Source organism: Trifolium pratense, linkage group LG4 (genome assembly GCF_020283565.1).
Source record: "Trifolium pratense cultivar HEN17-A07 linkage group LG4, ARS_RC_1.1, whole genome shotgun sequence".
NCBI lineage: Eukaryota > Viridiplantae > Streptophyta > Magnoliopsida > Fabales > Fabaceae > Trifolium > Trifolium pratense.
Window position 1 is genome coordinate 36,705,938 of NC_060062.1, and position 130,312 is coordinate 36,836,249.

At 33.3% G+C, this 130,312-nt stretch overlaps 13 protein-coding genes and 1 non-coding gene across 26 annotated transcripts; 9 read left to right on the plus strand and 5 right to left on the minus strand.

Moving 5' to 3' along the window:
• Window positions 1–9,908: 9,908 nt before the first annotated feature.
• LOC123922596 (collagen alpha-2(IX) chain-like) lies at window positions 9,909–12,416 on the minus strand. The gene is made up of 3 exons (XM_045975294.1): window positions 12,332–12,416; window positions 10,076–10,264; window positions 9,909–9,982 (listed from the first exon to the last, which is right to left on the minus strand). The coding sequence occupies exons 1-3, from the start codon at window positions 12,414–12,416 to the stop codon at window positions 9,909–9,911; spliced, it is 348 nt and encodes a 115-aa protein (XP_045831250.1).
• Window positions 12,417–17,192: 4,776 nt separating this feature from the next.
• On the plus strand, window positions 17,193–18,260 carry LOC123922598 (cuticle collagen 34-like). The gene is made up of 2 exons (XM_045975296.1): window positions 17,193–17,306; window positions 17,704–18,260. Exons 1-2 carry the CDS (start codon window positions 17,222–17,224, stop codon window positions 18,258–18,260), a joined length of 642 nt encoding a protein of 213 aa, XP_045831252.1. The 5' UTR covers window positions 17,193–17,221.
• A 17,755-nt stretch (window positions 18,261–36,015) lies between these two features.
• On the plus strand, window positions 36,016–37,083 carry LOC123922599 (cuticle collagen 34-like). Its single transcript, XM_045975297.1, has 2 exons — window positions 36,016–36,129; window positions 36,527–37,083. The coding sequence occupies exons 1-2, from the start codon at window positions 36,045–36,047 to the stop codon at window positions 37,081–37,083; spliced, it is 642 nt and encodes a 213-aa protein (XP_045831253.1). The 5' UTR covers window positions 36,016–36,044.
• A 19,717-nt stretch (window positions 37,084–56,800) lies between these two features.
• LOC123924759 (anther-specific proline-rich protein APG-like) lies at window positions 56,801–57,615 on the plus strand. The gene is made up of 2 exons (XM_045977728.1): window positions 56,801–56,938; window positions 57,213–57,615. The coding sequence occupies exons 1-2, from the start codon at window positions 56,854–56,856 to the stop codon at window positions 57,491–57,493; spliced, it is 366 nt and encodes a 121-aa protein (XP_045833684.1). The 5' UTR covers window positions 56,801–56,853; the 3' UTR covers window positions 57,494–57,615.
• Window positions 57,616–65,345: 7,730 nt separating this feature from the next.
• LOC123881719 lies at window positions 65,346–68,544 on the plus strand. The gene is made up of 3 exons (XM_045930449.1): window positions 65,346–65,695; window positions 66,689–66,926; window positions 68,035–68,544. The coding sequence occupies exons 1-3, from the start codon at window positions 65,459–65,461 to the stop codon at window positions 68,181–68,183; spliced, it is 624 nt and encodes a 207-aa protein (XP_045786405.1). The 5' UTR covers window positions 65,346–65,458; the 3' UTR covers window positions 68,184–68,544.
• A 4,549-nt stretch (window positions 68,545–73,093) lies between these two features.
• Window positions 73,094–74,151, minus strand: LOC123881973 (protein OPI10 homolog). Its single transcript, XM_045930746.1, has 2 exons — window positions 73,881–74,151; window positions 73,094–73,792 (listed from the first exon to the last, which is right to left on the minus strand). Exons 1-2 carry the CDS (start codon window positions 73,981–73,983, stop codon window positions 73,323–73,325), a joined length of 573 nt encoding a protein of 190 aa, XP_045786702.1. The 5' UTR covers window positions 73,984–74,151; the 3' UTR covers window positions 73,094–73,322.
• A 2,137-nt stretch (window positions 74,152–76,288) lies between these two features.
• On the plus strand, window positions 76,289–82,717 carry LOC123923196 (pentatricopeptide repeat-containing protein At1g73710). Of its 5 annotated transcripts, none has more exons than XM_045975866.1 (3): window positions 76,289–76,812; window positions 77,009–79,804; window positions 81,930–82,602. In XM_045975866.1, exon 2 carries the CDS (start codon window positions 77,293–77,295, stop codon window positions 79,774–79,776), a length of 2,484 nt encoding a protein of 827 aa, XP_045831822.1. In that variant the 5' UTR covers window positions 76,289–76,812; window positions 77,009–77,292; the 3' UTR covers window positions 79,777–79,804; window positions 81,930–82,602. The 5 variants fall into 5 exon arrangements, 3 of the variants coding, with proteins under 3 accessions (XP_045831822.1, XP_045831820.1, XP_045831821.1); XR_006814326.1 differs by having other exon boundaries at window positions 76,628–79,678; window positions 79,709–80,122; window positions 81,930–82,592; XM_045975865.1 differs by having other exon boundaries at window positions 76,628–79,678; window positions 79,709–79,804; window positions 81,930–82,591.
• A 1,146-nt stretch (window positions 82,718–83,863) lies between these two features.
• On the plus strand, window positions 83,864–89,126 carry LOC123881709 (pre-mRNA splicing factor SR-like 1). Of its 4 annotated transcripts, XM_045930440.1 has the most exons (6): window positions 83,864–84,006; window positions 84,581–84,963; window positions 86,125–86,205; window positions 86,677–86,748; window positions 86,968–87,055; window positions 88,079–88,213. In XM_045930440.1, the coding sequence occupies exons 2-5, from the start codon at window positions 84,676–84,678 to the stop codon at window positions 87,052–87,054; spliced, it is 528 nt and encodes a 175-aa protein (XP_045786396.1). In that variant the 5' UTR covers window positions 83,864–84,006; window positions 84,581–84,675; the 3' UTR covers window position 87,055; window positions 88,079–88,213. The 4 variants fall into 4 exon arrangements, 2 of the variants coding, with proteins under 2 accessions (XP_045786396.1, XP_045786395.1); XR_006799569.1 differs by lacking the exon at window positions 86,968–87,055 and having other exon boundaries at window positions 84,581–84,973; window positions 88,079–88,148; XR_006799570.1 differs by lacking the exon at window positions 88,079–88,213 and having other exon boundaries at window positions 84,581–84,973; window positions 86,968–87,024.
• Window positions 89,127–89,614: 488 nt separating this feature from the next.
• LOC123881707 (transmembrane 9 superfamily member 4-like) lies at window positions 89,615–101,638 on the minus strand. 2 transcript variants are annotated; one of them, XM_045930438.1, is made up of 8 exons: window positions 101,494–101,638; window positions 93,310–93,332; window positions 92,720–92,760; window positions 92,029–92,614; window positions 91,639–91,776; window positions 91,364–91,520; window positions 90,540–91,024; window positions 89,615–90,059 (listed from the first exon to the last, which is right to left on the minus strand). In XM_045930438.1, exons 4-8 carry the CDS (start codon window positions 92,430–92,432, stop codon window positions 89,840–89,842), a joined length of 1,404 nt encoding a protein of 467 aa, XP_045786394.1. In that variant the 5' UTR covers window positions 92,433–92,614; window positions 92,720–92,760; window positions 93,310–93,332; window positions 101,494–101,638; the 3' UTR covers window positions 89,615–89,839. The 2 variants fall into 2 exon arrangements, with proteins under 2 accessions (XP_045786394.1, XP_045786393.1); XM_045930437.1 differs by lacking the exon at window positions 101,494–101,638 and having other exon boundaries at window positions 93,310–93,736.
• Window positions 95,201–98,722, minus strand: LOC123922600. Its single transcript, XM_045975298.1, has 3 exons — window positions 98,027–98,722; window positions 97,661–97,774; window positions 95,201–95,377 (listed from the first exon to the last, which is right to left on the minus strand). Exons 1-3 carry the CDS (start codon window positions 98,720–98,722, stop codon window positions 95,201–95,203), a joined length of 987 nt encoding a protein of 328 aa, XP_045831254.1.
• Window positions 96,102–118,637, plus strand: LOC123881706. 5 transcript variants are annotated; one of them, XM_045930434.1, is made up of 15 exons: window positions 96,102–96,246; window positions 109,921–110,115; window positions 110,207–110,291; window positions 111,685–111,787; window positions 111,996–112,080; window positions 112,286–112,372; window positions 113,465–113,916; window positions 114,174–114,255; window positions 114,344–114,520; window positions 114,607–114,660; window positions 115,252–115,344; window positions 115,445–115,513; window positions 116,271–116,317; window positions 116,503–117,219; window positions 118,134–118,637. In XM_045930434.1, exons 2-15 carry the CDS (start codon window positions 109,993–109,995, stop codon window positions 118,513–118,515), a joined length of 2,556 nt encoding a protein of 851 aa, XP_045786390.1. In that variant the 5' UTR covers window positions 96,102–96,246; window positions 109,921–109,992; the 3' UTR covers window positions 118,516–118,637. The 5 variants fall into 5 exon arrangements, with proteins under 5 accessions (XP_045786390.1, XP_045786391.1, XP_045786392.1 ...); XM_045930435.1 differs by lacking the exon at window positions 96,102–96,246 and adding an exon at window positions 109,207–109,550 and having other exon boundaries at window positions 118,137–118,637; XM_045930436.1 differs by lacking the exon at window positions 96,102–96,246 and adding an exon at window positions 109,207–109,386 and having other exon boundaries at window positions 118,137–118,637.
• On the plus strand, window positions 98,904–100,121 carry LOC123922601. Its single transcript, XM_045975299.1, has one exon. The coding sequence runs from the start codon at window positions 98,904–98,906 to the stop codon at window positions 100,119–100,121; it is 1,218 nt and encodes a 405-aa protein (XP_045831255.1).
• On the minus strand, window positions 109,647–109,720 carry TRNAR-UCG. The gene has a single exon. It is a non-coding gene; the product is annotated as a tRNA-Arg (tRNA).
• A 1,370-nt stretch (window positions 118,638–120,007) lies between the features above and the next one.
• LOC123881710 (universal stress protein PHOS32) lies at window positions 120,008–121,651 on the plus strand. Its single transcript, XM_045930442.1, has 4 exons — window positions 120,008–120,285; window positions 120,746–120,855; window positions 120,982–121,100; window positions 121,399–121,651. Exons 1-4 carry the CDS (start codon window positions 120,111–120,113, stop codon window positions 121,493–121,495), a joined length of 501 nt encoding a protein of 166 aa, XP_045786398.1. The 5' UTR covers window positions 120,008–120,110; the 3' UTR covers window positions 121,496–121,651.
• The last annotated feature ends 8,661 nt before the right edge of the window (window positions 121,652–130,312 follow it).

Consider the following 130,312-nt stretch of genomic DNA (forward strand, 5'->3'; position numbering starts at 1 on the left):
CTCTGAATAAAAAATTTTTTTGGCAATTAAAGTGTAAGAGGTTATGTATATCAGAACTTATGATTCAGAACATCTGAAACACAAGCTCTGAAGTACTTGACTCTGATAGAGAATTTTAAATAACTCAGAGGCTCTGAACTATTTAAGTGGGAAACGTTTAGTATTCACTGCTGAACAGTTGTCCATTAAAAATAGCAGTTACCGAGTAAATTTCTGCACGTGGTCTACGTGTGTCAGGTAGTGGGTGGTTAATGATGATTTTTGGTATTCAACTTTCTGTCAATTAGCGTAACTTCCCAAATTTGCTATTTTCATGTTAACTGTACTCATTTAAATAAACTTACACAATACACTTGCACACTATTCACTTTCACAACCTACACTTTCATATTCTCTCTAAACCTCCAACAAACTTTCTTTCTCTCTCGTTAGTTTTCAAACCCTACCCTAATCTCCAACAATGGCCGGACCGTCATCATCTTCTTCAACAAAGATTCCTCCGTTCATGTTCAAGAATCTTCAGATCGTTGGGAACGAAATGGAGTTTCCTGAATCTGAACTTTGTTTTCTGTCTGAGAAGATTGTGGATTTTGATAGTCTCTCTGCAAATGGTTTTGAAGTTAAGCAGTACTTTACATCACAAAGATGGGATAAGTACTTCGACATGCTAAATGGTCCTATCTACCCAGACTTGCTTAAGAAATTTTGGATGAAAGCAAGAGTGTTTGATAAACATGAAGCAAAGAAGGAAGAGATTGCTGCTATTGAGAGGAATCCTAGTCTGAAGGGTAAAACTAGGAAGGAAATGGGCTTGCTGGAATATACAGGTGTTCAGATTAGGTCTAACATCTGTGGGATGAATATGGCTTTCTCACCAATTCATTTCAATGCTCTTCTTGGTCTACCTAACTCTGGGATAGAGTTAGATGTTTTTGAAAAGGATACCAGATATAGAGATGATCTTCTGCATCTCATCTGCACTGACTTCAAGCTGAAAGGGAAAGTCAAAGGATTGACTGATGAGTGCAGAGTTTTGTTCAAGATAATCCTTGCTTCTATCAGTCCAAGAGTTGGAGGGACTGATACAATCTCCTGGACGCATCGTCATTTGTTATATTTCCTTCTGACAAGGAAGAGAGTTAATCTTGGAGATTACTTTTTTGAACGTATTTGTGAAGCAATTTTTGCAAGTAAGTCTCAGAGGAAAACTACTATAGTTTATCCCAGGTTGTTGTCAGATCTTCTATATCAAGGTCACGTGATTCAGAACCTGCAGAAGTTCCACCCAGAACTAGTTCAGAAGAAGTTTTATCCAGAGATTCTGAATGCTAGTTTTCTATCCAAGATGCGTTTGATTGCATCTAAGCCTGTTGCTCCTCCTAAAGAATTGTCTGTTAGGCTTGAAAATCGTCTGTACGTTGAAGGCTACCCTGTTATTTCTGAAGCTGATGCTGAGCATGTAATCCAAGACTATTTGGAAGTGCTCAGACAAGAAGGATTTGTTGTTGATAGAAGTATGGTTCCTCCAGCCCCTGTAAACTTGTATAATCCTAAGAGGAAACCAAAGAGAAAGGCTGAAGCTCAAGATGATCTACCTAAGCCAGATCTTTTGGCTCAGAAGAAAGTTAAAGTTGAACAATCTATGGCTGAGCAAAGGACTAAGAGGAAGCATGAAGAAACTGCAAACAAGGCTGCTGAAGGAGCTTCCAAAAAGCCTATTGTTGTTGAGGAAGACAGTTCATCTGAAGGATCTACGTCAGAAGATGAGACTGAGTCTGATGAAGAGACACTTGCTGAAAGACTTCGTAAAAGACCTGCTCCTACTCCTAAAGATAAAGGTAAGTCTACTAAGTTCATCTTTAATGAAAATGAGATTGGAATAGGTTACACTAAACCTCTCAGAACTATTTTACCAACCCCTGATATTCCAGCTTCTGATAACCCCCTATCTGAACTCGAAAAACATCTGAGCCCTGACCCTCTCAATAATCACCCTCCTTCCCATGAAACTCATCACAAATCTAGCTCACCTCCTAAACCTAAATCACCTAAACCTCAACCTGACATTCTACCATCTGAACCTCAACCAGATATTCCAAATGCTGAACCAAACTCACCTATTCCTGTCACTGAACCAACCTCTCCCACAAAACAATCCTCTCCACATCCTGAACCAACCCCTGAACATAAATCTCCTGAACCAACAGCTGAACACAAATCTCCTGAACCATCTCCTGAACATATTTACCCTGAATCAACTTCTGACATATCATCATCTGAACCAACCCCTGAACCTCAACCTCAACCAAGTGCTGAATATGCTTCTCCTGAGCGTATTCATACTTGTGCCCCCAAGCCTTCAGAGGCCGAAGTTGTGATTATTGACAACCCTGCTACTGAATCACCTACTCTCTCTTCTATTCCCAATCCTTCACCCTCATCATCTAACCCTTTTAGTAATCTATCCACTCAGTTTCATGAAGATTTGCTTAGATTATCTAAAATAAAGGACAGGTTCTTAGTTTGTCCTTCTGATGTGGACCTAGAAGTTTCAAGCATTAAGGCAAGGATTTGCAATGCTTTGGATGTTGCTGCTGAAGAGATTAAGGCCGTTGTTAGTAGAAGGGATCTGGATGGTATAAGCTTCATGAGGAACAGTTTGGCTAGGGCTGAGTTGAAAAGGTTAACGCCATTCAATCATGAAGAGCATGAGCGTGCTAAGCTTGCTGCTATCGCTGGTGCTGTGAGGCGTCTGTCTGCATTCAAGGATTGCTGGGTTGATTCTTCTCTTTTGCAAAGACTTGAGGACCAACGGATTGAGAATGAACGACTAGCTGAAGCTGCTGCCAGGCTTGCTGAAGAAACTTCTGAGTTAAACCAAGAGGATGCTACAGATGATGTGCTTGCTTCTCAGAATCAAGAGGATGTGCTGATGATAGACTATCCAGAGGAAGGTGAACCCTCTGATAAAGGAAAGGCACCTTTGGTTGAAGAGCAAGCGCCTGTGATTGAAGATCAAACTCCTGTGATGGCTAATCAGTTGCAGATTTTTCAAGAGGCCCTGAGGGAACAACAAGAAGGTTTAGAACGTCAAAGAGCTGCTCAAGAGACATTGGAAACCAAGGTGGATGGTTTAGTTTCCAATGTGGGATCCTTGAATGATAAATTCGACCAACTCTTAGCCTATCTTAAGAAACCCTAGGATTCTATGCACTTGTTTTAAGTTTTCTTTATTTTTCTGTTTATCTTCTGAACACTTTTTCTGGTTTATCTATTTCAAGTTGTTTTGTTTATGTTTTACTTGCTTACCTCTTTCATGTTCACTTGATATTTATATTTTCTTGATACATAAGAACATAAGAACACAAGATGCTTTTTAAAACGAAAATTTTTATTAATGCTCTAACCATGTTGAGTACATTGGTAAAAAGAAAAAGAAAAAGACAACCTAATCCTAATCAGATGGATAATACTCAGAAGAAATCTCAGATTTCTCCTCAGCATCCTCTGATGAAATCTCTATGGGATCTGGGTTTTGTGCTTCTTCTTCTTCTTCTTGTTCCTCTTCTGGAACATAGCTAGCCAAGAACTCAACATAGTCAGCATCATCTTCATTCTCCTCAGCCTCAGAATCTGATGAGATGATTATTATTTCAGCATCTTGTGGTATCTTGTTGTCTTCTTTATCTTTTTCATCGTTTTCGCGTTTCTCTTCGTCTTCTTTCTTTCTCTTAAACTCTGCGATGCGTAAACTAAATCTTTTCATTCTTCCCAATCTCTCTTGCTTCACTTGTTTATTCGTGTTTTTATGTGAAGCAGGCATGTTAACTCGTTCACCTTTTTTTATAAACCTTTGAGCGCGTTGGTTTTCGTTTTTGAAATTAATTCACCTTTGTAACAACCACTCTTTTTCTTTGACTGTCTTGGTTTTATAACTTTGTTTTACTTTTTGATAATGACAAAAGGGGGAGTAGTTACGCATTAATTGATAAGTTCCAAAACTGAAACCACGCCTTTTATCTCGCTTTTATCTGTTAAGATAAAAGTTGTTACTTTTAAGTTGTCTTACGTATTTCAAGGTGGAGACTAAGTTAGTTGAAACTAAAATAAATTTCATAAGTAAGGATAAGTTAAGAGTGCAATTTTAACTTAGCCTTATGAGACTTAGGGGGAGAGCTTGCAAACCTCTCACTCTGAAGAAAGATATGAAATTTGTTTTATTTCAAACCATCTTAATCTTATACTAAATTAAAATATCATGGATAAAACATAAAGCTCAGACTTTATGGAGTATCAATCTTAGGGGGAGCTTGCAAAACTCATAAACCTAAGAGAAACATGATAAGTTAATTTAACAACAATTGTCAATTAATACTGATGTTTGTCATCATCAAAAAGGGGGAGATTGTTGGAACAAAATTGATTTAAAAATGTTTGCCCCTAAATCTATAAAGGTTTTGATGATAACAAAGTATTAATTAACAATTGGAAGGACTAAAAATTTATTTTAAGTGCGCAGATATAAGCATCATATAAGCTCTGAGTGAAGTTCAGAGGATGTGAATTCAGAAGTTCACAAGCGCTCAGAAGATGTTGGACTTCAGAGGTTACAACGTTCAGAGGATGAAGACCTCAGAACTTCATGTCTGTCTACAAGCTTCATCAAACTCTGAAGATCTCGTTGAAAGCTGTGAAGATTCCCTTTTCTAGTCAACTCTTCTACCAATGAAGAAAAGGACCTTTCAAGCCTGATCAGTTCAGCTACCTCTGTTTTGTCTGTCCTAACTTGAGAACGTGGGTCTTCAGTTTTGTTAGCTGAATAAGGAAAGTCTTCTCTGCAGTAGTCAAAGTACCTGAAACTCTTTCTTAGTTTTGGATACAACCAAACTGCATCAAGACAGATTGCTTGAAGACAAAAGGTTATCAACTCCAACGGCTCCTTTTGCAACGACTCTTTTCTAGTGGTATATATACTAGAAGATTCAGCTACAACAAAAACAATCATTTAAGAATTGAACGTGCGCTGAACAAACTCTGAACTCTGTGATATACAAGCTCTGAACCTCTGAAGTGTTTTTGCACTTTAGTCAAATACTCTGTACTATTTGTATTTGCTCTCTTTAGGTTCATCTAAGAGCACTTGTATATTTTTATATACTTTACTATTACTTGAGGATACTTAAGCTTGTGTGCTTAAGTGTGAAACTTAAGCTTGTGTGCTTAAGTGTGAAGTCTTAAGCTTGTGTGCTTGAGCATTGTTGAGAAGTCTCTTGCTTGTGTGCTTGAGCAAGTGTAATCTTGTGTGATTATAGTGAACTCCCTTGGAAGTGCAAGGGGACTGGACTACTCTCGTTTTGTGAGAGGAACCAGTATAAACTGCTTGTGTGATCTCTCTCTCTCTCTTGTTATTATTTGTGTTATTTATCCGCTGCTAACGTAGTTGAGTTAAGAACTTGAAAAAGTTTTAACTTAGCTAAAACACAATTCAACCCCCCCCCCCTTCTTGTGTTTTCACACCTTCAACAACCACTCCACGCCCTCATCAGACCTGGGCATTACATTATTGTTCCACACAGGGATTGTTCCAAAATTACTAGTTTCGCTTAGGAATTTAGAAAACAAACGCTTTGCATTCTCTTTGTTGGTTTGAGGGAGTGTGACTATTAAAAGTAAATAACAAGTAAAGTAAATAACAATAAAATAAAAGACAATTAAAATAAAGGGTGTGCGAGTAGACACACAGGGTGGTTAAGTGTTTTGAATACCTCCCTTACTCCTACTTGGTAACCAGCGTTATACTTTTCTTCACTATTAGTTATAGTCCGTCAGATTAATTTCTATTAAAATAAATTTAGAATTACCCTCCCTTATTTCTAATGCAATTTGAAAAGAGGTAAGTCACCCGTTTGGTAAGTTTCACCCATATTTTTATAATATTCTCACCTCCGATGGTTCAGCCTAACAAAAGGCGTCCTTACCCTCGGCCAGTTCAATGTTTGACAGGTTGTCACATATTCTTGGCCTACCTTGTTTGATTATCCCTAAATATGCAGTATTTAGCTACGTGTAGTTCCTAATCCTACCCCCTTCCGCATATACTGAATTTAATGGTTTCATATAGGTCGGTTGAATTGTCTTTATTTTCGGGCTTATTAGTCTGTGATTAGCTACCTATGGGTTCATTCTAATTTCGGTCAAGATTAAGAACGAAGAATTAAAACAAGACAATTATGGAAATAACTGAATAACAATTGAGCATAAACTTTTTCGAACCGTAATACATGTTTCAACATTCATAAGGGAGTTCACATACTCGACCTAACTTAGGAAAATAAAATTACAAAGACAATAAATGAAAGGAACCGTGTTGCCTCGGAGTTCCTTGGCCCTCCTTGCCTCCTCCTTAGAGTTCTCCTAACTCTCTCTTGAGTATCACTATTGTTGAGTGATTTCTGAATGAATAATTGTGAAGGAGGAGGGCTTTATTTATTATTTTTAAGCTAGATTTGGGCTTTTTTCTGCGCACCTGATGACAACCAATTATATGACATTTTTAGTAGTAGATTAGTATAGTTTTTATAGTAAATAAAGACCAAAAGCAAGGAAATATCAGGAAAAGTGAAGACACAAGGACTGAAAGCAAGAAAAATGAAAAAAGCAGCAAAAATGGGCAAAAATGGAATAAAGAAAGCGCACCATCGTACCCACGATGAACCTGGGCGTGGCGCGATGAGAAGAAGGATAAAATTGAAGAAAATCTGTTGAAAATCTTTATTATCGTGACACGATGGCTTGTCATCGTGACATGATGATGACTTGAAAAATAAGCAGAAAATCTCGAGTAAATCTTCCATCATGGCCACGATGAGGCAAAAATACACGCCATTGTGGCCACGATGGGTGCGATGCAGCGCAGAAAAAAAGCTCAAATCCAGCTGTAAAACTATAAAGAGTCTTCCTCATTCACTATTATTCATTCCACTCCATTCCAAAATATTCCAACTTAGTTAAGAGTTAGGAGAACTCTAAGAAGGAGGCAAGGAGGCCAAGGAACTTCAAGGCCATTAAGGTTCTTTTTCTTTCTGTCTCTGTAATTTATTTTTTCTAGGTTAGGTGGAGTCGAGAAACTCCCTTATGAATGCTTGGTTGTAATATTTATATTAGTTATTTATATAAATTCAGTTATTTCTATTTTTTAAAACTCTTTTGATTGTCTGGTTTTAGTTATTTTAATATTGATCACATTAGAATAAAATCTAAGGACCTAGTGGATATCGCATAGGAAACGAAGCTAGTAATCCCGACTGAAGGACAGCTTGTTAAGGCCTACATGAGAGCATTAAATTCAGTATCTGCGGTCTTAGTATAAGATTGGAATAGAACGTTAATTTCTACCTTAAAGAGTATGCCTATGAGTAGGTGACAGTTTTAGGCAAATGTGACAACTTATAATTTAGGGGTCCCTAGGGAGATGAGACCAAAGTTTTAACGAAAAAGTGGAGTTCTGGATCAGGGTGTCTAAATAAAGTAAGGGTAACCTTTAACTAGGCTATGTAAAAGCTTGTAATAGAAATAGGCACAAATACGGCATCGCACCTATTTTCAACAGTCTAAATCCTAGGAGAGAGAGAAATAATTGAGCAACCAAGCAGGAGTAAGGGAGGGATCCGACCACACTTAACCACCCCGTGTGGTCACACACACAACATTTATTTTCCGGTCATTTAATTTCCGCATTTACTTTCCGCATTTACTAAAGTACCCGCAAAGATACCTTCTTAAATACACAAAGTGAAGGCAACTATCTATATTCCTAAGCGAAACTAGTAACCTTGGCACAATCCATGTGGAGAACAATAAACTTACTACTTTATTACTTGCTAGCGATTTTGTGCACTTGCAGAACCACCGTCAGCACCCATCGTATCCATGATGGCCACGATGACGTTCAAAATTGTCCCATCGTGGCTACGATGGATCGTATCGTTGCTACGATGGTGCGCGTCCTTTTGGATGTTTTTTTCACTTTTCTTGCTTTTTTGTCAAGTAACTTCATTTTTCTAGGTTTTTGCTTGCTTTTGATCTTCAATTGTCACTAAAACTACCATAAAATAATACTAAAAATAGCATATAATTAACTATCATCAACATGCATGTTGAGTATGCAATTTACTTATTTTTTTTAACCAAAAAAAAACAGATTAATAAAAAAAAATACAAAGAGCTGGGGGATATAAATCTGACCCCAGCAACCATGTGACATTATTATAATAAGAGAAAAAAAAACATTTTTTAGTATTTTTTTTTTATTTATTTTCACATTCAATATATAGATTATTTAGTAATAAAGGCCCGATTGATTTGACTTATTTTTTTAGCTTAGCTTATGTAAATAAATAATTTTTTATGTTAATTTATAAGTTTTTTTTTTTTGACATAATGTTAACTTATATGTTTTCACTAAAAAAAATTGTATTTTTATAAGTTGATTTGACATAAACTATCTTGAAAAATTTATAACAAAACATAAAACCTTATTGATTTGTATAAGATGTTTTGCATAAGATCAAAAATAAGTCAATCCAAACAGGTCCTAAGTATCACACCTAAAATGATATATTTATATGATCATATTTAAAGTATAAAATATTTTTTTGAAACATTGATTTGAATAAATATTATTATTGTTTGAATAATAAATATTACTTTTTTTTTTATTTTTTGGTAAATAATAAATATTACTCCTCTATAAAAAAATAATAAAATATTACTTTCTTTGGTTTGTGCTATAAAAAAATTAAATTTTAGATTTATTTAATAACTAATGTATCTGGTCTATAATATAGACTAAATATGCATTTGGTTTATATACTAGATCAAATACATTCAATTATTTAACGAACTTAAATATATATTTTTTCTTCTTATAATAGGAATAAGAGATAGTATTACCTTAAAAATGTATTTTAATATTTAAATAATATCATAAAATATTATACTCTCATGAATAAATATATATATTTTTTAATTAGGAAAACAAATTAAAACTTTATTGACTAGAAACAATTTAGAATTATTAGATAAGACCAAAAAAATTACCGGTAATCTTAATTAGCCCGTTCACTATCCATCTAGCTCTCTTATATATAGAGTACATTTTGACAATTATTTTCACATCTTTCATCAGAAAAATTTCAATTGGCTCTAATTTACTCAAAAAAATGGCCTCTAAAGTAGCCTTGCTCATTCAAGGCCTCTTGGTCATGATTGTTTTAGTCTCTTCCATGGGAGAAGCTAGGCACTTGGGTAAGATTTCCTTAATCTCTAGAAAGATTGAGTTTTCAATTTTCTTTTGATTTTTGTAAGTCATGATTATTTAATAAAATAAAAAGTTGTTTGCCCCCAATTATATTAAAGATCCAAAACCGTGAAAGTATAATTTGAGTAATAAGGCATCTTTACCTTTTTCACTCTAATTGATTTATTTTAATTGGACACTTTCATTGTCTTGTTTTTTGTTTTTGGGTACATATTGTCTTTATCCATAGTAAAATTCATTTGATCATTTCATGTATGCACCTACATATTTGTCGATGAATAATGTTATGTTACCAACCATGAATAACAAAATTTGTGAAGTTTTTGTTCGTTATTCATAAATTACGGTTTTGATAAAATTTTGACGGAAAATATGTGTAATTTGACTTAATCATGGCTCATATTTTTGCAGTTGAGGTTGCTACAAAGCAAAATAATGTGGACAGTGTCAAATATTGCGCCAAATTAAGTGGTAAAACCGATGGTGATGCAAGTTCTGATTGTTTCATGATTCCAGGCCTACCGAGTATTCCAGGCCTTCCGACATGGCCTAGTATTCCGAGCTTACCTTTATGGCCCGGTGCAACAAATCAACCTGTAACTCCGTTAATACCAACACCTCCTGCAACTACATTAATATCAAGCCCACCTAAAGTTGAGGTTGCTACAAAAAAGAAAGACGTGGATAGTGTCAAATATTGCACGAAAACAAATAGTGTTAAAGGCAGTGATGATGCAAGTTCTGATTGCTTCATACCTGGTGCTCCAGGACAACCTTGGTGGCCATGGCCCTTACCAGGTTCTCCTGCAACTCCAGGAACACCTAAAACTCCATCAACACCGGGTGTTCCGGGACTACCTTGGTGGCTATGGCCCTTTATACCACAGCCTCCTACAACTCCAGTAACACCAAGTCCACCTAAGTCTCCTGCAACACCTGGTTCACCTACATCTAGCCCATTGCGTTAAACTACTACTAGATGTAGTTCAAGCAAAAAAAATAATGTTGATTGTATCATTATGTGATATTTTAGTTAAAACATAATAAATATATTTGGTTTAATTATGAGAACATATTTCTAGTATTTTTACTCTGTGCTTGCAAGTAAAATATCTCCTTTTATCATAAGCCTAGTAAGTTACATACATTTTTAATTAACATAAATTTTAATCGATATACAGAAATCCATACGTTTGAAAATTAAAGGATATATGAGAAAACTTCAAGGAAAAATTAAAGACTTAAATACAATTTTAGCACCGCAAGTTTTATAATTGCTTGATTTTAACGCTACAAGTTTCAATTGTTTGATTTTAACCCCTTAAGTTTAACAATTGCTCGATTTTGATCCCCTAAATTTCAATTGCTCGATTTTGAAAAACTTTCATAAAACAGATTAACGTATCCGAACCAAACTGATGAATTTGGTTCGGATTCATTTTTGAAAAACACTAAAAATCGAATCAAACTGAACAAATGAAGAACTCATTGGTTAAGACATTGGATTCACTCAAAACCGATCCAAACTAGTCCAATTACACCCCTAGTCCTCTTTATGGAGATCAAAATTATATTCAACTCTAAATAAAAAATGACATACAAGAAAAGTAATTTTTTTTTACGTAACTCATTTGTCAAGACAAGTAAATCACAGAACATGGTATATGAGTGTATAATAGTGTATCCATGTCAGAGACAAAATCATTGGGATGATTATGTTTAGTTATATAAATTTCATAGCAACAATCAATATCAATATAAGAAAGTTGATGTCCCAGGAAAAATAAAAAAATGCCCTTACCTAGGAATCTGTCACATATCCAAATGAAGGGTATTTGTTACAACAAAATTTCATCCTCATCAGATATGACATTGAAACTTTGAAGGAGTTTATTTTGATAAAGATTTGGCTTTGAAGTTTGAATTGAGTTTTCTGCATTAATTATATTGTTATATTTTTGTATATTAAGACATATATGAGTATTAAAATTGGGTATTGTTCTGCCCAAACAGGATTAAGTGATTCCGATGGTGAGATCTGAGCTAGTTACGGTAGCAATAGAGTTCAGGTACGGTGGATGATGGTGGGAAAGTTCATGCAAAACACGTTAGTTCTCCGACGCTCACGTTTGTTATTTTAAGTTTTGTGTTTTTATTATAATTTAAATATATGTAATTAGTGACATGAAAAGGTTTAGTGTGAGTGGACTTTGGCACGTCAGTAGTGTCTTTGCCATGTCATTAAAAATGTGACATGTAAGATTAGTATTGGGTGAGCAGGATTAAAACTGGGTGAAATTAAAATAGATGGATCATTTTCATGAGTTGAGTAAAATAGAGAGACGAAAATTATAATTAAGCCAAAATTTTAAAAACTATTTTTAGGATATCTTGATCGGTAGTTTTTTCTTTTTTGAAGAACTTAATTGGTAGTTGTTAGTATTAAGTTTAACACTCCTTTTTTTATAAATTAAGCATCGCATTTTTTTGTCAAGTAGTTTATTAATGGCTAAAAATTACACTCTTAAGATGGATAACAAGTAAAAAAAAAAATATGGATAAATGAATAACCGGAGTTCGAACTTTGGTCTCCTGCATGCATATATATAATATAATGTTCTGCCAACTAAGTTAAGCTCACAGACGTATCGCATCCTTTTCTTTGACTCAATAAGTATCATAATTTTTGTTTTGAGGCATTAAGTAAGGCAAATGAAAATAAATTTAATAATAAGTATCACAATGTATAAATTTATTTTTTTTATCATGATATTGGCATGAAGATGCCGCCTCTATTAGCGATGGTTAATCTCTGTCGGAGAACCTGTGGAGAACACAAACTGAATTGTCTCATTTCAACCGAATTTTCTTCATATGTAAGAGCCAAAAACCGAACCCCTAATCACAGGCTTAATGGCCCAAGACCTAGGGGCGGACCCATGTTGGGCCTAGGATGTGCAGCTGACCACACTCAAATTTTAACAAATAATCCTTATTTATTTAAATTTGCACCCCCTGAAAAGTTGGCTTTGCACCCTGCACCAAGCTCAGCTTCTGTCCAATCCCTCTGCACCATGCAGGGCTGCAGTGTTTTCATTTTGTTACGGTAGCTTTTTCACTTATAGTCATTCTTATTCAAATCAAAACAATTCAGCCATGTGGACTCACTGCTGTCTACATAGCATTCTATGACTGTATTTGTGTGCAAATTTTATTATTTAATAAGTTAAATTATATTTTTCATACATTAAGTTAATTTTATATTTTACTTTGGTTCTATAAATTTTCTTTGTTTCATTTTAATCTTTTAAAATACAGACATTAGATAATTTGGTCCATTAAATTTTTTCATTTCATTTTTATTCTTTAAATTATAAATGTGAAACACTTTAACCTTTTAAATTATTATAAATATCAAGATATTTTGATTTCTAACGGAATGACTAAATTATCTAAAGTTTGTAACTCAAAAGATCAAAGTATTTGATATTCATAACTTAAGCGACCAAAATATAATAAAAAAATGAAAAAAATAAATTTATGGGACAAATGAAACGAAACAAACTTAAGAGACAAGTTTTGTGTTGAAAATATACATTTTTAAGCGTTTAATACAGTGAATGCAATATTTTAAAAAAAAAAAAAACTATATTTAACTTTTTAACTTGTATCTTAAGGTTGAATAAAAAAACACTTGTATCTTAATGCAATTTTTTGAAATTATATATATAATTATTATTATTTTTAATTGAAGTGAAAAAGTTTCCACCCACTGAGCCAAGGTCATGGATCCGCCATTGCCAAGACCCTTACCACTTGTACGAAATACCAATTCAATGTTGGTCAAATGTATAAAATTCTTTATCATTAAATAAGGCAAATGAGTATATTAAAAACAAATTGTGCATAATATGTGCCTAACAAAACCAATATTACCTTAAAAAACTATTTATTATTAAAATATCGATATCGATTTGATTTGAATAAATATAATTATCGTTTTAGTAATAAAAAATAGTATTACCTAATTTTTAGTCAAAAAAAAAAATTTACCTAATGAATTTTAATATATAATATAAAATATTATACATATTCATATATGAAAGTAAAAAACAATTTAAAAATATAACATAAGATATTTAACCTAAAATAAAATGATACTCCCTTGGGTTCTATATATAAAAGAAAAAAAAAATTACGTTTTAGATTTATTATAAAGTTGGTGTATCTAAACAATATTATAGTCTAAATACATCAACTTTACGATAAATTTAAAAGGTAAATTTTTTCATATAGAAGCTGACGGAGTAAAAGACATGAAAACTAATCATAAAATATTTGAATAGGTAAAATAAAAATAAGGACAAAACTTAGATACAATATGTTGGTGTTGTTCTCCCAATAAAAAAACAACACGTCATCATTTAATCCATGTCACTAACTGATAGTGATCTTTTCGTTACATGTGAGAATCACCATCCCGTTACAAAAAAACAATTTTGTGACAATAAAAAGTAAAAAGAATAAATTATTGAACCAATGAAATTTTGACTATTCATATCTCAGATCTCACAAAGTCATTATCTTCTTCAATCTCACAAACACCCACCCACAAACATCGCTACACCCATATGTACAACGATCCACAAAAAATTGGTCTCTTCATTAAAATAGAAGAAGCCATGACTTTGCAAAGGCTCTCTTGAAGTGGTTCCTCTGCTAGAAGGAAGGTTTAATTAATGGTGCTTATAGATGGATGAACAAAATTTGGGGATGAATCGATGACGAATAAAAACGCACCTGAAGAAAATAATTTGTTATTATTTAATTTAAAGAAACGCTAAAAAAATATTGAAAATAGATTACATATATAATAGCATCAGCATAAAAAGACTAAGTTACCCGATAGCATTCTCCAGTATAGGGTCGTTTTCATGGACCATCTGGTATGTCTTTGTTAACATGGAGTTTGAAAAAAACAGATTTTCATCAAAGAAAAATTCGAGTTTGAACCTTTTTGGGTAGCTATATCCTGGTATACTTGATATATTTGAGAAATTTCAGAGCTTCTTCGTCACGCTTGGTAATCTAATTCATAAACCAGGGAAAAATTTCACAGCTTTATGAATTAGATTACCAAGCGTGACGAGGAAGCTCTGAAGTTTCTCAAAGATATCAAGTATACCAGGATAACTACTCCAAAAGGGTTCAAACTCGAATTTTTCATCGATGAAAATCCATTTTTTTCAAACTCTGTGTTAACAAAGACATACCAGGTGGTCGACGAAGACGACCCTATACTAGAAAATGCTATTGGGTAAGTTAGCATATGTTTGGATTCACGTTGGTTTTTACAAAAGTGCGGTGAATTCTGATTGTATTCCTAAAGCTACAAATTACAGCTTCATAAATATCATGTTTAGCTTGCATCGGGATGCGAAATTTGGCATGCAAACGCTGAACCAAACATGCTATAAGTCATTTAACCTAATGCCATTATATAATCAATTTTCAATAGTTTATGATCGCGAATAAAAGTCATAAATGCAAGTTTGAATGGTCTTTTTAGTCAAAAGAAAAAAAGTTTGAATCGCTTTTGTTAAAAAAATATTTACTATTATTTAATTTAAGGCTTGTAATTTACTTTATTAAAAACCTAGTCAAACAAATAATTTTTTTTAAATGGCAAACAAACTATGTTTTGAAATATATTTTAGTATTGATTATTCAATTTAAGAATTAATAATGAATCTTCTTAAATGTTTATTATTAATTTTTTTTGGTACATAAATGTTTATTATTTTTTATAATCTTAAAATGTATTTTTTTAAATGGTATAATCTTTTAAAAAATTGAACAATAATCTTAAAATGTTATTAATAAGCAAAGGGAAATAGATTAATAAAAAAGAAAATAGATTTATAAAAATAGATCAATAATTTTAAAAAAATAACTCACTGGACATGCATGTTGAGGGGAGTGGTTATGGTGCATACTACATAAGCTTTTTCCTTATGCACCATGCATAAATAATGAAATTTGTTTACCAGACCCCCTAGATTACTTAGCGCGCCCCCCTTTTTTGTCCCCCATTTTTTTCCTGGCATGCCCCCCATATTTTCTCGTGTGCCCCCCAAATTTTTTTTTCCTCACCCAGATTTCTAACAACCCCCCAGTTTTTTTTCCTCCCCCAGATTTCTAGCGCGCCCCTCAGTTTTTTTTCCTCCCCCAGATTTCTAGTGCGCTCCTCATTTCAAATGAAATAGTTACTTTTGTCCCTTTGAAGTACATACTATAAGAACTCATTTTAAATTAATTGTGTTGGATAATTATATAGCCATATTTTAATTTAAAATTACATACTAAAACATGTACTGTAATTATGGTTTAATCTATCACAATTAACATAAAAACTATTAAGTACATCTAATGGTTTTGGAGTACAACCCTCTGAAACTATTCCACAACAAAATGGTTTTGACATGATTAAGTACATCTAATGGTTTTGGAGTACAAATCTCTAAAACCATTCCACAGCAAATGATTTTGGCATGATTTTAGTTTAAAACAAGCTACTAAAACATTTAATCATACATAATACTCTGAAAATTATCCCTAATGAATAAACTAAAATTCAATTATTCAAAATTAATCAAAAATTTTAAAAATAAAAAAACCTGGGGGGCACAGGAAATCTAGGGGGCGCAAAGCAATCTGGGGGTGCTAGAAATCTAGGGGGGGCGCTAAGCATCTAGGGGGCACTAAGCAATTTGGAGGCACGCTAAACAATATTGAGGGCGCACTAAGCAATCTGATATATTTATGCAAGGTTTATGCACGATAACTTTTTCCCATGTTGACTATGCAATTTACTTTTTTTTAACCAACAGAAAATAGATTAATAAAAAATAAAATATAAAGAGCTGGGGGACATAAATCTGACCCCAGCAACCATGTGTATTAGTAAATATTATTATAATAAGAGGAAAAAAACCATTTTTCAGTATATATATAGATTATTTAGTATTAAAGTCCCGATTGATTTGACTTATTTTTTAGCTTAGCTTAAGTAAATAAATAATTTTTAATGTTAATTAATAAGTTTTTTTTTTTTGACAGAATGTCAATTTATAAGTTTTCACTAACAAAAATTTTATTTTTATAAGTTGTTTAGACATAAACTACCTTGAAAAGTTTATAATAATACATAAAACCTTATTTGTTTGTATAAGATTTTAGCATAATATTAAAAATAAGTCAATCCAAACAGGTCCTAAGTATCACACCTAAAATGATATATTTATATGATCATATTTAAAGCATAAAATATTTTTTTTGAAACATTGATTTGAATAAATATTATTATTGTTTGAATAATAAATATTACTTTTTTGTTTTTTGGTAAATAGTAAATATTACTCCTCCATCAAAAAAATATAATAAAATATTACTTTCTTTGGTCTGTGCTATAAAAAAAATTAAATTTTAGATTTATTTAATAACTAATGTATCTGGTCTATAATATAGACTAAATATGCATTTGGCTTATATACTAGAACAAATACATTCAATTATTTAACGAACTTAAATATATATTATTTCTTTTTATAATAGGAATAAGAGAGAGTATTACCTTAAAAATATATTTTAATACTTAAATAATAACATAAAATATTATGCTCTCATGAATAAATATATATATTTTTTAATTAGGAAAACAAATTAAAGCTTTATTGACTAGAAACAATATAGAATTATTAGATAAGACAAAAAAAATTACTGTTAACCTTAATTAGCCCATCCACTATCCATCTAGCTCTCATATATATAGACTACATTTCGACATTTATTTTCACATCTTTCATCAGAAAAATTTCAATTGGCTCTAATTTACTAAAAAAAATGGCCTCTAAAGTAGCCTTGCTCATTCAAGGCCTCTTGGTCATGGTTGTTTTAGTCTCTTCCATGGGAGAAGCTAGGCACTTGGGTAAGATTTCCTTAATCTCTAGAAAGATTGAGTTTTCAATTTTCTTTTGATTTTTGTAAGTCATGATTATTTAATAAAATAAAAAGTTGTTTGCCCCCAATTATATTAAAGATCCAAAACCGTGAAAGTATAATTTGAGTAATAAGGCATCTTTACCTTTTTTCACTCTAATTGATTTATTTTAATTGGACACTCTCATTGTCTTGTTTTATCCATAGTAAAATTCATTTGATCATTTCATGTATGCACCTACATATTTGTCGATGAATAATGTTACCAACCATGAATAACAAAATTTGTGAAGTTTTTGTTCATCGTTATTCATAAATTACGGTTTTGTGACATTTTGACGGAAAATATGTGTAATTTGACTTAATCATGGCTCATATTTTTGCAGTTGAGGTTGCTACAAAGCAAAATAATGTGGACAGTGTCAAATATTGCGCCAAATTAAGTGGTAAAACCGATGGTGATGCAAGTTCTGATTGTTTTATGATTCCAGGCCTACCGAGTATTCCAGGCCTTCCGACATGGCCTAGTATTCCGGGCTTACCTGGATGGCCCGGTGCAACAAATCAACCTGCCACTCCGTTAATACCAACACCTCCGACAACTCCATTAATATCAAGCCCACCTAAAGTTGAGGTTGCTACAAAAAAGAATGATGTGGATAGTGTCAAATATTGCGCGAAAACAAATAGTGTTAAAGGCAGTGATGATGCAAGTTCTGATTGCTTCATACCCGGTGCTCCAGGACAACCTTGGTGGCCATGGCCCTTACCAGGTTCTCCTGCAACTCCAGGAACACCTAAAACTCCATCAACACCGGGTGTTCCGGGACTACCTTGGTGGCTATGGCCCTTTATACCACATCCTCCTACCACTCCGGTAACACCAAGTCCACCTGAGTCTCCTGCAACACCTGGCTCACCTACATCTAGCCCATTGCGTTAAACTACTACTAGATGTAGTTCAAGCAAAAAAAATAATGTTGATTGTATCATTATGTGATATTTTAGTTAAAACATAATAAATATATTTGGTTTAATTATGAGAACATATTTCTAGTATTTTTACTCTGTGCTTGCAAGTAAAATATCTCCTTTTATCATAAGCCTAGTAAGTTACATACATTTTTACTTAACATAAATTTTAATCGATATACAGAAATCCATACATTTGAAAATTAAAGGATATATGAGAAAACTTCAAGGAAAAATTAAAGACTTAAATACAATTTTAGCACCGCAAGTTTTACAATTGCTTGATTTTAATGCTACAAGTTTCAATTGTTTGATCCCCTAAATTTCAATTGCTCGATTTTTGAAAAACTTTCATAAAACAGATTAAAGTATCCGAACCAAACCGATGAATTTGGTTCGGATTCATTTTTGAAAAACACTAAAAATCGAATCAAACTGAACAAATGAGGAACTCATTGGTTAAGACATTGGATTCACTCAAAACCGATCCAAACTGGTCCAATTACACCCCTAGTCCTCTTTATGGAGATCAAAATTATATTCAACTCTAAATAAAAAATGACATACAAGAAAAGTAATTATTTTTTTTTACGTAACTCATTTGTCAAGACAAGTAAATCACAGAAGATGATATATTAGTGTATAATAGTGTATCCAAGCCAGGACTAGCTAGTTAGTTTTTGAAGAAAGAGACAAATCATTGGGATGATTATGTTTAGTTATATAAATTTCATAGCAACAATCAATATCAATATAAGAAAATTGATGTCCCCGGAAAAATAAAAAAATGCTCATACCTAAGAATCTGCCACATATTCAAATGAAGGATATTTGTTGTCCAAAAAATTTCTAACTAAACCATATTGATGTATAACTGAGCCATATGATTCACTAACCGAGCCAGTTACTAATTTTGTGAGAAAAATAAGGCTTTTAGTTGAGCCACAGTTGAAAATCAACCAAACCAGTTACTTTTATATTAATAAATGTTAAGAATATAGATCCTTAGTTAATCAATAAGAGTTAGTTGATAGGTTACTAAGTTGGTTAGGTGGTTAGAAAGTTAGTTAGGGAGTTAGTTACTCCAAATAGTCCTATAAATAAGCTACTCCATTGTACATCTTACTCATTCTTTTATCAAACTATATTCATTCAATATGAATTTCTATGAGTATCTTCCTCATGAATACTCTTATGCACTCTATCTTACCGACATCTATGATCTTTATCCCTTCGATTCCATGATTCATAACATGGTATCAGAGCGATACCCGAGGGATGAAGACGAAGATTGCGCTTCCGCTTACGATTCTGAAAGTCTTGAAGAAGATGAATCCGTCGATGCTGAAATTCTCAACACTTCTACTCAAAATTTGGAGTCTTCAACTTCACAAAATTCAATTCTTTTTGGCAGCTTCGCAAGTCCAATTATTCCGGTTTCTATTCCTTCAATTACACCAGATTCTGATGGATGCTCCATCAAGATTGGGGAGATACGTTGTTTTCTTGGTGATTCTTGCTGCGATGTCAATCTCTTGATCACTGTTTTGGAAGAAGACAAGCATTCGAAGGATTTCGAAACTGAGTTGGTACTTTCTGCAGTCGGCCAGAAATTGCAGAATCAATCCGGTGTACAAGCGTTCTCTTCTCCGATCAAGGTCGAGCGTCAACACGACGAAAACGTCCAATTCTCGCAAGATCACGATCCGAACAGCAAAAAAGGTGAGACGCTTTCTGATTTGCTACTGCCTTCGTCGGCGAGCATCGTTTTCTTTTCTCATCATCTTGGTCTATGCATCATAGTTTTTGATCCCGGTGGAACAAATTCGTTTCGATTTTCTCTGTTTAAATCGAATGTATTTTTCGTTGCAATGATGTTATCGCTGCGCTATCATTCTTTCAAATCATCGCACTTTGTTTTTGATCCTGGAGGCAACGTTCTTTCAGTTTTTCGGATGGTATCATTTTGCTTCTTGTTTCAGTTGCTTTGTTCTTAGAGTTTTTAGAAGATTGCACTTGGAGATTGGAATGGTAACTTGTCCTTTGCATCTTGGCTTTGATTCTGACCGTTCACAATTTTGAATTGAATTATGTGAACTACACTCATCTCATTGTGCTTTGGTATTTGGAAGTTGCTTGGATTTGAAGAAATATTTGAGGCACTATTTAGCAATGAATCCAAGTTTCATCTTAGAGGAGCTCATTGTTTCTGTTTGGTGTGGTTCCTTTTTGGGTTTCCTGCATTACTATTATGCTCTATGGAAACTCATATGTTGGAGTTCTTTGGATTCTTGGTCCATTGCAACAGTTGCTTAATAGTTGGCTGCATTATCTCTCAACAGTTGCTTTCAATAGTATTTGATTCATCTTTTGGTGGACACCAAAATTTGGTGATTTTGTAATTCAAACTCAAATTGGTAAATTTTCCAATGTTGAGTTTGAAGGAGGGAGTTCAGTTCAATGGAGTTGCTTGGATTATCAATTGTAATAGTTCAAACTTCAGTGTGCAATTATCATTGGATCTTTGGCTTTTGTTTCTAAGTTCACTTGTTGCAAAATTTGGAAGGTCACTTGCTGCAGAATCTAGAACATGATGTGTGGCTAGTTGTGAAGGTTTGATTTTTGAGGCTTATGGTTTCTTGGTATGTTCCTATCATACTTTGTGAAGGTTTGGTGCAAATTCAAACAAAGCACCTTCATTGGAGATCAGCTTTATGAGGAAGCACTTGCTGAATTATCAGAACATAATGTTGTGATCATGAAGCTTGTTTGTGGGAATATATGTTTGCAGCATTGGTGGTAATACACTAATGACAGAGATTCTTACAAAACCTTGTCTTGCTGAAGTGGATTCAAACAAACATTTGTGATATAGCCATTTTGTTGAAGCCTTGTGTGAGTTTTGTTAAAGGACCTGCGTTTTGGATTTGAAGTTTGTTGAACTAGTTGGTGGCTTATGATCTTAAGGACTTGGACATTTTCATGATGTTTGCAGCAATGCAATTTTAGATCTTATTTTTCACACAACAAACTTTGAGAATAATTGTAATTCAAACTCAAATTGGCAAATTTTCCAATGTTGAGTTTGAGGGAGGCTGTTAAGAATATAGATCCTTAGTTAATCAATAAGAGTTAGTTGATAGGTTACTAAGTTGGTTAGGTGGTTAGAAAGTTAGTTAGGGAGTTAGTTACTCCAAATAGTCCTATAAATAAGCTACTCCATTGTACATTTTACTCATTCTTTTATCAATCTATATTCATTCAATATGAATTTCTATGAGTATCTTCCTCATGAATACTCTTATGCACTCTATCTTGCCGACATCTATGATCTTTATCCCTTCGATTCCATGATTCATAACAATAAAAAAATAGTGTCACATGCTGTAATTGTTTTAAGTCACATCAGTCTGTCATACAAACTTTGTTGTCTTGTATCTTTGAATTCAAATTCAAATCCACAACATTTCCCACTCTTTATAACTTACATTTCATTATATACTTACTCATTTGAAAATTATATCACTTTCTCTCATCTTCTTCTTTGTTTTTATTCTTTCTTTTTCCTCATTTTTATCTACATTTTTTCTAATTTGATTATCTTGTATTTTGCAGAAATGATATATTTCCAATCTAACAAACAAGAAGATGAAAAACTTCATCCTACACAAGTTACATCAAGATCAAGGTATGAAAAAAAATCCACAATTAGCTTTTATACAATTTCTTCAAAAATAATATTATGTCACTTTTCATCATGTAACCTTTTTTGTTTCTCAGTTTTCTTTATCTTCATCTTTTATCTCTTCGGCAACTACAAAAAAGAAGAACATGGGAAGTTAATAATGATGAATTTTATTCATATGTATCACTTCTACTAATTATAAAACTTACTATTATTTTCTTCTTACTATTTCTCACTTTTAACAAAATTGATGAAGAAAATTAGATAAAATAACAAATCTGAAACTGTAAATTATTAGAAGATAAAACATAGAACAATTTGATTATTTTAAAAGTTTTGATTATATGCAACATAAGAAAAGAACAAGAGTTTAAGAGTGAAGTTAAACTAATAAAGAGATGGTATAACGCAAGATTTTTCATTTTTTTTCTATGTTTTGAGATATGGAAAAACGCAATATCGTACTAACAATCTTATGTGTTTCTTGTCAGAATGCATATCAAAAAAGAAGGACACGGGAAACAAAACACTACCAAGAAATAAAACGGGAAAACAAAGCACATACCAAGAAATTGGAAGAAAACAATATAAATCTCTCACACAATGATTGTCGAATCTCTCATATCAATACCTTTGTATGGTTCTTTTAAGTCATTAAGGACAAAAGCACTATGGTTTCTTAGTACCAACAATTAGGCCTTGTCATCAAAGACGGAAAAACAACAGGAAATTCGAACATCAAGGGTGTGTTGGATTTCGATATTCTTGGAAGATGCGGAGTCAGAGTTGTTGCGGCCATGAAACTTTTAAAACAAAATTTCATACTCATCAGATATGACATTGAAACTTTGAAGGAGTTTATTTTGATAAAGATTTGGCTTTGAAGTTTGAATTGAGTTTTCTGCATTAATAATATTGTTATATTTTTGTATATGAGTATGAAAATTGGGTATTGTTCTGCCCAAACAGGATTAGGTGATTCCGATGGTGAGATCTGAGCTAGTTACGGTGGCAATAGAGTTCAGGTACGGTAGATGATGGTGGGAAAGTACACGCAAAACACGTTAGTTCTCCGACGCTCACGTTTGTTATTTTAAATTTTGTGTTTTTATTATAATTTAAATATATGTAATTAGTGACATGGAAAGGTTTAGTGTATGTGGACTTTGGCACATCAGTATTGTCTTTGCCACGTCATTAAAAATGTGACATGTAAGATCAAAATTGGGTGAGCAGGACTAAAACTGGTTGAAATTAAAATAGATGGATCATTTTCATGAGTTGAGTAAAATAGAGAGACGAAAATTATAATTAAGCCAAAATTTTAAAAATTATTAATTTTTACGATATCTTGATCGGTAGTTTTTTCTTTTTTGAAGAACTTAATCGGTAGTTGTTAGTATTAAGTTTAACACTCCTTTTTTTACAAATTAAGCATCACATTTTTTTGTCAAGTAGTTTATTAATGGCTAAAAATTACACTCTTAAGATGGATAATAAGTCAAAAAAAAAAGTTGGATAAATGGAATAACCGGAGTTCAAACTTTGGTCTCCTGCATGCATATATATATAATACAATGTTCTGTCAACTAAGCTAAGCTCAAAGACGTATCACATCCTTTTCTTTGACTCAATAAGTATCATAATTTTTGTTTTGAAGCATTAAGTAAGGCAAATGAAAATAAATTTAATAATAAGTATCACAATGTATAAATTTATTTTTTTATCATGATATTGGTATGAAGATTTCGTCGCTATTAGCGATGACTAATCTCTGTCGAAGAACCTGTGGGGCACACAAAATGGATTGTCTCATTTCAACCGAATTTTCTCCATATGTAAAAGCCAAAAACCGAACCCCTGAACAAAGGCTTAAGGGGACCCAAGACCCTTACCACTTGTACCAAATACCAATTCAATGTTGGTCAAATGTATAAAATTCTTTATCATTAAATAAGGCAAATGAGTATATTAAAAACAAATTGTGCATAATATGTGCCTAACAAAATCAATATTACCTTAAAAAACTATTTATTATTAAAATATCGATATTGATTTGATTTGAATAAATATAATTATCGTTTTAGTAATAAAAAATAGTATTACCTAATTTTTAGTCAAAAAAAAAACATTACCTAATGAATTTTAATATATAATATAAAATATTATACATATTCATATATGAAAGTAAAAAACAATTTAAAAATATAACATAAGATATTTAACCTAAAATAAAATGATACTCCATTGGTCCTATATTAAAAAAAAATTATGTTTTAGGTTCATTATAAAGTTGATGTATCTAAATAACATTATAGTCTAAATGCATCAACTTTACGATATATTTAAAAGGTTAATTTTTTCATATAGAAGCTGAGGGAGTATAAGACATGAAAACTAATCATAAAATATTTGAATAGGTGAAATTAAAATAAGGACAAAACTTAGATACAATATGTTGTTGATGTTGTTCTCCAATTAAAAAGCAACACGTCATCATTTAATCCATGTCACTAACTGATAGTGATCTTTTCGTTACATGTGAGAATCACCATCACATTACAAAAAAAAACAATTTTGTGACAATAAAAAGTAAAAAGAATAAATTGTTGAACCAATGAAATTTTCACTATTCATATCTCAATTCTCACAAAGTCATTATCTTCTTCAACCTCACAAACACCGTTACACCCATATGTACAACGATCCACAAAAAATTGGTCTCTCCATTAAAATAGAAGAAGCCATGAATTTGCAAAGGCTCTCTTGAAGTGGTTCCTCTGCTAGAAGGAAGGTTTAATTAATGGTGCTTATAGATGGATGAACAAAATTTGGGGATGAATCGATGATGAATAAAGACGCACCTGAAAAAATAATTTGTTATTATTTAATTTAAAGAAACGTTAAAAAAATATTGAAAATAGATTACATATATAAAAGCATCAGGTTAAAAAGACTAACTTACCCGATAGCATTCTCTAGTATAGGGTCGTCTTCATGGACCATCTGGTATGTCCTTGTTAACACAGAGTTTGAAAAAAAACAGATTTTCATCAAAGAAAAAATTGAGTTTGAACCTTTTTGGATAGCTATATCCTGATATACTTGATATATTTGAGAAACTTCAGAGCTTCCTCGTCACGCTTGATAATCTAATTGATAAAGGAGTGAAAAGTTCCACTGCTTTATGAATTAGATTACCAAGCGTGACGAGGAAGCTCTGAAATTTCTCAAAGATATCATGGATAACAACTCCAAAATGGTTCAAACTCGAATTTTTCTTCGATGAAAATCCATTTTTTTCAAACTCGGTGTTAACAAAGACATACCAGGTGGTCGACGAAGACGACCCTATACTAGAAAATGCTATTGGGTAAGTTAGCATATGTTTGGATTCACGTTGGTTTTTACGAAAGTGCAGTGAATTCTGATTGTATTCCTAAAGCTGCAAATTGCAGCTTCATAAATATCATGTTCAGCTTGCATCGGGATGCGAAATTTGGCATGCAAACGCTGAACCAAACATGTGCTATAAGTCATTTTAACCTAATGCTATTATATAATCAATTTTCAATAGTTTATGATCGCGAATAAAAGTCATTTGTCATAAATGCAAGTTTGAATGGTCTTTTTAGTCAAAAGAAAAAAAGTTTGAATCGCCTTTGTTAAAAAAATATTTAGTATTATTTAATTTAAGGCTTGTAATTTACTTTATTAAAAACCTAGTCAAACAAATAATTTTTTTTAAATGGAAAACAACTATGATTTGAAATATATTTTAGTGTTGATTATTCAATTTAAGAATTAATAATGAATCTTCTTAAATGTTTATTATTTTTTATAATCTTAAAATGTATTTTTTTTAAATGGTATAATCTTTTAAAAAATTGAACAATAATCTTAAAATGTTATTAATAAGCAAAGGGAAATAGATTAATAAAAAAGAAAATAGATTTATAAAAATAGATCAATAATTTAAAAAAAATAACTCACGGGACATGCATGTTGAGGGGAGTGGTTATGGTGCATACTGCATAAGCTTTTTCCTTATGCATCATGCATAAATAATGAAAATTGTTTACCAAACATCGTAGATTACTTAGCGCGCTCCCTTTTTTTCGTCCCCCATTTTTTTCCTTGCATGCCCTCCACATTTTCTCGCGTGCCCCCCAATTTTTTTTCCTCACCCAGATTTCTAACGACCCCCCAGTTTTTTTTTCCTCCCCCAGATTTCTAGCGCGCCCCTCAGTTTTTTTTCCCTCCCCTAGATTTCTAGCGCGCTCCTCATTTCAAATTAAATGATTACTTTTGTTCCTTTGAAGTACATATTATAAGAACCCATTTTAAATTAATTGTGTTGGATAATTATATAGCCATATTTTAATTTAAAATTACATATTAAAACATGTACTGTAATTATGATTTAATTTATTACAATTAACATAAAAACTATTAAGTACATCTAATGGTTTTGGAGTACAACCATCTGAAATCATTCCACAACAAAATGGTTTTGGCATGATTAAGTACATCTAATGGTTTTGGAGTACAGATCTCTAAAATCATTCCACAGCAAAATGGTTTTGGCATGATTTTAGTTTAAAACTAGCTACTAAAACATTTAATCATACATAATACTCTGAAAATTATCCCTGGTCAATAAACTAAAATTCAATTATTCAAAATTAATCAAAAATTTTAAAAATAAAAAAATCTGGGGGGCGCGAGAAATCTGGGGGGGCGCAAAGCAATCTGGGGGTGCTAGAAATCTTGGGGGCGCGCTAAGCAATCTGGAGGGCGTGCTAAGCAATTTGGGGGGCGCTAAGCATCTGGGGGGCACTAAGCAATCTGGGGGCACGCTAAGCAATCTCGGGGACGCACTAAGCAATCTGGGATATTTATGCAAGGCTTATGCACCATAACTTTTGCCCATGTTGAGTATGCAAATTTTTTTTTTAACCAAAAGAAAATAGATTAATAAAAAATAAAATATAAACAGCTAGGGGACATAAATCTGACCCCAACAACCATGTGTATTAGTAAACATTATTATTATAATAAGAGGAAAATAACCATTTTTCGTATATGTTTTTTTATTTATTTTCACATTCAATATATATATATATATATATATATATATATATATATATATATATATATATATATATATATATATATAGATTATTTAGTATTAAAGTCCCGATCGATTTGACTTATTTTTTAGCTTAGTTTATGTAAATAAATAATTTTTTATGTTAATTCATAAGTTTTTTTTTTGACAGAATGTTAATTTATAAGTTTTCACTAACAAAAATTATATTTTTATAAGTTATTTTTGACATAAATTACCTTGAAAAGTTTATAATAATACATAAAATCTTATTTGTTTGTATAAGATGTTTTGCATAATATTAAAAATAAGTCAATCCAAACAGGTCCTAAGTATCACACCTAAAATGATATATTTATATGATCATATTTAAAGTATAAAATAGTTTTTTGAAACATTGATTTGAATAAATATTATTATTGTTTGAATAATAAGTATTACTTTTTTTGTTTTTTGGTAAATAGTAAATATTACTCCTCCATCAAAAAAATATAATAAAATATTACTTTCTTTGGTTTGTGCTATAAAAAAATTATATTTTAGATTTATTTAATAACTAAAGTATCTGGTCTATAATATAGACTAAATATGCATTTGGCTTATATACTAGAACAAATACATTCAATTATTTAACGAACTTAAATATATATTTTTTCTTCTTACAATAGGAATAAGAGATAGTATTACCTTAAAAATGTATTTTAATATTTAAATAATATCATAAAATATTATACTCTCATGAATAAATATATATATTTTTTAATTAGGAAAACAAATTAAAACTTTATTGACTAGAAACAATTTAGAATTATTAGATAAGACCAAAAAAATTACCGGTAATCTTAATTAGCCCGTTCACTATCCATCTAGCTCTCTTATATATAGAGTACATTTTGACAATTATTTTCACATCTTTCATCAGAAAAATTTCAATTGGCTCTAATTTACTCAAAAAAATGGCCTCTAAAGTAGCCTTGCTCATTCAAGGCCTCTTGGTCATGATTGTTTTAGTCTCTTCCATGGGAGAAGCTAGGCACTTGGGTAAGATTTCCTTAATCTCTAGAAAGATTGAGTTTTCAATTTTCTTTTGATTTTTGTAAGTCATGATTATTTAATAAAATAAAAAGTTGTTTGCCCCCAATTATATTAAAGATCCAAAACCGTGAAAGTATAATTTGAGTAATAAGGCATCTTTACCTTTTTCACTCTAATTGATTTATTTTAATTGGACACTTTCATTGTCTTGTTTTTTGTTTTTGGGTACATATTGTCTTTATCCATAGTAAAATTCATTTGATCATTTCATGTATGCACCTACATATTTGTCGATGAATAATGTTATGTTACCAACCATGAATAACAAAATTTGTGAAGTTTTTGTTCGTTATTCATAAATTACGGTTTTGATAAAATTTTGACGGAAAATATGTGTAATTTGACTTAATCATGGCTCATATTTTTGCAGTTGAGGTTGCTACAAAGCAAAATAATGTGGACAGTGTCAAATATTGCGCCAAATTAAGTGGTAAAACCGATGGTGATGCAAGTTCTGATTGTTTCATGATTCCAGGCCTACCGAGTATTCCAGGCCTTCCGACATGGCCTAGTATTCCGAGCTTACCTTTATGGCCCGGTGCAACAAATCAACCTGTAACTCCGTTAATACCAACACCTCCTGCAACTACATTAATATCAAGCCCACCTAAAGTTGAGGTTGCTACAAAAAAGAAAGACGTGGATAGTGTCAAATATTGCACGAAAACAAATAGTGTTAAAGGCAGTGATGATGCAAGTTCTGATTGCTTTATACCCGGTGCTCCAGGACAACCTTGGTGGCCATGGCCCTTACCAGGTTCTCCTGCAACTCCAGGAACACCTAAAACTCCATCAACACCGGGTGTTCCGGGACTACCTTGGTGGCTATGGCCCTTTATACCACAGCCTCCTACAACTCCAGTAACACCAAGTCCACCTAAGTCTCCTGCAACACCTGGTTCACCTACATCTAGCCCATTGCGTTAAACTACTACTAGATGTAGTTCAAGCAAAAAAAATAATGTTGATTGTATCATTATGTGATATTTTAGTTAAAACATAATAAATATATTTGGTTTAATTATGAGAACATATTTCTAGTATTTTTACTCTGTGCTTGCAAGTAAAATATCTCCTTTTATCATAAGCCTAGTAAGTTACATACATTTTTAATTAACATAAATTTTAATCGATATACAGAAATCCATACGTTTGAAAATTAAAGGATATATGAGAAAACTTCAAGGAAAAATTAAAGACTTAAATACAATTTTAGCACCGCAAGTTTTATAATTGCTTGATTTTAACGCTACAAGTTTCAATTGTTTGATTTTAACCCCTTAAGTTTAACAATTGCTCGATTTTGATCCCCTAAATTTCAATTGCTCGATTTTGAAAAACTTTCATAAAACAGATTAACGTATCCGAACCAAACTGATGAATTTGGTTCGGATTCATTTTTGAAAAACACTAAAAATCGAATCAAACTGAACAAATGAAGAACTCATTGGTTAAGACATTGGATTCACTCAAAACCGATCCAAACTAGTCCAATTACACCCCTAGTCCTCTTTATGGAGATCAAAATTATATTCAACTCTAAATAAAAAATGACATACAAGAAAAGTAATTTTTTTTTACGTAACTCATTTGTCAAGACAAGTAAATCACAGAACATGGTATATGAGTGTATAATAGTGTATCCATGTCAGAGACAAAATCATTGGGATGATTATGTTTAGTTATATAAATTTCATAGCAACAATCAATATCAATATAAGAAAGTTGATGTCCCAGGAAAAATAAAAAAATGCCCTTACCTAGGAATCTGTCACATATCCAAATGAAGGGTATTTGTTACAACAAAATTTCATCCTCATCAGATATGACATTGAAACTTTGAAGGAGTTTATTTTGATAAAGATTTGGCTTTGAAGTTTGAATTGAGTTTTCTGCATTAATTATATTGTTATATTTTTGTATATTAAGACATATATGAGTATTAAAATTGGGTATTGTTCTGCCCAAACAGGATTAAGTGATTCCGATGGTGAGATCTGAGCTAGTTACGGTAGCAATAGAGTTCAGGTACGGTGGATGATGGTGGGAAAGTTCATGCAAAACACGTTAGTTCTCCGACGCTCACGTTTGTTATTTTAAGTTTTGTGTTTTTATTATAATTTAAATATATGTAATTAGTGACATGAAAAGGTTTAGTGTGAGTGGACTTTGGCACGTCAGTAGTGTCTTTGCCATGTCATTAAAAATGTGACATGTAAGATTAGTATTGGGTGAGCAGGATTAAAACTGGGTGAAATTAAAATAGATGGATCATTTTCATGAGTTGAGTAAAATAGAGAGACGAAAATTATAATTAAGCCAAAATTTTAAAAACTATTTTTAGGATATCTTGATCGGTAGTTTTTTCTTTTTTGAAGAACTTAATTGGTAGTTGTTAGTATTAAGTTTAACACTCCTTTTTTTATAAATTAAGCATCGCATTTTTTTGTCAAGTAGTTTATTAATGGCTAAAAATTACACTCTTAAGATGGATAACAAGTAAAAAAAAAAATATGGATAAATGAATAACCGGAGTTCGAACTTTGGTCTCCTGCATGCATATATATAATATAATGTTCTGCCAACTAAGTTAAGCTCACAGACGTATCGCATCCTTTTCTTTGACTCAATAAGTATCATAATTTTTGTTTTGAGGCATTAAGTAAGGCAAATGAAAATAAATTTAATAATAAGTATCACAATGTATAAATTTATTTTTTTTATCATGATATTGGCATGAAGATGCCGCCTCTATTAGCGATGGTTAATCTCTGTCGGAGAACCTGTGGAGAACACAAACTGAATTGTCTCATTTCAACCGAATTTTCTTCATATGTAAGAGCCAAAAACCGAACCCCTAATCACAGGCTTAATGGCCCAAGACCTAGGGGCGGACCCATGTTGGGCCTAGGATGTGCAGCTGACCACACTCAAATTTTAACAAATAATCCTTATTTATTTAAATTTGCACCCCCTGAAAAGTTGGCTTTGCACCCTGCACCAAGCTCAGCTTCTGTCCAATCCCTCTGCACCATGCAGGGCTGCAGTGTTTTCATTTTGTTACGGTAGCTTTTTCACTTATAGTCATTCTTATTCAAATCAAAACAATTCAGCCATGTGGACTCACTGCTGTCTACATAGCATTCTATGACTGTATTTGTGTGCAAATTTTATTATTTAATAAGTTAAATTATATTTTTCATACATTAAGTTAATTTTATATTTTACTTTGGTTCTATAAATTTTCTTTGTTTCATTTTAATCTTTTAAAATACAGACATTAGATAATTTGGTCCATTAAATTTTTTCATTTCATTTTTATTCTTTAAATTATAAATGTGAAACACTTTAACCTTTTAAATTATTATAAATATCAAGATATTTTGATTTCTAACGGAATGACTAAATTATCTAAAGTTTGTAACTCAAAAGATCAAAGTATTTGATATTCATAACTTAAGCGACCAAAATATAATAAAAAAATGAAAAAAATAAATTTATGGGACAAATGAAACGAAACAAACTTAAGAGACAAGTTTTGTGTTGAAAATATACATTTTTAAGCGTTTAATACAGTGAATGCAATATTTTAAAAAAAAAAAAAACTATATTTAACTTTTTAACTTGTATCTTAAGGTTGAATAAAAAAACACTTGTATCTTAATGCAATTTTTTGAAATTATATATATAATTATTATTATTTTTAATTGAAGTGAAAAAGTTTCCACCCACTGAGCCAAGGTCATGGATCCGCCATTGCCAAGACCCTTACCACTTGTACGAAATACCAATTCAATGTTGGTCAAATGTATAAAATTCTTTATCATTAAATAAGGCAAATGAGTATATTAAAAACAAATTGTGCATAATATGTGCCTAACAAAACCAATATTACCTTAAAAAACTATTTATTATTAAAATATCGATATCGATTTGATTTGAATAAATATAATTATCGTTTTAGTAATAAAAAATAGTATTACCTAATTTTTAGTCAAAAAAAAAAATTTACCTAATGAATTTTAATATATAATATAAAATATTATACATATTCATATATGAAAGTAAAAAACAATTTAAAAATATAACATAAGATATTTAACCTAAAATAAAATGATACTCCCTTGGGTTCTATATATAAAAGAAAAAAAAATTACGTTTTAGATTTATTATAAAGTTGGTGTATCTAAACAATATTATAGTCTAAATACATCAACTTTACGATAAATTTAAAAGGTAAATTTTTTCATATAGAAGCTGACGGAGTAAAAGACATGAAAACTAATCATAAAATATTTGAATAGGTAAAATAAAAATAAGGACAAAACTTAGATACAATATGTTGGTGTTGTTCTCCCAATAAAAAAACAACACGTCATCATTTAATCCATGTCACTAACTGATAGTGATCTTTTCGTTACATGTGAGAATCACCATCCCGTTACAAAAAAACAATTTTGTGACAATAAAAAGTAAAAAGAATAAATTATTGAACCAATGAAATTTTGACTATTCATATCTCAGATCTCACAAAGTCATTATCTTCTTCAATCTCACAAACACCCACCCACAAACATCGCTACACCCATATGTACAACGATCCACAAAAAATTGGTCTCTTCATTAAAATAGAAGAAGCCATGACTTTGCAAAGGCTCTCTTGAAGTGGTTCCTCTGCTAGAAGGAAGGTTTAATTAATGGTGCTTATAGATGGATGAACAAAATTTGGGGATGAATCGATGACGAATAAAAACGCACCTGAAGAAAATAATTTGTTATTATTTAATTTAAAGAAACGCTAAAAAAATATTGAAAATAGATTACATATATAATAGCATCAGCATAAAAAGACTAAGTTACCCGATAGCATTCTCCAGTATAGGGTCGTTTTCATGGACCATCTGGTATGTCTTTGTTAACATGGAGTTTGAAAAAAACAGATTTTCATCAAAGAAAAATTCGAGTTTGAACCTTTTAATTTTGGGTAGCTATATCCTGGTATACTTGATATATTTGAGAAATTTCAGAGCTTCTTCGTCACGCTTGGTAATCTAATTCATAAACCAGGGAAAAATTTCACAGCTTTATGAATTAGATTACCAAGCGTGACGAGGAAGCTCTGAAGTTTCTCAAAGATATCAAGTATACCAGGATAACTACTCCAAAAGGGTTCAAACTCGAATTTTTCTTCGATGAAAATCCATTTTTTTCAAACTCTGTGTTAACAAAGACATACCAGGTGGTCGACGAAGACGACCCTATACTAGAAAATGCTATTGGGTAAGTTAGCATATGTTTGGATTCACGTTGGTTTTTACAAAAGTGCGGTGAATTCTGATTGTATTCCTAAAGCTACAAATTACAGCTTCATAAATATCATGTTTAGCTTGCATCGGGATGCGAAATTTGGCATGCAAACGCTGAACCAAACATGCTATAAGTCATTTAACCTAATGCCATTATATAATCAATTTTCAATAGTTTATGATCGCGAATAAAAGTCATAAATGCAAGTTTGAATGGTCTTTTTAGTCAAAAGAAAAAAAGTTTGAATCGCTTTTGTTAAAAAAATATTTACTATTATTTAATTTAAGGCTTGTAATTTACTTTATTAAAAACCTAGTCAAACAAATAATTTTTTTTAAATGGCAAACAAACTATGTTTTGAAATATATTTTAGTATTGATTATTCAATTTAAGAATTAATAATGAATCTTCTTAAATGTTTATTATTAATTTTTTTTGGTACATAAATGTTTATTATTTTTTATAATCTTAAAATGTATTTTTTTAAATGGTATAATCTTTTAAAAAATTGAACAATAATCTTAAAATGTTATTAATAAGCAAAGGGAAATAGATTAATAAAAAAGAAAATAGATTTATAAAAATTGATCAATAATTTTAAAAAAATAACTCACTGGACATGCATGTTGAGGGGAGTGGTTATGGTGCATACTACATAAGCTTTTTCCTTATGCACCATGCATAAATAATGAAATTTGTTTACCAGACCCCCTAGATTACTTAGCGCGCCCCCCTTTTTTGTCCCCCATTTTTTTCCTGGCATGCCCCCCATATTTTCTCGTGTGCCCCCCAAATTTTTTTTTCCTCACCCAGATTTCTAACAACCCCCCAGTTTTTTTTCCTCCCCCAGATTTCTAGCGCGCCCCTCAGTTTTTTTTCCTCCCCCAGATTTCTAGTGCGCTCCTCATTTCAAATGAAATAGTTACTTTTGTCCCTTTGAAGTACATACTATAAGAACTCATTTTAAATTAATTGTGTTGGATAATTATATAGCCATATTTTAATTTAAAATTACATACTAAAACATGTACTGTAATTATGGTTTAATCTATCACAATTAACATAAAAACTATTAAGTACATCTAATGGTTTTGGAGTACAACCCTCTGAAACTATTCCACAACAAAAAGGTTTTGACATGATTAAGTACATCTAATGGTTTTGGAGTACAAATCTCTAAAACCATTCCACAGCAAATGATTTTGGCATGATTTTAGTTTAAAACAAGCTACTAAAACATTTAATCATACATAATACTCTGAAAATTATCCCTAATGAATAAACTAAAATTCAATTATTCAAAATTAATCAAAAATTTTAAAAATAAAAAAACCTGGGGGGCACAGGAAATCTAGGGGGCGCAAAGCAATCTGGGGGTGCTAGAAATCTAGGGGGGGCGCTAAGCATCTAGGGGGCACTAAGCAATTTGGAGGCACGCTAAACAATATTGAGGGCGCACTAAGCAATCTGATATATTTATGCAAGGTTTATGCACGATAACTTTTTCCCATGTTGACTATGCAATTTACTTTTTTTTAACCAACAGAAAATAGATTAATAAAAAATAAAATATAAAGAGCTGGGGGACATAAATCTGACCCCAGCAACCATGTGTATTAGTAAATATTATTATAATAAGAGGAAAAAAACCATTTTTCAGTATATATATAGATTATTTAGTATTAAAGTCCCGATTGATTTGACTTATTTTTTAGCTTAGCTTAAGTAAATAAATAATTTTTAATGTTAATTAATAAGTTTTTTTTTTTTGACAGAATGTCAATTTATAAGTTTTCACTAACAAAAATTTTATTTTTATAAGTTGTTTAGACATAAACTACCTTGAAAAGTTTATAATAATACATAAAACCTTATTTGTTTGTATAAGATTTTAGCATAATATTAAAAATAAGTCAATCCAAACAGGTCCTAAGTATCACACCTAAAATGATATATTTATATGATCATATTTAAAGCATAAAATATTTTTTTTGAAACATTGATTTGAATAAATATTATTATTGTTTGAATAATAAATATTACTTTTTTGTTTTTTGGTAAATAGTAAATATTACTCCTCCATCAAAAAAATATAATAAAATATTACTTTCTTTGGTCTGTGCTATAAAAAAAATTAAATTTTAGATTTATTTAATAACTAATGTATCTGGTCTATAATATAGACTAAATATGCATTTGGCTTATATACTAGAACAAATACATTCAATTATTTAACGAACTTAAATATATATTATTTCTTTTTATAATAGGAATAAGAGAGAGTATTACCTTAAAAATATATTTTAATACTTAAATAATAACATAAAATATTATGCTCTCATGAATAAATATATATATTTTTTAATTAGGAAAACAAATTAAAGCTTTATTGACTAGAAACAATATAGAATTATTAGATAAGACAAAAAAAATTACTGTTAACCTTAATTAGCCCATCCACTATCCATCTAGCTCTCATATATATAGACTACATTTCGACATTTATTTTCACATCTTTCATCAGAAAAATTTCAATTGGCTCTAATTTACTAAAAAAAATGGCCTCTAAAGTAGCCTTGCTCATTCAAGGCCTCTTGGTCATGGTTGTTTTAGTCTCTTCCATGGGAGAAGCTAGGCACTTGGGTAAGATTTCCTTAATCTCTAGAAAGATTGAGTTTTCAATTTTCTTTTGATTTTTGTAAGTCATGATTATTTAATAAAATAAAAAGTTGTTTGCCCCCAATTATATTAAAGATCCAAAACCGTGAAAGTATAATTTGAGTAATAAGGCATCTTTACCTTTTTTCACTCTAATTGATTTATTTTAATTGGACACTCTCATTGTCTTGTTTTATCCATAGTAAAATTCATTTGATCATTTCATGTATGCACCTACATATTTGTCGATGAATAATGTTACCAACCATGAATAACAAAATTTGTGAAGTTTTTGTTCATCGTTATTCATAAATTACGGTTTTGTGACATTTTGACGGAAAATATGTGTAATTTGACTTAATCATGGCTCATATTTTTGCAGTTGAGGTTGCTACAAAGCAAAATAATGTGGACAGTGTCAAATATTGCGCCAAATTAAGTGGTAAAACCGATGGTGATGCAAGTTCTGATTGTTTTATGATTCCAGGCCTACCGAGTATTCCAGGCCTTCCGACATGGCCTAGTATTCCGGGCTTACCTGGATGGCCCGGTGCAACAAATCAACCTGCCACTCCGTTAATACCAACACCTCCGACAACTCCATTAATATCAAGCCCACCTAAAGTTGAGGTTGCTACAAAAAAGAATGATGTGGATAGTGTCAAATATTGCGCGAAAACAAATAGTGTTAAAGGCAGTGATGATGCAAGTTCTGATTGCTTCATACCCGGTGCTCCAGGACAACCTTGGTGGCCATGGCCCTTACCAGGTTCTCCTGCAACTCCAGGAACACCTAAAACTCCATCAACACCGGGTGTTCCGGGACTACCTTGGTGGCTATGGCCCTTTATACCACATCCTCCTACCACTCCGGTAACACCAAGTCCACCTGAGTCTCCTGCAACACCTGGCTCACCTACATCTAGCCCATTGCGTTAAACTACTACTAGATGTAGTTCAAGCAAAAAAAATAATGTTGATTGTATCATTATGTGATATTTTAGTTAAAACATAATAAATATATTTGGTTTAATTATGAGAACATATTTCTAGTATTTTTACTCTGTGCTTGCAAGTAAAATATCTCCTTTTATCATAAGCCTAGTAAGTTACATACATTTTTACTTAACATAAATTTTAATCGATATACAGAAATCCATACATTTGAAAATTAAAGGATATATGAGAAAACTTCAAGGAAAAATTAAAGACTTAAATACAATTTTAGCACCGCAAGTTTTACAATTGCTTGATTTTAATGCTACAAGTTTCAATTGTTTGATCCCCTAAATTTCAATTGCTCGATTTTTGAAAAACTTTCATAAAACAGATTAAAGTATCCGAACCAAACCGATGAATTTGGTTCGGATTCATTTTTGAAAAACACTAAAAATCGAATCAAACTGAACAAATGAGGAACTCATTGGTTAAGACATTGGATTCACTCAAAACCGATCCAAACTGGTCCAATTACACCCCTAGTCCTCTTTATGGAGATCAAAATTATATTCAACTCTAAATAAAAAATGACATACAAGAAAAGTAATTATTTTTTTTTACGTAACTCATTTGTCAAGACAAGTAAATCACAGAAGATGATATATTAGTGTATAATAGTGTATCCAAGCCAGGACTAGCTAGTTAGTTTTTGAAGAAAGAGACAAATCATTGGGATGATTATGTTTAGTTATATAAATTTCATAGCAACAATCAATATCAATATAAGAAAATTGATGTCCCCGGAAAAATAAAAAAATGCTCATACCTAAGAATCTGCCACATATTCAAATGAAGGATATTTGTTGTCCAAAAAATTTCTAACTAAACCATATTGATGTATAACTGAGCCATATGATTCACTAACCGAGCCAGTTACTAATTTTGTGAGAAAAATAAGGCTTTTAGTTGAGCCACAGTTGAAAATCAACCAAACCAGTTACTTTTATATTAATAAATGTTAAGAATATAGATCCTTAGTTAATCAATAAGAGTTAGTTGATAGGTTACTAAGTTGGTTAGGTGGTTAGAAAGTTAGTTAGGGAGTTAGTTACTCCAAATAGTCCTATAAATAAGCTACTCCATTGTACATCTTACTCATTCTTTTATCAAACTATATTCATTCAATATGAATTTCTATGAGTATCTTCCTCATGAATACTCTTATGCACTCTATCTTACCGACATCTATGATCTTTATCCCTTCGATTCCATGATTCATAACATGGTATCAGAGCGATACCCGAGGGATGAAGACGAAGATTGCGCTTCCGCTTACGATTCTGAAAGTCTTGAAGAAGATGAATCCGTCGATGCTGAAATTCTCAACACTTCTACTCAAAATTTGGAGTCTTCAACTTCACAAAATTCAATTCTTTTTGGCAGCTTCGCAAGTCCAATTATTCCGGTTTCTATTCCTTCAATTACACCAGATTCTGATGGATGCTCCATCAAGATTGGGGAGATACGTTGTTTTCTTGGTGATTCTTGCTGCGATGTCGATCTCTTGATCACTGTTTTGGAAGAAGACAAGCATTCGAAGGATTTCGAAACTGAGTTGGTACTTTCTGCAGTCGGCCAGAAATTGCAGAATCAATCCGGTGTACAAGCGTTCTCTTCTCCGATCAAGGTCGAGCGTCAACACGACGAAAACGTCCAATTCTCGCAAGATCACGATCCGAACAGCAAAAAAGGTGAGACGCTTTCTGATTTGCTACTGCCTTCGTCGGCGAGCATCGTTTTCTTTTCTCATCATCTTGGTCTATGCATCATAGTTTTTGATCCCGGTGGAACAAATTCGTTTCGATTTTCTCTGTTTAAATCGAATGTATTTTTCGTTGCAATGATGTTATCGCTGCGCTATCATTCTTTCAAATCATCGCACTTTGTTTTTGATCCTGGAGGCAACGTTCTTTCAGTTTTTCGGATGGTATCATTTTGCTTCTTGTTTCAGTTGCTTTGTTCTTAGAGTTTTTAGAAGATTGCACTTGGAGATTGGAATGGTAACTTGTCCTTTGCATCTTGGCTTTGATTCTGACCGTTCACAATTTTGAATTGAATTATGTGAACTACACTCATCTCATTGTGCTTTGGTATTTGGAAGTTGCTTGGATTTGAAGAAATATTTGAGGCACTATTTAGCAATGAATCCAAGTTTCATCTTAGAGGAGCTCATTGTTTCTGTTTGGTGTGGTTCCTTTTTGGGTTTCCTGCATTACTATTATGCTCTATGGAAACTCATATGTTGGAGTTCTTTGGATTCTTGGTCCATTGCAACAGTTGCTTAATAGTTGGCTGCATTATCTCTCAACAGTTGCTTTCAATAGTATTTGATTCATCTTTTGGTGGACACCAAAATTTGGTGATTTTGTAATTCAAACTCAAATTGGTAAATTTTCCAATGTTGAGTTTGAAGGAGGGAGTTCAGTTCAATGGAGTTGCTTGGATTATCAATTGTAATAGTTCAAACTTCAGTGTGCAATTATCATTGGATCTTTGGCTTTTGTTTCTAAGTTCACTTGTTGCAAAATTTGGAAGGTCACTTGCTGCAGAATCTAGAACATGATGTGTGGCTAGTTGTGAAGGTTTGATTTTTGAGGCTTATGGTTTCTTGGTATGTTCCTATCATACTTTGTGAAGGTTTGGTGCAAATTCAAACAAAGCACCTTCATTGGAGATCAGCTTTATGAGGAAGCACTTGCTGAATTATCAGAACATAATGTTGTGATCATGAAGCTTGTTTGTGGGAATATATGTTTGCAGCATTGGTGGTAATACACTAATGACAGAGATTCTTACAAAACCTTGTCTTGCTGAAGTGGATTCAAACAAACATTTGTGATATAGCCATTTTGTTGAAGCCTTGTGTGAGTTTTGTTAAAGGACCTGCGTTTTGGATTTGAAGTTTGTTGAACTAGTTGGTGGCTTATGATCTTAAGGACTTGGACATTTTCATGATGTTTGCAGCAATGCAATTTTAGATCTTATTTTTCACACAACAAACTTTGAGAATAATTGTAATTCAAACTCAAATTGGCAAATTTTCCAATGTTGAGTTTGAGGGAGGCTGTTAAGAATATAGATCCTTAGTTAATCAATAAGAGTTAGTTGATAGGTTACTAAGTTGGTTAGGTGGTTAGAAAGTTAGTTAGGGAGTTAGTTACTCCAAATAGTCCTATAAATAAGCTACTCCATTGTACATTTTACTCATTCTTTTATCAATCTATATTCATTCAATATGAATTTCTATGAGTATCTTCCTCATGAATACTCTTATGCACTCTATCTTGCCGACATCTATGATCTTTATCCCTTCGATTCCATGATTCATAACAATAAAAAAATAGTGTCACATGCTGTAATTGTTTTAAGTCACATCAGTCTGTCATACAAACTTTGTTGTCTTGTATCTTTGAATTCAAATTCAAATCCACAACATTTCCCACTCTTTATAACTTACATTTCATTATATACTTACTCATTTGAAAATTATATCACTTTCTCTCATCTTCTTCTTTGTTTTTATTCTTTCTTTTTCCTCATTTTTATCTACATTTTTTCTAATTTGATTATCTTGTATTTTGCAGAAATGATATATTTCCAATCTAACAAACAAGAAGATGAAAAACTTCATCCTACACAAGTTACATCAAGATCAAGGTATGAAAAAAAATCCACAATTAGCTTTTATACAATTTCTTCAAAAATAATATTATGTCACTTTTCATCATGTAACCTTTTTTGTTTCTCAGTTTTCTTTATCTTCATCTTTTATCTCTTCGGCAACTACAAAAAAGAAGAACATGGGAAGTTAATAATGATGAATTTTATTCATATGTATCACTTCTACTAATTATAAAACTTACTATTATTTTCTTCTTACTATTTCTCACTTTTAACAAAATTGATGAAGAAAATTAGATAAAATAACAAATCTGAAACTGTAAATTATTAGAAGATAAAACATAGAACAATTTGATTATTTTAAAAGTTTTGATTATATGCAACATAAGAAAAGAACAAGAGTTTAAGAGTGAAGTTAAACTAATAAAGAGATGGTATAACGCAAGATTTTTCATTTTTTTTCTATGTTTTGAGATATGGAAAAACGCAATATCGTACTAACAATCTTATGTGTTTCTTGTCAGAATGCATATCAAAAAAGAAGGACACGGGAAACAAAACACTACCAAGAAATAAAACGGGAAAACAAAGCACATACCAAGAAATTGGAAGAAAACAATATAAATCTCTCACACAATGATTGTCGAATCTCTCATATCAATACCTTTGTATGGTTCTTTTAAGTCATTAAGGACAAAAGCACTATGGTTTCTTAGTACCAACAATTAGGCCTTGTCATCAAAGACGGAAAAACAACAGGAAATTCGAACATCAAGGGTGTGTTGGATTTCGATATTCTTGGAAGATGCGGAGTCAGAGTTGTTGCGGCCATGAAACTTTTAAAACAAAATTTCATACTCATCAGATATGACATTGAAACTTTGAAGGAGTTTATTTTGATAAAGATTTGGCTTTGAAGTTTGAATTGAGTTTTCTGCATTAATAATATTGTTATATTTTTGTATATGAGTATGAAAATTGGGTATTGTTCTGCCCAAACAGGATTAGGTGATTCCGATGGTGAGATCTGAGCTAGTTACGGTGGCAATAGAGTTCAGGTACGGTAGATGATGGTGGGAAAGTACACGCAAAACACGTTAGTTCTCCGACGCTCACGTTTGTTATTTTAAATTTTGTGTTTTTATTATAATTTAAATATATGTAATTAGTGACATGGAAAGGTTTAGTGTATGTGGACTTTGGCACATCAGTATTGTCTTTGCCACGTCATTAAAAATGTGACATGTAAGATCAAAATTGGGTGAGCAGGACTAAAACTGGTTGAAATTAAAATAGATGGATCATTTTCATGAGTTGAGTAAAATAGAGAGACGAAAATTATAATTAAGCCAAAATTTTAAAAATTATTAATTTTTACGATATCTTGATCGGTAGTTTTTTCTTTTTTGAAGAACTTAATCGGTAGTTGTTAGTATTAAGTTTAACACTCCTTTTTTTACAAATTAAGCATCACATTTTTTTGTCAAGTAGTTTATTAATGGCTAAAAATTACACTCTTAAGATGGATAATAAGTCAAAAAAAAAAGTTGGATAAATGGAATAACCGGAGTTCAAACTTTGGTCTCCTGCATGCATATATATATAATACAATGTTCTGTCAACTAAGCTAAGCTCAAAGACGTATCACATCCTTTTCTTTGACTCAATAAGTATCATAATTTTTGTTTTGAAGCATTAAGTAAGGCAAATGAAAATAAATTTAATAATAAGTATCACAATGTATAAATTTATTTTTTTATCATGATATTGGTATGAAGATTTCGTCGCTATTAGCGATGACTAATCTCTGTCGAAGAACCTGTGGGGCACACAAAATGGATTGTCTCATTTCAACCGAATTTTCTCCATATGTAAAAGCCAAAAACCGAACCCCTGAACAAAGGCTTAAGGGGACCCAAGACCCTTACCACTTGTACCAAATACCAATTCAATGTTGGTCAAATGTATAAAATTCTTTATCATTAAATAAGGCAAATGAGTATATTAAAAACAAATTGTGCATAATATGTGCCTAACAAAATCAATATTACCTTAAAAAACTATTTATTATTAAAATATCGATATTGATTTGATTTGAATAAATATAATTATCGTTTTAGTAATAAAAAATAGTATTACCTAATTTTTAGTCAAAAAAAAAACATTACCTAATGAATTTTAATATATAATATAAAATATTATACATATTCATATATGAAAGTAAAAAACAATTTAAAAATATAACATAAGATATTTAACCTAAAATAAAATGATACTCCATTGGTCCTATATTAAAAAAAAATTATGTTTTAGGTTCATTATAAAGTTGATGTATCTAAATAACATTATAGTCTAAATGCATCAACTTTACGATATATTTAAAAGGTTAATTTTTTCATATAGAAGCTGAGGGAGTATAAGACATGAAAACTAATCATAAAATATTTGAATAGGTGAAATTAAAATAAGGACAAAACTTAGATACAATATGTTGTTGATGTTGTTCTCCAATTAAAAAGCAACACGTCATCATTTAATCCATGTCACTAACTGATAGTGATCTTTTCGTTACATGTGAGAATCACCATCACATTACAAAAAAAAACAATTTTGTGACAATAAAAAGTAAAAAGAATAAATTGTTGAACCAATGAAATTTTCACTATTCATATCTCAATTCTCACAAAGTCATTATCTTCTTCAACCTCACAAACACCGTTACACCCATATGTACAACGATCCACAAAAAATTGGTCTCTCCATTAAAATAGAAGAAGCCATGAATTTGCAAAGGCTCTCTTGAAGTGGTTCCTCTGCTAGAAGGAAGGTTTAATTAATGGTGCTTATAGATGGATGAACAAAATTTGGGGATGAATCGATGATGAATAAAGACGCACCTGAAAAAATAATTTGTTATTATTTAATTTAAAGAAACGTTAAAAAAATATTGAAAATAGATTACATATATAAAAGCATCAGGTTAAAAAGACTAACTTACCCGATAGCATTCTCTAGTATAGGGTCGTCTTCATGGACCATCTGGTATGTCCTTGTTAACACAGAGTTTGAAAAAAAACAGATTTTCATCAAAGAAAAAATTGAGTTTGAACCTTTTTGGATAGCTATATCCTGATATACTTGATATATTTGAGAAACTTCAGAGCTTCCTCGTCACGCTTGATAATCTAATTGATAAAGGAGTGAAAAGTTCCACTGCTTTATGAATTAGATTACCAAGCGTGACGAGGAAGCTCTGAAATTTCTCAAAGATATCATGGATAACAACTCCAAAATGGTTCAAACTCGAATTTTTCTTCGATGAAAATCCATTTTTTTCAAACTCGGTGTTAACAAAGACATACCAGGTGGTCGACGAAGACGACCCTATACTAGAAAATGCTATTGGGTAAGTTAGCATATGTTTGGATTCACGTTGGTTTTTACGAAAGTGCAGTGAATTCTGATTGTATTCCTAAAGCTGCAAATTGCAGCTTCATAAATATCATGTTCAGCTTGCATCGGGATGCGAAATTTGGCATGCAAACGCTGAACCAAACATGTGCTATAAGTCATTTTAACCTAATGCTATTATATAATCAATTTTCAATAGTTTATGATCGCGAATAAAAGTCATTTGTCATAAATGCAAGTTTGAATGGTCTTTTTAGTCAAAAGAAAAAAAGTTTGAATCGCCTTTGTTAAAAAAATATTTAGTATTATTTAATTTAAGGCTTGTAATTTACTTTATTAAAAACCTAGTCAAACAAATAATTTTTTTTAAATGGAAAACAACTATGATTTGAAATATATTTTAGTGTTGATTATTCAATTTAAGAATTAATAATGAATCTTCTTAAATGTTTATTATTTTTTATAATCTTAAAATGTATTTTTTTTAAATGGTATAATCTTTTAAAAAATTGAACAATAATCTTAAAATGTTATTAATAAGCAAAGGGAAATAGATTAATAAAAAAGAAAATAGATTTATAAAAATAGATCAATAATTTAAAAAAAATAACTCACGGGACATGCATGTTGAGGGGAGTGGTTATGGTGCATACTGCATAAGCTTTTTCCTTATGCATCATGCATAAATAATGAAAATTGTTTACCAAACATCGTAGATTACTTAGCGCGCTCCCTTTTTTTCGTCCCCCATTTTTTTCCTTGCATGCCCTCCACATTTTCTCGCGTGCCCCCCAATTTTTTTTCCTCACCCAGATTTCTAACGACCCCCCAGTTTTTTTTTCCTCCCCCAGATTTCTAGCGCGCCCCTCAGTTTTTTTTCCCTCCCCTAGATTTCTAGCGCGCTCCTCATTTCAAATTAAATGATTACTTTTGTTCCTTTGAAGTACATATTATAAGAACCCATTTTAAATTAATTGTGTTGGATAATTATATAGCCATATTTTAATTTAAAATTACATATTAAAACATGTACTGTAATTATGATTTAATTTATTACAATTAACATAAAAACTATTAAGTACATCTAATGGTTTTGGAGTACAACCATCTGAAATCATTCCACAACAAAATGGTTTTGGCATGATTAAGTACATCTAATGGTTTTGGAGTACAGATCTCTAAAATCATTCCACAGCAAAATGGTTTTGGCATGATTTTAGTTTAAAACTAGCTACTAAAACATTTAATCATACATAATACTCTGAAAATTATCCCTGGTCAATAAACTAAAATTCAATTATTCAAAATTAATCAAAAATTTTAAAAATAAAAAAATCTGGGGGGCGCGAGAAATCTGGGGGGGCGCAAAGCAATCTGGGGGTGCTAGAAATCTTGGGGGCGCGCTAAGCAATCTGGAGGGCGTGCTAAGCAATTTGGGGGGCGCTAAGCATCTGGGGGGCACTAAGCAATCTGGGGGCACGCTAAGCAATCTCGGGGACGCACTAAGCAATCTGGGATATTTATGCAAGGCTTATGCACCATAACTTTTGCCCATGTTGAGTATGCAAATTTTTTTTTTAACCAAAAGAAAATAGATTAATAAAAAATAAAATATAAACAGCTAGGGGACATAAATCTGACCCCAACAACCATGTGTATTAGTAAACATTATTATTATAATAAGAGGAAAATAACCATTTTTCGTATATGTTTTTTTATTTATTTTCACATTCAATATATATATATATATATATATATATATATATATATATATATATATATATATATATATATATATATAGATTATTTAGTATTAAAGTCCCGATCGATTTGACTTATTTTTTAGCTTAGTTTATGTAAATAAATAATTTTTTATGTTAATTCATAAGTTTTTTTTTTGACAGAATGTTAATTTATAAGTTTTCACTAACAAAAATTATATTTTTATAAGTTATTTTTGACATAAATTACCTTGAAAAGTTTATAATAATACATAAAATCTTATTTGTTTGTATAAGATGTTTTGCATAATATTAAAAATAAGTCAATCCAAACAGGTCCTAAGTATCACACCTAAAATGATATATTTATATGATCATATTTAAAGTATAAAATAGTTTTTTGAAACATTGATTTGAATAAATATTATTATTGTTTGAATAATAAGTATTACTTTTTTTGTTTTTTGGTAAATAGTAAATATTACTCCTCCATCAAAAAAATATAATAAAATATTACTTTCTTTGGTTTGTGCTATAAAAAAATTATATTTTAGATTTATTTAATAACTAAAGTATCTGGTCTATAATATAGACTAAATATGCATTTGGCTTATATACTAGAACAAATACATTCAATTATTTAACGAACTTAAATATATATTTTTTCTTCTTACAATAGGAATAAGAGATAGTATTACCTTAAAAATGTATTTTAATATTTAAATAATATCATAAAATATTATACTCTCATGAATAAATATATATATTTTTTAATTAGGAAAACAAATTAAAACTTTATTGACTAGAAACAATTTAGAATTATTAGATAAGACCAAAAAAATTACCGGTAATCTTAATTAGCCCGTTCACTATCCATCTAGCTCTCTTATATATAGAGTACATTTTGACAATTATTTTCACATCTTTCATCAGAAAAATTTCAATTGGCTCTAATTTACTCAAAAAAATGGCCTCTAAAGTAGCCTTGCTCATTCAAGGCCTCTTGGTCATGATTGTTTTAGTCTCTTCCATGGGAGAAGCTAGGCACTTGGGTAAGATTTCCTTAATCTCTAGAAAGATTGAGTTTTCAATTTTCTTTTGATTTTTGTAAGTCATGATTATTTAATAAAATAAAAAGTTGTTTGCCCCCAATTATATTAAAGATCCAAAACCGTGAAAGTATAATTTGAGTAATAAGGCATCTTTACCTTTTTCACTCTAATTGATTTATTTTAATTGGACACTTTCATTGTCTTGTTTTTTGTTTTTGGGTACATATTGTCTTTATCCATAGTAAAATTCATTTGATCATTTCATGTATGCACCTACATATTTGTCGATGAATAATGTTATGTTACCAACCATGAATAACAAAATTTGTGAAGTTTTTGTTCGTTATTCATAAATTACGGTTTTGATAAAATTTTGACGGAAAATATGTGTAATTTGACTTAATCATGGCTCATATTTTTGCAGTTTGAGGTTGCTACAAAACAAAATAATGTGGACAGTGTCAAATATTGCGCCAAATTAAGTGGTAAAACCGATGGAGATGCAAGTTCTGATTGTTTCATGATTCCAGGCCTACCGAGTATTTCAGGCCTTTCGACATGGCCTATTATTCCAGGCTTACCTGGATGGCCCGGTGCAACAAATCAACCTGCCACTTCGTTAATACCAACACCTCCTGCAACTCCATTAATATCAAACCCACCTAAAGTTGAGGTTGCTACAAAAAAGAATGACGTGGATAGTGTCAAATATTGCGCGAAAACAAATAGTGTTAAAGGCAGTGATGATGCAAGTTCTGATTGCTTCATACCCGGTGCTCCAGGACAACCTTGGTGGCCATGGCCCTTACCAGGTTCTCCTGCAACTCCAGGAACACCTAAAACTCCATCAACACCGGGTGTTCCAGGACTACCTTGGTGGCTATGGCCCTTTATACCATATCCTCCTACAACTCCAGTAACACCAAGTCCACCAGAGTCTCCTGCAACACCTGGTTCACCTACATCTAGTCCATTGCGTTAAACTACTAGATGTAGTTCAAGCAAAAAAAAAATGTTGATTGCATCATTAATTATGTGATATTTTAGTTAAAACATAATAAATTTATTTGGTTTAATTATGAGAACATATTTCTAGAATTTTTACTCTGTGAAATATCTCCTTTTATCATAAGCCTAGTAAGTTACATACATTTTTACTTAACATAAATTTTAATCGATATACAGAGATCCATACATTTGAAAATTAATGGATATATAAGAAAACTTCAAGGAAATATTGTACTGTATAAACACATAAATTAAAGACTTAAATACAATTTTAGCACAGCAAGTTTTACAATTGCTTGATTTTGACGCTACAAGTTTCAATTGTTTGATTTTAACCCCTTAAGTTTAACAATTGCTCGATTTTGATCCCCTAAGTTTCAATTGCTCCATTTTGGAAAAACTTTCATAAAATCAATTAAAGTATCCGAACCAAACCGGTGAATTTGGTCAGATTCATTTTTGAAAAACACTAAAAATCGAACCAAACCGAACAAATGAAAAACTCATTGGTTAAGACATTGAATTCACTAAAAACCGATTCAAACTGGTCCAATTACGCCCGTAGTCCTCTCTATGGACATCAAAATCATATTCAACTCTAAATAAAAAATGACATACAAGAAAAGTAATTTTTTTTTTACGTAACTCATTTGTCAAGACAAGTAAATCACAGAACATGGTATATGAGTGTATAATAGTGTATCCATGTCAGGACTAGCTAGTTAGTTTTTGAAGAAAGAGACAAATCGTTGGGATAATTATGTTTAGTTATATAAATTTCATAGCAACAATTACCAATATAAATCTCTCACACAATTGTTGAATCTCTCACATCAATACCTTTGCATGGTTCTCTTAAGTCATTAAGGATAAAAGCATACTCTTCATATGCACCAACAATTAGGCCTCGTCATCATAAGATGAAAAACAACAGGAAATTCGAACATTATGGGTGTGTTGGATTTCCAATATTGTTGGTGTAATAATTTATCGGTTTTACTTTACAAATTATTGTTAATAAAACCTCACTTTTAATGGTCCATAGGTTATGGAAGTTTTGATTGCTAATTAGTCATAAGATTAATGACAATTAATTGGGTGGTAATGACTTGTTTATTCTTGATGGTAGAATCAAGCATATATAGTTGAGAGTAAGAGCTTAGAAGACTCAAAAACTGTGCATTCACAACACTATAACAATGGCTGAAGGTAATTGTTTAAGTTCCTATTTTCCGCATTTGGTTTATTGATCTTGTTGTTCTTTTGTTGTCAGGAACATAGGATCAATTGAATTTATCTTACATTTGGTATCAGAGCTTTACTGCCTCTGCCTTGTTCATTGTTCCAGTTTTTCCATTTTCGGTAAAATTTGAAGATTTCATTTAAATTTAAGTTAAGGCATTGTTATTGCAAAATATTATGAGAAATTTTCGTTTCATTGAGTTTCTAAGCTTTCAGTTATTTGAATCAATCTAAAGAGTGCCCAGAATATTAAGAATTGTTTTAAAGTTTGAGTTTTTTTTGAAGTTTTGGGTATTTTGATTTAAACCTTTTTAGTCAAGATTAAAATCAAAATTATAATGGAAATCTTTTGTATAGTATTTCTAGGTTAATGATTGTTATTTTCCATGTTTTAATTGATCTGAAATTGTCAGGTTTCAATTCGGATTCGTTGGCCATAAAATCGGGTCGAACTGACCCGCTCAAGGTTGAAGATGAACAGTAGCATTTAAAAAAAAAAAAAAAAAAAGGTCAATTGGGGAACCTGGGACTTAAACCCGCGTCCCTGGTAGTCTAGTACTATAGTGCCATGTTGTGACCACTTTAGCTATGTGTTCATTACATTCAAAATACTTCGTTAATAATATATATATATATATTCGCTGCAATGCAATTTTGATGAAAAAATTATGCAGAATTTAGATTCAGGGATTCAGACACAGGTCTTTTGTGTAAAAGGTTTACCTTCTTGACCACTGAGATAGATAACAACTTCTGTCATACTGTTATCTTATTATATATTTGTACTCTGAATATTCTGTTTTCTGATTAAGTTGATTGATTATGCGTTACAATTTTGGAAAAAGTTTGATCAGGTACATAATATTATTTTTAGTTATGTAATCATATATGAAAATTTTATTCATTGTTATATCTTATTTTGATATGTATAATTTATTTTCTCATATAATTTAGTTGTTATATCTAGTGATCTTTATAATTTTAATTAGTTTTGGTTTAGCCGCAGCACCCACAATTAGTTAAAATTATTTCTAAAGTTTCTAAGGTCACATAAGGAATTAGACATAACATTGTGATTAATCATGTGATATAGTGAATCTTATCCTACAGGAATTTTTGCTATGTTTGTATGATTAATTAGGATAGAATGTCAAATTATTTTCATAACTTACCCGCAGGAATTATGAATTGGTATATAATTTGATAGTTTTATCATAAAGTATAATTTTGGATAGAAAAACAAATTATTTTAGGCACGTAAAGTATGTTGTTGTGTATGTGATTTGAAAATTCTATCGTAAAGTTTAAATAAATCTCATCACATTAAAATTTAGCCCGCAGGTAATTTTATGTTACAAGATTTATTTTGGGGTATGTTTACATTGGTAATACATACATTACAGATAATATATATGTCTCAAAAATTTTGATATGAGTCTTTGGAATTTTTCAGCTTATAAATCTATTGTTTATTCTGATATCAAACATAAAGTTTCTGAGCTCAAAGGTAATTCATTCTATCTTGTTAGTTATGAATCTAATATGACTAATGTTAATATAAACACTGGTGGATTGATTCTGAATCAACAATCCATATAGCAAACTTCTTGCAAGGTATGCAAGACTTAAGGAAGCTAGTATGAAGTGAGTGAACTGTCCTATCAGGAAGCAGGATGGGCTCACATGTGGAGGTTATTGGAACTTGCATTTTAATTCTGAATAATGGTTTTGTTTTGAAATTAGAAAGGACCTTTTATGCACCAAGTTTCTCACAAAACATGATTTCAGTTTCTAGACTTGTGCCTTTTGGATATTCCTTTCATTTTAAAGACACATCATTTGAATTATATAATTTGGAACGTGTGGGGAATGGTATATTGTCTGATGGCCTTTATCGTATTAATTTACAAAATGAATCCATTTATAGTTCAATGCATGTTCAAATTGGCATTAAGCGGTGTAATATTAACTAGAATTCTTCTATGTTATGGCATCGGAGATTAGGACATATCTCCATAGAGATAATTAAAAAAGGCTATTAAAATATGGGTTACCTAATACTCTAGATTTTGCTGACTTTGAAACTTGTATTGACTGCATTAAAGGAAAGCAGACCAACGTTTCCAAGAAGGGTGTCAATAGAAGTTCAAGCATATTAGAAACAATTCATACATATGTTGTCCAGGTATGGATGCACATGGTTAGAAATATTTTATCACCTTCATAGATGATTACTCACGATATATGAACATCTATTTGCTTCATAATAAAAATGAAGCATTGGATGTCTTCAAAGCCTTTGGAAAGCAAATAAAAATTGTGAGATCTGATCGGGGTGGTGAATACTATGGTAGATACACTGAAGATGGACAAGCACCTGGTCCATATGCTAAGTTTCTTCAAGAACATGGGATTGTTGCCCAATATATCATGCCCGGTTCTGCGAACCAAAATGGTGTTGCAGAAAGAAGAAACCAAACTTTATTGGACGTAGTGCGGAGTATGGTTAACAACTTCAATCTTCCTAAATCCTTGTGGAATGAAGCACTAAAGACGAGTGTGTATATTCTCAATCGGGTTCCATCCAAGGTTGTCCCAAGGACACCTTTTGAATTATTTAAAGGTTGGAAACCGAGTTTGCGACAAACACGCGTTTAGGGATGTTCGTCTGAGGTTAGGATTTATAAACCACAAGAGAAGAAACTAGACCCGAGGACCATTAGTGGGTATTTCATTGGATATGCCGAAAGGTCTAAAGGTTATAGATTTTATTGTCCATCTCACACAACTAGGATTGTGGAGTCAAGAAATGCAAAGTTTCTTGAAGATCACTTGATTAATGGGAGTGATTAAATCAGGAACATAGTTTCTGTCCATGATCATATAGAGTCCCACCTTCAGTTTCGAGTGATAGATTAGTTGTTGTTCACAATATCCCTCAAGTTCAAATGGATGTTGATCAACCACCAATCATTGAGATTCCACAAAATGTTGATATTCCAATAGATCAAATTGATCATCAAATTCATGAAAATGATGAGCAATTAGTTGAACAACATAATCCACAAGAAAATGTTGATCCAACATTAAGAAGGTCTACTAGGACAAGAAAATCAGCTATTTCTGGTGATTACATTGTGTATCTACAAGAATCTAACTATAACATTGGAGTTGAGAATGATCATAAAAACTTTTCAGAAGCCATGAGTTGCAAAGAGTCAAATTTGTGGTATGATGCCATGAAAGATGAGATGAATTCCATGAAAAACAACGGTGTTTGGGATCTTGTAGAGTTACCTAATGGGATGAAGGCCATTGGTTGGAAATGGGTATTTAAAACCAAAAGGGATTCATTAGGTAACATTGAGAGATACAAGGTTAGACTCGTTGCTAAGGGATTTACTCAAAAGGAGAGAATATATTACATAGAGACTTTTTCTCCTGTATCTAAGAAGGATTCTCTCCGTGTCATCTTGGCATTGGTTACATATTTTGACCTTGAGTTGCACCAAATGGATGTGAAAACAGCATTTCTTAGTGGTGATTTAGAGGAGGAGGTTTATATAAAACAATCTGAAGGTTTCTTCTCTAATGATGGTGAGCACTTGGTTTGCAAGCTTAAGAAATTCATATATGGTTCGAAACAAGCATCCCGTCAATGGTATCTTAAATTTCATGGGATAGTTTCTTCATTTGGATTTGTTGAAAATCTCATGGATCAATGTATATACCAGAAGGTTAGTGGGAGTAAAATTTATTTTCTTATTTTATATGTGGATGACATTTTACTTGCTACCAATGATAAAAGTTTTCTACATGAGGTGAAATAATTTCTCTCTAAAATTTTTGATATGAAGGATATGGGTGAGGCATCTTATGTCATTGACATCAAGATCCATAGAGATAGATCTCAAGGAGTTATAGATCTATCACGAGAAACCTATATATCAATAAAGTTTTAGAGAGATTTTGGATGAAAGATTGTTCACCGAGTATGGCTCCCATTGTGAAGGGTGATAAGTTTAATTTGAGCCAATTCCCTAAGAATAATTTTGAGAGGGAACAAATACTTAATATTCCATATGCTTCCACTGGTGGAAGCCTAATGTATGCTCAGGTTCGCACACGGCCTGACATTGCATTTGCAATCGGAATGTGAAACAGATATTAGAGTAATCCAGATATGGAACACTGAAAAGCTGCAAATAAAGTAACTAGGTACCTTCAAGGAACCAAAGACTACATGTTTATGTATATGCTAACTGAAATTTTAGAGGTCAAAGGTTACTCTAATTTAGAGATTGCAGATTACGTTGACTTAAGAAAATCAGCATCCGGTTACATTTTCATGTTAGCCAGTGAAGTTGTTTCTTGCAAAAAAAATGCAAAGCAGACCTTGACCGTAACTTCCACAATGGAAGCTAAGTTCGTATTTTGTTAGTTTGTATTTTGTTTGAAACTACATCACATGGTGTATGAATGAAGAGTTTCATTTTGGGTTTAAAATTGTAAACTCAATTTTAGACCACTAAAGATACATTGTGACAATTCAGCTACGATTTTATGGCTAAGAATAACAAAAGTAGAAGACGAATTAAGTATATCGACATTAAGTATTTAGCCGTAAGAGAGCGAATTAAGGATCAAATAATTATTATTGATCATATTAGTACTGAATTGATGATTGCTGATCCTTTGACTAAAGGCATGCCACCGTCAAAATTTAAGGATCGTGTAGAAAAATGAGACTCGGTTCCTATATTTGGTTTTCGTTGTAAGAACAATTTTGTTTTATGAAACTCTATATATGATATTTTCTCATGTTTTAAGTTCTAAAGTGTACGTACAAAATTTGATTTTGAGAAATATCGTTTAAGTTTGGAACTTGAATAAACATAAATGTTATAAGTTTATTCATTAAGTTATATTTGAGTTTGGTTCCACTTTATGATTGTATACATTCAGTTTATTAATATAACTCTTATATATTATGTTATTTTCTCATATTCATGTGCACTTTAGTTTTGAGAAAATATATTTCATTTTGGACCAAGAATAAACATATGGTTTATTCATTAAGTTTTATTGTTACCACATTAAGTATATACTTGAGTAATTAAATATGTCGTAATACATAAATGATAATACTCGCTTTTAGAGGAACTATCACTATGATTCACATGTTTGTTTCTTAAGGAATGTACTTGTTGACTTATTTAGGCCAATTATTAGATCATATGGACCAAGTGGGAGAATGTAATAATTTATCGGTTTTACTTTACAAATTATTGTTAATAAAACCTCACTTTTAATGGTCCATAGGTTATGAAAGTTTTGATTGCTAATTAGTCATAAGATTAATGACAATTAATTGGGTGGTAATGGCTTGTTTATTCATGATGGTAGAATCAAGCATATATAATAGTCTTTGATCCCTAAGCTTGCTCTCATTCCATTATTCATAAATATATACACCATCTATATAGTTGAGAGTAAGAGCTTAGAAGACTCAAAGACTGTGCATTCACAACACTATAACAATGGCTTTGTTTAAGTTCCTATTTTCCGCATTTGGTTTATTGATCTTGTTGTTCTTTTGTTGTCAGGAACATAGGATCAATTGAATTTATCTTACACTTGAAAGATGCAGAGTCAGAGTTGTTGCGGCCATGAAATTTTTACAAGCGGCAGATGATGGACAACAAAATTTCATACTCACCAGATATGACATTGAAACTTTGAAGGAGTTTATTTTGAAAAAAGATTTGGCTTTGAAATTTGAATTGTGTTTTCTGCATTAATAATATTGTTATACAGTATTTTTGTATATTAAGACATACTCCATCCGTAACACTAGTATAAGCAAAAATCACATTTCTAGATTAATTGAATAATCAACGTATTTGGTCTATAATATAGACTAAATACATTAATTATGCGATGAACCTAAAAATATGATTTTTGTTTATATAGTGTTACGGATGGAGTATATGAGTATGAAAATTGGGTATTGTTCTGCCCAAACAGGATTACGTGAATCCGATGGTGAGATCTGAGCTAGTTACTGTAGCGATAGAGTTCAGGTACGATGGATCATGGTGGGAAAAGTACCTGCAAAACAAGTTAGTTCTCTGACGCTCACATTTGTTATTTTAAGTTTTGTGTTTTTATTATAATTTAAATATATGTAATTAGTGACATGGAAAGGTTTATTGTATGGGGACTTTGGCACGTCGGTAGTGTCTTTGTAATGTCATTAAAGATGTGACATATAAGATCATAATTAGATGGGCGGGACTAAAACCGGGTAACATTAAAATAGAGGGGTTATTTTCATGAGTTGAGTAAAATAGAGAGACGAAAATTATAATTAAGCTAAAATTTTAAAAACTATTTTTAAGGATATCTTAATTGGTAGTTTTTTCTTTTTTGAAGAACTTAATTGGTAGTTGTTAGTATTACTATTAAGTTAACACTCCTTTTTTTACAAATTAAGCATCGTAATTTTTTTTGTTAAATAGTTTAATGGCTAGAAATTATACTCTTAAAATGGATAAATGTAATAACCAGAGTTCGAACTTTGTTCTCCTGCATATATATATAATACAATGTCCTGCAAACTGAACTAAGCTCACGGGACATATCGCACCCTTTTCTTTGACTCAATAAATATCATAATTTTTGTTTTGAAGCATTAAGTAAGGCAAATGAATAAAATTTAATAATAAGTATCACAATTAAAATTATATATTTAATTGTTCATATTTAACTATTCATATTCAATGTATAAATTTATTTTTTTTACCATGATATTGGTATGAAGTTTTCACCGATGTTAGCAATGACTAATCTCCGTCGGGGAATCTGTGGGGCACACAAGGTGGATTGTCTCCTTCGAACCGAATTTTCTCCCTACGTATGAGTCAAGAACCAAACCCCGACCACATGCTTAAGGGGAACTAAGACTCTTACCACTTGTGCCAAATAGCAATTCAATGTTGGTCAATGTATAAAATTTAAGTATCATTAAATAAGGCAAATGAATATATTAAAAAAAAATTATGCATAATATGTGCCTAACAAAATCAATATTACCTTTTGTTTTGACCGAAAAATCAATATTACCTTAAACAACTATTTATTATTAAAATATCAATTTGATTTGAATAAATATAATTATTGTTTTAGTAATAAAAAATAGTATTACCTAATTTTTAGTCAAAAAAAAAAAAACATTACCTAATGAATTTTAATATATAATATAAAATATTATACATATTCATATATGAAAGTAAAAAACAATTTAAAAATATAACATAAGATATTTAACCTAAAATAAAATGATACTCCCTTCGGTTCTATATATAAAAAAAAGATTACGATTCATTATAAAATTGTTGATGTATGTAAACAACATTGTAGTCTAAATACATCAACTTTACAATAAATTTAAATGGTAATTTTTTTTCATTTTTATAAAACCTGAAGGAGTATAAGACATGATAAGATAAGAACCAAATAAATGACACTAATTATTCTTAATTGGACATGTCCACTATTCATCTAGCACTCTTATATATAGAGCACATTTTGACACTAATTTTAACATCTTCCCATTAGAAAACTTTCAGTTGGTTCTAATTTACTTCAGAAAAATGGTTTCCAAAGTAAACTTGCTCATTCAAGTCCTCTTGGTCATGGTTATTTTAATCTCTTTCATGGGGGAAGCTAGGAACCTGGGTAAGATTTCCTCAACTACACACTTGTTAATGAATAATTTATCAACTATGACTAACCAAATTTGTGAAGTTTTTGTTTACTATTTGTAAATTACTCCCTGCGATCCTTATTATAGTATAAGAAAAAGTTTGTTTTTTAGATTCATGTAATATTTGACGTATCTATACCATATTATGAACTAGATGCATATCAAACATTTTGTGAGTACTAATTTCAAGCAAATTTTGATTGAAAAATGTGTAATTTTATTTGATCATTGCTTATACTTTTGCAGTTGATGAAAAGCAAAATGATGTGGATAGTGTTAAAGGCAATGGATCTGTAAGTACTGATTGTTGGTGGTGGCCATGGTGGCCCTTTACGGGTCCACCTGCAACTCCAGTAACACCGAGTCCTCCTGCAACTCCAGTAACACCAAGTCCGTCGGAAACTCCGGTAGCACCAAGTCCATCGGAAACACCGGTAGCACCAAGTCCATCGGAAACTCCAATATCACCAAGTTCATATGAAACTCCTACACCACCTGGTTCACCTGATTCTAGTCCATTGCTTTAAACTACCAAATGTAGCTAAACACAAAAATCAAAATGTTGATTGTATCATTATGTGGTATTTGTGTTTAAACATTAGGAATATATGTTTGGTTTAATTATGAGAATATATAGTGAGAAATATTGTCCTTGCAAGCGAAATATCTTCTTTTATAATAAGTCTCATAAAGTCGCATAAATTGATTTTAAGGAAGCAAAAGAAATGGTTAACAATGCAATCGATTTGAAACTTAAAAACATATGTAGAAGAAATACATATTTCAAGGACCAATCTAGTATAAACATGTGACACTTACATGATGATATTTTTAATTTTTAAAAAACAACAAAGAAAAAATTTATGAATATTACAAAAGATGAAAATATGAATTTTTATTTTTTGCACCTTATGTATTTTTTTTAGCTCAAAAATTAAGACTAACTTTTGAGGTATATAGAGAGGTTTATTTATTATAAAGAGGTTGACATATTTTAATAGTTAGTTTTCTATACGTGCCTATATGAGATCAAACCTTTGACGATGTACATATGCTTGAAAAACGTAATATTCATTTTGGTAAAAACAAAACAAAATAATGGTGCACTTGTACATATTAATTTATTTATGAATTTAATTTATTCATAAGGTGAGAATATTAAAATTGTTATTTATTTGAGAACATATTGCTAGAGTTTTTACTTTATGCTTGCGGGTGAAATATATCGTTTATCATAACTCATAAGCCTCAAAATTACATAATTTTTTTTAGCGGAAACTCAAATAACAGACAAAAAATGCAAATATTTTTAAACTTAAAGGACAAATATGGGGAAAAAATAATAATTTCAATGACTTACAAAATAAATTGTGAGTTCATAAAGTGTTTCTGGAAAGCTATCGGTTTTGTGGACCAGACATTCTTCCAGGGTGATAATTTGTATGGATGGCTGCGCAATGGCATAGATGGTCCCTCTAGTTTTCTGTTTCTAGCTGCAGTGTGGTGGATTTGGCGCGCGAGGAATCTCCTATGTATGGAAAATGAAGTAACCTCTTACTTTACTCTCAGGACGAACACCGAGAACCTGACTCAACTGCTAAGAACGTGTTTTCTTAAACCCAACATAAGTCCAACCACTACAATGGTTCGCTGGAATGCACATGGTGGTATCGGGATGATTCTGAATGTTGATGGGAGTAGCATCGGCAATCCAGGTATCTCTGGCTTCGGAGGTTTGATTCGGAACTCTGACGGGGCGTGGGTGCACGGTTTTGCTGGAAATATAGGCTTTTCGAATATCCTTCACGCGGAATTATTGGCAGTGTACCATGGTTTAGTTTTGGCATGGGAGCTGGACATTAAGGATTTGTGGTGCTATTCTGACTCCAAAATCGTGATTAAGCTGTTATCTAATCATGTAAATGAGTGGCACCACTATGCAGCGATTATCTATAACATTAAGGATCTTCTCACTAGAAATTGGAGGGTTAGGTTGTTGCATACTCTTCGGGAGGGGAACACTTGTGCAGATTTTTTGGCCAAGTTTGGAGCTCGCAACCCTGAAGCTTATTCTCCTATGGTTGTTCCGCCGGATGGAATGAGTCTTCTCCTACTAGCTGATGCTAGTGGGAATATTTTTTCTAGATAATTTTCTTTTTATCTTTTCCTTTTTTCTTCATCTTGTACAAAAAAAATTAAAGGTTGATTCAAAATATTAAATGTCAGATTGAGAAACTAAAATGACAATTAATAAATGTAGAAGTTTAGAAATTAAAGATGCATTGAAAAATGATGCATTGAGAAGTGTATTATTAAAGAGCACTAATTAGTCAAAAAAGTTGATTGAAAATATTAATCGTTTAGATTGAAAAGTTAAAATGACAATTAACAAATGGAAAAGTATGGAGGGTATGACGGCAATTGCTAAAGATTATTTTTCATCTCTCTACCAGAAACAGAATAGCTCCCGTGATATGGTGCTAAATGCATTAACTCCCTCGGTGACTAGTGATGATAACAATATGTTGACAGCACCTTTCACCTTTGATGAGTTTAAGGATGCCATTTTCTCTATGCAAGCTGATAAATGTCCAGGCCCGGATGGTTTTAATCCGGGATTTTATCAACACTTTTGGGATATGTGTGGGCATGAAATATACACAGCAGGCTGCTCATGGCTGGAATCAGGTTCCTTTCCGACTACTCTGAACTCGACTAATATTGCGTTAATTCCTAAAGGTGACAACCAAACTTCCATGAAAGATTGGAGACCTATAGCATTATGTAATGTTCTTTATAAGGTGGTGGCAAAAGTACTTGCTAACAGGCTGAAGCATGTTCTTGATAAATGTATATCTGAATATCAGTCGGCGTTTATTCCTGGGAGATCAATCTTAGACAATGCTATGACCGCTATTGAGATTGTTCATCATATGAAGTCTAAGACCAGAGGAAAGCAAGGCGAAGTAGCGCTTAAACTGGATATCAGCAAAGCGTATGTTAGGATTGATTGGGATTATTTAAAGGATGTTCAGAGCACTTTGGGTTTCTCTCAAAAATGGATCTCATGGATCATGCTATGTGTTGAAACCGTGGATTACTCGGTCATTTTCAATGAGAACATGGTAGGCCCTATTGTACCCGGGAGAGGATTGCGTCAAGGTGATCCATTATCGCCTTATTTATTTATCATGTGTGCTGAGGGTTTGTCGGCACTTATCCGGAAAGCCGAGGATAGAGGTGATATTCATGGGGCCAAAATTTGTCGAAATGCACCCATTGTTTCTCACTTATTATTTGCAGATGACTGTTTCCTCTTTTTTAGAGCTGAAGAAAATGAGGCTTTGGTTATGAAGAACATTCTCTCTACTTATGAAATTGCTTCAGGCCAATCAATAAATTTGTTGAAATCTGAGGTCTACTTCAGCAGAAATGTCTTATCTCCTATCAAGAATTCAATAGGTAATTTATTAGGAGTGCAACAAGTTCTGGGGACTGGAAAATACCTCGGACTACCTTCTATGGTAGGTCGAAGTAAAAAGGCCACTTTCAAGTTCATTAAGGATAGAATTTGGAAAAAGATTAATTCTTGGAGCAGCCGTTGTCTCTCTCAAGCAGGCAGGGAGGTTATGATCAAGTCAGTTCTGCAATCTATCCCATCTTACATTATGAGTATTTTCTTAATTCCACACTCTCTTAGTGATGAAATTGAGAAGATGATGAATTCGTTCTGGTGGGGCCACAATCAGGAGCAGGCTAAAGGTATTCATTGGTTATCATGAGAACGCTTAGCGATGCACAAAAATGTTGATGGTTTGGGTTTTAAGAGCATTACCGCTTTTAATTATGCAATGCTTGGTAAGCAGGCCTGGAACTTATTAACCAATCCAGGTAGTTTAATCACTAGAATTTTCAAAGCTAAATATTTTCCTCGAAGTGATTTTCTTAGTTCAAGCATTGGTCACAACCCAAGTTACGTTTGGCGTAGCATTTGGAGTGCAAAATTTGTAGTGAGAAATGGTTACCAATGGGTGGTTAGGTCTGGGCATGACATTCCTATGTGGAATCATAGGTGGATTTCAGATGGGTCAATCATTCCAACACCACCAAATTTGCATGAGGAACTAGCAAATATGACTATATCTGACATCTTTATAGGCAATGAAAAAAGGTGGAATGCCCCTTTAATTCAAGACTTAGTGGATGACAATACTGCAACAAAAATTCTCAAAACTCCTCTTCTTGCGTCGGTTCAGAATGATCGGATTATTTGGAGATATGAGAAGAATGGTATTTATTCTGTTAAAAGTGCTTATCGTTACTGCGTTGTGGATGCTATTGATACTTCTCACCTACAAGTTCCGGGACACTGGAATTTAATCTGGACGATAAAATCTCCACCTAAATTAAGGAATTTTCTTTGGAGGTTATGTCGTAACTGTGTTCCAACTAGAGTTCGCCTTAACGAAAAAGGGGTTAATTGTCCAAATTCTTGTGTGCTATGTGATGATGGCTTAGAAGACCGTCACCATGTTTTCTTTTTGTGCAAAAATAGTGAATCTTTGTGGCGGAATGTGGGCTGGTGGAACATGATACAACAACACATTAATAATAATGCCGAAATTACTTGTACAATTTTTTCTGTGTTGCAGGTTCTTGGAACAGCTGAACGCTCTCTCTTTGCAGCGTTGTTATGGAGTATATGGCAGCAGCGGAATAATAAAATATGGAAGAATCATAGTGAAACACTACATGTGGTGTGTGACCGAGCAAGAAACTTAATCATGGAGTGGAATGTAGCACAGGAACAACAACAACAACGACGAACCGTTCCGCAACAACATGTTGACTCGGTATGGTCAAAACCACCTGCAGGAAGATATAAGTGTAATGTTGATGCTTCTTTCTCTATAAGGCGCAATAGGACAGGGATTGGTATTTGTATCCGAGACGATCAAGGGAGTTTTGTCCTTGCAAAAACTGAATGGTTTTCCCCCATTCTTGATGTCGACACCGGAGAAGTGGTAGGTTTGCTCCATGCTTTGAAGTGGATCCAAGAGTTGCAATTGGAGAATGTAGACTTTGAACTTGACTCTAAGAATGTTGTTGCAAAGTTTCATAGCAAAGCAAGAGATATTTCTGGGTTAGGAGATGTCATTAAAGATTGTCAATATATTCATAACTCTCATTTTAGAAACTCTCGGGTTGAGTTTGTTAGGAGACAAGCCAATGAGGCCGCTCATATATTAGCAAATGTGGCCTCATCTCTAGCTAGTTTCCATATTTTCATTGATGTACCCTCTTGTATCGATTATATTATTGCTAATGAAATGTCATGAGTTTCCTTCGGTCAAAAAAAAAAAATTGGAAAAGTATGCATTAGAAAGTAAAGTGTTGAGGAGTGTGTCATTAGCAAATATCAAAAGTTTGTTGAAAACATCAATTGTTGGATTGAGAATCTAAAAAGAAAGTTAATGTTCTTTTCGGTCTTTAATATAAGAAAAAATCAACTTTTTAATTAGATACATTGAAAAATGAATGTATTTAATTTATATTTAGATTAGATACATTCATTTTTCAATATATTTAAAAAGGCAACTTCTTCTTATATTAACGACTAGAGTGATTAAATATAGAAGTTAAGATATTAAATATGTATTGGAAAATGATCCATTAAATAGTGTCATTAAAGATTGTGCATTTTTTTAAAAGTTGATCTTATTCGATAAAAAAATTGGTGAATTAAGAGCATAATGACATCAAAAAATCTAAAATAGATCCCAACTAAGTTGGCATCTCTGGTAGACCTTCATCATTTGCCAGATACTCATAAGTAAAAAAAAGAGTAGCTACATTTAGATTGGAAAGCTAAATTAAAATTCTCCGGATGCATTGAAAATAATGTGTGGAGCAATGTTACATTAAGTCGGTTAGTTTATCAAAACAATTGGAAGTATCAAAAGTTTGATTGGAAATCATCATGCAATAATTTTCAATACATATTATTCTTTTCGTTCCAAAATTTTAGTTCTTTTAACTTTTTAATTTTGTCCCAAAATTTTGGTTCTTTTAAGAAATCAAAATACAATTAATGATATTTTATGATTTGTGTCCTTACAAAAACTAAAACATTCATTAAATGAATTTTTTCTTTCTTAATTCATGTGCAAGCGGTGTGGGCGGATTTGTTGAGATTTACATGTGGTCATTTGCCTACACGATTATTGTGTGAGGCTTCGAATGTGAACAGAACTAAGGACTCTATTTGGTGGAGAGATGTAATAGGCCTTGGCAAGTATGGCGCCGTTGATAAGTTCAAATCAAATGTGAGATGTTGTGTGGGAAATGGTCTTAATATATATTGGCTTTTGGAGGTTTAAATGGTTTGGAAACCAAGTTTTTAGTGATTTGTTTCCTAATCTTTTTTAAAAGAAACAAGTCCAGATGTGCTGATATCAGATAGACTGAAGTGGAAAGGCGAAACTCTCCTATGGAATTGGCAGTGACGTGTTGAACTATCTGACATTGAATATCAACATCTTCTGGATCTTCAAAATTTGTTAGTAGGTTTCTCTCTCCAGTTAGATAATGTCGATAGGTGGAGATGGGCACCGGGATCGATTGGCCTCTTTTCTGTTAAATCCTGCTATAATTTGTTGCTCAAAGATCGGTATACTAATTTATTGGATTCGAATGTGTTAGGTGCTATTCAAAAGCTATGGTTGAATGATGTCTCATCAAAGGTAAACGTCTTCGGATGGAGATTACTTTTACAAAGGTTACAGACGCGGGTTGCCCTAAACCGTAGATGTATTTTACTTAATACGCACGATCTTCCTTGTATTTTTGTTTTCAGCTCGATGAGGATTGTACCCATCTTTTCTTCTAATGCTCCTTTATCAAAGGTGTGTGGGGAGAAGTTTTTAATTGGTTAGGCCACAGTCCTTCATTGGGTTTGGAAGGATGAAACCACTTTTTGTCTTTTGGGAATTTGATCAAGTTAAAAAAAAGAAAACCGTGTGAGACATTTGATTTGGTTAGGTACTACTTGGTACATTTGGAAACTTAGAAACGACGTCGTGTTCAAAGGAGTGTTACCTAATGCATCTATTTACTGAATATCATTAAGACTATTTCGTGGATTTGCTTTATTAGTCGTGTAGGTCGTTTGGCTTTTACGTCTTTCCCAAACTGGTGTTTTGATCCACTGGTTGTCTTCAAAGCATATTATAACTTGCTTTATTTTGTAAACGAGTGAGTAGCCCTTATACTCTCTTATAATAATATTTTGCTTATAAAAATGTTTTGAGATGGAGGGAGTACTTGTGAGCTTGGAGATTCTCTTAAAATTTTCAATGACCGCAATCAATGAATAAGTTAAAAAAAAGTCCCCACACGTGGACATGCCACCTCCTCTATTTCCTATTCACCTCAAATTTTCAAATGTTCTAACTTCTAACGGCAAAAATAACTAATTAGGAACTTATTTGATTGACGGAGGTTAAATCAATTGATGACTTTGAGGACGAACTTGCTTATTTACTCAATAAATAATGTTAGGGTGGCAAAACAGGTTAGATCCGTCAGACCGGCCTGTTTAATCTGGCATTTATTTACGAGCTGAACTGAGATTTTAGGCTCAATGTCTTAAGTTGGTATGCCCCACCTAACCCGCTTAAAAAATTGGGCGAGGGGGTAAATAACTCTAGTTTCTCTTTGCTTCTTTTATGTTCATCCACTAGAGAGTGGATAATTTAGTGCCAATTTGGATCCAGAATAATCCCTCTCTTCATTGTTTTTTTATTTCTTTTTATTTAAATATGTGATTTTCATATATTTTTAGGTTTCGTTTAAGTTTTCTTTCTTCCTGATTTCCTTTCGTAGTGCGGAGTTGTTTGTTTTGATTTTCTGTCTTAGTACGGTATTTGTGTTGATTTTTCGTCTTGGTACAATATTTATTTTGACTTCAATCCAAATTCAATGCAGATTCAATCACTTTAGTGTTTTCAATGTTGCAGATTCAAAGACATCACTATTCCGAACATTTGAATTTTGTCATATCAATCGTACATTTTTGTCTTTATTGGTTAAATTAGTATAACTTTTTTATGAGATAGAAAATAAAAAATTAGTATAATGTTATCATTATTGTAATGTTTAATTGTTGTTATAAAAGTTAAAAACTGAAATGTAAATAAATCTAAATAATTTTTTTTAATAAAACATATTTTTTAATAATAATATATAAAAGAGTGATAAATTTAAATTAAAAGCCAAATATCTTAAATATTAATTTATATAAATTTTATTATGAAATGAGAATACCATTTGATATTATTTTACATTTATCAGCTACTTAAATCATTAATTTTTTATTAAACACTTCCAGTTTGGTTCAATCTGAAATCTCTGCTACTGCTTTGAAGTTTTTTCTATTCTCCAACTAACCAACAAACAAACTCTCATCACTCACCTCGATCTGAAACCGAAACATGGCGGAGAAGCCAAACGGAGTATTACTAGAACAAGAAGAGAATGAGAACAAGAAAAACACAACTGAAAACATCTACGACGTCGTTCAGCGTCTGATATCAGAACCTTCTTATACTGTTACTCGTATCAAAACCTCTCTCTCTCCTTTCATCCCCGAATCTTCTAGAGACTACACTCGCCGCATTCTTCTCTGGTCTCGTCAAGGCTCTTCCCTCCGCCCTCTCCTTCTCATTTCGGTTCGGTTACTCTCTCTCTCTCTCTCTCTACATTGTCGTTGAATTCGTTCATTTGTTCGTTAAATTCAATTTCATTTCAGTTCTTGTTACCATTGGTTAATTCAATTGTTTGTGTTTTAATAATATTTTGAAAATTGTGATTGCAGTTACTAATTGCCGAAAATTGCTTCGGAATCTTTATATTACCAATGATTGTTCTTAGGAGGAGATCGATTAGTGATTATAGAGCACTTAATAATTATTTTTCATACTAAAATTAGTAACACTACCTCCGGTCCTGTGTACAAGAAACAGTTGGATCAACAAAAATTGATGTATCTGATCCAAAATTTGGACCAGATACATCAACGTTTATTTGTTTGTTGATCAAATTTGAACCGATGAGCCTCAATCGTTGTCACATTACACTTTCAATAATCAAAAACCATTATGTTGCAGTATAGATTGTTGTGGTTGTGGACATTTATTTAAAATCTTGATGTGCTTAACTGGGGAGTGTGAAACATGTAATATAAGTAAAATTAGTCACTGAAGGATTTTAGGGACTAAATTGATTGAGGACGTGTTAAAGATTAATTTAACCAATACACATATGCATGTTTAATTTTGATAACTATAACAGACATTATAAATAAATTTTACACTTATGTCTAACGAATGTTTGATCATATTACACATCTTATGATTGGAATCAATAATGTACATGTCTTCGATCTCTTTTTTTCTTTTCCATATCTCACCGTTGAAGATTCTTTTACATGTCTTGCTGAGTTAGAAGAAGAGTCCGTCTCAAGTTAGTTAGTTAGTTAGTTTTTTCTGTTTTTCATTCTCAATTATGCAGTTAGGAAGTTTGTTAAAGATTGCTGAGCTGGCATTTTCCATTCCTTTGTATATAAACCATTTGGCTGATCTTTGTTAATCATGAATGAATGAAAAAGATCTCATTTCATAAAATTTCAGTTTCATTATGGTTTGTTTTTCAAATTGCTGCAGGTTGGGACAATTGCTCTTGTTGCCTTGACAGGACTCCTTACCTTTATGCTTGTCCTTCTGGTCGCAACTATCAATGCCATCATTGTCTCCCTTCTCATTTCTTTAGCTGTAGCCGGAGGATTCTTGGCTCTTTTCTTTGCTTTTGTGGCAGCAATATATATTGGAGCATTATCAATAGCCATATTTGCTATTGCCACTGTTACGTTTTGGACAACCGTAGCTATTCTGATAACTACAGGTAACTGGCTGTTTGCCTTTGCCAACCTTATTCTTTTCTCTTTAATTGCTTGATCTTGTTTGCGATTTAAATTGTTATGAATATTTTGATTGGTTGTGTAATTTGAGTAAGGAAATAGATTTCATTTTTTTTAATGACATGTAGTTATAAATTGGACTTTTAGTACATGCTTAGATTCTGAATTTCAATTGAACTGCTTCCTTTTGTTGAAGACTGGCATTATTTCAGATCAATGTTTTGCTAGTTTGTTGTATTACTCAGTATATAAAGATACTTGAATCTTTCCGAAGTATGTATGTGTGTTCTGGTTGCTACATACATTTTCATAGTATGTTGAATGTTTTCATTTTTGTGTATAATTTTACATGGATTAGACACGCCTTGTTGACATATATGAAGTATCGACACAGACAGACACATGCCCGAATATCAGACAGGGCACTAACGCGGACACATATAAACTGATAATAATTTGAAAAAATGAAAGTGATTGAATATAATTAGATGTGTCAGTGTCATAGACTGACACACCTCAGACATTTGCACACACCTTCAACCTAGTGTTGATGCTACATAGGTTGATATTTACCTCAGAACACCCTAATCACCTAATCAAATTAAATTATTTATATGCCAATTATTTGAGATCTGTCACACATGCCAGTCAAAATAGTTGCGGAACAGAATCCCAAAATTGCCTAATTGAATTCTTTCATTCGGTCTCAACTAGTTGGAAATGGATTCACTGCAGATGGCATTTCCAACAGTCTTGATCTCGGCTATAGGATAAAAATCAAATGGCTTGGATGTTAAGTTGTATTTTATATCAGATTTACTCAATTTAAAATTAAATTCACCTACTGCATTATTTTGCGACTGCATGAAATCTAGATCCATTACTTGTTTGCGGATGCTAGCCGCTGCAGAGGTTCTATGGCAACTCCTATACAAGACAATAGATTTTGTCCTTTCCACACTGCAATCTAATGCAATACTTTGAGTTTTTAGCTTTATGAGATGGATTTTTATGCAAGATTGCTCTTCTATGTTGTTATTTTTCTCTGGTCTAACACTATTATTCCATGAACATGAAAATAATACGAGCCAGGATGGGTTGGATTCTTTTATGCTGTATGGTTGGTAACTACAAAGAGCCTTGGATTTGCAAAACATTCGTTAAGCACGAGTGGCTCAGCAATTTCAACTTATTCTGCTGCTTGGGGTAGCCGCAACCTTTTACACAAACATTCCGATTAGGAGCTGGTCACTTGTAGGAGTTATGCATCAAGTTAAATGTGTATGTTGTGAAATGGCAAAGCTTCTTCTTTTGACTGGAACATTCCTAAATCACACCCACTGTTTGGTTTCAAATGGCTATGATTATGTTTCTACTTATGAGCTGAGAGCAGTGTAGATAAAATATGCTGGTAGTATGTATCGTGTTTCAATTAACGGTTGAAAAACCGGTTGCTTTTCTTTGTTAGCCTATGTTATTACCTGGTATTGTACAACTTATAGTATACATTACATTTGTATTGGTTAATAATGTAATTTGGGAATGAGTTGTAAACGTTGTACTTGTATGAAGTTCTATGTAACAAAGATGTATATGCCATAATATTAGTGCAGCTGCCCATCACATAAAAGAATGAAAAAACATTAGGTATTCAGTTGAATTGAAACCACAATACAGGATCATGTTATAACATAACATGCGATTATAACTTTTGATGTGATTAATTTTGTTGAATGTGAGTCACCATCCTGTACATAATGATGGGTTTTTTGGGTGATCAAAATTGTTCCCACAGAAGAGATTAATATTCATGCATTGTTTGGAAGCAACAAAAATAGAGGTGGAATGGAAAGCCTCTGGGAAGCTGTGCTTCAATAGTATGGTCACTAGGAAAAAATGGAGGGGAGATAAAAAAACAGATGTGAGCAGAAAACAAACGAGTGTGTCTTTTTTTCATAGTGGATTCTTTGAACACATGCAAAACAAAGACACTCTGTGTTGGATTAATATCGTAGTAATTAGTTATTGTAATTTCTTACCAGAATTGATTGAATGTTAGAGCTGGATAAGGCGGAGTATTTGGAAACGGAATTGATCTCTCCTTCAAGGACATATCTGTGGAGTGCGAACAGTTGGAGAATGCACGCAGCAGTGCAATCCACACATCATGAGAAGTATCAGCAACTGTCATGACAATACGAGTTTCTTCACCATTACATGATCCACGGATCGCGTTATGTAGCAGTTGTTTGTCAAATCCAGAAGGAATGGGAAGGTTTCATAGTGTAGAAATCACCATCGTTGATAGAAAGTAACAGACACGTTGAGAAGTACATAACCAATGATGTAATTCTGCAACTGCAAAGGTTCTTCCAATAAGAAGAGAGTTGATCCTCCATCCTTATACTATGTTATTGTTTGATAATTGGAGGAAGTCAGCTTGATTGGAAGGTGGATAACAATGTTAAATTCAACAAGGTTCTTTGGATCATCAGTGTTGATCAATGAAGTGGCAATATTAGCAGCTAGAGAAGAGTTGATTTGGTGTTAAACAAAATAGAGGCTGATACAGTGCAGCTCATAAAATGAAAAGAAAAAAAAAATATAAAAAATAAAAATAAAAAAACATGTTCTATTATCTCAAAAAGAAAATATCTTCTATTATGTTGTCCCTATAAACTGTAGATTTTACCGGCACATGTTTTGTTACGAATACATTTGTTCTGTGTTGAGTACTACTTGTTGGAATTTAAATGTCAGTGTTTAAGTTTTGAACCTAATGAGCATATGAGTGAGTTTCAAGTGCAATATACTCCTATTTAAATATTTTCTATAAGCACTTCTGAAGAAAAGAGTCTATTATCAAGGTAAATTAAACCTTGGCTAACCCCACATATTGGCATTACTAAACATATCTTAATTCTTAAACCATATGTATGAATAACAAGTGTCTCTTAATTTGTACACACAAAAAGGTGTCTCTTGTTTGTTTCATTTGTGTATAGGTATTTATAAATCCAATTAAATTGAAGAGAATTCTGGCCTAACATCATTGAATTTGAGGGCATGGATTCTGAAGTGATGAAATGGATGGAAACCTCAAATTCAAAAAGGGAAAAAAATTCATTTGATTTTTACAACAAGATTTTTTATTAAGTTAAAAAATTATCAACAAGAAGTCATTAGATTTGGTCTAGTGGTAAGGGGTTTGCGTAATATGCTATAGGTTTTCGGTTCGATCCCAATCTCACCATAAACCAAAAAAAAAAACAAGAGAAGTGGAAAGGTTGAGAAAGACTCTCACGTTTGACATAGAGTGTGAAAGGTTAAGAATAGATTTAACGTGAGATTAAGGAAAACTTGTTAGTGGAGTACTAATAATGTCTTGGAAATAAATGCAATCAATCAATTTTTTGTTTTTGATAAATAAAAGAAAATTCTTGTCTATTGCCATACACACAATCACAGACAAATTTGGCAATGGCCAAATGGGAGAGAGTATTATAACAATTACATTTACAATGCACCATGAATATGATGAACTGCATTTCATCATTGCTAATGCTATGGATCTCTACTCTCTCTATCTTGTTGCCGTTGCTGTCGTCATCACAGTCATGGTGGTTTTCTTTTTGATATGGATATTGAAAGGAATATATAAAGCTGTCATTCTTGCTTACTTCACACATGCGCCTAATCCGCCGGCACCGGTGGTCAATCCGGAATTGATGCAGGAGCAGGAGGGATTGGAATTTTCAGATGGTGCTCCTCCGCCCTCTTCCTCCTTAGAGGAGGAGAATTGACTTGTCCAATAATCATCTGTGAATTGTGAGCTTCTTCATCTTCTGTGTTTACCTTATACATATAAATATAAAAGTGAAACTGTAGTGAAACATAGGGATGTATACAAGTTACTAGCTTTTTACCCAGCAATTTGATTTCCTATAAATTCTGATGTAGCATTTCCATATGCCACAATTAATCTTAATGATATTAATCAATCAATTAAAGGCAGCTGCGTTAAATTCCATTTTATTATAGACTTGATGTTAACTTATGAGTTTTATTATAGAGAAATTGGTGTCTGCATTCACTTGCATTTATGTATGAGAGTGTGCATGATTTTCGATTTCCCCTGTGATTTTCAATATAATTTGACATATCCTCAGTTGAGGTGTAGAGAGAAGCTACTATTAGTTCTTCCGGTGTTGAGATGAACAAGCAGTATCTACTTAATTAGATTGGTATTGAGAGCAAGAACATTGACACCATGGTGAAAACATATGAGTATTGTAGACCAATAACATTTTTTTATTTCATATTCTTTTTCATTATCCTCATTTCATATCTGTTAAACACAGTTGTGGAATTGGTTGTTGATCCATATAATAAAAATGGTTTCAGCAAATCGTGTATTCCTTCTTACTAGTCATGCAAATATCACACTTACCATGTCTATTATTTCTTGAGACTTCACTTTAGAATACAATTAAGTTTACTTTCTAAAATTTAGAATGTTTTTAGAAAGATTAAGTGTTTGTATCAATAATTTAGATTTCTCAAATGACTCTATCAGAACAATTGTACGATTCACAGCAATCTTAGCCATTTGGTAGAAACAAACACTGCATAAAACAGGACTGGAAGACTATTTTAAAATTAAGTGTGAATGCAGTATTATTCGATCAAATGCAGTATTATTCAATCATTTATATGTTGTTCATTGAATTTTTTAAAATTATCAAATCAAATATCAAATATACTTTAAAATATAGACTTAATCCTCAAAAGACCTAGCATCCAACAAAAACCCTTCAAAACTCCCCCTAACAAATATACCCTAAACCTCTGGCTAATCCTGCAACAATTACCCCAACATTCTTAATTCACCTGATTCTTTAACAATAGTTTCTTGTCCCCTCAAAAAATTCAAAATGTTATCAAGAGGGAGAGAGAAGAACTAGGAACCGTGTCAATCTTATAAGGTTATAGGGAATGTGTTCAGTGTTTGAAGTGTACTCTTAAAATAATTATTTCATAGTAGTATTTATTTTTATAAGATTACGCCAAGTTCAATTGATGTTATCTGTTTCCTGTTCTACACTTCAAACACGTAGCACATTCCCTATAACCTTATAAAAGTAAGCCCTGTCTCTGAAACATCAATTGAACTTAGCATAACCTTATAAAATTAAAATACTACTACAGAATAATTATCAATACCTGGTGCTTTTGAGATTCTTTTAGATCTCTTGCATTGCAATTATCAAATCATCCACACAAATACTAGTCCTATATGCTTAAATTAAACCCTTTTTTACAACTGCAATGTTCCTGTGATCCTCCTAACAATGCAGCATGCTGCAGACTCAAGCTAATTCTGCAACAAATTACCCCAACATTTGCTTCTATTCTAGATTCACCTAATTCTTTAACAACATTTTATTGTCAACTTAGTAACTACAGTAGAGATTCTATCAAGATAAATAGACAAGCGCACGGAGGTTTAATTATGTTATCAATTGTAGAAATGAGTGGCTTTACACATCAAAAACTATAGCAATTGAGTTCTCTAATTATTTTGACAGAAGAACTGACCCTTATATGTGTTTCAGTACCTTAACCAACTATATGGCTTTTTTCCTCTAAGTAAAAACCAGAACATGATTTAGCAGTTACTAGTTACCACTTAGCACCATAGTCAACATGTAGTAAACATATACTACCTATCAGTCATCACTAATTCACCAACAACATAAAACATTGTCCCACATATTCAGAAACAGACACCGAACACAACACATACACTAACATGCACACCGATAATAATATGATAAAATGACTTAATCCAATGTAATAATAAGTATCGGTGTCTTGTCGTGTCCAACACCAACGCATGTTAAAGACAAGGACACGCCTAGCCCAAGGAGTGTTTGTGTAATAATTTGACAAAATGACTTAATCTAATGTAAAAATAAGTATCGGTGTCGTGTCGTGTTCAACACCGATGCATGTCCAAGACAAGGACACGCCTAATCCGATGAGCAGCATTCGTGTTTCATACAACAATGTCTAAAATTCTAATACTATGTATCTCAAAAAAGCTATAAACAACTCATTCAATTTCAAATTAACAAAAGGAAAAAGGGGGTAAAAACCTACATTTTCATTACCTACACAAAAAAACTCTTCCAATTATATTCAGTACATAAATAGTACAACACCATGAATTCGAATTGAACCTTGATTTTCTCCATAAAACACATCTAAATTAAAATCACATTAACACAACAACCACCACTTTCTATTCCCTATCATAATTTCAATTTTTTTCAACATTTAAACTAGTACAAAATTTAACCTAAATTAAAAACAAAAACTTACAAAGCAAAACCCTTCAAGTATTCAGGATCACGTTTAGCCCTTTCTTGAAACTTCTTAAACCACCGATCCAAAATATCCATCGGAACAATCAATTTCGAACCATCAACACCACAAAATGATTGCATAAAATTAAACAAATTCTCACCAACTTTCATCGCTAACCTTTCAATCCTCTTTTCACCAGCAACATCCAGAGACGGCAAAGTCGCCAGATCCTCAACCGAAACACCAATTTTCGCCGATAACGGTTGAGCATCCGCCGTCAATTGTGGCTGTACATTACCAGAACCAATCTCCGGCCATAAAAGTGATAACACAGCAGAAGGACGGGAAATAGTAACGGCGCCGCAGAAGACGAACGGTGAACCAGGTGATTGGACGTAGACGGCGAGTGCTTTGTCCGGTGGGAGAGTGAAGTTGTTGAGAAGGAAGATGCAGATTTCGGTGACTTGATCGTATGCTTCACCTGAGGCGTAAGATAGAGGAGAGTGGTTAGTTGAGAATGGAAGATGCTAATGTGCGCTTGAGAGTGAAGGTTAAGAAAGTTAACTTACCGACGAATGTGTTCATGTCGAGAATCCAATGGAAAGTGTCGATTTGAGCGAAGGTTGAGATATCCATTGGGAAACTACGGTTTGGGAAAACTACTCCAAACATTTTGATTTGACTGTGTTTTTTGTTTGTCTGTGAAAGAATTTAATGAAGAATTTTGTGAAGTGGCGATAGTGAGGAGTGTTGTTGACTTGTTGTTATAAGGGTTGTTTTGTGTGAGTGTAAAGAGGAAAGAAAGAAGATGCTAGAACATTCTGGATAATCTTTAGGGATAGATACGTCTTTTCATGTTTTGTTTATGAAGAAAGTAGAGTGTGTGTAAACCAATGTTTTAAAAACCAGATAAGACCGGCTATTTCAATTGGTAACACAAATAATTATGGTAACAAGTTTTTTAGTAGTTTAATTATGGTTTTTTTTTCTTCTTTTTTATATGTAATTTCAAGTAGCGTTTGAGCTTATAGTTTATAACATGAAAAGACAAGGACACGCTTAGCCAAAGGAGTGTTTGTGTAATAATTTGAGAAAATGACTTAATCCAATGTAAAAAATAAGTATCATTATCGTGTCATGTTCAACACCGATGCATGTCCAAGACAAGGACACGCCTAATCCGATGAACAGCGTTCGTGTTTCATACAATAATGTCTAAAATTCTAATACTATAGTATCTCAAAAAAGCTATAAACAACTCATTCAATTTCAAATTAACAAAAGGAAAAAGGGGGTAAACACCTACATTTTCATTACCGACATTTTTTTTGTTGATGATGAAGACAACTTATTAATAGTCTAGGCTCTGTTTTGTAAAATTAAACTATAAGATAGTTAATAGCTGAAAAATTAGTAGAGTGAAATTAAAGTGTTTGGTAAATTTAGTTTTTGTAACAAAGAAATGACATAAAAGTACATTATTATTTTATGTGAGTGAGTGGTTGTTTTTGTGAGTGTGTAGTTTTTTTTATTAAAAAGGATTAAAATAATAACGTTAAAATTAGAATAAGGGCTCGTTTGGCCCAACTTTTTTTAGAGCTTATGCAAATGGCTTATGCAATTGTTTACGTTGGAATGTGGTAAACAACCGCTAGTTTAAGTATTTAAACTCGAGAGATCAACTAGTAAATCTCAGGACAATTTTGTGTTTTGTTTGCTTAGAAAAATATTTGAATGTTCGTCAAAAAGTTCAACAAACACATAAGAATTAAATCTTGTGCAAATAATAAAAGGAAATGCTAGTTCGAATCGCCTCGAAACAGCAGTTTCATGAAAAGATATCAAGTAAAGCAAAATAACATTGCTGGAAAATAAATTGCATTGAATTAAAAGCAATTACAAAGTAAAAATGGTTCACAAAACATACATCTTCTCTTCAGAATTCCGTTCGTTCGATCGCTGAGTACTTAGAATTTTCAGAGAAAGTTTTGTATAAAATTTTGTGATCTCGATTCCTAGCGAAAAACTACTATATATACTATGGCAAAATGATAATTGCTCCTCGATCATCTTGACGCTCCTCGCTTTGCCACGTACACCCACGTTCTCCACGTTGGAATCTCCTTTCTTCAGTGCGCGCCAATTCTCTATTGGGCCGTTGTTGGTTCTTTGGGCCTGAACCAACTGATCCTTCAATCTACTTCACCTTTTCGACGCGCCTTTTGGCGAATTGCCACTCAGGAACCAAGCTTCGACGCCTTCGAAACTCCTTTTCGCTTCGACACACTTGAAGTTTCGAAACAATATTTAAAGGTTTATTTTGACAACATAACCTTCAAATGAAGTTTGGACCCACCAATTGTATTTAATTAATAAATACCAAATTTACGCCCAACTAGGTTTTATGCTATTTTATAAGTTCACACTAATGAAAATTGTAATTTTATAAGCTATTTTATCATAAACTACCTTGACAAACTTATAATAATTTATAAAAATTACATAAGCTGTTTGCATAAGCTCTAAAAAAAGCTAGGCCAAACACACTCTTATTCTAATTTTAACCTTATAATTTTAATTTTTTTTAATAAAAAAACTACACACTCACAAAAACAACTATTCACTCACATAAAATAACAATGTACTTTTATGTCATTTTTTTTATTACAAAAACTAAATTTACCAAACACTTTAATTTCATTATACTAATTTTTCAGCTATCAGTTATCAGCTAAAAGCTAACTTTTCAGGTATTAACTAGCTTATAATTTAATTTTACCAAACAAACTATTAATAAGTTGTCTTTATCGAAAAAAAAAAAAAACTATTTTTTCAATGATAATATAACATAAATAATGATAAAATAAAACATAAATAATATTGTTACACGATTATCATACACATACACAAGGATATTTGTGTAAATTTTCATCTTTTTTTTTCTTTCTTTTATTGACAACAATAAACAGCAACCGGCAGAGAAAGGGCATAGAGGGTACCAAAAGAGAAAGAGTAGAGATAGATCTCTCAATCGTGTTTCACCACCCCTTTTTGTCAAAGAGTAGAGATAGGTTTAAATTTCGGTCTTTCCAATAATATATTTTGTTCTAATAACTAGCGATTTTTTTTTTCACTGCCATTTTTTGTATTTGTTTCTTTTAATTTCATTCTATTTAGAGTGCCGCATATTGCACTCCATTTGCTTGCTAGTTTAATATTTACACTATGATGGTGAGATTTTTTTTATTTTTTTTTACTTCTTATATGATGGTGGTGACTGGTGGTCAGATTGGTGAATGACTAAAAATGAAATATCAAATATCGTCGACATTAGAGAAATATCTAATCTGTAATTAGCACCAAAAATTGGTGCAACTGCCACCCCTCACACATCTTTCATTCATTCACCCTTAAACCCTTCTTCTTACACCCTACTTCTCAAAAACACCACAATTTCACTTCGACAAACTATCAAACATGTCGTGTGCAGATAAATTCCCTGTAAGTTCTTCTTCTCTTTCATCTTCTTCTTCTTCTTCTTCTTCTTCAAAATTTGTTACCACCATTTTCACAAAACCCCTCTTGGGTCCATTTCCAATGCTTAATCCAAGATGGGTTTATCCCCGTCTTACTTGTTTCCTTTCAAATACTCCACATTTACCCACTAAAGCTTCTTCTTTTATTAACAACAACACAGAGGGGAAAAAAGAAGATAAAGAAAGTGTTGTAACAACGATTGTGAAGTCTTTGGCTTTGTCTGATGATGTTGAAGATACTCTTGAGTTGTTTGGTGAGAATCTGAGTTTAAAAGAAATTACTGTTATTCTAAGATTACAGGAAAATTGGGAACGTGCTGTTAGGGCTTTTAAGTGGTTTAAATCTAAGGAAGGTTATGTTCATAATGCAATTCATTATAATGTTGTGCTTAGGATTCTTGGTAGGGCTCAACAATGGGACGAATTGAGGCTTTGTTGGATAGATATGGCGAAAAACAATGTTTTGCCTACAAATAATACTTATAGTATGCTTGTTGATTGTTATGGTAAAGCGGGTCTTGCGAAAGAGGCTCTTTTGTGGATTAAGCATATGATGATGAGAGGATTTTTCCCTGATGAGGTTACCATGAGTACTGTTGTTAAGGTTTTGAAGGAAGTTAGGGAGTTTGATAGGGCTGATAGGTTTTACAAGAATTGGCATGGTGGGAAAGTTGACTTGGATGATCTTGATTTTGATACTTCTTCGGCGTTTACTACTGCTGATGGTTCTAAATCATCGGTGCCTATTAGTTTAAAGCAGTTTCTTTCCACTGAGCTCTTTAAGATAGGTGGAGGTATTCGAGATTCTAATGATATAGAGAATCAGAATCCTCTAAGTACATTCACTTACAATACCTTGATAGATTTGTACGGCAAGGCTGGACGACTCCAAGATGCTGCTGATGTCTTCGTTGATATGATGAAATCTGGAGTGGCATTGGATAGTTGCACTTTTAATACTATGATCTCTATTAGTGGAAGGCATGGCAATTTGTTGGAAGCTGAATCTTTGCTTGTTAAAATGGAAGAGAAGGGTATATCCCCTAATACGAGAACTTATAACATTTTGTTGTCTTTGTATGCTAATGCGGGCAATATTGATGCTGCTGTTTCTTGTTACAGAAGGATTGAAGAGGCTGGGCTCGTCCCAAATGTTGTAACATACATAGCTCTTTTTGGTGTTTTATGCACGGAGAATATGGTTCAGGTTGTGGAAGCTGTGATTGATGAAATGGAGAAATCTTCTGTTTCCATTAATGAGCGTTCTCTTCTCGATATTGTGAAGATGTATGTTAATGCAGGAGATCTTGATAAAGCAAATGACTTGCTTGAAAAGTTTCAAATGAATTGGGAACCGTCATCCAAGATATGTGCTTCAATTATGGATGCTTTTGCTGAGAAGGGATATTGGGCCGAAGCGGAGAGTATGTTTTATAGGAAAAGGGACATGGCACAACTACAGAAGAGGGATATTGTAGAGTTCAATGTCATGATCAAAGCATATGGCAAAGCAAAACTTTATGACAAAGCCGTTTCTCTGTTTGAAGAAATGAAGAATCAAGGAGTTTGGCCTAATGATAATACATATCGTTCTATTATTCAAATGTTATCTGGTGCTGATTTAGTGGACCAAGCAAGGAGCCTCACTGTTGAAATGCTGGAAATGGGGTTTAAGCCAAATTGTAAAACTTTTTCTGCTGTTATAGGATGCTATGCTCGTCTTGGTCAGCTTTCCGAGGCAGTTGATGTGTACCAGGAAATGCTAAGAGCCGGTGTAAAACCAAATGAGGTTGTGTATGGATCTATAATAAATGGATTTGCAGAACATGGTAGTCTTGATGAGGCACTTCAATATTTCCATTTGATGAAAGAATCTGGATTATCAGCAAATCTAGTCGTGTTATCGACACTCCTAAAGTCTTATTCTAAGGTTGGTGACTTGGAAGGAGTAAAGTCCATCTACGAGCAGATGCAGAACATGGAAGGAAGTCTCGATTTAGTTGCATCTAACAGTATGATTACGGCCTTTGCAGAACTCGGCTTGGTATCCGAAGCCAAGCAGACTTTCGAAAATTTGAAAGAGACGGGCTGCACAAACAGTACTTCATACGAAATAATTATGGATCTTTATAAAGATGTCGGCCTGATTGACGAGGCCATCAAGATAGCAGAGGAGATGAAACTGTTAGGTTTGCTGAATGATTGTGTTTCATATAACAAGGTACTTATATGTTACGCAGTTAATAAGCAATATCACGAGTGCGTCGAATTACTACGTGAGATGATATCTAAGAAGATTTTGCTAAATGGTAGAACTTTTAATCTGTTATTGACTATACTAAAGAAGGGAGAGTTTCCTACTGAAGCAATTGTACAGTTAGAGTCATGTTACCAAGAGGGGAAACCTTACGCTTTGCAAGCAACCTACACTGCTATGTACTCTTTACTTGGTATGCATGCTTTGGCACTTGAATCTTGTCAAACACTCTTAGAATCCGAGGTTGAAAATCTTGACTCTGCTGCCTATAATGTGGCAATCTATGTATATACTTCAGCTGGATATTTTGAGAAGGCGCTGAATATATACATGAAAATGCGGGATAAGCGCGTGGAACCAGACATCGTAACTCATATTAATCTGGTAGTTTGTTATGGAAAAGCTGGCATGGTTGAAGGTGTGAAAAAGATTCATCGTCTATTGGAATATGGAGAGATTGAGCAGAGTGAGTCGTTATTACAGGCTATTAAATATGCCTATAAACATTGCAATAGGAAATTTCGACGAGTTATGAGATTCAATTTCGACTCGGAAGAAAATTCTGAAGATGAAAGTGAAACTGAATATGACGTTGGAAGTGAAGGTGAAACTGAATATGACGTTGGAAGTGAAGGTGAAACTGAATATGACGTTAGAAGCGAAATTGAATAAGACTCTAATTCTGATGGAGACTCTCCAGGTTGGTAAAATCACAGGGCTTCTTCATATATCAAACCTGTATATATTGTGGTAGTCATGTATTCATACTAGGGTTTGGTTTCTAGTCGTGGGATGGAACAAAATAAGGAATGAGAGACAACAAAATTCTAAAATTTGTTACTAAAAAAATAGGAATGACTTGTTATTCTCATACACAACATAACTCAATAGTCAATACCATATTCTATCTTCTCCCTTTCCATTGTTAGTTGTTGACTATTTTCTTGCACGCTTCTGGATTGCGAGGTGCTCTCGCTCCAGTTAAGGATTTCTCTCATTGCGAGGTGCTCTCACTCCAGTTAAGGATTTCTCTCATTTCTTCATTTGTGTTCTATATGATACAATGATGGATGAATTATTATGCCATAATAAAGTAGAAAATAATATAGGGATTTTATTTCTCGTTTTAAATTTCTCATTAGAAAGTAACTATTCAAATCATCTATTCATAAGCCAATAATGATTGCAAATACTATTTTTATCCTACTACATAATTTGAAAATCAAAATACAAATCCACATATAATTCTCTGTTTTTTTTTTTTTTTTACTTTTAGTGCTGATCTAAACCAGGGTTCTCTGCTGGCGAGTTTAACACCTTGATTAACAACAAAAGCTGTTTGATTATCACAATCAATTTACTTGCCCTTGTTTGTTTAACTTATGTGACCAGTCATAAGTAACTTGAATCTTTGGATTATTGTGGATAAGCATAAGCAATTATTTTGAATTACTGAACAGTTCAACTGCAGTCTGCATATGACATGTTGAATTGAACCCCTGGAATTATTCTTTAGTATCCCATTTCTTATTTCCCTTTTTGTTCTTTTCTTTGAGCAGCAAAAAAAGATATATTATAGATAAAAATGGATTACAAGCACAAATAGTACTACATCTCCACTATGAGATGAAGTACAAGCGGTACTCAGTCCACCCAAACAACAGAAAAAAGAAACAATATGTAACAGTGATTTAATCAATTACAAACCACTCCAACCACTACATTATCTTAGCTTAGTAAGATTTCCCTTTTTGTTCATCTACTAATCAAATAGATGGTAGGCTGAGTTTCCCTCTGCCCATTTCCACATTTTCATTGAGGTTATTTAGTGTATATTTGGGAATAGGTGTGACTGTGCGTCATTTCCCTCTGGCTTCTCACGTTTCAATGTGATTTAACTACTTCCACCTTCATTCCAAACATTCACATTTCTTGAAAAATCATGAAACCTCAACGGAAAACATTATTCTTGTCTTTTATCAAATAATTATTTGATCTATTTTTCTAGCAATGCTAATTATTAAGCATGACTACTTTGCTTTGCTAAGTACTAAGAATTTGTCTCTGTTTTATTTGAAAGCTAGATTGTATACTGGTGATAGTTATTGAATTAATATCTTAGGCATCAGTGAATGTAACTTGAGACTTTAAAATGCTACGTTGTAGAAATAATTAGACTGAGGGTGATTTTGAATGTAACTTGACACAGAAATTTACAAGTGATTCCTGTTGTATGACAACTAGAGGAGTGGATCTTCTCGTGTTGGAAAAAAAAAAGAGTGGTCATATAATCTCTACCATTAAATCTCCCTATCATCCATTTTTAAACACACTCTCATTCAGCATATTAGATGAGGGTTGAGATTTAAAAATAAGAACTGAGAGTGTGTACAAACACACATGCGCATTTATGTGAGGCGTGATGTGAAGATTCCCTTAAAATCAATTTCTGTAAGATTTTGTTTGTTTTTAAACTGGATATATTTCAAAACAAAAATTTATATTTTCTATAAATATAGGTTGGTGCACTCAAAAAAGATAGAGTGTGGAAAAAAAATAAGGATTTTGCAGCCAACACTAGGGTTTTATGGAGAGAACAAAAGGGTTTTCTCTTGGTACAACACTAGATTGGACAAAGGATAGGATCATTGAATCCTGATAAGTGCCAAAAATCGATGATTTTAGATATACATTTTAGACACTTATTGACTTGGTTTACAAGTTAGTATTTGAATGAAAAATCCACCTATTTGTAAATATTAGTTTTTATCGGTAATTTAGTTAGTTTAGCTACTTTCACCTAATTTCTACTATCATTTTTGTAGGATTTTGGAGCCAAATGGATTATGAGCTTAGCATAATCTCTAAGTCTGAGAATACTTGCTAAGTGAGCCCAGCGAGACAAGTCAGAAAGGATCACAGTTTCAAGGTAGATCACTTTGCTAAGCGAGCCAGTAGCAAGCCAAGTCAGAATGGTTTGAATTTGGAAATCAAGACAATTAGCTAAGCGAGCGGCAGCAAAGAGTTTCAGAATGTATCAGGGCTGTTACATCAGCAGATTTGCTAAGCGAGCAATATTTCGCTAAACGAATCTAAGCAGTTCAGTGAACTTCAAGATAACGTGGCATTTCCCTCAACATCCATCTAAGCAAAGCCTATTTCGCAAAGCGAATGCGCACCTTTTGATTTAATATAAATAGATTTTAAAATGATTTTTTCATTTATCTCTTGTATCATAGAACTAGAATTACAAAAGAGAAAGCATAGAGAATAAAGTTTTCCACCATTGGAGAGCATTTGGTCTTGATTCTCAAGCATTGGATGCAACTCCATCTCATTTCTTTACTATGAGTGTTTGTACCTAAATTTCTGTGTTAGAGATTATGTTTAGTTAGCTAGGATTTTGATGTAAATAATTAATCTGAATGATTATATATAATCTTTGTTTCAGTATTTTATTGTGATTGTCCATACAGAAAAAAAGAAAAAAAAAAAAAACTCTGGCTTTAAATTGAGCCCCGCAAGTGGGCAATGTGATTGGTCCAATTGGATTAGTCGGTCCTAGGGCCGGATAACAAGTTTTCAAAAAAAGAAAGTATTTTATTGTGATTTATTTCTACGCTTAATATTTTTCCGATTTTAAACTTTGAAATTAATCTTTTGATGATTTAAAGGTCCCAATATCAAATATCATGTTTATGTCGTGTTGATTCAAGACATCAAAGAGTTGATATCTCAAAGGAACATTACTCTTTGCCACACTCTCAGAGAGAGAAACAATTGTGCGGATTTCTTAGTCAAGCTTGGAGCTTCTTCAGATTTTGATCTCACGATTCATGCATCTCCCCCCGAAGGTTGCTTTGACATTCTTTGAAGCGACGCGACTGAAACTTTCTACCTTAGAGAATAGTTCCCTTTTCTTTTTTCTGTTTGTTTTTTGTTTTGTTTTGATTAGCCTTGTAACCAAAAAAAATCTTTTGATGATTTAGAAAGTGCTAGAGATAGTTTTTTTTACCCAAAGGAATCGAAATATAATCACCTCTGAAATCTAATTGCTAGACATAGAGTTATTTGTATAAATTAACTAAGTGAGATACAATAGATTCCTCGTCATTTGTTGGAAATAGAAATGTATTAAAAGTGATAAGAAAAAAGTGATAAGTGTAAATATATTTGAAACTTAGAATGTATATAATCGATCAAAAAGAGAATGATGTTAACCAAGTTTAAATCGGATCAACAATTACCAAATCAACAACAACGGTTGGAGCACAAACAAGGATTCTAGCCGTAACAATACGGTCAAAGATGCTAACAATTTTGAAAGATACATATTAGTTGACTCAAAAGCGGATACAAAAAATTATAATAAAAAAATTTAAGGACAAAAATTCGTTGAAATTTTTGTATGAACTAAAAACAAATTTTGAGATATCTATAATACTATCGTTTTATTCATTTTACGGTACAACTTTCTTTTTTTTTTTTTTTTGTTACAACTTATTACTAACTTTTCTATTATCGTGAATTATTTTCCAGCTATAATAATACTCCTATTTTGTTCAAAAAAACAAACATTTTTTTTGGTACAAGATGAAGAAAAAAGACAAAAATTATCTAGAAAAATAAAAATAAAAAAAAGAGATATTATTTTCTACATATAAAAAAATAAAAATAAAAAAAGATACAACGTTTGTGAGTTGGGCCGGTTCGAACCGGATATAACCGAATCAGGTTTTTATTTTATTTTATTTTTTATTTAAACATAAAAACAGACACTGTAATATATTTCTCTTTCAGATACGCGTTTGTGTTTTTTGCCCAAACCTAAGCCTCAGAACCAAAAAAAACAAGCTAGGGTTCATAATCGCGCTTCAATCTTCTCTCCTCTTTCTGTAATTGGTTCGTATTCTTCCCTTTTTCCAACTCCTTCATACGTTTTTCTTCTCTTGCAACTCCCAAAATTCACAATTTCAATCAATTTCTACCCAATTCCAATTCAAAAGGGGTTTTTCCCCCAATTTCGTTTTTTGTTTCGTTCTAGGGTTTTTCACGTGCCCCTTCTATTGCCTCTTTCTACTTTTTGATTTCTATTTACATGTTCAACATAGTTTCATTAAGTAGCTTATTTCATCTATCTATTTATTTTTTTTTTCATAGTGAATTATTATATTTATCGAATTACTGGTACAAGTGCTGAACTTTGATCTTTCTGAGTGGAATTGTTTTAATGTAATATGTGAAATTTAAGCATAAGAGAAAAAAATAATTTTTGAAGTGCTTAATTTGTCCAATTGTACCTTATTAATTTTCTTTGAACTTTATGCTTAATGATAAGTAGCTTTATTTATCCCTTTTTAAAGGGTGTGTTTTGTGATTGAAATCAAACAGTAAAGTTTGTTTTTTTATGCTTGTTCTATCATTGTTACTATTGTTGTTTTGAATTTTCATTTTTCTGTTTTTTTATTTGTTGTAGGAATGGGGTTTTGATTTCATAATTTTACTGAGAGTTGACATTTTTGAAATTGTGACTGTTGGAGTGAGAGTGATAATACATTTAGGGACTCAATCATGGAGATACAGACTTCTGGCAGGCCAATTGAGTCCTTGCTAGAGAAAGTCCTTTGCATGAACATTCTGTCATCTGATTATTTCAAGGAGCTTTATCGATTAAAAACGTATCATGAAGTTATTGATGAGATATACAATCAAGTTGATCATGTGGAACCATGGATGACGGGGAACTGTCGCGGTCCTTCAACTGCTTTCTGTCTTCTTTACAAGTTTTTCACGATGAAGCTGACTGTCAAGCAGATGCACGGGCTACTGAAGCATCCGGATTCTCCTTACATAAGAGCGGTATGTAGAGGTTTGTAACAATGAAGGGTGTGCGTGTGTTTGTGCATGTTATTTTTGTTAGTTTGCGTATGTATATCTTTTTCACCATTTTGTACGAAGTTTAGGAACCGTTGAATTTATACTTACCTTAACAATTATCCATCTTGTATATGATTTACTTGTTTGCTGTATAATACATCTTGAAATATCATAACAAAGCTTGGGCTTAGTGTGTTTGTGGATTTTGTTGAATCGTTAAAAACAAGGTAGTCAAAATCATGGGATAGATAATTGGATTGTATACTTCCATGACTTTTGCTTTTTGCTATGATCTTAATCATTCCAGAAAACTTAATTTGCTGAGATCTTATCGCTTTGATCCATCTTGGTCCCAAGAGGCCAGGTTGCCCATTTCTGAAAGGAAAAAACTCAGTTGAGCCCCCTTGAAATCTTAAGACCCAAGCTCGAGGAGGACCTCTTCTTTCATTCATTTGACACTTCCCTCCAATCTGTATGCACATGGCTGCTTTAAGCTGTGTCCTGTGGTTGATATTTTAGAGAGTGTGGCTGTTGGTTTGACTTTCCCACTTCCTGCTTATTATTCAATTTGCAATCTGCATTAGCCCCGGGTTGTTGCCTTGTTGGTAGTCCTCAGTTGAAATCCAGTTTGATTATTTAATAGCTCTATTTTTGTAGTATGTTTGGTGCTTGATCCAACAATATCCATGTTTTTGTCTCTGGTTATTATATTTCCAGATATCTGGCCTTCAGTTGGCTGTTCATTTTAGTCATTTAGTTTTATCTTATGTGTTGTAGCAAAAATTCACGTCTTTTAAACCACAACTAGGTAAATTTAACTTTGTTGTGATTGATATGAATTTATGCATTTGTAATAATCAAATTCCAGGTCTTTTCTTTTATATCTAATTTTCATGAAGTTAGGAATGCTTTGCATCATGTATTCTTTTATCTTGATCTCATGTATTGTGTTATCTTTTATGAGACACAAGATGGTTTAATTGCAGTCTGCTTGACATCAAAATAAAGAGGTTATACTCTGTTGTTTACGCAGATGTTCCACCTTTTTTAGTTTTAGCTTTTAGGCATATGTTAACATTCTTATCGTTTCCCCGCCTATCCATTTATCTGATGATCTGTATTAATTCCTTGTATTGTTTATAGGTCGGATTTCTCTATCTGAGATATTATGCTGATCCGAAGACTCTGTGGAGCTGGTTTGAGCCATATGCAAAAGATGATGAGGTATGCTGACATGGTTATGATATCTATCGCTTTGAATGTCTATCATCCAATGTTGTTTATTAAGTTCTTGAGCTATCATCTTTTTCTTCGTACTTTATTTTAATTCTCCCTCCATCCCTTATTAGAAGACCTGCTTAGTGCTTACAAAGTTCACGAGTATTAAGAAAAGTAGTTGTAGCAATAAATTTTTAAACAATGTTTGTTATTTTTCATGATTACCCCTGCAATTATTGATACAAGTTATATGACAAAATAGGGGTATTTTTATAACAAAATTATGAATGCACGTGGAAGTTTGAAAATAATCTTATATCAAGGGATAAAGAAATATGAAACATATGTCTTATGATTAGGGATGGAGGGACTATTCTTGTGATAGCATTTGAAAGTCCTCTCTTAGGCAACATGTTAATTTTTACTCATGAAGTTATGATGCTTTATTCAAAACTAATTTAGGATGTGCTATTTCAGGAATTTTCTCCTGGATCTAATGGACGGATGACTACAATGGGTGTATATATCCGTGATTTGCTCCTTGGACAGGTTCGTTATCTCTATATGAGAGCATGCTTTCTGGTTTAAGTTATTTGGGCTCATGCTTTTAATTTTGATTGTAGACAATAAATGTATTTTCATGATAATGGCATTCTATGTCCTGACCGCTTGATATAGAGATTTTTAATTGTAATGACTTATAAGGCTAGGGAAAATAATCATTTGACTCAAGTATTTGACTAGTTAAATTGAGAATTCTCTCTTCAGAGCTCGACTACCAGAATCCAGGTGCATCACAAGAATGCAAATGCAGATATGTTCCTCATCTTCACATATTTTGGAGTAACAGTATGAGGTGCTTTCAGTCTTTCAAGATCTTTGGACATAAACCTTTTGCACTTACCATTATTTTCTCATAAGTATACTAGTTCAGAAGAATCTTTTTTCTTTTCTAAAATAACTACATAGTGCATTTAATCATATATCTGCTTTAGAATAGAACTTATTTTAGTCCTGGTCAAACGGACACTAATATTGGGAACCTGAACTTGAGTGATCAAATTGTTAGACTTTGGGAGACAGAAAAAGAAGGTTAAATTAGATGGAAAGACCAAAGGAGAAACTGTGTCTTTCTTTTATTCTTAAAAATCAAGAATCAAGTATAATATTGTTCATTGGATTCTCAAATTTGATAAATTATGGGAGGAGATTAATAGCCGGTGTATATTTTACTTAGTGACCAAAATAGGATTTTCCGGTCTCGGGCATCATCCAGTCTTTTTTACTTCTCTAATTGTATTTCCTTTTCTTTGAGGTTGAGCTGATATTTGTCCTTGGTGTCATTAATTTTGCATCTTTGTTTCCCCTGCAAATTTTAGCGCCATCCACTAATCCCTTATGAAGCTTAATCGTTTCTTTGAGATCTTAACTGAAAAAACAGATTATCTTTTCATATGCAAGAAGAGATTCTGGAGAGAATTTTAAATGCTTATAGTACGCTGCTCATATGCTTCCATAATAAATACTATTTCTGAGGATATTGTTTATCTGGTTGATAATTTGTTGGTTACGTATGGAATATGGATTGACTTCACGATTGCTTTATTTATCTTTCTCATGAATTTTGGTTCAGCCTTTTATGCTGTCAGCATATGTACGCAGTCTTGTTCGTCCCAACCTTATTTTCATGATATTTTAGTATTTACATCAATACTTACTGTTTCTTAGGGTTATCTTCTGGTAGTTGTCATTTCTTGTGTTCTATTTGTTTGATTTTTTATGATTAACTGTCATTCTTGACAAAGTTGAATGCCCAGATGATTTACCCTTCATTCCTTGTAATTTAATTTGCATAAGCACATTTGTTCTATTTGTGCAGTACTACTTCGACACACTTTTCCCTCGCATCCCAGTTCCTGTAATGCGTCAGGTTGTGGCAAATCTGGAAAAGATGAAGCTCCCTACTACACATTGTGGTACAACAGGGGAAACCACCCGTCACGGTTCTGATGACACTGCTCGTAGACCACCTTCTGTGAAAGCCGCCCTTTCAGTCTCTTTTGGCCAGCGTGCGCCACATCGAGCCTCCACAAGGGATTCTTCGCCCATTCGTCGTACAGTACCTCTTCCTCATGAAAAAAATGGCACCGATGACATAAGAAGATCTCCTAGTAATCATCGCAGTCAGAGCCGTGAATATCCTGAAAGGGATAGGGACAGGGAGCGGTCACGCTCCAGGGACCGGGACCGAGAAAGGGACAGGGACCGTGAAAGGGACCGGGAACGTGATAGGGACAGATATTATGACCGGGATAGAAACAAGGACCGTGATGCTGAAAGATACAGGGATCGTGACCGGGATAGAGATTATGAGAGGGACAGAACCAGGAGGGATAGGGACCGAGAAAGGAGTTATGATTATGATAAGAGGTCTAAGTATGCAGAGAGAGAAAGTAGCCGAGATTATGACAATATTGGCAATGGCAGTAGGCACCATCGTAGTAGGAGTCGGAGTAGAAGTAGGAGCAGGAGCCGAAGTCAGAGCCAACTTGGCACCACACGATACGACTCACGTTCTAGTCCACAAAGAGATGGAAGTAAGAAGACTTCTGCATCAAGTAATCTAGCTAAACTTAAAGATTTGTACGGTGATTTAGGTGATAGTAAAGGAGCTGCCAACATGGAAAGAATTCCTAGAAGGGATAATAGTGGGGAAGAGGTTATTAGACTTGGTGGCTCTTCTTGGAAGTATTGAGAGATATCACAGAATGCTTGTATCAGATGTCAGATAACTGTTTCATTGGAAAAAGCATATTGGATTTTTCCTTTTCATTGCCTTTTTCACTTGGTTGATACAAGTTATAGGCCGATGAATGCTATTTACATTAGCATTTATAGATAATGTATACTAAAATTTATTTCTGGTATAATGACTTTCCTGCTTTGTAACTGCAAGTTTTAGACTTAATTCAACATTCTATGGAGACCTGAAGTACCATGCTTCCACCTTTAGGAGTTTAAGCTTTTAATTTTGAGTGATATTCTGATGTCATTATAATTATGGGATAAGTTGCTTTCTAGATGAAGTTGATGGATTGTTTTGATAATATTGCTCAAAATTAGTTTTTATGATTTCTTAAAAACGGTAGTGACTTTTTTAATCATCAAATTTCGATAAACAAGCATACAACGACCCTTAAATTACTTCATTTTAGTGAACTTGCATACAACTTTCTCCTCCCTTTGGCTTAACTTGTATGAAATTTATATACGTTGGTTTTAAAGTTTTATTATCTTCATGTAATGGAAAAAGAAAACAGCATACTACAATTAAATAATAGGTTCCTGAAAGAACCTTTTCATCATTGGAGATGCAAATAATACAATGATGAAATCCTAGAGCTATGTGAATGTGTAAATGCAAAAAGCTCTTCTATAATTTGAAAAAAGAAAACTGAGTTTCACTATCATTATACATTTAATATCAGATTATATCTTAAGCTGTGATAGAAATTTGGGGTGCAATTGCATTTCCCGTACCACTCTTTAGTAAACCATTTGCAACAAGATCTAAGTTGCTGTATTACACGGCACAGAGGAAAACAAATTGTCTGGTTAATTCCAGGGAGCTTCTTCTGGGCTATTCACACTTGACGGAACGGTATATGTGTCTGACGAAGATTAAAGAAGCTCGGAAACCGACAGTTCCAAGCATGAGGAAGAAACCATAGCAAATGCAAGCCATGTAGCCGAAAAAGAAAGAGGTTTGCATGAAACCATACATATCTGATCTTGCCTGGTAGAAAAACATGCAGTACCCATATATGAACAAACCAGTTGATCCACCACAAAGGAAAGACCTGATATCATGTCAAAAATGACTAAGTAAGAGAAATGAGGGACATTAGTTACATCAATGTGTAGCCTAAGAATATACATGTATTGTCTTGAGTCTTGACAGTCACTTTCAATTATATTTCAAAACATGGATCTGCCTCTTTTTAGAGTCTAGTGTAATAGTGTAAGCTTGGATCCTCTTCTGCAAGGTCGGCCACAAAATTCACCCAGCAGCACAAAGATCAATACTTTCAACTGCTAGATGAATAAGATGACCGACCTCTAATTGCAGAAGCAGATGAGGGTTGAGATCCATCTAGCATGGCCGGCGCTTTGTAGCGTCATTTTTATCCATTGAAAAATATTTTTAAGTCATGAAACTAGTCATGCATGAATGGAAGGAGTGGATATTCCCATAGCATTGAAATTTTTTCCATAGCCTAAATTCTGATGAATCAACAATTTTTAAGTATAGAGAGGATTCGGTGTTACATTATACATACCTCCACCACCATTCATGATCTTCAGCAGCAAGCTGAAAGTATGTCAATGCCACATTAACAAAAGCAGTGACAATCAGGAGAATGATGAAAATAATGAACAAAATGCTGTATATGGTATAAATCTGGTGACCCCAAACACTCGCAAATATGTAGTAGAGTTCAACGTAAATGGCACTGAATGGCAAAAATCCAGCCATAGCCATTTGAGCAAGAGTTGAACGGTACCACGATAGTTGAGGAATCTCCCTAGGATACTTGTTGGTTTTACTCGGTGCTTGAAACTCTGATCGGCTATTCTTACCAGCAATCCCACCCAATACCAATAAAGGTGATGTTACAAGTGTCCATATGAGGAAAATAACCATAATTGTTCCAAACGGTAATGCTGCAGTGGAGTTATAGGCGACTGCGACAGTGTTTAGAAAGCTGAATGTCAAAAACAATGGTCCAGAGAACAGACTTCCAGTTAACACCAAAATTTTCACCTGCAATGCAACATACCAATATTTGCAAGTTTAATTCATTAAGGTTTGATCTTTCTGCGGTATACTTTTCGTTGTTTTAAAGGAAAAACAACTTAGAAAAGAAAGGAAATGGATTTGATACAGTCAATAGTCACTACAGTCAATGATCTCAACATTTGAAGAAGATCAGAAAATTGAGATTACAAGTTCTCAATTCGCTGAAGTCACGGTATGAGGCATCTGATCTTTATCCCATGACTTCGCCGATTGACTGCAGTGAATGCTGACTGCATGAATTATTGATTGCGAGTATTGAGTGAAGTACCGATGGTATATGCTATCTAAGATGTTGGAATTTACCCAATTTTTTCCATCAATCATGTAATAGAAGGAAGCTGCAGAATAACCGGCAATTCCCGATGTTAGTGCATATATGACAATCAGTGCAGTAAAAAAAGCCCCCCTGTTGTATGGATAGAAAACGCCAACTAGAGCAAGCATAAAGATGAAGATTACACTGAAAATGGAAAGTTAAATAGTCACAAAAGAGAAGAACAATACAAGGCCGAGACACGAAAAATGAGTAAACAAACACCTTTTACATTATTAGTACTTTGAGAAGTTAACTCACTCACAGTGTAAATAACTGAGAACCAATTCCAAGTGCCGCTGCAAACAAAGACTTGTATCTTGGATATCTAAACACATCACCATGTATATTCTTCCATCCACTCTCCTCTTGGTCATCATGTGCCTCTTCATCAGGTGTAAACCTATCATAATATTTCGATATGTAGATGCGATAAGTTCAAAAAACTAATAAAAGGTCTAAATCGATAAAAGTAGTTCTAAATTGCAGTTGCAGATGCAATATAAGGGTTTTAGAGATCTCAGCAACACCAATTGGTCACTGCATTTGCTCACATTTTGCTTCAATATCAAAGTTTGCAGCGTAATCGCGACTGCAATCGCAATTTAGAACCATATGCTGATAATGTGATATCAATAAATAAGAAGATTCTTACTTGACAAAGTCATTCTTAAGTACGCGCATGAGAATCATGGCAAGGAATCCGGTCAAGAGAAGAACGGTAACACAAGAGTTAATAATAGAAAACCAATGGATTTCCAAGTGATGTGAGAGTGACGATGTCAGTGAGTATTTCTCCAACCTTTTCTCGAATGGAATATCTGTTTCAGTCCATTTGACAGAATATGTGAAATCCATTTTTACCTCTCTATCTTCTGTCAAGTCGACAACAACATTTGGATCATTTCTAATGAAAACGTCGATGATACGATCGTTATTATATAGAATCTCAAAATGAACATTCCTAAAAAGATAAACTTTGGCCACATTGGTGTCATCATTTTCATCAGTTACAAATCTTCCAAGGAAACCCCAAATTGGCAAATCATCATAGTACATTTGATAAAAATAGTCTTTCAAAACAGCATGTCTGAATTGAGCAACCTCTTTTCTTGTCAGAAACTTTCTGCAGATGCTCTCAGGTTGTTTATTAATCAGAAAATCAAGTTTGTATGGAGCAACAACTAATCTATCACCATTCAAAACTTCACCAAGATCTTCTTTCTTTTCTTCCACATTTTCTGTAACCAACAAATTTTGAAATTATAAGGGATAGTTTGGTAGGAAAGCAATAATAATAGAAAATTTGGGGTGAGAAGTGATAATGAATATACCATCAAACTAACCTGGTGAACAAAAGGGAAGATCAAAATATCTATACGTCTCACTGTGGCATAATAAAATTCAAGGAAACACAATATTAACAAAGTAGCCAACTAGGAAGAAATTCATGATAATATGTTTTAGAAATTAATACATGGCACCAACACTTCTGATAGAAGACTGTCCAGTATCCAACATGTGTCAGTGTCCAACACCGACATGATACATGTGATTACATTCAATTAATTCATTTTTCTAAAATTTTACTGGTGTCGAAGTGTTGTGTCTGCGTAAGTGCTTCATAACATTACATCATGGCACATGCATATTTCGATCAACAACGAGTTTGGCGAAATCACACAGAGACCATAATATAGTTTTTGTTAAAATCACGACAGTCTCGAAGATGACATTGCTAAACTCGTGGTAAATTCAAACATGCACTAATAAACATTCATCTCCACTTTTCATTGAAGATTTCTTGAATGGTAACCTCATAATGAAACAATCCAATTTTCTTCTTTTTATTATAAAAGTTATAATTTGAGGAGCATTGAGATCAAAATATATTTTAAAAGGGTAAATGAAAAAGTGAAAGTATTGAAAATCTAACCTTGGATTGTGAAAGGGTCCCACCTTGTTTGCATAAAAAGGTACAAAATCACCTTCTTTATAACGATGATCTGATGCATCAGATGTTACATAGTTTATGCAACAAAAACAACATAGGATCACAATGGCACTAACCAAACATGCCGTTGACTTTTCCATATACACAACAAAACCATATACAGACACAAAAAAGACACAGAGAATGCAAATGAAAATGAATATGAAAATGCAAATTGTTAATTGTTTGTTTCTATAGTTTTGATAAGTGCATATGAGAGTGGTTGAGAAGAAGGAATTTCTACGACACTTCCTTAAAAAACAAAGATTTGAATTTGCACGCACTTTGTTTAAATGAATGGAAATGAATGAATTTTATAAAGAGTTGAAGTTTGTGAATGGTGAATGATGACAAGTATGTGCGTTCTCACATTAACAAATTCTATTCCATAAATTTATAGCACCGGACAATACTTGCTTATTACTCAAAACTACATTTTTTTTCCTATTGGACCGCTTAATCTAGTTCGCGGGTCAGTTATGACATCAAGTAATTCCAGCCTCCTTACAATCGCAGTCGGAGGGGATCGAACCGTAGTCCTCACTGTCGAGTACTTTGATAATTTTTGGTTTTTTGACAAAATTGATAATTTTTGTTGTTAAGGAAACTTTGAACTTATTTTCTATAAAAAAACTTTTTATATTTTTTTAAACATATTGCACAAAATCGTTCAAAAGTATATATTAAAAAATGAAACTTTGATAATTTTGTAGTGATGAAAAAATATTTAATCCTATTTTTTTAAACATTTTTTTCTTGAATATATTCGATCCTCTTGAATTTTTCTCTTTTTTCTTGGTGGAACTTGAAATCTTTAATCGGAACCCCATTTAAGTGTAGGAACCAACAAATAATAAAAGGTTTTGTGTTAGTGAGCTTATTTCAGTTAGTAAGAACATCACATTATATGTGCAGGAATCTGGATTCAAATCCGGAACACTCTACTTATTCACATTTAAGGTGGATTTTCTAGTCGATATACTACTTGACAAAAAAAAAACTCTTAGAGCGATTGCACTCTATTGATTCTTAGAGTTCAAAGGTTGTGTACGGTAGTTGAATACCCCATAAAAAAATTGTTAAATTAGTTAATTTTATTTATAATTGAGTTTTAAGGGAGTACTAAAAAAGAGAATCGATATTTAACAACATACATCCAAGGAAAATTGAGTGCTGTAATAATTCCCTTTGATTTCATATAGCCTGATTTACTTCATAAGTTTGGTATAATCTAGCTTTCTTAATTCTTATTAATTAGTAAGTGGAGTTAGGTAATATTACATTGATATGTATAATTTGTAATTGATGGAGAGTATATTTCACTGCGTATATGTAATAATTTATTTCGAAAGCTTGATATTCAATGAAGTGAAGTAGATTGAATTTTCTTAAAAGAAAAAGTAGACAAAACTATAAACATTTTCACTTGTCATAATTTTCCATCCTAAACTAATATATTTGCAATAATGAATTGGGTATTACTGTATTCATTAAGATGCATATGCCTGCAACCTATGATCACACCAATAAAAATAAAATTGATTTTGGACTTTTGGGGACAAATTGAATAATTCCCTAATTGGACATAGACCAGCCTTATATAAATTATGCTTCAATGGGTGTGTGGTAATCGACTTACTTGGTTGGTTGAAGTTGGGATCATATACAGTTAGGTGAGGGTCAACTTCCCCTTCTATGTGGATCCCTACCCCCAATTTTCAAGGTGTACTTATTTGAAAATTAAGAGAAAAAAAAATAAGTGAAAAATAATATACTTTTTTTTTATGAGATGGAAAATAAAACAAACAACACAAAAATAAAAAGAGAAAAGAAACTAAGCTCTTGGACGAGCAACACCCATAACATCAGCCATCAACACGAGACTGAGTTGAGGAGGACAACTATTCCAAATCTTCAAAGTATCATTGCAGGAGGCTCCAGTCTTCGCAAGCCAATCGGCACATTCATTACCCTCTCTAAGAGTATGCTGAAAAGAAACATTCCAATCCCCCTGGTGAAGATGACGAATTTGTTGGATAATCGGTGCATAAGGGTGAAAGTGAGAAGTTCCATGAGAAGCAAAATTAACTGTGTAAGACCCGTAATTTCGCAGTTTATTTTGTGTAAGGAAAATAAATATTGGATAAAAGTTTTAGGGTTTTTGTTTAAGTCGTTTTGTATGTATCGTTGTAATAACGGCATTTTTGCTGAGTTAAGTCTGTTTTGTATTCGTGCACTGAAAAGGTACAGACTTTTGGGCTGTAATCCTCTTTTATGTATGAGAAGGTTTATGCAAATTCAGAATGACGAGTTTTGGAATATTCTCGCTTTTGGAAAAACGAGTAGAAATTTTACCCGCTGACGTAAAATTTTACGGTTTCTGAATTCAGTAAAATTTTGGGTGGAAGTTTTATATATCTGCGCGAGTTAGGATATGTCTTGAGAATGATTTTCGAGAGTGTGGAAGAAAATTACAGTCGCGGAAAAAGATTCAGCGATAAGTTTTGGAATTATTTTAAGACGGACTTCCGTTCCGTAAGTTTTCTGTTTTTACGAGTTTTGCTCGTCGCGGCGCGCGAGAGCTGTGGGGCGTGAGAGAAAATATCTAGATATTTGTTAAAGTAAAATGGAGGGCTAGGATTGGCCTAGAGTTTTGTCTTTTGATCAAGTGGCCATGATGGAGCAAGACCATTTGTCATATGAATTGTCTGGAAGACTTTTGGACTTAGAAAAAAATTGCAAAAGCTCCCTTCTCTCTCTCACAAACCGACCTCTTCTCTCACTCACACTCACCATTGCAAAATTTTCATTTCTCATCCATTCAAGCTAGGATTTGTCTCTTTGTAACTAGGAACTTGCAAGGAAATCACTCCTCTTAAGGTAACTCACCTTCTCCATGCTTTTGTTTAGCTAAAAGTCATGATTCCAAGAATATTTTAGAGATTGTCATGACTTTGTTCTTGAGTAATTTTTTTTCTAGAATAAGTTTTGGGTGTTTGTGGTTCTAGGGAAGTGTTTAGGAGTAGTTTATAAGCTTGTTTAAGCTTGGCACATGTTGGTTTCCATGGTGATTAAGATTTTCATGAAATCTTTTGTTAGGGTTTGGAAAATTTATTTGAAATGCTCATAACTTTGAAAACTTGTGTTGTGCTTTTATTTTTGGTGTTGTTTATGAGCATTGTAGGGAAATGGGTATTAGGAAATGGCTTTGTTTTTGTGAAACAAGGAAAAATATTTTTGTGTGTGTTCTTGAGGACTTTATGAACAAATTTTTGGAAATTCTTGTTTTGACCCTCAAAATGAATTGGTTGATCATTTCCATAGGCTTGTGAACTAATAGAGGCTTGCTAGGTATTGGCATTGGAAAAATTTTGGGTGTGGTTCACATTTTCAAAACTTTTGGTCATGTGAAATTTTGGAAAAGTGTGGGAGAGGTTTCAAAATTGGTTAGGGCTTTGGGGGAGGCACAATTGTGGCCTAGGGTGAATTACCATGCAAAAAGTTTTGGGTAAAAATGGTTTTGGTGTTGTATGTGTCTTAAAGAACCAAAAATTGAATTTTTCGTAATTAGAGGCTTTGCCCGGAAAATTTTTGGGGGCTTGGATTAGTGACTCGGGGGTATTATGGGATATTACCATGCCCTCGGAAGCGAAAAATTTTGAGCGGAAGTGCCATTTTGCTTTTGGATGGCCGAACCTCATGGTTGTATGGGGGAAATTTGTGAATTTTTTTTCTAAGTCCACAATTTTGGGAAAAATGATCATGCTTTGATGAAATGATCATAGGTGGGTCAAAGTATGATTATAGGATTGTATTTGGAAAGAAAAACTTGAAACTTGCGACGCAAGAAAAACTCGATTATTTTGTCGAGATATTTTCGTAAAATTTTTAGGTTGTTTTCAAGTGTTTTGGTAGTGTGTGAGAGTGTCCTTTGAAGTTTAAAACCATAGAGAGCAATGGTATGCTTTGAAAACGAAAATGTGTTTGTTTTGCGAAAAATAGTGTATTTAACTTCGGGAATTTTTAATCACTATGGGGAGGACTCGGAAATAATATCCGAGAGTGTTAGGAAGTGCCTTAGACACCTCTAGACCTTTGTTGATAGGTTTAGTTTCGTTAAGATATTTTGGGAGAAACTTATGCATTGTCCGCTCGTTATTTTTAGGAAACGCGAAACGGTAGATAGTGTGAAACGTTGTGGTTTTTGGTTGGAAGCATTGCCGAGGTAAGGGCACCGTTTTTATTTCCGTATTTAAATTCCGTCATGAATAACATTGCTAGCCTGACCACTCACTTCCGTGCCCATACAGTAGACACGTCCTTTGGCGGTGGGTCGAGCTCCTTGTGTTGCATTCTCTGACGGCGCCGCTTTTGGAGCACGGCAATCTCTAGCATAATGGCCCGGCTTCTGACAATTGTAACATATTGACGCAGTTCCTGGATTCCCGCACTCATTAGCATAGTGCCCCTCTTCACCACACTTATAGCAAGTCCGCTTCTCTCTAACTTGGTTTCCTCGGGTTCCTTGGTTTCCAGAATTTTGTGGTCCACGATTATTCTGTGGGCGGTTGTAAGGCCTAGTCCCACGTCCTCCTCGATTCTGACTCTGATGACTGGGACGGCTAGGTCCCCCAGCACCAAAACTCCCCTAACGATTTACCCTTTTATTCCTCATGTCCTCTATCTCTTGGCACTTCTCCACAAGCACCTGGAACTGTCGAATCCCCAATGGCACCACTGCATCTTGCAGTTCGTACCTCAGCCCTCCTTGAAATTGACGACACATGTATGACTCATCTATGCCATCCCTGAAGAAACGGAAGTGTCGAGACAATGATTCAAACTTCTTGGCATAGGCCTCGACGTTCAAACCTCCCTGAGTCAGTTTCAGGAATTCTTCCCCGTACCTCTCCCTAGCTGTTTCCGGAAAATATTTGGCTAGAAATTTTCTCTTGAAATTCTCCCATGAGAACTCCTCATATGCAGCTTCCATTAGCAGGCTGGTGTTGCCCCACCAATATTCAGCATCCCCTAGCAATTGGTAGGTGGCCAAGGTCACCATTTCTCCTTCCGGGCAATGGATAGCCCCCAAAATTTTCTCAATGGCCTGAAGCCATAAATCAGCAGCAGCAGGTCCTCCGTCACCACGGAACCTTGGAGGATTCTGATGGTTGAAACTTGTAAGAACACGAGTCCCCGCAGCATGGACTTCTCTTTCGCGCTTCTCCAAATCTCTTTGGGTCTTCGCATTAGTCTGAGCTGTTATGGAAACCGCCATCACATTCATCGAGTTGGCCATACGCTCAACCCGATCATCTTCGGTAACAGGAGCAGCAGGTGCCCGTCTTGGAGGCATGTTTCCTGAAAAACCAAATCTTTTAATCAAATCCGATAAAGTGTGTAAAGGGAAAGTGTGTACGTGAGTTAACAGTCTGAGGTCAGTCAGTTAAGATTAGAGTCGCGTCGGTTTAGCGAATCGTTAGTGGGTAGTAGCGAGTCTTGTTTGCTAGTTAGTAGTGCATTAACTCGTTTCGTTAATGTGTGTCTTCAACCAACCATACCGTAGCTACTTTAATCCTTATATGTTGGATGTGGAAAATTCTGTGGAATTGGAAAAGGATTTGATTAAAAGATTTGGTTTTTCAGGAAACATGCCTCCAAGACGGGCACCTGCTGCTCCTGTTACCGAAGATGATCGGGTTGAGCGTATGGACAACTCGATCAATGTGATGGGGGCGGCCATAACAGCTCAGACTAATGCGAAGACCCAAAGAGATTTGGAGAAGCGCGAAAGAGAAGTCCATGCTGCGGGGACTCGTGTTCTTACAAGTTTCAACCATCAGAATCCTCCAAGGTTCCGTGGTGACGGAGGACCTGCTGCTGCTGATTTATGGCTTCAGGCCATTGAGAAAATTTTGGGGGCTATCCATTGCCCGGAAGGAGAAATGGTGACCTTGGCCACCTACCAATTGCTAGGGGATGCTGAATATTGGTCGGGCAACACCAACCTGCTAATGGAAGCTGCATATGAGGAGTTCTCATGGGAGAATTTCAAGAGAAAATTTCTAGCCAAATATTTTCCGGAAACAGCTAGGGAGAGGTACGGGGAAGAATTCCTGAAACTAACTCAGGGAGGTTTGAACGTCGAGGCCTATGCCAAGAAGTTTGAATCATTGTCTCGACACTTCCGTTTCTTCAGGGATGGCATAGATGAGTCATACATGTGTCGTCGATTTCAAGGAGGGCTGAGGTACGAACTGCAAGATGCAGTGGTGCCGTTGGGGATTCGACAGTTCCAGGTGCTTGTGGAGAAGTGCCAAGAGATAGAGGACATGAGGAATAAAAGGGTAAATCGTCAGGGGAGTTTTGGTGCTGGGGGACCTAGCCGTCCCAGTCATCAGAGTCAGAATCGAGGAGGACGTGGGACTAGGCCTTACAACCGCCCACAGAATAATCGTGGACCACAAAATTCTGGAAACCAAGGAACCCGAGGAAACCAAGTTAGAGAGAAGCGGACTTGCTATAAGTGTGGTGAAGAGGGGCACTATGCTAATGAGTGCGGGAATCCAGGAACTGCGTCAATATGTTACAATTGTCAGAAGACGGGCCATTATGCTAGAGATTGCCGTGCTCCAAAAGCGGCGCCGTCAGAGAATGCAACACAAGGAGCTCGACCCACCGCCAAAGGACGTGTCTACTGTATGGGCACGGAAGTGAGTGGTCAGGCTAGCAATGTTATTCATGACGGAATTTAAATACGGAAATAAAAACGGTGCCCTTACCTCGGCAATGCTTCCAACCAAAAACCACAACGTTTCACACTATCTACCGTTTCGCGTTTCCTAAAAATAACGAGCGGACAATGCATAAGTTTCTCCCAAAATATCTTAACGAAACTAAACCTATCAACAAAGGTCTAGAGGTGTCTAAGGCACTTCCTAACACTCTCGGATATTATTTCCGAGTCCTCCCAATAGTGATTAAAAATTCCCGAAGTTAAATACACTATTTTTCACAAAACAAACACATTTTCGTTTTCAAAGCATACCATTGCTCTCTATGGTTTTAAACTTCAAAGGACACTTTCACACACTACCAAAACACTTGAAAACAACCTAAAAATTTTACGAAAATATCTCGACAAAATAATCGAGTTTTTCTTGCGTCGCAAGTTTCAAGTTTTTCTTTCCAAATACAATCCTATAATCATACTTTGACCCACCTATGATCATTTCGTCAAAGCATGATCATTTTTCCCAAAATTGTGGACTTAGAAAAAAAATTCACAAATTTCCCCCATACAACCTTGAGGTTCGGCCATCCAAAAGCAAAATGGCACTTCCGCTCAAAATTTTTCGCTTCCGAGGGCATGGTAATATCCCATAATACCCCCGAGTCACTAATCCAAGCCCCCAAAAATTTTCCGGGCAAAGCCTCTAATTACGAAAAATTCAATTTTTGGTTCTTTAAGACACATACAACACCAAAACCATTTTTACCCAAAACTTTTTGCATGGTAATTCACCCTAGGCCACAATTGTGCCTCCCCCAAAGCCCTAACCAATTTTGAAACCTCTCCCACACTTTTCCAAAATTTCACATGACCAAAAGTTTTGAAAATGTGAACCACACCCAAAATTTTTCCAATGCCAATACCTAGCAAGCCTCTATTAGTTCACAAGCCTATGGAAATGATCAACCAATTCATTTTGAGGGTCAAAACAAGAATTTCCAAAAATTTGTTCATAAAGTCCTCAAGAACACACACAAAAATATTTTTCCTTGTTTCACAAAAACAAAGTCATTTCCTAATACCCATTTCCCTACAATGCTCATAAACAACACCAAAAATAAAAGCACAACACAAGTTTTCAAAGTTATGAGCATTTCAAATAAATTTTCCAAACCCTAACAAAAGATTTCATGAAAATCTTAATCACCATGGAAACCAACATGTGCCAAGCTTAAACAAGCTTATAAACTACTCCTAAACACTTCCCTAAAACCACAAACACCCAAAACTTATTCGAGAAAAAAAATTACTCAAGAACAAAGTCATGACAATCTCTAAAATATTCTTGGAATCATGACTTTTAGCTAAACAAAAGCATGGAGAAGGTGAGTTACCTTAAGAGGAGTGATTTCCTTGCAAGTTCCTAGTTCCAAAGAGACAAATCCTAGCTTGAATGGATGAGAAATGAAAATTTTGCAATGGTGAGTGTGAGTGAGAGAAGAGGTCGGTTTGTGAGAGAGAGAAGGGAGCTTTTGCAATTTTTTTCTAAGTCCAAAAGTCTTCCAAACAATTCATATGACAAATGGTCTTGCTCCATCATGGCCACTTGATCAAAAGACAAAACTCTAGGCCAATCCTAGCCCTCCATTTTACTTTAACAAATATCTAGATATTTTCTCTCACGCCCCACAGCTCTCGCGCGCCGCGACGAGCAAAACTCGTAAAAACAGAAAACTTACGGAACGGAAGTCCGTCTTAAAATAATTCCAAAACTTATCGCCGAATCTTTTTCCGCGACTGTAATTTTCTTCCACACTCTCGAAAATCATTCTCAGGACATATCCTAACTCGCGCAGATATATAAAACTTCCACCCAAAATTTTACTGAATTCAGAAACCGTAAAATTTTACGTCAGCGGGTAAAATTTCTACTCGTTTTTCCAAAAGCGAGAATAATCCAAAACTCGTCATTCTGAATTTGCATAAACCTTCTCATACATAAAAGAGGATTACAGCCCAAAAGTCTGTGCCTTTTCAGCGCACGAGTACAAAACAGACTTAACTCAGGAAAAATGCCGTTATTACAACGATACATACAAAACGACTTAAACAAAAACCCTAAAACTTTTATCCAATATTTATTTTCCTTACACAAAATAAACTGCGAAATTACGGGTCTTACAAACTGCTAGAGTGGAATCTGATTCAATGATAATATTTCTAAGTCATTTAGCTTGAGCAATCTTGAGACCATTTAAAATTGCATGAAGTTCGGCACATAAGGAAGTAGAGATGCCAATAAAGCCAGAGAATCCAAGTAACCAATTGCCATTACTATCACGCAAGGTACCGCCAAAGCCTGATCTTCCCGGATTATTGAAAGAGCTGCCATCCACATTAATTTTTATGGTGCCTTCGAGAGGAGGGATCCAAGTGACCGCGCGCATCGGTTTTTGGATGGTAGAAGTACCTAAGACCTGCAAGAAAATAGCCATATAAGAATGAATTTTATTAAGACATTGCTAGATAGTCCACTTACCATCATTGAAAACCATGTCATTTCGGGCCTGCCAGATGACCCAACAAGTGACAATAAACATAATTCTGTTGGAAGAAGTTCCATGGTTAGCAAACCAATCAAGGAAATCTGTTATGGACATAAAATTTTCTTTGGAGAAGGGAACAATATCCCAAATTGCCACAGAGAAAGGACAATCTCTGAACAAATGAATCAAACTCTCCTCAGGTGCATGACACCTTTTACAAGTGGAGTCGGAAGTCAAATGACGTCTGAGGCGGAATGCATTAGTGGGCAGACTCTCATGCATTATAAGCCAGCAAAAGTGCTTAATATTCTCTGGTATCTTCATTTTCCATAACCAATTCCACCCATGATGATGAACTATGGAAAGGGGTGGAGCATAATGTTGAGAGAGCCAATGGTAGCCAGACTTGGCTGAATAAACTCCAAAATTTGAGAATCCCTATATGAGAATGTCTGGTGAGACATTATTAATAAAGATGCTCTGAATATGCAACTTAAGATTGTCGGGGATTTGTGTAGTTAAAGAGTGAAGCAACCAATTACCCTGATTGTAGACATCCTTCAATAAAAGGTGAGACTCACTAATATGGACGTAAGGAACACTATTACAAAGACAACCATAATCAAGCCAATTATCATACCAAAGAGACACATCACCTTTACCAATCCTAAATTTAAAACCTGGTTTGAGTACCTCAACCGCTTTAACAATATAATGCCACACACAAGAAGCCCCCTGAGATTTAGTCGCGTGGAGAATATCGTCATGGCGGAGGTACTTGTCCGCCAACAATTGCACCCACAACTTATCAGGATGATGAATTAAATCCCAAATGTGTTTACCTAGGAGAGCAATATTGGACTTCCTAGCAACATGAATCCCAAGGCCTCCTTTAGAACGAGGTTGAGTAACAGTGTCCCACTTAACCCAATGACAATGATTATTACCCCAAATAAATTGTCTCACAGAAGCATCGATTTTATCACACACTCCTTGTGGGATCCAAAGATTTTGCATAGTGTAAATGGGCATAGCAGATATGACAGATTGGGCCAAAGTAACCCTACCAGCTCTACTAAGGAGCTTGCTCTTCCAACCATTAAGCCTGTTATTTATCCTATCCATAATGAAGGAGAAATCAGAATTACGCATCCTACCTGATAGCATAGGAAAACCAAGGTATTTTCCCAGGTGAGTGTTGTGACTGAAGTGAACAATTGATTCAAATTTAGCTACCTTGATCCTTGACATATTGGTAGACACCATAAATCTAGACTTCTGAATGTTCACTTTAAGGCCTGAAGCATGACAAAAAGCACACAACACCTCTTTGACCAATCGAGCCTGTGAAGACTTTGCTTGAGTAAATAAAAGACAATCATCTGCAAAAAACAAGTGAGAGATAGCAGGACCATTTCTAGAAATTTTAACAGGTATCCAATGACCAGATTGAACCTTCTCCTGAATCATCATAGATAATTTTTCCATACATAGCACAAATAAGTACGGAGAGAGAGGATCCCCCTGTCGCAATCCTCTTTTGGGAGAGAAACTCGTGAGTTTTTCACTGTTCCATTTTAAAGACAAAGATGAAGAGGTTATGCAATTCATGATGAGGTTAATAATAGATGCAGGAAAACCAAAATCATTAAGCGTAATTTGCAGAAAATTCCAATCAAGTTTATCATAAGCTTTTTCAAAGTCTATTTTAAATAAAAGATAGCCTTTTTTGCCTTTTATCTTATGCATGCTATGAACAATTTCTTGGGCAATAATTTCATTATCAAATGTGCTTCTACTAGGGATAAAGCTACTTTGAAACGGACTAATAAGATTATTTAAGTAAGGTCGAATTCGTCTCACAATAATTTTGGAGATAATTTTAAGTAAGACATTGCAAAGACTTATAGGCCTAAAATCCTTCAAAGTAGTAGGGACGTCAACCTTAGGAATGGGAACAATGAGAGTTTCAGCTAGTTTAGGAGCAATAGTACCTGATTGAAAAGCGGAAGACACCAATTGGAAAACATCAGGTGCAACTAAGTTCCAAAACCTCTTGAAAAATATAGGTTGAAAACCATCTGGGCCAGGAGCCTTGTAAGAGTCCATAGAAAAAAGGGCAGATTTGATTTCTTCCATATAAGGAGGAGAGCCAAGATTTTCATATAGATCAGTACTGATTTGTGGAAATGAAGTAAACTGCAGGCTATTTGGATTCGTCGAAATATCTTGTTGAAAAAGATTTTGAAAATAGGCAAGGGCACTTCTCCTCAAAACCTCCTCATCTGAGCACCATATACCATCAATTTGAAGACTAGCAATCTTGTTCCGTCTACTTCTGATAACAGACTGAATGTGAAAAAATCTAGTATTTTTATTTCCGAATTTAACCCATTTCTCCCTAGATTTTTGATACCACATCATTTCTTCTTGAGCCAAAACTTTGTTATACTCAAGTTGTAGAGATTTCTCAAAACTAATGAGGTCCGAAGATTGACAAGAGTCAAGTTGAAGATGAACACCTTTAATACGAGCTTCAAGTAACTTTTTATTTTTATAGATGTTACCAAAAACCTCCTTATTGAAACGGAGGGAAGTAGTTTGGACGTTGCTTAATTTAGACACAACATCCCCCTCTGCTTGATTCCAAGTAGTGTCCACCAAGGACTCATAATCAGGATGAGAGAGCCAGGCCGCTTGGAAATGAAAAATATTGGATCTTTTGCTTTTCGCTTTTATACAACTAATAAGAATAGGATTATGATCAGAATCATGAGCAGGAAGTAATTCAGCAAGAGAGTCAGGAAAGGATAATCTCCAATCAACATCTGCGAGACAACGATCTAACTTCTTCCTTAAGTGACCTCCAAATTAAGTGTTTTCTCCAAGTGAAGAACCCTCCAATAGTGTCAATGTCCATAACCCCACAATTATCCATCATAAGAGAGAAGGAGGTAGCATGCGAAAGGTTAAAATCACCACCCACAACCTCGTTGCAATTACGAATCTCATTAAAGTCACCAACCATCAACCAAGGTCCTAAAATTAAGGATCTCAAACCCCGAAGATGATCCCAAAGTTGTGTACGCATAGTATAAGTAGGTGATGCATAGATTGCTGAGCAATACCAAGTAGCCATACCCTTAGATATAGAAAAGGTGATAGATTGATACATGCTATGTATAAGAGTAAAAGTGAATTGAGGAACACAAGAAAGGATCCAAATACCCCCTGCAAAACCGCGTGCTTCCTGAATGAATATAGGTTTATAACCAAGAGAATTCCAAAACTTGTCAACTTTGTCAAAACTACCACGAGTCTCAAAAATAAAGAAGAGGGTAGGATGATGTCCTTTCACTAAGTCACGAACATGACGCTTAGAGTTGTTTCCCAAAGCACCACGAATATTCCAAGATAAAATAGAAAAATCCTTGAAACAATCCATAAACAAAAGATAAAAAAAAGGAGGGGCAGGAAAACACACCCGAGCTAAGTAACCATGGACTCTTCCATACTTTGGGTCTCAGGCACCATGTTAGAGTCGGTTGCCAACCTAGTTGCAGCCTCATCCTCATCTAGAAGGAGTTCATAACGAGAATTGGAAACATGTTTAAGATTTAAGGTGGACTTCAACCCATTCCCAAGGTCATAAATGTGGGGAGCAGAAGAGGAACTCAAAATTTCATTCTTTTTAGCTATGACATGTTGAATTGAAGCACTATCTTGAATTTTGGTGTTAACACTTTGGTCGGCTAAATTGCCATGCTGAACCCCCACCGCAGCAGCTTGGGGTGCTTGATTAGTTGTGATTTTAATATCTTGTCTGGACCTTTTCTTTTGAGGAGGATAGGAGTGAGATTTTGAAGGACCTCCATTGTCTTGGCTTATGCCAAAATCACGGTTGTTGGGTTGTTTCCCACCCAACACTGCCTTCACATTTTTACCACCATTCCCTTTCACTTTAGCACCTGCTATATTAGTTGGATCTGCCGTAGCTTTAGTATTAGCCACTTTCTTTGATTTCCTTGGCTTTCTCTTCACTATGAGCCAATCACCATAATTACCTTCTACATTGTCATTAACAACATGTTCAATTACTGGCTCCTTGATAGTTGACTCCTTAACCGGAATCCCTTGATTTGCATTAGCAGCAACCGGTGTGACTGCCTGAGTAAGAGACGTAGGGTTGTTCATCGGTGCACGTGGTTCCTGAACATCGGTGATAACTGTTGTAGACTGAGGGATGGCTTTGCAATTCCGGCCTAGATGGCCATAACAACCACATTTGAAACAAATACGATGGAGTCCTTCGTACTCCACACGGTACCAATGACCTTTGATCCAAACTTTACCAATAACTGGTTTATTGAGATCAATTTCAACACAGACTCGAGCAAAACGGCCACGTCGCACATCTAAAGTATTAGGATCCACCTTGATTGGAACACCAACCGCAACAACTATAGCTAAAAGCACACTTTCATCATAAAACACAACGTTGAGTCCGGGGAAGCGTATCCAAACCATGGTTCTATCAATCTTAGCCGAAGGAGAAATAAACTCAGGAGACCAGGATTGAACTCTAAGATAGTGATCAAACACCATCCACGGTCCACCATCCACAACTTTAATTTTGTCGGATTCGAGATCGAATTTAATCATGTAAAATCCATTGTTGATGTCCAACATATCAAAGCCAGATGTGAGTTTCCACAATCTAGTTAACCTGTCCTTCAATGTATTAAAACCAATGTTTTTTCCCAAAAGCTTCACCACAAGAGCATCTTTCCAAGGGTCACATAAGCCATCAAAAACTGAATCTGCAATATGAACCATGGGTTTTGCTGGATCACCCCCTTCATACTGAATCTCAGCCAAGTTTGCTGCATAAAGGTCCTTTTTTGGTTTAGGAGCAGTCACATTTTGTTGGCCCATCACCATATCTCTAAAAGACGGTGTTGGTCGCTTGGAATTTCCCCCAAATTGAAAAGGAAGCATACCATCAGTATTCATAATTGTTGTAAACACAAAATCAGACATGGAAACAAGAAAAGCAAGGAAGAGAAGAGCAAGGTTGGGGAAATCCAAACACAAATTTCAGCCGTCGGACATGAAGGGAGGAGAACAAGGTACTGTATCTGAAACCCTAACAGAGTTGAAACACACGCACCTTATCTAACAACGTCGTCGAAAAACTCGAACTCAAAAACAGGGGAGATACGGCCGGCCGGCAGCGATTGCCGGAGACGACGGCGTCCTCTGGTGTAACGGTCGAGTTCGCAGAGTTCGCGTTACAACGTTCCTTATTGTTAATAATATACTTAATTCTCATAGTGAACATATAATTTGAGTCTACAGTATACACAATTGATAATAAGTGCATTGAATGTGTCAATATAATAAACTTTTAAATACCGAGTTTATTTTTTATTTTTAGTAGTTTTGTGTTTAGAAATTTCGTCTTAAATGTGAATAAGTAAAGTGTACGAGGTTCGAACTCCGACTCTTGTACATATGGTGTGATGTCTCTATTAACCGAGCTAAGCTACAAAGACTTTACTGAGTTAAATTTATACCGATAAAAAAACACAAGTGTGAACAATATACAATATTGTGGAACCAAATTATCGAATTTGGATTAAAAAAATCCTATAGGCTCGATCGACTACACATGTTTGACTGATTTTTCCATTTGCTCTTTTTAATTTTAATAATAGAAATTTAGTGTGGGAGAATGATGCCCGAGTCCACGACCGAAAATAACTTATAAATGTAAATTAAATTTACCTCCCTCCGTCTTCGTAGCATAACTAAATTGATAAAAGACATTACATTTTATATGTATGGTCCGGAATTTGAACTCCGAATATCCTAGTTATCAATTTTTAAGGATGAAATTTCTAGTCACTAGTTTATCTAAAAAAAATTAAAATAAATAACCTTCCTCCAACCAAGAGTACTAGATCAAACCAATCGAGTTTTGTTTTCTTCCTTCTTTTTTCTCCTTAAATAAGTTCAATGGTAATGTCATTTTTTTGTTTTAGAAATCCAGTGGTTTGATTTGCATATTTATCAACCGAGTTAAATTCACGAGGACAATAATAATATCATTTTATTAAAAGTTAAATATGTTTGAGGCCCTATAAATATGTGACTTTCTAACATTAGTCCCTACTCAAATTTTAATAAATTTTTAGTTTCTCATGTCTTTTCCATTTTGCAGGTTTAGTTTTTTTGGTTACAAGGCTAATAAAAAACAAAAGATAAAAAGAGAAAAAGAAAACTATTCTCTAAGGAAGAAAGTTTTAGCCACGTCGATTCAAAGAATATCTAAGAGATCTTTTGGGGGAGATGCGTGAATCATAAGATTATAATATGAAGAGACTCCAAATTTGGCTAAACAATCCGCACAATTGTTTTTCTCTGAGAGTGTGACAAATAGTAATTAAATGATACGGTTAATTAAATTTTTTATGACCGTAATTAAAAAAAAAAATTGATGACTAGGATGACGGAATGGATCTGACTTGTCATCATTTAACTGCATGGCATAATATGTGAAACCAAACCCCACACTCTCACTAACAAGAACCTCAAAACAACAAGAACCAAAACCCAAAGTCTCACTAACTCTCTCCTTTTATACACCACCGTCGACAAAAACAGTCTCTCACTCGTAATGGAGAGATAGATGTGAAACTCTTCTCCATCAACACTAGCAACCCGAATTAGATCTTCAAGGTGCGTGCGTTCGTTCGTTCCTCATCACCTTTATTTAAGGCATGGATATTTATGACAAGAAAAAAGCGTGCGTTCGTTCGTTCCTCATCACCTTGAAGTGGTGAATTTGGGTGATGAAGCAGAAACCTGTGTAGGAAATTGGAGAAGGAGTTGTGGGTAGTTTGGTAAGTTTACATTTCCCTAATAATTAATTGGTTGGAAACTTGGAATTGATTTTGCTTTGACGCAAAAGCTCCAATTTGTGACTTTGAAAAAACAATCGACCACAGTGGGAGTCGAACCCACGACCTTCTGATCCGAAGTCAGACGCGCTAATCCACTGCGCTATGCGGTCCTTGTTGAAATATTATTCCGTCGCTAGATCTATAGCGTCTATACTAGGGTTTTACTTGAGATTTGTCAATAATATTCCCGAGACTTCTCAATTGTTAAGGGCATATTAGTTTTTTCACCATAGCGAGCGCGAATACACACACAAAATAAAACAAGGAAAATCACTTAAAAATTAATTCGATTAAATTTCAATTTTTGCAGATCAAGGGATTCGAACCCTCATTCGTCATCTTCTTCATCACTCGCGAGTGAGTAACCGCTACACCAACCAACATGAGTTCTCCAAGTCCGTTACAGTCAGCTATGCTTATGGGTTCGCCTTGTTTTCCTAACGCCATTGCTTGGTCTCAAGATAATCTCATTGCTGTTGCTTCTGGAAACCTCGTCACTATTCTCGTACTCTCTCTCTCTCACTCACTCACACTCCTTTCTTTACTTAATAATTGTTAAATTCAATTGTTGACTATTTTTTGTACTTATTTGTCAGAGACCAGACTTGCCTAATGGACCACGTGGCTTGATTAAAGTCTTACCAAGGGAGCCTCTTATTGTAGGGTTTGTTCATAAGAAAGGTATTTTAACTACCTTCAAATTCTGCCATGTGTCATTATTGTGTACACTTTTCTTAGAATTTAGTCTATGAAATGAAATGAAACAAAGACACTTCTAGGATTAGATGTCTTCTGATGTCGGATACCTATCGGTGTCCGACTCCGACACTATACCAACACATCATCATTAGTCTTTTTACATTATGTCATTGTCTTAAATTATTATTATCAGTGTCGAGTTGTGTATATGTGTCTATGCTTTATAAGAATTGGTAGATAGATATAGACCATGTTTGGTAAAAAAATAGCGGATAGCTGATAAGCTAACTTATAGCTGATGAGCTGATAGCGGATATCTTATAAGCTAGCTTTTAGCGAATAAGCTAGCTGATTGAATTTGTAGTCTTTGGTAAAATTAACGGTTGAACTTGCTTATAAGTATGAAATGACATAAAAAAGATGTTTAATTAATATTTAACTTTTTTCAAGATGATAGAGGTAAAATTGGAAGAAAAAATGATAAGCTATAAGCTATAAGCTACTTGAAATAGTGTTTGAAAAATAAGCTCTAAGCTCTTTTATAAAAACCGTTACCAAACAGAGCTTTTAGCTTATAAGCTAGCTTATTGGCCTTCCAAAACAGAGTCATAGTCACTTAAGTTGTGTAAGTGCAACTTAGATGGTAACAATGGTAGAGACATTTGATATGCTAGCTAGTTCAAACCTGCAATACTCTCTTCTTTGCACTTAATTTAGTGTTTTAGTTTCACGGCTAGATAGACCGGTAAAGATCTCAGGCAAGCGTGTAGGATGTGGAGAAAGATATATATCATAGCTCATTAGGCAGGCCTGGCCTAATATATTTAGAGGTCTAAAGCAAATTTTACTGCAAGACATTTTAAAATAAGTAAAATAACACGAGGCTTCTAAAAATAAAATAAAATAAATCAAGTTTTGTTGAGTCCAAGGTTTGAACTTGGGTCATGAAGGATATGGGGCACTCATCTTGACTAACTAAGCTAGCCAAACATCTATAACTAGTTTGCCGTATTATATATTTATAACTATGATGATTTTTTAGGCCTTTTCTTGACACAAAATTTTGAGACCTTAAGTCCTAGCTTGGGCTGTTTTGTCATGCAGCTCATTTATCATTATTCTATTACTTCAAATTGCATTGATGGCGACATATTTTATTTTGAAGTCTAGTATGATCATGTTTGATTTGTGTGTTAATGAAACTACACTATAGCATACATGAACTGTTTCATGAAGTATCTTTGTGATAATAGAAGTGTGTGTTGTATTTGTTAAGGAACATTTATGAATTTTTGTGTTTATGATTATAGATTCATATGTGGTAATGTTAAATGAGAGTTTGAGGTTTTCAGTTAACAAGTTGAAATTGTCACAGATGTAGTCTCTGGGTGCCTCATGCCTACGTCTTTGTATCGGGATGATAAGCCAGTTGTCCAATCAATATCATGGTCTCCACTTGGCATGGCTGCCAACTCAGGGTACAATTTCTTATCTTTGCTGAATCATTGAGTCAATTTTTTGGGGATGGACATTAAATTATTCGTACTAAACAAAATGACACTAGAAATATAATAACTAGAGAGAAAGTTGGGGGTTGGCTTCTTATGTAGAAAAGGGTGTAGATTCTCACCCTAAAGATTTGATTATATGCATTTAAATATTATCTTGAGATTTAATTTGCAACAGGTGTTTGTTAGCTGTTTGTACCTCTGAAGGGCACGTGAAGGTTTATCGTCCTCCTTTTTGTGATTTTTGTGCTGACTGGATTGAGGTGTGTGCAATTGAAGTGGTCTATTTTGAATTGGAGTTAATGCTATATGTTCCGGTTTATAATATATAAAACATGTCTTCAAAAAGAACGTTATTTCAAATTTGTCAGCAGTTCTCATTTATGGATTTGTGCAATGCGGAGAACTTAAGAGTTTTAGTAGCCATATATTGTTGTAAGTATAATATGCTGTTCCTGTTCTGTTTAGGTTGTGGACATTACTGAAAGGCTCTTTGAATATCTTCAATGTACCGAGTTTAAAGGTGTAGGGGTTCCTTCATCAGATTTTTCTGAAGTAAGTTATCTCATCCACCTTTTTTTTTGTTGCTTTTCTTTTATAGTTCTTCATGCAGTATGATCCATTTACTCTTTATCCTCATTAATCAACTTCTGGTATCATCCATCGGATAACAGTTGAAAAGCTAAGAATCTAATTTAACAAATAACATGCAAATAAATGTTTTGAGGGAGGGTGATATTCGAAGTGTGTGTGAACTAATGTTATGTTACCGATATTATATATGTAACTAGTCTAATATGCTGTTCCTCTATACTTTTGTCATTTTGTACGATAGACGTGATGTACTTGTGTGACTTTTCATATGGTTTGGTCTCCAATTTCACCTGTAAGGTAGAAGTTATGTGCTTTTTTACTAAACTTGTACATGTGCTTCCAAGGTTTTATACCCATATCTTAACTTTCCAACTATGATTATATCATGCATAAAATGTACTTCCCATGGTACAGTACAGACCTATAAGTAAGCACAGTTAGAACCAAGATAAAAAATAAGTTCTCAAAGTTTAGTCTTCGTGTAAACCTGTAGCTTTAGGAAACTTTTCTGTGACCCCACCTTGTGTTCTCTTTGATTGCTCAAATGTAAGCAATTTAAACTCATTTCTTCTTTATAGCCTTTCCACAAAACCTTTCTAGGGATGCTATTCTATACTTTTTCCATATCAATGAAAACAATGTGTATATCTTTTTCATTCCTCCAATATTGCTCCATGAGTCTTTGTAACAATTAGCAAGCATTTAACTACCCTGTTACATTTATTCAAGCATCTGCATGGTATATTTTGTTCCATCCTTGTAAGCCATTAACTTATGTTTGTAGTTTAATATTTGTGCAATGTCATTTACTTTGTCTAGAGATAAATTGAGGAACAAAATGTGATGTAGTTTTTCAATTGATGTAGAATTAAAAAAATCCTTTGATGTTTCTTACCTTGTTCATGAAAAGTGAAATGCACCATTTACTTGATGTAAACTAAGTTTTATCTACAGTTAGTTGCACTCTAAACAGTATATCACTGCTCTCTTGTAAATAATGGTTAAGTTCTACATGAAACAATTGTGTTTAACTTGTCATCATTTGAATTTTAGGTTCCTAGCATTAGACCGTGTCTGCAGAAAAATGCATTAGCTCAAGCCAATTCTATCACACCTAATGATGAACTTTTGGAAGAAGTGCCCGAGAATCAATTGTCGCCACTGATTAGCGCTGATGAATATGCTTTCCGTAGTGCAATGCTATATTCACTCGTTGTTTCGTGGTCTCCCTTGCTGCGTGTAGCATCTGAATTTTATCCTGATCCCAATACAAGTGCTTCTGTCAGTCTTCTTGCTGTCGGAGGGAAGTCTGGTAAAATTTCTTTTTGGAGATTTTACCAACCAGATTGCTATACTATTGAGGAGAGTAAAACTCCAACTGCTGTGAAGTTTGTTGGTTTTCTTCAAGCACACGATTCGTGGATCACAACGATGAGTTGGCTTTTGTTTGCTTTCGATTCTTCAATTCCTCTAATTATATTAGCTACTGGAAGCTCTGATGGGAGGTGAGTTTGTTATGCTTATGAAATTGTGTGTTGTTTTCATTCCTTAGGTAACTGGTTGATATAAATACCCAAGGTGTGTATAAGATGCACTACTTTTGGCTGTGAACCTAGTAATCTATGTTTACTAGGTGTTCAAAGTCAAAGGTTTGATTTGATCCTTACTTTTCTCTAACTTCTGATTAGATTAAATTTTTCTGATGTTGCTTATTTTTTCACCTATTATCTGATCTAAGCTGAAAATATATGTGCTTTTGTAGTGTGAAGGTTTGGTTGGGTGACAATGACAAGCTGCTGAAATCATCGGAAGTTGATCAAACTTCCTTCTTGTTATTGAATGAGGTACATTCCACTTATTCTTTGCATTTCTTTTCGTATCTATCACTTCTTTGTGAATAATTCCTTTACGCACCTTTCAATTTCTAATTAGGTTATAACTGTCAATGCTGTCCCAGTTTCGGTACTTTCAGTAACTGTGCATGTTCAATACCCCTCCAAGATGCTTTTAGCCATAGGCAAAGGTTCCGGTTCCATTGAGATATGGCTATGCGACATATCTTCTAGGGAATTTGATAAACTTGGGTCATATGATGCACATTATTATGCTGTAAGTTTATTCCCTCCTTTTCTGGAGTTGGTCGAAGACTTGAGGCTGTATTTCTCAATTGATTTCTGCATAATTGTATCCTTCAGGTTACCGGTTTAGCTTGGGCATTTGGTGGAAGATTTTTGTGCAGCTGTAGCCAGGTTTTATTTTCCCTCAAGTGATTTGGGCAATTTTCTATGAAGTATAATTAATTAAATTTATAACTAAATGCCAAAAATATGATAATTATGTGGACATAAATACATTTCATAATTCATACCAAGTTGTCTATCTTCAACTAGTTACATTCTGTATTTTGATTTCTCTAGGTATTCAAGCAATTGCTTGAATATTTGCAGTTTAGAGTGTCATTTGCTATATCGTATTTAAAACCTCTTAATTTTCTATGCATGTAAGCTTCTAAAAAGTGATGAATCTGCTTAATCTTCTACACCCGGAAAAAACTGAGCTGCTTAAATCATCTACAATGATTAATTTCCTGTTTATGTTAACTGTGAAGAGTTCTAAAGCAAGATTTGCTAATTAAATCAAACGTCAAACTCTTAACAGATTCCTTTCCAAAAAAAAATAAAAATTCTAACAGATTCATATACCTCCAGCATAATGTTGAATGTCCCTCTTTCATTTTTTTTCCATATGGTTGCGAAGATGCCCATTAATTTTTTTAGTGCCTTCAATGAGTATTTGGAGATGTATTTATGATTGATGCGTGATTGCTCAAATGTTGGTAGGATAATTTATTGTGTGGCTGGATTTTGCATGAGCGCCGCCTAGAGGAAATGACCACATTTTCTGAGATGCCCCGTAGTAACGATTCAACCGGCGTATGATGTTACCATCCTTATTAGTTTCTATCTTGTTTTTGGTTTTGATATTTGTTTTTCACTTTTTCTTACTAAACAAAATATACATTTTTCCTTGCAGCCTTCAAGAGATGCATTTGATTCATGTTTTGGAGTAGCTGTGTCCCCCGGAAATCTTGTTGTTGCAACTGTATGATATTTCTTTTCCATTTTAATATTTTCCCTCAAATGTTAGGATATTTTGGTGTAGCCCCAAATCAGAAAAAAGGTAGATGAAATTAGTAATCACCAAAGGGTCCTAGTCTCTTCTTGGCTTTTAATATGCAAGCTGGCGAAGACACTACTGCACTCACCATCATCAAAGATATTCACGGAATTGCTTGAGAAATCCCTCAGCACACAATCAATTATATTGGAACCACATAAATAAGAAAACTAAGGAAACAAACTATATGACGACTATACAGATAAAAACAAAAATTTATGGCACTAAGGTTATAGATTTTATGCATACAAATCTGAGGACCTTGCAGAAACTTTGTGAGAATATATACAAGTTGATCATTAGCGTTCACAAACACATTAATTTCCTTAGAATTTTTTCTTGGTAAACTGACAATTGAGTTCTATAAGCTTGGTTCTATTATGAAAAAACCTAATAGCTTGGAGTGCATCACCTATCAATATGTGAACGAACCTGATATGCATTTGAATATCCCACAATATTGGCGGTTCCTTTGTTTTCTTTCTTACGAACACTCTCGAACTGAGCATTCTTAATACATCGTAAAATTCGAAACACTGCATCCCAAATTTCAGCACATGGAAATTACATGAACAAACCTCTTTTCTTCTCAAGGAATATGTTGAATAGATTGATTCCCTTGCTTTTAATTTGAACATGTTATTATGTTATTGCTGAGTTTTGTTTTGCTTGTTTATTGCAGGTTCATTGCTTTGATGTTGTTAAACTGAATCGAATGTATGAAGGAAGGTATAAACATAATTTCATGGCTACAGATTAGTGTCCTTCCTTAGTGATTGAGTTTCTCTTGAAAGTTGAAACAAGAAAAAAATTTGGGGGCTTCATGTTTACACTCCTTGGCTAATATTTTAATTTTGTCCCTGTAGTTTTCTAAATAGAGACTTTATGAATTAAAAATTGACAAAATTGGACAGGATTCTGAGGGCAGCTATTGAATACTTATGGATTGGTGGGCTACAAGTGGATGTTTGGTTGAAATCTCCCTCTCCATGTTACATTGAAGAACTTCCCAGTTTTCCAGAGAAAGAATTAACTTATTGGGCGGCCAATATCATATGGTCTTTAAACCAGTATCAATGTCTTGATAAGCCTCTTGTTTTTTGGGATATAATTGCAGCATTATTGGCTTTCAAGGATAACAAGTCAAAATATGTAGAATATTTAGTGATCAAATGGCTCTCGTTATCATATCTGGGATCTCGTACGAATCTTCCTCCTGAAGAGGTGTTATCACGTGTCATTTCAAGGTTGTCAGATGTTCCTTCTCGGTTGCTACACTTGCTCAATATAATGTGTAGACGTGTAATGTTAGCACATCTGGATGCTGATCAGATAACCACAATAAACAGCAAAGATCATAACTTAGAAGGTGTATGTCCTGTCATTGAAGAGCAAATGTCTAATTGGATCAAAATTCTTTTAGGCAGTGAAAGAGAGCTCCGTGAAAGGCATGTGGGTTTTAGTTTCTCTGCTGTCAAAACTACCAAGTCCCATCTAAAAGCACCTCCATCGCAACCTGGCCATTGGTATCCTGTTGGATTGGCACAGATGGAACAATGGGTTGCTTTAAACAAGGAACAGATACGTGACCAGTTGAAATTGATTGCATCAAAAGTTACTCATGGAAAAAGGTACTGCTTGCCTCTACCTGTATATTTTAGACTGTTCCTCTTTTCTGTTGCTTATTGTATGGTTAGTTGTGAGAAAATATACTGCTTTGTTTATGGACAGATTTTTGCGTTCTGATATTAAGGATAATGATTAATATGCATTAATATTTTCCCAAAAAAGGTGGAGAATGACGATATGATTGCATTGGAAACTGTATATAATTGCAACGCTGTTCTTTTTCCTTTTTTTTTTAGAACTTGATGCAAACCAGAAAGTAATACACAAAATGGAAGTATAGCTTAGTGTATTTTTTTTCTTTTTGAATAAGCTATGTGAAATATATTACCATAATTGGTATAATGAAACTAAATGATGCCTTTTTAAAATCATTTTACTCATCAAGCAGTACATTACAATCCATTGCCATTCATGAGGATATAGGTTCTTTCTGTTTTGATGACCTTTTGTCCCGAATAAAGAAAATTTTGCTTTCCCTTTTCATTCAAATGAAAAATAGAGATTTTGTTGTAATTAATGAAGCTAGAAATGAAGCCACTATTTCTTCAAAAAAAAGAAATGAAGCCACTAGGTTTGTTTGGTCTAGTGGTGAGGGGTTTGGCTAGTACGCTATAGGTCCTAGGTTCGATTCCCGGCTCATTGTAAACCAAAAAAAAAAAAAAAAATGAAGCTAGAAATCATTTGCCCAAGAAGTTTTTCCACAATAAATTTTAGAAAAATTGCAAAAGTAAATTATTGTTATAATTTTGTAACATTTCCTTTATTAATTTCTTGCATCTGATAGAAATATGCTTACATGAATTTCTTGCAACTGTGAACTTGTTTCTATGCATGAAGGGTACAGTTATAGAATATTGTTTATTCAGTTCAGAACTTAAAATATGCTAATAACAATATTATGTATTCTCTTAAATAGCAGGTTTGCAACCAAGAGATGTTCAGCAGTGGAGTCATGCAGTTATTGTTCGGCATCTGTTCCATTTGAATCACCAGAGTTTGGTTTTTGTCAAAGTAAAAAACGCAGTAATGATAACGTTAAACCTCACAAGTTATCGAGATGTGCTGTTTGTATGGAGGTTTGTCCTAGTAGCCCCCTATGGTTTTGTGTATGTTGCCACAGGTCTGTGTTTAGATTGGCACCGGAACCACTTTTTAGAATGTCTTCTTTTTGTCTAGATTCAGACTCTTCAAATAGAACTTCCTCTGACGCAGTATCCTCAAAACCATTGTGTCCCTTTTGTGGGATACTGCTACAGAGAAAACAACCTGATTTTCTACTTTCTCCTGCACCTGTATAAGAATATTAAACTATTATTTGTTTATTATGAAAGTGTATAGTGTAATTTTAAGAGGTTTTGCTGCTTGTATCACACCCTTATCTATTGTGTATTATACATGAGAGGTTACTTATTTGAAACCACTAGAAACTTATTCAAATCATAAATAGAGAATATTGCTAGCACTTTTGTTTAGAAAATTATAGAGTGGTTTTGAAAATTATAGAGTGGTGTACGAAGAGTTTTAGAAAATATTTACCAAAAGTCAAAATTTATTTCAACTTGTGAAAAGTTATTATTTTAAAGTCAAGTCATATTTTTTTTTTTTTTTTGTACTTTTCAATATATAAGTGCTGGTTCAAAAACACTATTCCTAATGCATTGACACGAGTTATATTCTTCTAGAAAGTCTTTAAGTTCAACTCGGTTGCCAATCTTACAGTGTTATTTTTGTTTTTAAGCAATAAAATTGTTATTTTTTCTTAGATGAAGCAATAAATTTCCCTCTGCAAGATTTATTGGAATAAAAATATTGTAATATAAAGTTTCATGCTTTTCATACAATTTATCAGAAAGATCAATTTTATTCTGTCAATTTGATTATAGAATCAAACATAACAGAAAAAGATATTCCTGAAAGCTCCATGATAAGATGCTATAAAACACTTCCTTTAAAATAAATTTAGACTAGTCAATACTTTCTATTACCCAAAATATCATTAGAATAGGTAAAAATATATGTAGATATATATGCAACTATGCATGTATGTGGGACAAAATTAAATAACATAGGTGTCTGTCAATACTAAAGGAAAGTAATAGGAAGACAAAGTTATAAATATTTTTTTACAGCTTATCTATTTCTAAAATCAACAAAAGAACCCCTTACAAAATTAGCTTTAAGAAGCATAGTGATTTAATTAATTAATTAGAGAAGAATAGTGATTTCAAGAACAATCATATTCTTTGTTCTTTTCTAGAAATGTCATTTTTTCAACTAATTAATTAACGCACGCACTTAGAAGCTAAACATAAAAGATTGGTGAATTTGCGAGACATGACAATGACATACACCTGTGTATGATGGCTGTATCTCAGTATCTATACTTTTCTTTCTGTTTCTTTGCAAGGAAAACAAGGTTCAATTTCTTCATGCCTTTCACCTTTATTTATGCTATATTCCATACCACCTTTGGTATTACTGTTATAAATTCCTATGAAGCACGGACAGGAACACGGAACACACACAGACACGTCGACACCTAATAACTTGAGAAAATGACATGATTTAGTGTAATTGTAAGTGTCAGTGTCATGTTGGTCTCTGACACCGACACGTGTCCTGCACTAGGATATGTCTAATCTGAGGAGTGTTCGTGCTTCATAGATAAATTCCCTTCACTTATTTCAAAGGAATAAAAGTACAAAACAAACTTTGAGAAATTCGTTTCCCTCTTTTTCAACTATTGAGAAATTCCTTTCCCTCTTTTTCAACTAGCACTTTCTTGAACTTTCTTCTCTGTCAATTCCAAAACCAGCCAAACAACTCCTCTGAACCAAACACCATCTATAAAAGGGAAATTATTGCCCTAAATTATTACAAACATCAGTGAAATATGGCAAACACACACATAGTTGGAGTAGCCATGGATTTCTCTCCTACTAGCAAATTAGCACTTAGATGGGCTGTTGATAATCTAATCAACAAAAATGATCAAATCATCATCATCAATGTTCAGCCTCCCTCAGCTGATCACACCAGAAAGGAGCTTTTTGAGAGCACCGGTTCACGTTAGTATCTCCTTATCTATTCTCTTTGTTTATATATATAACAGTACTTGCTGCATCATAATCTATGATATTTTAAAGAATGTGGTTGAACAAGTTTTAAATCAAGGTCTGTGAACATTATTTGGGCCACGGCTTCAGGGTTTTTACTTTTTATGTTTCTGTGATCGCAATTGAAGTCAGATTGATTGTACTTAACTGTGATTATTTGCAATATCAAAGATTACACGCAACTGTCACCGCGACCACTTTTGAAAACCTTGGTTGATACAATTTCAAATTTCAATCATGGTCCCGTCGTAGAGCCATAATTGTTTTTTATGTTGTGGCCCAGATTGTGACCACAGACTTTTGTTTTTAAACCATGGTTGGCACATACTACATGTTGTATACTTATATGATAAATTTGTACTTATGCTGCATGATAACTTGTGTGTGTTTTATTTTGTTAATGGATTTGCAGCTTTGGTGCCTCTAGAGGAATTAAGGGAGATAAACTTTACAAAGCAATATGGTATTGCAAGGGATCCTGAAGTCATAGATATCCTTGAAACTGCTTCCAAGACCAAAGGGGTATTTATGATGTTCCTTATTGTGTTAATTTCTTGTTATACAAGAAAGATTGAGAAAGTATGGTGTAGTTAGGACAAATATGATAAATTTGTTTTGAGTGTTTATTCTTTTGGTGTTTTGAAGCAGGTTAAGGCAGTTGCAAAAGTATACTGGGGAGATCCAAGGGAGAAGTTATGCAATGCTGTGGAAGATCTTCATCTGAATTCATTGGTTGTTGGAAGCCGGGGTTTAGGTACCATTAAAAGGTACTTGCTAATCGCTATTCTCGGTTTTTTTTTATTTGTCACTATAAAAGTTTTCTTTCTATTTACTTGTCGTTTTCAAAATTTAATATAACATTAATTTTTATTTTGTCAATAATACCCTTAAATATCTAAGAATAATTATAAGTACGAAAAAGCAAATGATCCTATCAAAAGTAACAAAATTCATTAATTTTTTTGGTATGTGTAAATAATCTTAAAACGACAAGTAAAACGAAATCGAGGGAATTCAATTCATCTTTCAGTAAATTAACTTGAAGATTTTTTTTTCTTCTTTCAGTGTTTTGTTAGGAAGTGTTAGCAAGCATGTGGTGACAAATGCTTCTTGCCCTGTCACTGTGGTCAAGGGAACTCAACCTTCCAAGTCTAGGCATTGATCTCATTATGAATTTTTATTTCTTTGGTTTTATATACATATGGAAAAAATATATCACTTCAAGTATTGTACCCTTTGAAATGCTTTGGCTAGATTGAATAATTGTCTTTTTGGCATGTTTTGCATATATATGAATTTTAGTAGTATTAGTAACCAACCATAATTACAATATATTTGAGTACACCTCTCATAATGATAGTTATGCTATGTCAATGTGTCATATATGGCTGCAGGCTTGTTTACAACAAATAAACTGAGAATTCAGTTATACAAACACCAATAGTTTTATAATTTTATAATTATAAATAATATTATTTATAATTGGATTATGAAATCAATCCCTATTTCCATTGCAAATTGAAGATTGAAATCAATTCATATATGATCAAAACATGAATAGTATTAAGTACAAAACAAGACTAATTGATTAACATCAAATTCATACTCATTGAAGATTCAATTCACAATTACATAGTTCAAATCACATGAATCAAAATCCTCTAAAGGATCCAACCTATTAATATCTAGTTACACATGATGGTGAAACTTACAAGATCCAATTGAGAATAGATCATGGTGAAAGATTAAGGGATGCATGAAGTCTTGCTTCAAAAGTGATGGATGAGGAGCTTGGAGCTTCAACGATGGAGATTTCCACAATCTTCTAGCCAAAATTAGAACCCTTTTCCAATTGCTCAGCTCCCCTTTTATAGAATTCAAAAACCGAGCACAAATATGCAGTTTTCGCCCCAGGCAAAATCACTTAACTGACGTGGCAGCTCCTGGTTGGTTAATTTTTTCCCCAAGCACAAGTTTTCGCCCCAGGCGCGATTAAAATTCCTTCTAGCATCAAACAGGATCGTGTTTTCGCCCTAGGCACGCTAATTTAGCCCCAGGCGAAAAATTTCCAAATACAAATCTTGGCTTCAGCTCTCATAATTTTCGCCCCACGCACTAGTTCTCGTGCCCCAGGCGAAAATTCCAAAAACTCTTGGCTGGCTGCCCAACTTCAGTTTTTCGCCCCAAGGACAACTTCTTTAGCTTGGGGCGAAAATTCCAGACTTCCTTATAAATTCATCTCTTATATATTCGTTGTCAAGTAATCTCACTACTCATGCTTTTTCTTCATTTCTTGAACTTTCTTCTCTGTCAATTCCAAAACCAGCCAAACAACTCCTCTGAACCGAACACCATCTATAAAAAGGAAATTGTTGTCCTAAATTATTAAAAGCATCAGTGAAAAATTAGCACTTAAACGGGCTGTTGATAATCTTTAGGTTTTCTTTATCTAAAGTTCATTTCCAAAAAAGTATTTACTTAAACATTTTCACAAACTATTATAAAAATATAACTAAATGCTTCTTCAAAAAAATTGATATAACTTGAGATATAACTGATTCGTACAGTGTAATTGATACGATAAAACAACTCTTTTGAGATAGGCACAAACTCAGGCATTTCATAATTTCTGGAGCTGGCTTTCACCAATGCCAGTTCTGATAATAGTTCCTTATTAACTAGTGGACAGACTAGAGAGATATTTTAGAGTTTCTTATACATTTTCAATACTATGACTATGATAAGATAACAAATAAAACTAACATAAGATGTGAATACACCATGAGATAATAACAAACTAATAGAAGATTACAAAACCAGTAAATTCGGATATAGTATCTACATCCCTCTGTACCTCACAAGAGCATCAATCAACCTATATAACTAATTCGAAATTTGGTTAATATCTCTGGAAGCGTTATGAGTCTCGATTTCTACCTAATCCTACGTTCTAAAGTTAAAAAAAATATCATTTTTTTTTTAAATTTTGAATCCTACATTCCAAAATTATGCGTGTTTAGAACTTACATTCTAAAATGACCTTCGAGATAATTTTGTAAGTTTGAGGGACCTAGAAGCATTATAGGGGCTAGAAGAGCAATTTGCATTTGTTATGCCAGACAAGGCCCATTGGTATGGGTCCACCTATATACCTTTATTATTGAAGAAACTTACTAATTTGATTAAAGTGAATTTATTTTGTCACTCTACTAATTTTCTCCTGCATCCTACGAATTTACTAAAATACTTTCGTCCGCTACTTAGGTAATGAATACCCTCCAATACCAATTTTTTTATAACGTCCACTACTTAAGTAGCGGATGATATTTATAAAATTTCTTAAAAATTCTCATTTTTATAACGTCTATTACTTAAATAACGGAAGAATAAAAATAGAAACGCGTAGAGCGCGTGATAAATAGGTAAGACGCCAAAAGAAAATCTTTTATAAAAATCAACAAGAAACATCTCTAAAGCAAAACTTTTAAAGCCCATTATTGTTGTGTCTTTTGAAAGTGACTTCACAAGCATGCAATGAGAAGTGAACTTGGTAAGCCAAAGTGGAAGTATCGATCATTTGGCTCCATTACATAAATTAACGGTGATTGGGTGAGATCTGATCAACAGCACAAATGTTTTCCATTAATCAAAGCAGTTAAATAAGTGATTATTGATGTACTTTTTATATGTTTTCATATGATTGTTATATTAATTATTTCTTTTAACGGAGGTTTTTTTTGGTACACTTTTTTAATGGAGCTTTATTTGGTCTTTAACTACTTCAATTCTTTTAAGATTTAATTTAAATCAATTGAACTATTCAAAGGGTGTTGGACAATGGCCTGAAATTGGAAGGGTCCTCATAGAATTTAAAGCTTCATGCCATTAACAACACATGCTCATCTTCTAACCAATTATGGAGTCTGGCGATATCAACAGTTTTTCATAGTTGTGGAAACGGGGACGAAACTGTCATCCATATTTTGAGAGATTGCATATTCGCTACTCGGATTTGGATCAGGTTAGTAGCTTCCAATCATATTACTAATTTATATTTCTTTCGCTTGCATGGATTGGTTTTTCAAGAATCTTAGCAACGAAGAGTGTAGAGTGAAAAAAGAAGGGTGGAAGACCATTTTCATGGTGGCGTGTTAGTACATGTGGACATGGTGAAACAAAGTCATCTTTGATGAAGATTTTCGGCGTCCTATAGATCATATTCATGTGATCCTCAAAATGGCGAAGAATATCGATGGATGCAAAACTTGTCATTTTACTAGAACGTAGTGGCAGATCCATACCATATTCATTGGTTGGAAGTGTCTCGATGAAGGCTGGATCAAGCTTAATTGTGATGGAATTCAAAAGTAATATGTGGATCTTGTTGGGTGTGGTGGCTTACCGCGAGATTCAGATGGTCGATCGATACATGGATACACTCAAAAGATTGGTACATGTTTCTCTCTACATGCCGATATGTGGGGCATGCATGTAGGAATTGAATTGGCTAAAAGACAATGACTTGCTCACTTCATTGAGGAAATTGAGTCCAACTTACTAATTAACATGGTTGGTTATAGGAAGATGCAACCTTAATAGGATTGACTGACTCGATTAGTTACTCAAGTTTTTCCCAAATATCCCAAATATCTTCATTCAATTTCATACTCTGAGTTTGTTGTGCCCTAATTTTATTCTAATTTTACTCATTTCTAATTTTTCCTTACTTTGATAATTTCACTTCTTTTGTTAAGTAAATGATAATTAGCCGTGGTTGTAAAATTATTACCATACTTTATATTGTCGTGGCAAAAACCAAAACTAGTCGTGGCTAAATTTTGGAATGCCTAGAATAACCACCCTCAAAATTTACGTGGTAAAATTTATTAGCCACGGTCAATGACACCTTTAACTACGATTTTGATAGTGACTAATTAAAGGCATATTTTTTTGCAGTGATATATGCAATTGAATTACAACAAATAAATATTTACAGAGATATATTATGGTTGGTTTGAATCCAAATTATATTAGAAAAACTCAAACCAATTTTATTTATCTGAATCTGAATTAAATCTTGGTTTTATGAGATCTAGTTTTTACACCAAAATGTGACATGTGTGTCCAGTGTGCCCACTTGAAGTTGAACTATATGAAACGTACAACATTTATTTATAGGCAACAAATGATTTAATACAGTTGAAGAAATAAGTATAAAGTATATCCATACAAAAGAAATGATGATTTAACACTTCCTAGTTCAACCGAATCACCAAACGTCCTAATTCTATACCATATACGGGACCCTTGTGAGCTATGAATGGCATGGCAACCATAACAAATTCCCAAGACAAACATCCACACTATACATTGATATTGCCACATATACAAATATCCCATACCACACATATTATTAGGATTAACTTTCAATAAGGAATTATAAGGAGTAAATGATTTACTCTATTCTTACAATTCAAAAACAACTCACCTTCGATGCATGTGCTTTAAGCAGTTTAAGGGGTTATTACACCAATCAGAGTAATCAAATGAAACATGTTTCTCTAATCTTTCTATGAACTAAAACTAGGAAATGTAAACTAGTTAGTCCACTAAAGAGGATAGATTAGCAATGCTCCCCTAAATATAATAGTATTTCTTAAACGCTTCGAGTAGTAGCCAATCAAATTAAATGGTGAACTTTCTCGCTCCTTTTGTCTTTCACCACTGAACTGAACAAATTAAAATGTATCCTTTTTCAAAAGGAATAAATTCAACTCTCCTCCAAATTTGATCCAAAAAGCTACAATTAAAGAATACATGATGAATATCTTCGACCTCTAAAAAATTAAACAAAAGGCACAACATATTTCATGGGTGTTTGAATAATTCCCTACGTGCTAAAGTTGTTCACGTATGCAAGTTTTTTAAATTAACCTCCGGCCAAAGATGCATACCTTAGAGGGAGGGAACATTATTTAAACACTACTGCATATTCAGCTTTTAGTAATATTTTTCAAGTAACATTTATAAAAAATGTTACCCATTTTCACTTAAGTCAATTAGAAATCAATCAAATTCACATGCTGCCTAACTCTATTTCCCATTTCATTAGTGAATTTTTTTACACTTCCGAAACCCCAAAACGAATAAATTAGGTGCAAAGAGAAAAAAGTTCCAAATCTATTTTCCATTTAGAAAAAACGAAGAAGCTAAGAACACATTTAGTTCCGATCCATTCTTCTCAATCCTATTTCGATATCGTTTCAAATCTTTATAGAAGTAGTTTGACTATACTATCTTCATTTGTATTGTCAAATAAATGACTTATAATTGAAGAATTTTCTTTAACAACTTGTAATTTAAGATGGAAGAGGTACTATTATTAATTTATTTATCATCAATTTCTCTCCTTACTAAAGAAAACTCATGTGACCAAAGAGAAGTGGAGAAGCTATACACACCTTTGGAAAAGCTAACATAGGGCTTTTAGATGAAGTTACCAAATTGTCAAAAAGGCACATAGTTTGAGTATAAGTTTGGTAAAGTTGAGGATTAAAAGGTTGGCTCCATTTACATATCTTTATGGGTTGTTGTTGTGGGAATATCATCTTGTCTATACTACTATCATAAAACAATGATATCATCATTGAAAAATAGCCTCTTAGACTAAATCTAATGCCAATTATTTATCATAACGGATCGTTTGTCTCTATTTTATTATGAAATTGTTGAAACAAACATTGCGTGCACATCAATTCTCAGTGAAGTATATATTTATGAAAATTGTTAAAAAATTTCATCTGAGCACTAATTAAACATATTAATAAGGAAATTTTGTTTCGAAACATATGCATTCAATATCTTAAAAGTATAAAAATTTCTTTTTCTAATATTAATTTTATTTTCATTTTCTTTTTTGGTATTTAATAAGTGTCTCGAGACACTGTTTAGCATGACCTGTATTTATATATGTTTCCATTTGTCCACTTTAAACCAACGTTTCTTGAGCAACATTTTCCGGTTGGCTGTTTTAATTCAACTTGTTTCTATTGTCAAAACTTTTAGTGTTGATGTTCCATTTTTAAAGCTTAATTAACTTTCTGATAGTGTAAAATAATATATCCTTATCAAACTTAAAAATTATTAAGACATCATCTCCAACGAAAAGGAATAACTAAAGAAAGAAAAAGTAACACACAATAACAAAGGGCAAATTCGTTTCCAATTCTACTGTTGGTTCCTTCTAAATTTAAAAGTAAGAAAAATAAAGTCTTTTTTCTTCCCTTTATTCTTTTCTTTCTTCCTTTGAAAGAGCAAAATATTTACTTCCATTTATTCTTTTCTACTCATATTCATATGGTGTATTTTTTTTATAGTAAGAAACTTATCTTCTTTCATTCAAAATAATATCGTAAATACATATTGAATTATCTATAAATATATAAAAATTAGTTAAAAATGTAGTTCCCGAATAAGCCTATGAGCGACATTTAATACCAAGAATCTTGACAATACTCAAACTAATTAAGTAGTCTATAATGACTATAAATTCTACTCTTATAAGATGGATAAATAGAATGACCGGAGTTCGAACTCTTGCTCATGCATATATAATGTAATGTCATGTCAATTGAATTAAATTCATGAGACTACAAATTAGTATATATACTAAAGAAGCATTTAAAATAATAATAATAATAATAATAATAATAATAATAATAATAATGAGTTACATTATTGCATCTATACATATAATAAAGGCAAAACATTGTGTTTTGGTGTAGCTTTTTTTCAAAAATCCCAAAATACCCTTATAACATTTTTTTTTAAAATTCACACTCTTCTTTAGTAACTTCCAAAAATCAACTATACACTACCACTTTCTCTTCATTTGTTCCAATATTCTTTTATAATAAATCTCCGTTTACAATTTATATACGTTAGTAACATAGAAAACACGGATCACACAAATGGGCACGGAATTGGTCACTAGTATCTAGCTATATAACATGTAAAAAAAAAAATGAAAGAAAAAATTATTTGGTTTTATAGTTTTATTCATTTATTTATTTTGATATATTTGTTTTGTTGTTGATGAATACAGTACCGTTATGAGCACGTGAAAAGATAGTGTAGCTTAGAAAATGAGGAAGCAGAAGATGGAATAATCAAACAAAAAAGGGATATATGGATGGATACAGTACAATACAGAATAATTGGTGAGTGAGTGAGTGCACATGTCCGTGACTGTGACGAGGAAAGAGAGAGAGAGAGAGTGTCCTTGACCCGAGGCTAAGAATTTGTCTGCATATTTAAAGTTGAACGCATTCATACGCAAACCCAGTACTCTTCACTTTGCTAAGAATTGGTCTTCACATTTCAGTAGATTCATTTTGACTGTTATAGATAAACAATATCTAATCTGCAAATAAATAAGTAAATAAAAAAACATAACAAATTATCTTACATGCTTACAATTAATTAAGTTGTAGTTGTAGGGTAAGTAAGATACAAGTCACTCGAATATGTACTAATCAAAGTAGATAATTGTGACTTATAGCTAGACAAAAATAATGTATCATAGCAAATTCAAAGGTTTTTACTTACACTTATAATTAGTTGCTCTCTTAAATATAAAAATATCCAATACCATTCAAGTGGTAATGCATGTCCTTAGGTATATATTTTTTTTTAAGGTGTCCTTAGGTGTATATAAATATATTAACAGCTGTTTATGATATATGATTAATGAGTTTACACTAGCACTTTTCAGTTTGCTCTTTAGCTTTTATTTTCTTGGTGACCAAAAGAATAATACCTTTATGACATATTTGTGGAAAACTAATTAATCATATGGCTGCTAACCATAAAGTACTAAAGACCGTACATTCCTTATGGAAATGGTTGATATTTCGATTGAATTATTTTTATAAAAATAATTTTGAGTTTAAAGTATATGCATTTATTTATGTATATATTTGTAAAAACATTTTATAAATTAATATAACATTTACACCGTTATTAATACACGGTATTTTAGACTTACACCTAATCATATATAAAATTGCTCATGTGATTGATCTTGCTAGGAGTGATATAAATAATGTACCATCATTATAATAGTCGCACCTCAATCATAAATCATCTTCTTCTTTTGGATTGAGATGTCGACTTGACCCACATACTTTGTAAAGAGAATTTTGCAGCAAATCATTTAGCTAAGTTAGGAGTTTCAGCCTCTTTGAAACTCATTCATTTTATTTTGAGAATAAAAGCCAATAAAAAATAAAAAACCTAGGGCAGAGAAGAAAGAGATACACATAGAGACACAAACAGTGGGAATGTGTAACTCAACTGATTGAACTAATTGAGCTAAATACATGAGTTGGAGGTCCAGGGTTCAAGGACTGACAAGGTGTAAAAAAAACTAACAAAACAATTAGCATACTAACAATTTGCTATTAAAAAAAATAAAAATTAATCATAATATTAAATTGGTTTATAAATGCAATTCGATTTGAAATTGAATTGAAAACAATTAAAAAATAAATGACTTCTTTACAAATGTGATTCTTAATGACCAAATCAAACAATTAATATAATTTAATTCAATTTGGTTTATAAACTAGGCCACATCATAATATATCCAAAAATATTTAAATGAGACGACGTGAGTCTTTTTTTTTTTTTTTTAACTAATGTTTTGGATTCGATTTCTGGCTTGAGAGTGTTAAAACTCCTGGGGAGAGTTTTCCGTCCATTTGAGTCCTACACTACTCGAGAGATTAGTCTGCAATTGTACACAAAAGGATACTCGCGGTTTACACAAAAAAGTAACATCATAATATGTAGTTGATAAATAAACTAAGTTCTTAAATATGTGATTATAAGTTCGATGAAGGAAGAGGGGTAAAAACAATGTAAGTAACATCATGATACGTTATCCTCATTTCGTTCTTAAATATGTGATTATAAGTTC

What these genes read in the sequence shown, in the direction of transcription:
- LOC123881707 (XM_045930437.1), bottom strand. Translation starts at nt 93,467, where the DNA reads ATGGAAAAGTCAACGGCATGTTTGGTTAGTGCCATTGTGATCCTATGT. An exon ending in TGATTGATGGAAAAAATTGG is followed by an intron (nt 91,025 to 91,363) that starts GTAAATTCCAAC and finishes GTTGCATTGCAG; the next exon opens with GTGAAAATTTTGGTGTTAAC. An exon ending in GATCATGAATGGTGGTGGAG is followed by an intron (nt 90,060 to 90,539) that starts GTATGTATAATG and finishes ACATGATATCAG; the next exon opens with GTCTTTCCTTTGTGGTGGAT.
- LOC123924759 (XM_045977728.1), top strand. Translation starts at nt 56,854, where the DNA reads ATGGTTTCCAAAGTAAACTTGCTCATTCAAGTCCTCTTGGTCATGGTT. An exon ending in GGGGGAAGCTAGGAACCTGG is followed by an intron (nt 56,939 to 57,212) that starts GTAAGATTTCCT and finishes ATACTTTTGCAG; the next exon opens with TTGATGAAAAGCAAAATGAT.
- LOC123922596 (XM_045975294.1), bottom strand. Translation starts at nt 12,416, where the DNA reads ATGAAAACACTGCAGCCCTGCATGGTGCAGAGGGATTGGACAGAAGCT. An exon ending in CAAAGCCAACTTTTCAGGGG is followed by an intron (nt 10,265 to 12,331) that starts GTGCAAATTTAA and finishes GGCTAGATGTAG; the next exon opens with GTGAACCAGGTGTTGCAGGA. An exon ending in AGGTTGTCCTGGAGCACCAG is followed by an intron (nt 9,983 to 10,075) that starts GTATGAAGCAAT and finishes TCTTTTTTGTAG; the next exon opens with CAACCTCAACTTTAGGTGGG.
- LOC123922601 (XM_045975299.1), top strand. Translation starts at nt 98,904, where the DNA reads ATGTGTGTCTTCAACCAACCATACCGTAGCTACTTTAATCCTTATATG.
- LOC123881973 (XM_045930746.1), bottom strand. Translation starts at nt 73,983, where the DNA reads ATGTTTGGAGTAGTTTTCCCAAACCGTAGTTTCCCAATGGATATCTCA. An exon ending in CGACATGAACACATTCGTCG is followed by an intron (nt 73,793 to 73,880) that starts GTAAGTTAACTT and finishes CTTACGCCTCAG; the next exon opens with GTGAAGCATACGATCAAGTC.
- LOC123881710 (XM_045930442.1), top strand. Translation starts at nt 120,111, where the DNA reads ATGGCAAACACACACATAGTTGGAGTAGCCATGGATTTCTCTCCTACT. An exon ending in TTTTGAGAGCACCGGTTCAC is followed by an intron (nt 120,286 to 120,745) that starts GTTAGTATCTCC and finishes ATGGATTTGCAG; the next exon opens with CTTTGGTGCCTCTAGAGGAA. An exon ending in GGTTTAGGTACCATTAAAAG is followed by an intron (nt 121,101 to 121,398) that starts GTACTTGCTAAT and finishes TTCTTCTTTCAG; the next exon opens with TGTTTTGTTAGGAAGTGTTA.
- LOC123922600 (XM_045975298.1), bottom strand. Translation starts at nt 98,722, where the DNA reads ATGCCTCCAAGACGGGCACCTGCTGCTCCTGTTACCGAAGATGATCGG. An exon ending in AGGACATGAGGAATAAAAGG is followed by an intron (nt 97,775 to 98,026) that starts GTAAATCGTTAG and finishes TACAATTGTCAG; the next exon opens with AAGCCGGGCCATTATGCTAG. An exon ending in TCTACTGTATGGGCACGGAA is followed by an intron (nt 95,378 to 97,660) that starts GTGAGTGGTCAG and finishes CATCTTCACCAG; the next exon opens with GGGGATTGGAATGTTTCTTT.
- LOC123881706 (XM_045930434.1), top strand. Translation starts at nt 109,993, where the DNA reads ATGAGTTCTCCAAGTCCGTTACAGTCAGCTATGCTTATGGGTTCGCCT. An exon ending in TTTGTGCTGACTGGATTGAG is followed by an intron (nt 112,081 to 112,285) that starts GTGTGTGCAATT and finishes TGTTCTGTTTAG; the next exon opens with GTTGTGGACATTACTGAAAG. An exon ending in CTTCATCAGATTTTTCTGAA is followed by an intron (nt 112,373 to 113,464) that starts GTAAGTTATCTC and finishes TTTGAATTTTAG; the next exon opens with GTTCCTAGCATTAGACCGTG.
- LOC123922599 (XM_045975297.1), top strand. Translation starts at nt 36,045, where the DNA reads ATGGCCTCTAAAGTAGCCTTGCTCATTCAAGGCCTCTTGGTCATGGTT. An exon ending in GGGAGAAGCTAGGCACTTGG is followed by an intron (nt 36,130 to 36,526) that starts GTAAGATTTCCT and finishes ATATTTTTGCAG; the next exon opens with TTGAGGTTGCTACAAAGCAA.
- LOC123922598 (XM_045975296.1), top strand. Translation starts at nt 17,222, where the DNA reads ATGGCCTCTAAAGTAGCCTTGCTCATTCAAGGCCTCTTGGTCATGGTT. An exon ending in GGGAGAAGCTAGGCACTTGG is followed by an intron (nt 17,307 to 17,703) that starts GTAAGATTTCCT and finishes ATATTTTTGCAG; the next exon opens with TTGAGGTTGCTACAAAGCAA.
- LOC123923196 (XM_045975864.1), top strand. Translation starts at nt 76,789, where the DNA reads ATGTCGTGTGCAGATAAATTCCCTGTAAGTTCTTCTTCTCTTTCATCT.
- LOC123881709 (XM_045930439.1), top strand. Translation starts at nt 84,676, where the DNA reads ATGGAGATACAGACTTCTGGCAGGCCAATTGAGTCCTTGCTAGAGAAA. An exon ending in CATATGCAAAAGATGATGAG is followed by an intron (nt 86,206 to 86,676) that starts GTATGCTGACAT and finishes GTGCTATTTCAG; the next exon opens with GAATTTTCTCCTGGATCTAA. An exon ending in GTGATTTGCTCCTTGGACAG is followed by an intron (nt 86,749 to 88,078) that starts GTTCGTTATCTC and finishes CTATTTGTGCAG; the next exon opens with TACTACTTCGACACACTTTT.
- LOC123881719 (XM_045930449.1), top strand. Translation starts at nt 65,459, where the DNA reads ATGGCGGAGAAGCCAAACGGAGTATTACTAGAACAAGAAGAGAATGAG. An exon ending in GCCCTCTCCTTCTCATTTCG is followed by an intron (nt 65,696 to 66,688) that starts GTTCGGTTACTC and finishes AAATTGCTGCAG; the next exon opens with GTTGGGACAATTGCTCTTGT. An exon ending in AGCTATTCTGATAACTACAG is followed by an intron (nt 66,927 to 68,034) that starts GTAACTGGCTGT and finishes AATACGAGCCAG; the next exon opens with GATGGGTTGGATTCTTTTAT.